The following is a 144179-nucleotide window of genomic DNA, read 5'->3' as shown; positions in this document are numbered from 1 at the left end:
CAAAAGCGCGCCAAATACAAACTTAAACCCTTGGTACAAACGTATCCCGCCTCCCTCGTAACAGCCCCGCCCGGCACAGGTGCAAGCAATCGTCAGAGTTGCTAGCCTGGGAAAGTAACCTTGAGCGCAGTAGATAATGCAAATACATTCCAGAGCAAAGCCAAAACATAAGTATTCCCATCCTCCCGAAAAAGATGAAACACGCATCCTGCTAATGACATGCCAAACGTTACGATGTATCAAAGACATTGAAACGGCGAACATGACAGGAAGTTCTGCTTGGAACAAAACCACAGGTAAGTAAAATTGACAGCTGGATGTTTATACCACCTCTCCCCCATGAAGCTTGTCAATGAGGATAATTCGATCAGTGAGAAGTTTATAAAAAATCTTCAGCACTAAATAACAGAAATGCATGTTTCTTATTTAACATTTGTTTTATGTCTTCAGGATTTATCTACTGAAAAACACAAGAATATAGAACTTCAGATTTGCTTCATCTCCATATTCTCCCTACTGTATTTATTTTCCTAAGAATTTGTTTTGTTCATGGGATGATGGGACAGTGCAGACAACTATCTATCATACCAAAGGGCTGCAGAACCATGCTGTTTGAGTAACTATGCAACCCATGATCTCACACCCTACAAATGCACAAAAGTATTTTTGGAGAAGCCATAGATTTAATTCTGTTTTCTTTACAGTAGCTGTGGATTTCTGAAGTTCTCTCACTATGCTCAGCATTGCAGTATTAATATGTGTGGCACTTGTGGAAAGCTGCCAGCAAATGTAATTACTGAACATGGGGTGGGAGAACAGCTGTCTCCAGGATTCCAGGTTTTGCATTCTGTGTGACCACAGCTTCTAGTCATTTATTATGTTGGAAGGAAGCCCTTTTTGGTCCTTCCAATAGCTCAGCTTGGTTTGGTCAACATCTTTAAATGGATGAAAACCTGAAGTGTTTTTCAGATTGCACATCTTCTTGCTCTGTTTCCAACTTTACAGCAGTCCATGTGGCAACATAACTTTTGAAGAGAGTGGTTCTAATAAAAGTCTGTGCGCTTAGCTAACTAAGCCAATAACAGCTAAGCCAATCTTCTAGATAATGTCTTGAAATTAGTTTCTCATACTTAATGGATTTTATATACATCCTAGTCTAAGAACACATAATGGCGTGGAGGGTGAAGTTTAGATCCAAAGGAAGAGCACCAGAATTAATACTAATAGAGTCTGGTCATGGGAGGACCTTCCATTTGGTCAGCTGAAATATTGCAATGGCTTAGAGTATAGGCTGCTGTGAGAGCTGGTGAAGGAAATCTCAAGATTACTGTATTTTACTAGAATTGGGTTGACCAGCAAAATGTAGGATTCCAACTGAATATCCCTTCTTCTGTAACCTGTATTTTCCATTCAAATTACAAGGAAATCCAAAGGCATTTTGAATAAATCACAGTTTAAAATGACATACACACACACAATAACTTTTAATAAGAAAAAAAACCAAGCACAACACAATGGGACTTTGCTTTGAGTAGAGGTGTATAAGATTGTGCTGCAAATTCTCCCTAGTTTACCTGTAGCTCAGATTTTGAATCCATCCATCTATTCTAATTAATTAATCAATCAATCAATCAATCAATTATTAAATTTCTCTGCTGCCCTTCTCGTATACAACAACTCTATCCACACTCTGTATGGAAGGAGCCTGGAACTCGGACTCTATTAGCCTTTCCCACCCTGGTACCTTCCGCATGGGTTGGGTCTACAACTTCAAGAATAATTGGCCATGCTGGCTGTGAATTTGGGGCATTGAGACCCTGGCACATGTGGGGAACATGACGCTGGGAAAGGCTGGAGAATATCATCAAATGCCAGAAAAGAAGAGTCTGCAGATCAGTTTGGAGTTCTGACGTGAGCCAGCCACTGAGTCAATCTCAAGTGCTTTCTGCCACTTCCAATTGGTGGAAAAGACCTGAAGTATCAACTGTTACAGATCTGATAGCTGAAGAGTTTTAAAAAAAGTTTGTCTAACCTACCTTCCACATACCTCTTTCATCACTATATTTTCTGTGAAATTGAAAACCTGCTTTGGGAACCCATTAAGTTGAAAAGTAGGCTATACTTAATGTTAAATAAAATACCAAGGGATAAGTCTCTTTCAGAGACCCAGTTTGGAGTAGTGGTTAAGGCACTAGGCTAGAAACCAGGAGACTGTGAGTTCTAGTCCCACCTTAGGCACAAAGCCAGCTGGGTGACCTTGGGCCAGTCACTCTCAGCCCTAGGAAGAAGGCAATGGCAAACTGCTTGTGAAAAACCTTGTCAAGAAAACTGCAGGGACTTGTCCAGGCAGTCAGTTGCCAGGAGTCAAAACTGACTCAAAGGCATTCACACACACACACGAGTCTCTTTTGAAAATGATGGTGACCACTAATCCAACAGCAGCTTAGCAGCATTCTCTAGTAAGATCCAAACTGCAAGCTGAACAGAGGAAAACAATATTGAAATATGGCATAGCCAATGGAATGACATTGGTTGAATCCTGAGTAGACTATGTAGATTTACCTACTCTGTCCTCCAAGAAGGAAAGATGCCATTCTTGAATGGCCTAGCCATTTTTACAGTTTCAGTTAAGAGAAACAGTCAGTTCTACTTATCAGTTCCTCCTGTTTTACAACATACTGTAGAACAGGCCTAAAAATGAAAGCAAACATTATGACTGTTGTTGTTTGCTTCTTACAGTGGTGAGTTCTCTCCCTGTGGTAATTTTACCCCTTCATTATATTTGATGCTTGGCCCAGGTGATGCACCATTTTTATCTTGATTTCCAGCTCAATCTCATTAGCTGCCAAAAGTAGAAAAACTTACAATGTTCTGTTATGTGGTGCTTGCTCCAGAAAAAAGATACCATATGAGCAAAGTACTTTGCCTTCTAGGATTCTTTTAGAGCCAAAACACAATTCAACATACCTGATATGTCGGAGTCAACAGGTTTGGAGCATTTCAGGAAGAAAAAAAAAGCTGAAAAATGGTCAAAACCAAATGTGCATATAGCATTTCTGTTTTTTGACAGTATTACTGTTATTTCAACATTTATACCATTGTGAAACAAGATGGTAGATGTCAGCTGTGTTGAAGAGAGGATAAAAATGCTATTAAATGCAATTGTTGGCTTTCCCAGGATTTCAGAGATCATCTAGATGCAGTTGAATAATGTATTTGCTACCAAGAAAGTAAAACCAAATTATTGGGAGTGAGTATGTGGTGTGTAAGAAGCTGGATGAAATTATATCAGATGTTTTTCTTTCCTGTTTTCTTTGTTTCTTCAAAAGGTAATAACTGGGGGCCTTTGGACCAGAACTGTGAAGGGCAGAGAATTGACAGCTATTACTGAATGTTGAAATGCCATTACATTCATTCAAAATAGGAGGATGGGCAAAGTCTTTGAAGGGGTGCTTCACAAAACTTGTTGGTGCAAATGAAGCACCTCTCAAAGGGCTGAGGCAGCTGTGTCTTCTGGAAGGCTCAGCAGGACTACTTCAAAGGCCTTTCCAGATCATCCAGGGTTCCAGGGTGTGGAGGCATTGCTGCTGCTTTGGGAGTCCCAGAATCGGGAGAACTTTTGAAACCATTGGGTCAGGCCCTCTGAAGGACATGCTACCTCCTTGCTTCAAGTAGAAGAGCTTTGTTTGCACCAATGAACTTTGGACCTCTTTTGAATGCTTTGTACAGCTGGGTTTCTTTGTTTTAAAGCTGCTTAATTCCATAATGACTCTGGGCAGCTTACACTTAGAGTATTTTTTTAAAAATAAGGAGGGCCTTCTAGACAGACTGTCCAGCAAACAAATGCCAGGAGCTCCACAAACACCCTCCCCCAAGCCCTGGGACAACAGCCATCTTTTTATAGACTTCCAAAACATCATCAGGGTAGATGCTAAATGATCTCTGGGAGAATACTAAAATTAAAAGGCTTGGCATTGATTAAAGCTGATATCACATAAATAAGATTTAACATAAATCTTCCAATAACAATTGATGTAATATAAAGACATTATCTTGACTTCTTATAATTTTGGTGATATTTCTATCTTATCCTTTTTACGACTGCATTCATGTTAGCTCAAGAAGTATTATGAACTTTAAATCTAGAGCAACTTGTGATTACATTTGTTTTAAGTTTTCAATTAATGGGGCTAAAACTGCATTGCATTTGTATATAAAAAATATCATAAGGGATACCCCATCATATTAATTAGGCTGTGTGAAGCAGCAAAAGTCCCTCCCCCCACCCCGTGAAGCAGTTTGGCCCATGGAGGCAAGCGGTTAGCTTCAGTGAAATAAAGAGGTCCCCCACTTGGTCTCAATGAAGCAATTCTGATGGCCTCAACACCCCTTCAGGCCAGTGAGGGGGAAAGACTGGCCAAGGTGTTTCCAGGCTTCAGGACTGCCTGCAGCCTTGGCGCAGGATAGGCAATTCTGCAGCACCTACTTCTCAGCCTGGAAACACTTTGGCCAACGCGCTGGGAGAAACCTCCTATGCTATCTTCTCCCCCAGTACGCCCCGAGCAAGGTCTTTTTGCTCTTTTGTGCTACTCTTTCCTCCCTTTTGACTGGTCATCAAGGGGTGGGAGAATGTAAACAGTGTGAAAAGACCAACAGTTGAGAGTTTAGCAGTCTGGAACAGCTTCTGTTGGTGCCACCTTTCTCAGAACAAAGTAAACATTAGAGAAGATGCTAGTGTGGTGCAAATACAAAGTCAAGACTGGTTCTAGGTATTCAAAGGCATTGTGTTTTTTCAGTAAGAATTCACATAGAAAAGGATGAAGGAGATGCTGCTCACACACTGGCCGCGTTGCCCAGCAGCACACTCAGTTTTGTTTCCTAAACAAGAGTTGCATGTTGGCCACCAGTGGTTAACAAATTAGAACCAACCAAGAATATTATTGTGCGACATGCTACTGTCACCCTTGCCCAGAGGTGTAGTTTGCTGGGAAATGTTTGCATGCCAGACAGCATGAAGTTTTGAAATCAGTTGCAAACCCTACTGATTTAATTACACCTGTGTACCTATTATTTTAAACATGGCTAAAGCCTAAGTGACAGTTACCAGCTGGAAATTTGCTATGTATGTTCTGGCTGTGTCCTAAAGTAATGGAAAAGAAAAGCATAACTGGAAAGGATTAGACGCCTATGGTTACACATTGCCCTGTAGCCCAAACATTACTTTTTATGATTTTGTGTTAGTGTATACAATTTGAAACTCCACCTCTTTCGTCTTCAATGTGCTCTGAACATTGTAAATACATACAGCACCATTTGCCAGCACTGTGCCTGTGGCAGGGCGGGAAGGTAACGGCGTTCCGAGTCGTCATGCTGGCCACATGACCCAGAAGTGTCTATGACAACACCGGCTCCAAGGCTTAGAAACGGAGATGAGCACCGCCCCCTAGAGTCGGATTTGACTGGACTTTACGTCAAGGGAAACCTTTACCTTTACCTAGTTTAGGGTCTGGTGGATTGTGCTTTCGCTCAGCCATGAGGAAGAACCCTCTGTCCGGACATATCCCTTCCCAGGTCAGTGTTAATAATAACATGGTCTGTGGGTGAAGGGAGCATCCATTCTAAATCCATAATCGTTATACAAGGCACAGCAAAATCTCTACAACTTATGTCATGTTGGTTCTTAAGTGTTTAATTCCAAGTTACTTGGTTTTTGAAGCAGAAGTGACATTTTTAACTAGATTGATACTAACATCGTAAACCAAAGGGTTTTTTTTTCAGAATTTGCCTGCTTTTTATAACAGCATTATTTTATAAAGACAAATATAGAAGAACTCTTTAAGTTATTGTAGGTTGACATTATGAGGGATTTCCCAACGGATGGAGGAAGTGCTGTTACATAAGCAGGGGTCATAATTCTGGATAGATTTTGTTTTAATAGGAATTATGTAACTGACCCAAATTTGATTAAAACTATTAAAATTAGATTCACTCTTGTGCTACAAATCTATTGGAGAATTCAGAGTTCAGTTAGGGTAAGATAAAATGAAAATGAAAATGGCCTGCTCTGTAGAACTCCAATGTTGCAGCTTCCAAAACGGAAATTGTGCGATGTTATATCTTAAGTGCACGGGCATTAAGAATCAGAAAATCTTCAAAATATAGCAGAATTGCACAGCGGCTGTGGAATGGTGGTGGTAGGGGTTGCCAGATCAACAGTAAATGAACAAATAAATCTGAAAATGATCAAATTCTGATTAAGAATGACACCTGGCTGGAAACTGCATCAAATTCTTTATAGAAGTTTGAATAGCCTAAAGTGTAAGTAAATGTTGGTTTCCCTTTCCCAGATGAAGTTGCCAGCTGGAACAATTCTTGGCTGTTCTCTCCCAGGATCTATCATTGCTAAGCTACCTTATTTAACAAATCTCATTCAAATTTCACCAAACTTGGGGTGATCCTAAAAGTAATCCAGGGTTTCATGTGTACCATATTCATGTTGTAGAAGTGTCTTCCTTTTATAAGAACTATAAAATGCAGTAAAATATTTAGAGAGAGAGAAAAATGAATAAAACTATATGTTTCACTCATAATGTAGGAGGGTACATTTTCCACCTCCCAAGACATAGGCATGTTAAGGCTGCAATTCTATATGTGCTGACCGTGAACTCAGGATGTCTCACTTTTGGATAGGGTGCACTGACAGCCCATGTTAATCCCAATTCCATCTGTGCTTTTAATAGATATTTGCTGGTGATCAATAAGAATGTCTGAATCTATCCTTCCTTACTCATCAGATTAGATTTAGATAGTCACACTTGGTTTCCACTCAATATTAAGAAAAGGTAAACTTGACTCTTTGCTTTCATCCCCAAATGAAGCCATTGCAATAGCTTCATTTGGGGATGAAAGCGAAGTGTCAAGTTTACCTTTTCTTAATATTGAGTTGCAGATCAGAGAGCGAAGACTGAAATGACCTTTCCAAAAGACTGGCAATTTGCCCTTCATCGGACGAGAGAAGAGTAGAAATCTGTGCTCCAGATGGAAGAGTTTGTTCTGCCTTCTTGGGTTACTGGGTGATATCACATCATGCTTTCTGGATAGCCTGTAGATTTAGATAATAAGAAGTTGTACTTTTCTCCACCCATCCAAATTATGAGAGTCCAAACTGCTATATTGCAAGAAAGAAAGGAAGAGGCCGAAAAGCAAGTAGAGCAAGGTTGAATCTTGGGTTGGGATGTGCAAGGTCCATGTTTAAAATTCCTGCTCAACCTTCAAATCTTACCAATGAGGAAGGCAGATTCCAGCTGAAGGTCAGAGAAAATTGAAAAGCACCTTCACACTGGGCAGTGTTGAAGGTAGCATGGCAGACAGATGGATTCTAAAACCAGGCATTTGACATTGTGGGGGAGCTCTAACTGCTTTTTACGTCCGTTGATGTTATCAATTATCCTTACTGAGAATCAGTGATAAAGGATCCCCTCCCACCCACTGCCTCCTGCATTGTTATGTGGCTTGTAGTACAGAGAAAATCTGTAGCCTTTAAAGCCCAAGCAGTTTACCTATGAGCAGCATTTTATGAACAGTCTTCTCCATCTTACTGTTGAGATAGGCTGTGTCTGAATTAGGAGATTTCTGCAGTTAAAATCATAGAATCAGAAAGGGTCATCTCAGCCACCAAGTCCTCCTCCTTGCTCACTGCAGGAAACCAAGTTAAAACATCCCCAGTAGTTTGTTGTCCAGCCTCTACTTGATGGTATCCAGCTAAGAGGAATGTATTGCCACTTTGCTAATAGGGGTAATACCTAGTATTATCCACTGTTGATCTGCTCTTATGTTAGGCAATTTTCTCTGACATTCAACTGGAATCTGATTTCCTGTAATGACTATTATAAAAACATAAGAGTCTGGCTAGGTCAGACCAGCATTCTGAATCACACAGTCCCAACTGGATGTACTTGGGAAGTTTACAAGCTTGTACTGGAGAGTGATAGCCCGTCTTCTTCTGCTTTCTAGCAACCAGTATTTAAAACATGTTGCCTTTGATTAAGGAGGTCATAAATAAAACATGAACTACTGTTCATAGCCTGATGCTCCATAAATCTGTCCCCTCATCTTAAAAAAAATATTTAAATTTGGCTGCTTTACCACAACTACTGGCAATGAATTCTGCAGTTCAACTATATGGTATATAGAAATTGCTTCCTCCTGCTGGTTCTGAATCTCTAATCAGTTAGTTCCAATGTGTGACCTTGAATCACTGTGAGAAAGGGAGGAAAACTTTATCTATGTCCTGAAAAATATTATACATCTCTATTGTGCCTCTTCTTATCCTCCATTATAAGCTAAAGAGCCTCAGTAGCTATAGCCTTTCTTCATAGGGGAGCTAGTCCAGTCCCCTAATCATTTTAGTTGCCTTTTTGGTACCTTTTCCAGACCTATAATATCCTTCTTAAGGTACAGTGACCAGAATTGTACCCAAGTGTGGTCTCTCTCATCTATATTGGTAGAAAGGCATTGTTATATTAATTCTGTTTCCAATGCCCTTCCTGATCATTCCAAGCATGGAATTTATATATTTTTAAAATCAAAGCTGCATAATGGGTTGACATTCTCATCAAGTTCTTCACTGTGTCTCTAAGATCCCTTTCCTGATCAGCCTTTGTCAGTTTATATCCCATTGTTAAAGGTGAAGTTTGGACTACTTGGGTCAACATGTATCATTTTACACTTGCTACACTCAGCTGCATTTAACATTTTGAAACCCATTTATCCAGTTTGGAGAGATCCTTTTGGAGTACATCACAAATGCCTTTTGATTTTAACATCCTGAACAGTTGGGTATCGTCAGTAAACAGCCATCTCACTGGTCAGCCCTAATTTCAGATAATTTATATACAGATTAAGAATGGTTTTACACTGTTCCCTAGGGGGTGCCATTTTGCACAAGTTGCTGATATGAGAATTGCCCATTTATTCCTATTCTCTATTTTCTTGGTTTTAGTCAGTTGCCAATCTACCAGAACACTTGTCCTTTCGTCCAATGGCAGTTGGGTTTGCTCAGGAGTTTTTGATGATGAAGTTTCTCAAAGTTTTTTGAAAGTCCAAGTATACAAGGGTGATCCAATATATATATGTATATGTATATGTATATGTATATGTATATGTATATGTATATGTATATGTATGTCTGTATGTATATAATGAATGAAAGTATATTACAGTTAAAGGACCCAAGAACAAATATAATAGTAAAGTAAGAAAACAGCATACATTTTGATATTTCATAGGAAACCAATCATTCAGCAAATAGTTTCATCCTACGTCTAATCACAGCAGCCAAAATTTGGGCTACTACCAGGGTCACATGGGGCCTAGAATTAGATATATACAGTACATATATTTACATATATGTGGTTTAAACTGTCTGGTTGAATAATCAATAAAGGGGAAATAAAGTTTCTCTCTGATCAGTATACAATCCATAAACCAAAAATATGTGCTCCACCAACTCTACTTATTACAAGGGCAGATTCTTTGTACCAGGGATATTGTATAACCTGGAATCTTCCTAACAGGACCTGTGATGGAAAGGTACTTAATCCCACCTCTGCAAAAGCCATCTGATAAATACTGTGAGTTTGATTGGCTGAAGATGAGGCCATATACCAATTATTTTGATAATAGATGCCTAAATGAACTGGAGAACAGGGTGAGTTAGCTTTACTAATCAAGTCCTCTGAGCTTATAGCCCAGATTCTGCCTCATTACCAAAAAAGCTGACATATGCCCCATTAAAAATAGGTGACCTGGAGAGAGGCCAATTTGACTAATTTTCTGAGATGTAATTTTAAACCAGGAAATAATAAATGGGTTGTCAACACAGTAAGAAATAATCCCAAAATGGAATGGAACAAAGTAATGTTAAACCAGAGTTTAGTCGCAGCTACCTGTGTCCTGGCTTCCACTGGGCATTGTCCTGTCTTCAGAAGGATTATGACATTTGGTACACAGCTGGGTAGCGTGAAGAGGGCTCCCCAAAAGTGGGCCTGGATATATAGAGCCCTTTAGATATTACATTTATCCACACAGAAGCCCCATTTGGACCTGTGAGAGCAGCGTAGTATTGGAAGTTCCAATTGTAACTGGAATTCAGTGCCCACCCTTTGAAGAGCAAAAAATGCAGAAGCACAAATAAGGCGGCTTCTGACTTCAGAAGAGTGGAATGATGTGGGGGTTGACCAGGAGAGAGAATGGTGAAACGTCAAGCCAATATAACTAAAGCATCTGACCTGCTTGATCGAAGGGTCCAAAACCAGCCATTTATGGCACTTAAATTTCATCTCAAAGATCAGGATCTTAGATTTATCCCAATTTGTTTCAAGGGAAATAAATTATCTCTATCTCTATCTCTATCTCTATCTCTATCTCTATCTCTATCATCTCTATCATTTGTGTGTGTGTGTCTGTGTGTATGTATGTATGTGTGTGTGTGTGTATGTGTGTATGTATGTATATACAGTATATGTATATGTATATATAAAATCATCCTTGTCTGGAAGTTTAGTGAGACAAGATTTACCTTTGTGAAAGCCATATGGTTCTTTTTCATTAAGGTTAATTCTTTTATATGCCTGCTTATTTTCTGTTTAATAATACTTTCAACCATCTCCTCCGAAACAGATGTTAAGGTAACTGGTATGTAATTTCCTTTATCACCCCTTGATTGATTTTTTAAAAAAAGTTTTCTAGTCTTTGGGAATACATGCCACTATTAAATAGAATGTACGTCTTTTTGTGAAAAGATCAGCAGTTTTGTACTTAAGTTCTTTAAAAACTCTTGGAGGGAATACTATCTGGTCCCAGGGATTTGTCCCTTTTTAGCTTGTCAGTTTGTCTTAAAACCTCATCTCACATTACCTTTATCTCAGTGACACACCGGATGGAGGGCAGTCTACTCTGGGTGCAGGGAATAAGGGGGGTGCTGCCAAAGATGAGGAGCAGGCTAGTGGCTGGTGTGGAGTCAAGTCGCTGCTACCAGCATGCCAATCAGCTGTTTGGTGGTTGGCAGAGGCTTAGAAGTGACGGAAGAAAAAATCTGTATCTTCAAGTCAATGTTGACAGCCCTCTACAGTTTTCCTGGCAGCCTTTTCAGAAGTTTTCCCCTGCCTGCTTCCCAGGGCTGAGAGAGAGGGACTGGCCCAAGGTCACCCAGCTGGCTTTGTGGCTAAGGGGGGACTGGAACTCACGGTCTCCTGGTTTCTAGCCTGATGCCTTAACCACAACACCAAACATGCTCTCAGCAGTAAAGGAGGGGTGTGTGAAAAAATGATCCATTCTGGGTGTCAGATATGCCACAACTGCTCTGCCTAGCTCAGTTCATCTCATCTTCCTTCCAAAAAAGGACAGCTCAGGCATAGACATCAGTTTCACATCCTCAGTAGTGAAGCCAGAAGCCAAGATATCAATTTCTCTGTTATTTTCCTTTCTTCCTTCAGTGCATGTTTAATACCTCCATCCTGCAATGGCCCAAGAGCCTCCCTAGTTGGTTTCCTATTCCAATGTAATTTAATATTTTTGTTGCTGTTGTTTATCTTAATGTGTTTGTCATATGCTTGTCTTATGTTCTTTGTTGCTGTTATTTCTTTTATTGATTGCTTACAGATCTTTTGCCATATTTTCTTTTTAATTTTCTGTGTACGTATATATAATCACTATTCCCATTCAGTGTTTTTAGTGTTGTGCCTCTCCTTCTTGCGTCTATCATTAGTTGTTGTAGGGCACAGTCACCCGGGAGATCCAAAAATTAGTCTCTTTGATATGTCCGTAGTGTTGATTGTTCCATTCTAGGTGAGAGTGATGGAAGTCACTGATTACTATTCTTGTTTCTTTTTCCAATGCCTCCATAATCTCATTTTCCATCTGAAGGTCAGCTTTGGCTCCTTAGGGGACAGGGGAGGGGGCACCATAGAATATTTCCAGTACTAATTTGCTTCTGTGGATTGATATGGATGATTCAGAGGAAGAGGTTACTGTTTTAGGGGATTCTATGTACTTTTTAACAGACAGGGCAACTCTGCTCCTATTATGCCCTTTGCTATCTTTTCTGAAGAGTTTATATATCCAAATATATCCCACTGGTTATTTCCATGCTAGTAAGTTTCTGTAATACTTGTTATATCTATGTTTTCTTCTAACGTCAAGCATTCTCCCCCATTTTAGTTTCAGTATTCCCAGCATTTGGATATAAGCGCCTATCTCCCCTTTGATTTTCTATGACATGTGTTTTATGACCTTGTGGCTTTCTTGAATGAGGATATTTATCTCCTAGATCAACTCTGTCTCCTTTTGAACAATTACAAAAATGTTCATTCTATGTCCTGCATTTTGGGATGATAAAGACCAAGTCTTGACCTTCTTCTGTGTGAAGACCTTTCATATATTTGAAAAATCCTATCATATTCCCAGTCACTTTTTCTCAAGCCTAGACATTTATTTATTTATTTATTCAAATTTAATTACATGCGTAGTTCCTTAGTCTATCCTCTAAAGACTTTGCTTCCTATCATTTAATCACAGTTTTGCCCTTCTCTAACCTCTTCCAGATTTAATAATTTAATCCTTCTTAAAATATGACACCTAGAACTGGAGGAGGTACCTGTCCAATACAAAATAAAGTAGAACTATTAATTACTATAATTACTACACTTTAGGATGATGCAACCTAAAAATGCATTCAGTTTCTTTGCAGCCATTTTTCAACAATGCTCCACTATTCCCTATGTTGCTTCCCCAACTTTCTATCCTGTTCATTATGAGGACTAGAAACACTTTGAGATCCTTTAGAATATGCTCTTCCATGTATTTGGAAACTATCTATATTGGTGTTTCTCAGGCTTCGCAACTTTAAGAAACATGGACTTCAACCCTCCTCAAGAAACTATTGCTGGACCTCACTGCTCTGGACAATTTTCGTCCAGTTTCCCACCTCCCCTTTTTAGGGAAGGGGGTTGAGAAAGTGGTGGTGTTGCAGCTCCAGAGGACCTTGGATGAAACGGATTATCTGGGCCCTTTTCAGCCAGGTTTCAGACCCGGATATGGGATGGAAATGGCATTGGTCGCACTTATGGATGGTCTCTGGTGGGAGCAGGATGGTGGCAGTGCATCCATCCTTGCTCTTCTTGACCTCTTGGCAGCTTTCAATACCATCAACCATGGTATCCTTTTGGGGTGGCTCAGGGAGTTGGGGGTGGGCAGTGTAGTTCTGCGCTGGTTCACCTCCTTCCTCCAGGGCCACTCCCAATCGGTGGTGATAGGGAGTGAGAGATCTGATCCTCGACCCCTCCATTGTCAGGTGCCACAGGGTTTGGTTCTCTCTCCTCTCCTATTCAACATCTATATGAAACCACTGGGTGAGATCATCTGTCACCATGGGATGAAGTATCATCGATATGCTGATGATACCCAATTATACATCTCCATCCTGAGTGAGATAAGTGATGCAGTGACTGCCCTCTCTTGGTGCCTGGGGGCTGTTGGGGTCTGGATGGGGAACAGCAGGCTTCAGCTGAACCCTGGTAAGATGGAGTGGCTGTGGGTTAATGGCTCCTCTGTATCCAGGAAATTGTCATCTTTAGTTCTGGATGGAATTGCACTGCCCCAGACAGACCCGGTGTGGAATCTGGGGGTTCTTCTGGACTCACGACTCCTGATCGAAGAGCAGGTGGCAGCAGTGGCCAGGTGGGCCTTTGCACAACTCCATGTTGTGTGCCAGTTACACCCTTTCCTGGATCGGGAATCCCTCCGAACAGTCACTCGTGCCCTGGTCATCTCCCATATAGTCTATTTCAATGCACTCTACATGGGGCTACCCTTGAAGAGTATCTGGAAGCTTCAGCTGCTCCAGAATGTGGCTGCGTGGGCAATTTTTGGTGCCCCTAGGTCGGCACATGTGACACCATTGCTATGCGAGCTGCATTGGGTACCAGTTTGCTTCCGGGTCCAATTCAAGGTGTTGGTTATCACCTTTAAAGCCCTACAAGGCATGGGGCCAGGTTACCCGAGGGACCATCTCATCCCCATCACATCGACCTGTCCCACCCAGGCATATAGTGAGGGCATGCTACGGACCCCTTCTGTTTAAGAGTTCCATCTGTTGGGGTCATGGAAGTGTGCCTTCTCTGCAGTAGCTCCTGCCCTTTGGAACATTCTACCCCCAGAGGTGAGACAGGCTCCCTCTCTCCTGGCCTTCCGGAAGAATCTGAAGACTTGGCTCTGCTGCCTCACTTGGGGCAGGAAGGGGAGTAATTATTCCTGGGGGTGGCTGGCACTTTAGAGCTCTCCTCACTGAATTAGATTGCTTATGGCTACTTGGATTTTATTTTTATTTTTATAATTATATCTGGGAATTGTATTTATATTTTAGATGTTATTTATGGTTATTGTTTTACTGTGCTAGTTTTAGTGTAAACCGCCCAGAGTCCCTCTCTTTGAGGGAGATGGAAGGTGGCAAAATTTGAAAAATAAACAAACTCCCAGAATTCCATGGCCAGTGTTGGTTGGGGAATTCTGGGAGTTGAAGTCCATGTGTCTTAAAGTTGCCAAGTTTGAGAAACACTGATCTATATCATGCTCCCTGCACTCTTTGGTCTATCTATCTTGCCCAACTCACAGCATTCCTTGATTTTCCCAGGTTCCTTGAAATCCAATAGAGCAAGAGAGAACTACTCCCCAAGGTCTATCTTATGTGAATTCTCCATTACTACCTGTCATTTTTAATCAGACTATGACCAAAGAAAATCTTTTCTGAAGAAGTCGTTTGGATCCCTCACAAACTTGTAGTGAAGCTCACAAAAGCCCACTTTACCAATAAAGCAATTAAGTTAACATCCCATGTTTACTTGTCTGTGCTTTTCAATGACCACATTTACAAGTGATGCTTAATCTGGAGTGCCAACTCTTTATTGCAGATATTAGACAAATATAGGTAGTCCTTGTTTAGTGACCACAATAGGGACTGGCAACTTGGTTGTTAAGTGAAGCGGTCACTAAGTGAAACTGCTTGATCTTACTTCAGCTTTCCTTTGCTTTATAGACCTGTGAAGGTCGTAAATGCGAGGATTGGTTGTAAAGTTACTTTTCATCACTGTCATAACTGCAAACAGTTGCTAAATGAGGCAGTCACTAAATGAGAATTACCTCTACATCTAGTTTGCTGTTTTCAAGTACAAATCTTCTTACCACCAGCAGAGTAAGGTACTATTTGGCTACCAGTTTGGGTACTGTCTCATTTTACATGTTTCACTGTATAATAACTGTGTCTTTTCATGGAAATTATTAGGACAGCACTTTAAGCTTTCCTTAAAACGCTTAAAGACTTTTTTCTTGCTTTAGCAGCTCTCTCTAATCTGGCAGGACTACATAAAGCTGACCTAGAAACAGTGGAAAGAACATGCTGAACTATTCAAAAAAGAAGTGCTGAATGTGAGCTATTTAGGAGCTTGGAGTGAGCCTGGCTCCATGCTATACCTTTCCTTGCTGACCTCTCTTGCATCATCCACAAACAAATCATTAAGATACTTTTGAGCATAATGTTTCATACAACTAAGAACTATTGAGTTTGTCCATTGCTATGGAACTTGGAAAATCTGAATGAAGGTGAAAACACACATCTAGTTTACACTGAGATCTTCAGACGATAGAGTGGGATGATAGAAATAGGCATTCCATTTTGCCAGCTGTGAACTTGAACAGAGCATACAATCACTACTGTAGAATGCAACTGTGTTTTCATTTTCCCTTCCCACTTCAAAGAGCAGATGTGGTTTTTAACAGCCTGGTTCAGCATTAGTTAAGCTGAAACTGATGGCCAATATTCAGAATTTAATTTGAATACTCTGGACCTTGCTGGCATGCATCCTATCCTATTTGAGAGGAAATAGGGAGGATTTAGATGAAAATCATGAAGGAAATATTATATCAAATATTACAGACTGTATATCAAGAGAGTGAAATAATACCTTTCACATACTCAGTACATCAGATCATTTTGTCCTCTTGCTGTATTTTATTTTTATTTATGCAATTTATGCAATCCATCTACCATGGACTCTAGGTGGTTCAACTGGGCCTACTTCCTTCCCTAAAATCATGTGTGGTGTCTTCCGGTACCTTCTGGAGGTGTTGGTCTCCAACTCCCCAAATTCTGAGCAAGTGTGCCCAGTGATCATGTTGGCTGGGAACCCTGGGAGCTGTAGTCCCACAGTGCCAAACGGTATCCGCATGAAAATAGCTCTTACGCTGCTGAAACAAATCCAGAGGATGGGTGACACAGAATGTTATTAGAAGAGTGAGGAATCTATTATACATTAATAAGTATAATACTGGGAATAAGTACATTGATTACATGAGCAAAGCTGAACATAGTTGTTGTGGCAAGAAGTAAAGGCATATCTACAGCTTTCTAGTGATCTAAAAACTATTCTAGACTAGTATTTGCACTGGGACTAACCCTAATCCTAATCCTGCCCAGGAGAGAAATAAAGGATTGGCCTGGCAACCGATGGCTGGCTTGGTTCTAATACTCCCTTGGTTGCACAGACTTCTACTGCTTTTCTCAGCTAGAAGTGTGAGCAAAAGTTGAATGCCCTTTGAAATAATTAATTCATAGGGTATTATACCTGTGTTATGTGATATATCGTTGTCAGGTTAAGGGAGAAATGAAAAAAGGCATGAGCAATGGGGAGGGGCACCCTCCATTTCTTATTACCTCTTGGAGTCTACCTTGTGCTGGAGTGACATGGAGGCTGGGCCTCACTATTTGATTCTTACCCCAATATAATTGAAGGATGGAAAACATCCTATCTTAGAGTGAAGAACCATGCTGAGATGGTATCTTGGTCTCTAGTGTTTATTGAACTACTCTAGTAGACAGAAAATCCTGCCAAACTGAAAGACTGTAGGAAACCCACACAGATAAACCCCAAAATCAAGGTGGGTCTGCTCTGAGTTTCTTTGAAGTAAGGTTCAAAGCCTCTAAACTATGCATGCGTTTTTCCCCCTGGATAAGGCCCCCTCCTGCTTACCATCAGTACTCATGACAGAACATATCTGAAAAAGTGGGGGTGGGGAAAGGATCCAGGAAACTAAACATTGGTTTTTCTGAGAATGATACTTGGAGCAGATCATTAAGTGACATAGCTGCACGCATCTTCGGAACCGTGCAGCAATTACCAGAAATCAACAGAAGTTACCCCAGAACAAATCTGGCCAGGTGGACCTCGGGAAAGTGATAGACATGATTCTATGGGAGATTTTAATCTGCAGAAAGCTCGTTCTCTATACTTAGCCATCCTCAGTGGAAAGATCCATTTATTTGACTCAATAGCCTAAATGGCCACTTCTAACTCTATAATTTTATGATTTTAAATATGCCACTGGATAGCACATTCATCCTGATTTTCAGGGAATGTCAATCTGTTTACTTTTATCTAGTGTAGTCCCAAATGAAGTTTGTCTATATCTCTGTCATGCAGTTACTTTCATCTTGTTTCCACTCTTTTGCACATCAGGTATGACAATATCCTATGACTGGAAACCCAGTGTCTGAATTACATGAATAGCAAATATATTTTCTATTTCTTCTTTCTCTGTCTTTTCTTACAATTCAACTGTGACCGGGCAATCTAGCAAGAGTTTAAGCAGTGTTATACAGTATATCACTGTGCCCCAAATTTAGCCAGGTTAAATTTGTGGTAATGGCTGTAGTCTTAGACACCCACAAAAGCACATTTCACTGAAAGTAATACTTGTTCCTATATATGGGTATCCAACAACACTATAATTACATTTCTTTCTAAATGTCCATTTAGGGTTTGGGCTTCAAGACAGGATGGAACACTGTGGCTTTCCAAATGACGTTTAGCCATAACATCCACTTGGCCCAAACAACATGAGCAATGGTGAAGGATGTTAGGATGCATTCTTCCACAACATCTGGAGGGGCACGCGTTCTCCAACCATGCTTTATGCCTGTATTTAAGTCTGCACTGAAACTATGAGATTTCAAAGTGATGAAGATGCTTTGTTCTTTTATTGCTATTGCATCTATGGTCACTAGCTCACCCAAATCCTCTTACATGCCTTTTTCTCATTTTGTGCTTCCCCCTCTCATGTTTCCCACACACTGAATATTTTGATAGAAACTTGACTTAACCAAAAAAAAGTGCGCCTTGTCAAGTTAGCTATATTGAAGGCTTGGCAGGTCTTATGGAAGCTAGAGCTAAGCAGTGGTCCCTTGGGCAGACTTGATCTCTCCCTGTGTTCACACACTTTTTTTAAAACTTAGATGATGTGACTTAACATATGGCAAGAATGTTTTTTTATAATCCAAGCAGCTCTTAAAGAGACTTTGGGGAGGATCAACTTACAACTCAGGGCACAGGAGAAATCTTGCCTCAGCACTAATCAGGTTCTCAAAATGTAATGGCTTGAATTGGTCTTTTTAATCGTTATCACCCCTGCCCCAACTGTTTGTTTGTTTATTTATTTATTTATCGAATTTTATTATGGCCCATCTCCCCCCCAAATTTGATATGACAAGGCATTTTAGAGATACTATCGCTGGTATGTATGTATGTATGCATGTATGCATATATATATAAAGGATGCCAGGAAAAATGCAAACATTTTCTGTTTGTGTCAAGAATGTACAGATAGGAAGTTCTGTCCATTGTAACATAGGATTTCCAAAAGATGGGAAATTAGGGCATCTCCATTTACCAAAGTCATATTTATTGCTTAAAGACCCATCTCTGGTTTGCGAGAGCCACTCAATTGGTTCTATATATAGATTAATAGCTATCCATAAATGGGAGGGAAGGGGCAGCAGCCTTCCTTTAGACATTATTTTTGTTTTCCCCTGCCCAGAGCTGGGTAAGTGTGCCTTCTGCTCAGCTCTGCAATCTTGCATCTAATTAAGTAAGTAAGCCTTTTCTAATATATATATATATATATATAACATTATTCCTATGAGAAGGCAATGGATGTTGTTTAAAGTGCATTTTATTTCTCTTTATTGAGTGACTTTTCTATTTAAGTGCAAAGAGAGAGAAAACAAGAAACCTGGAATAACAGAATAGGTTTGTATTTATTCATGCAACGGTTCTGCCTGTGGGTGGCTTAACTCCAATTGAAGCCAATGGGATGTGAGGAGCTTTAGAATTGCTACCCAACAGTCCATCAGGAGTTTAACAGGCAGATCTGTGAGGGGAGTATTGAACTCTTGGTCTATTATTGGGGAAAGCCAGGAGAAACTGTTTTCCTTATCATAGAAATGCACTGTATTTATTAATTGGTTCAATGCTGATTTATTAACTATTCCTTCATTTACTCTATAGACCTGTTAGGGCTAAGCAGAGAAAAAACTTATAAACTGGGTGAAGCCAATAAGAAGTTATTATTTGAATTTATCAAGGAAACCTTTTCAAGTAGCAAGCAAAACTTATCAAAACACATGATTGTTTTCCATGGAAACATCCAGATTCTTCCTATCTAGCATTTGAAGTCTTCTGTTTGAAAAGACTGATTTCTGATTGTTGATATTGCTAGTGTTCATTGCATGATACAGTTTTATATCTTCTGAAGAAAAATCCCCTTTATCTCTTGGTGTGTGGGAGAATTTGGAAATACTGTTGATTTGCATGCCTTAAACAATGCCTGCTGGAGAATAGAATTACATGAAGAAAGGCAGAGGAGCCAGTGAAAATGCCCGCATCATGAAGAATAATATAAATTGGGAATGCGTGGCGTTGACTTCCTTTGGTTAGCACATCCTTTACTGTTTAGTGAAAAGGATGCAGAATATTCAAAGTGAATTTGGGATCGACATCTTAAACTGCTGTGTGCTTTAAGCCCATTTTTATGCATGGGATTTGATGGATAGTGTTTTCAGCTGAATCTAAATTATGCTGCCCTGTATCCTAGCTCCAGGCCTAATTAAAACACATGAGTTTGAGAGAATAATATTGTCTTTTGTCAGCACATTTGATTTTAGTGGAAGTGTTCTGAAGGTGTCTATCCATCCAGCATAATTTTTAAATGAAATTCCCATGCTATGATGAAAGGGCAGGTCCATAGCTTTTCTCCTGTTGATGTGATTTAAATCAAGTGTCTTTATCCACAAGTTGGATGCCATGATATGTGTACCAGTGGTAACCTGACTTGCATGATTATTGTGTAGCAGTGATAACATCACTCCCCAATATTTTGTTACATGAAACACTAACATTTCAATTATTATTCAGCAAAATGTATCTAATTACAAATTATTTTGTATTTGCCAGTGTGTTGGATCAAGTAGGTGATCATTTTTAAAAACAAGAACAGCTAAAATTCCATACCCTATGACCACTGAAATGGGGTAAGGAAACTTCCTCCCCCTTTCTATGTAGCATATGGAGTAAGTGGGAGGATTTGATTTGGCCCCTACCAATGAACAGTGGGGTTGTGACCCACACTATGTTCGCAGTGTTCCAGTCATTCCTCCTAGCTGCCTTGGACTCTGTTTACTGAGTCAAAAATTTTGTGGCAAGGCGATTGGGTTCTACTTTGGTTCAGTTTTATCTACTGAAAAATAGCATGCCTGTCTCTCTCCTTGCGTATGTGTGAACACATAAAATTAATGGACATTCTATCTCATCTCTTTTACCAGAAACCATGCTGTATGTATGGTGCATTTTCCTGTGCATTTATATGCTATCTGACTGTGTAGTTGAGGTTGTCTTCACACGTCCATCTGAGTGGAAAAAAGCAAAAGGATAATTTCCATTTCTTTGTTCCATATTTTTGTATGTGTGCAGTTCATGGTATGTAGATACCTATGCATGGATGTTTGTTTCTGCAGTCTGTATGGAACAGCAAATGTGTGGTTTTGCATGTATATATGTCGGCATGTACAGATTCTCAGTGAATGGAATAGACAAGTGCAGGTTCATTTCTCTGTCTACACTCTACAATTGCATTTTTTTACTGTCTAGTTTACATACTATCTTAAAATAAATACTCATTGCATTTTGCTTGGAGAAGGGGAAATGGCTTCCTGTTTGTTGCTTCAGACTGGAATTGGTAAAATATTCCTAGCAGAAGCAAAAGTGTCAAGCCATAAATCTATCTCAACATTTGGTGAAGATAGTCCACTGATTTTGAAAAACTATCATGGTAACAGCAACCACAATTTATAATCCAACAAATAACCAATGATTTTTGAGGAGATTACAACGTTAATTTAAATGTTTTAAAATACTAAAAAGAACAGATTAAAGAAAAACAACACACTGTCACTAAACAGTTGCACAGGAATTAATTAATACTTTTTGGTAGGATTCCAAGGTTTGGCATCTGTTCAAGAGAAGTTGTTCTTTTATAAAATGATCCCATGGGATTCTTGTACCATGTTCTTCTTTTGAAAGGAGTTTTTGTTCCCAACAATTTTCACCACTTGAAAGTTTAATTACTTTTCTTTCAGTTTTAACTTATTCAAATATGGACTTCTAGATGTTACAGGATCTCTGCCTCAATGGCCTCTACTGGTAAAGACCTGGATTTGATCTATTACAGTTTCATAAGTTTCACAAATCATTACCATGGGAAGCCTCTCACTATATCAGAAACAAACTTCTCCTTCTCCTCCTCCTCTTCTTCTTCCTCTTCCTCTTCTTCCTGTTCCTCCTCTTAAAAAGCTAGGACTATATTTTCCTCCCAATTTTTTAGCTTCTGTGAACCAAGTGGTAGTAATGCATGATGGGGCTGCGTTCTAAAAATCCCATTTGTTTTATCAAGATTGGGCCAAGTTAAGGTGAAAAATTGGTGTGTTTAAACTGCCACTGAAAATGGGTAGTTTTGCCCATGCATTTTAGCGACATGATCTGAGAGTGCAAATTGGCTATAAACTGTCCACATTTCCCCTGCATATTTCTTATCTTCCAGCAGGAGTAGTGCCAATATAAAGAGCCAGCAGGAAGAGTAACTTGCACATGACAATGTTAGGTCATGGCTTGTGGGATTCATTGCTTGAACACAGGAGGTCTAGCATTACAGCAGACTTCATTTGGCTATAGTGCAGAAAAGGGATTCCCCTGGGGAATACCAAACATTGGTCCTTGGCTTGTATCTACATTTGCAGAAACTTTCCCTCCCTTGCTAATGTCAACATAAATTGTCGCAAAGGGAAATGCCTGCAAGTAACTTGTTGATGAACATTGTAGCATGCAGCACTCTGCATTTTAATGCAACGGTCATTTCTGGATCGCCGTATGGCAATTAGAGTGTTCCATGCAATTGATGCAGCTGGATTTAAAGACTTACACAATATTGGAAATATTCCTAGCTATATTTCACAGAATAATATTGATTGCACAACACAGGCATTTGTCTGCATGAAGTTTTCTCTAAGACTATGTTTTTAGATACGAATATTGACATTAATACGCCAGGCCCATCTTTCTTCTAGAATGAAAAGCTTCATTGTTTGAGTGGTAATTCATTACCTTTGACCAAGCTAGGTAGGAAACGGATAAATATATAATGTCACAGAGGTTTACCTAGAGTTTATTTGTCTCTCAGTGTTTAGAGTGAGTTAGGGGTATGGACATTTTATTACTTTGTCTCCTTTAGTTGGTGGTTTGCAGAAGACTCAGAAAAACATCTGGCCTTCTCCTTTCCCCAGGGGAACAAACAAGAATTGCAGGATCTTCTGTTGCTGTGAAATAAAATTGGCTCCTTGTCTCCTATAAAGAGAAGATAAAATTATTATATTTTATCAAAGTGACTCAATCTTAATTTTTAGTGGGAACAAGATCCAGCTCCAAGAAGCTGACCTATGAAAAGCTTTGGCAGCCGCTGAAACCTGGTCTCCTCTAAGTGCAGAATGTGTTGTATGCCATGCTGCTTGTGGCAGTACGATCTAGCCATTTAGGACAGGAAGTGAAGCAGTTCTTCATTCAATTAAATCTACGGGTTGAATCTGGACAGTGCAGTGGCATCTGCAGGTTCTTGCTGCTTTTGTCAGCATAATGAAAGCAGAGTTGTATCCAGATTCTACCTGTTTGGGGCATGTGTGCAATGGTGAAAAGTGAAAGGTCCCCCGTGCAAGCATTGAGTCATTTCTGACCCTTGGGGGAGGATGCCGCTTTTGTGACATTTTCTTGGCAGATTATAGCGGGGTGGTTTGCCATTGCCTTCCCCAGTCGTCACCTTCCCCAGCAAGCTGGGCACTCATTTTACCAACCTTAGAAGGTTGGGAGGCTGAGTTGACCTGAGCCGGCTACCCGAGAGAGAATCCAGCTTCCGCTGGGATCGAACTCGGGTCGTGGGGAGAGTTTCGGTTGCAATACTGCCACCTACCACTCTGCAACCAGAAAGGGGTGTGGCTTACATTTTGATATGCAATGCTGCTTATGTCACCCTCCTTGCCCCCACCTGCAAACAAAGCTGGAATAGCAGATGCGATTATACAGGTGTCAGCTCCCGAGATAGTCTAGACAAGAAGCTCCAACTGTGAGTGCTAACACTACCTTTATTGTAAGGTTACAGTGACAGAATCTTGCAAGTCTGAAAGTACCTTCTCCCTCCCTTACTTTTACTCTCCAGAAAACTAGGGAGGGTCCCTTCTGAGACACTTCTTCCACCCCCACCCCTCCTTTGGACTCAGATTTCATGTATCAGACCATTGTCTAGGCTGTGGCTCTTCCTCCTGTCTCCCAAGGTCATTTCCACATAGCATTACAACAGGCCAGATCCAAGTTGTTCCCTGCTTGAGATAACGGTAACTGGCACCCCTTGTTCTAATTCAAGGTGGCCAGTACTCAAAGCTGGTCAATGAAGCAGAATAATCCTCAGGTGTCCAATCACTCCCTCATTCTGCCTAATGGTAGAGCTGGTCCTGTCTGGGATTTAGCCATAATACCACATCCTTAATCTTCCCATAGTACGTATATACATGCATACAGTAAGAAAGTAAGTATGCAACATTAGATTTGACCCTACAGAAATAGCGCCTGTGCTAGCAAAGTGGATTCTTCTAATGCTCGGGAATTAGCTTAAGTCTAATTCAGTGAATGTCTGTCATCAACATAAAACAGTAATGTTCCTTGCACTAGTTTTCCCTTCTTAGTCATGATCACATCCAGCCATGCTTGATGCTAATGATGACAGTGATGGTGATGATTTATATAATACTTAAAATAAGCCAAGAAAATATTTTACAAGAATTTCAGAAGACAAGGCTCTTCCAAAAGGTTCATAATCTTAATCTAGATTAGATATATGTAGGAAGAGTTGGCAAAAAGATGAGAAGAATATGTGGAATATTTTATTTTTTTATAGTGCAGTTTAGAAGACTTATCTTTGTCTATGAGTCAAAAGATTTTGCTTTTTAAAATATTTAATCTGCCTGTGAAACAAATGATTAATTGCAGGGAGGTGTTGGAGGAGAAATCTTTCAAATGATATGCAATGTTTTCTGGCCATTGGTTGCGGATCCCATCTAGCCTATGTCCCTGATTCATTCTTCCATCAGGAGAAACAGTTGTGGGTAGATGCACGTTATGTTTAGGATTTCTTGATGGAATAAAGCAGAGCAGTATTTATTTGAGGAGTGTGTACTGGCACAGTTGAAAAACCCTTTGAAGGATTTGAAGCTTGTGGGTATAAGGATAAGGGATAGAAGGAATTTTAGTTATCCCATCAAATCCATCTTTTAAAAATTAAGACAGAAATATAAAAATGATGAAACAGTGATGATGATACATATTTTCATTTCTACAATTAACACATTCCCTAGAAATACATGACTGTTATTGTGTGGTGACTGAAACTAAATACAGTAGACTCTCAGTTAACCAGCACCCATGCAGATTGGTAGTTGCCAGATAAATGTAGTTTCTGATTGCTTGAGAGTTACTATTGAACCCGAATACCCACTGGATGGCAGCAGAAAGATACAGATTTTTTTGCTGGTTGCTTGAGAGCGCTGGTTTTTTTCTTCGTGGTTGCTTGAGAGTGCCGGTTTCTTGATTTCCGGTTAGCTGAGAGTCTACTGTAAGACAGTGATGCGTTCTTTAAGTGGATGATAAGAGGTAGAGAATATGTTTTTGCCTGAAAGGTAATTGAGTGGCATCTGGTACTGTTTACATAATTAGAATATCAAGATAAAAATAAAAAGGTATATTGCACCACATTGCTACAAAAATTGGGAGGAATAAATCTTATAAAACAGTGCATATGTTTTCTGTGTCTTCAGTTCTATAATCTTAGAAAAATTATATAGTTCCTACATGAAAATTAACTGTGGGCAAAAGCATGAAACTTGTAAAGAGTGAATGAGTGGCTATCAATTCATGGGCCAAATTTTGGGGATGGTAAATATTATGTAATTAAATGATGAGATGAGGTGCATTGGGCCTAAGACATCAGTATTATGCTATATAGCCTGACTGATTGATTTGTAAGCATTCTTAGGATTGAAATGCACATCTCCTAACAAATAAACATTTAATCCATTATGATTTGATGGTGTATTTTGTGATTTTAACTGCTGCAGCCACTGGCATCCAATGAAGAATGGTTGTTTTGGTCACACAGTCCATTTCAGCCTCAAGGATATAATGAAGTGGCCAGAAAGCCCTGATTAAATTGAAATGTAATCGTTTAATTTACAGGAATAGTGAACAGTAGCAGATTCCAACATGTCATCCAAGAGACTACCATTCTACCAAAAAAGACACAAGCATTTTGACCAGTCTTATCGCAACCGTCAGACAAGATACTTGCTCCAGGAATATGCGGCAAGGAGGTAAGGAGCATAACTGCTGTTCCCATATAAAAACAATTAATATCTGCATACCTTTTGACTGATAAAATTAATCAAAGTGAATGACACCAGCTTTGGTGTCATTAGATAGGGATCTGCAATCAGTTTCTTGTTTGGAATGCTTTCTTTGGAGTACTGAAATTGACCTCCCAAAGGTGTAGCAGGGAGCAACTGAAAACTGTGGGCTAACTTGTCTTGGAAGTTTCCAAGTTTCCAATTGATTTATTTATCACATTTGTAAGGGTTAACCCTAACCCTCACCCTGTTTCCATTGTGACTCTGAGCAGCAAGCTATCTTGAAAGCAAATTAACAAGATCAGTAAAAAGAAAATGGTGACACATTCAGAAACAGTAAAACCAACACTGTCTCAACATTCCCACCAAAGACCCACCACCCAATCTAACCCAAGGCCTGGGGGAATAGCCAGGTTTTAAGGGTTCATTTGAATGAGGGTCCAGGGTAGGGTCCATACATGCTACACAACAATTCATAGAATTAATTTTCAGGATTACAATACACGTGTGCCGAAAGACTAATAGAATCATAGAGCCAGAAGGGCATGGTCCACTACAGCATCTCTGAGGGATGACCATCCAATCTTTAGTTGAAGATCTCTAGAGAGGAGAATGCACTATTTCATGTAGCAACTTTGCCCCTTTGTATGGGCAGGATGATGTTAAGAAATGTATGTGCTGCTTTTATACCCTAAAAATTTCAGGCTGCTGAAGAGCTGTCATAAGAACAATGCTACAATTTTTTAAAAAAAATGTTTCCACATGCTTCTGCAGACACATGTTGAAAAGGATCAGCTCCTGTTACAATCTGACCATCATTTTGCAAGGCATTATTTGCTTCTTTCTTCTTCTGTAACAAGAAAATCTTTTAGCAAATAGAACAGAGTTGGCAATTGTGCCCAAAGACAGGATATTGTTCAAACTATCATAGATTGAATATGTTGTTGTTGTTAGTTGCCATCAAGTCATTTACGACTCATGGCTACCCTACTGTATGTATAACAGAATGAAATGTTTTTCGGTCTTGCGCCATATGCTTGACTGTTCCAATGTTTGCATCCATTGGTGTGGTAATTGTATCACTCTATCGCACTAAAGGTCTTCCTCTTTTCTGCTGGCCCTCGACTTTACCAAACATGATGTCCTTTTCAAGCGATCGGTCTTTCCTGACAATGTGCCCAAAGTATGAGAGTCTAAGCCTAGTTATCTTCGCCTCTAGGGAACATTCTGGTTGTATTTCTTCTAAACTGATTTGTTTGTTCTTCTGGCAGTCCATGGCATTTTCAATAATCTTCGCCGACACCACAATTTGAATGCATCAATTCTTCTTCTATCTTCCTTTTATAATGTCCAACTTTCACAGGCATATGTGGCAATTGAGAAGACCATGGCAAGAGACAGATGCACCTTTGTTTTTAAACTGACATCTTTACTACTGAAAACTTTAGATAGGTCTTTGATGGCAGATTTACCAGCACGATACATCATTTGATTTCTTGATTACTACTTCTCTTGGCATTGATTGTTGATCTGAGTAGACTGAAATTGTTGACAACTTCAATTTCTTCTCCATTTATTGTGACATTGTTTATTGGTCCATTTGTGAGAACCTTCATCTTCTTCACATTCAGGTGTAGTCTGTATTGCTGACTACAATCTTTGATCTTCATCAGCAAGCACTTCAAGTCTTCTTCACTTGCAGCAAGCAAAGTTGTATCATCTGCGTATCGCAGGTTGTTAATGAGTCTTCCACCAATTCTGATACCCTGTTCTTCTTTGTACATTCCTGATTCTCGAACTATTTGTTCAGCATACACATTGAATAAGTAGATGAAAGTACAACCTTGCCGCACACCTTTTCCAATTTTGAACCACTCGGTATCACCGTTTTCTGTTCTAATGACTGCCTCTTGATCCGTGTATAGGTTCTGTATGAGTACAGTTAAGTGCTCTGGAATTCCCATTCTTCATAATATTAGCCAAAACTTGTTATGGTCCACACAGTCAAATGCCTTTGTGTAATCAATGAAACAGAGGTAAACATCTTTCTGGTATTCTTTACATTCAGCCAAGATCCATCTGACATCAGCAATGATATCTCTCACACCGTGTCCTCTTCTAAATCCAGCTTGGACTTCTGGTAGTTCTCTGTCAATGTAAGGCTGCAAACATTGTTGAATTATTTTCAGCAAAATTTTGCTAGCATGTGAAATTAATGAAATTGTTCGATAATTTCCACATTCTGCTTGATCTCCTTTCTTTGGAATGGGTATGAATACGGATCTCCTCCAGTCAGTTGGCCAGGTCGTTGTCTTCCAAACTTCTTGACATAGAAGAGTAAGTGCTTCCACGGCTGCATCTGATTGTTGAAATATCTCAATTGGTAATCCATCAATTCCTGCAGCCTTGTTTTTTGCCAATGCCTTCAGTGCAGTTTGAACTTCTTCCTTCAGTACCAATGGTTCTTGATCATATTCTACTTCCTTAAATAGCTGAACATGGACTAACTGTTTTTTATACAATGATTCTGTATATTCCTTCCATCTTCTCTTAATACTACCCGCGTCATTTAATGTATTGCCCATAGAATCTTTAAGGACAGCAACTCGGGGCTTGAATTTTCTCTTCAGCTCTTTCAGCTTGAGAAATGCTGATCGTGTTCTTCCTCTTTGATTTTCTAGCTCTAGGTCTTTGCATATTTCATCATAATATTTTTCCTTATCTTTTTGAGCTGCCCTTTGAAATTTTCTATTTAACTCTCTTATTTCATTCTTTCTTCCATAAGCTTTAGCTACTTGGCGTTTAAGAGCAAGTTCCAGACTCTCATCTGACATCCATTTGGATCTTTTCCTTCTTTCCTGCCTTTTTAATGAACTTTCACTTTCTTCGCATATTATGTTCTTAATGTCTTCCCACAACTCTTCTGGTCTTCGGTCATCAGTGTTTAGCGCATTGAATCTATTTTTGAGGTGATCTCTAAATTCAGGTGGGATGTTTTCTAAATCATACTTTGGCACTCTTGGACGTGCTTTAATTTTCTTCAGCTTCAGCTTGAACTTGCACATGAGCAATTGATGATCTGTCCCGTAGTCAGCTCTTGACTTTGTCACAGCTGATAGTATTGAGCTTCTCCATTGTCTCCTTCCACAAACGTAATGTATTTGATTTCTGTGTAATCCATCTGGCAAGGTCCATGTACATAGTCATCGACTGTGTTGTTGGAAAAAAGTGTTGCAAATAAACAAATCATTGGTCTTACAGGATTTTATCATGAGATCTTCAGCGTTGTTTCTGTCACCAAGGCCATATTTTCCAACTCCTGATCCTCCTTCTTTATTTCCAACTTTTGCATTCCAGTTGCCAATAATTAACAGAGCATCCTGATTGCATGTTTGATCAATTTCAGATTGCAGCATTTCATAAAAGTTTTCAATTTCTTCGTCTTCAGCATTCATGGTTGGTGCAAAAACTTGAATAATAGTAGGCCTTCCTTGTAGGCGTATAGATATTAGTCTATCACTGGCAGTCGTTTTTTGTTGTACTTTAGAATTGATCTTGAGATATTCTTCCCAATGATGAATGCCATGCCGTTCCTCTTCGATTTTTCATTCCCAGCATAGTGTACCATATGACTGTCAGAGTCAAAGCGACCAGTGCCAGTCCACATCAGCTCACTAATGCCTAAGATGTCGATCTTTAGATGTTCCATTCCATTCTTGACAACTTCCAATTTTCCTTGATTATTGCTTTGTACATTCCATGTCCCAGTTATTAATGGATGTTCGTAGCTGTTCTCATTTTGAGTCGTGCCACATCAGCAAATGAAGGTCCCGGAGGGCTTACTCCATCCATGTCATTAAGGTCGGCTCTGCTTTGAGAAGGCAGCTCTTCCCCAGTAGCATACGGAGAGCCTTCCGACCTGAGGGGCTCATCTTCCAGCACCATGTCGCAAAACGTTCTGCTGTAACCCACAGGGTTTTCATTGGCACGTGTTCGGGAGTAGATTGCCAGGCCTTGCCCCCTAGTCTGTTCTTTGTCTGGAAGCTCTGCTGAAACCTGTCCACCATGGGTGACCCTTTGGGTAGTAGAACTACCGGTGGCAGAGCTTCCAGCATCGTAGCAACACACAAGCCACCACAGTACGACAAACTGACAGACGGGTGGTGGAGATTGAATATAGCAGAGTTTAATTCCAACAAGCAAGGAGGGTAGAACTGTGCTTCTAGAATACTTGGCCATGAGAACTGGGAATGTTGGGATCTATAAAACCAACGTTTCTGAAGGCACCAAATGGGAAGGCTGCTGTTCTCTTTCATAATTTTCCTTTCTCAGAAATGTACATTTCTTCATGCAGAACTGGATTCTCATCTAACCATATCAGAGATGCAACTGTTATATCTTCTATGAATCTTAAAACTTTCTTCATAAATTTGCCAGTGCTTCTGTTCCTAGTGAAGGAAAAGCATACCTGTTCTACAAACATGATTTTACTGAATAATTTTAAGAAATCTAAATTTCCCCAATGGCCTTCTCATATCTTTATGGAGATTTAGCAAAATTTTTGAATTTGAACAAGGAAGGATAGCTTTTTCTGAAACATGAAAATTGTGTTTTCTTTGGTAGAACATAAACCTTGGCATTTTCAATATATCAGAGATATTTAAATTAATTGTTTTTTACAACAGTGAATTTACTGATAAATTATTCTGAATGTTCATGAATTTTCCCATCACTCTGTTCCCATATGAATCTGTGATGGAAGCCTAGTTCTTCTCAGTGGGGAAGTAGAAGTTATCTTCACTATATTCGCTGACTGCATGAGGGAAGTACTGAGACTGAAAGATTTGCTGCATTCAGAAAATCTGAGACATCTGAGATAAGTCTTCTGGGAGCTACAAGCTCTGGAAAAAAAAGAAAGAAAGACACCTTTCAAAGGTTGCCAATTTCATCCCCCACAAGTTACTTCTGCTTTGGATGGTGGTTCTAGAGACCACAGGGTTTAAGGGGCATTGTCCCTCATGGCCCTGAATCCATGCAAGCCACACTTGGGCTGTTGCGAATTCCGGGATGGAGAGTTATACAGTATGTAAGGGTACAGAACTGTGCCTGGAGCAAGCAGGATGACAGCCTCACGGGAAATAACTGTATTATTCTACTGGGAATGTTTCATTTGGAAGGAGGAACATTCCCTCATTTGTTGTTTGAAGTTGGTTTATCATTTCAATCAGAACAAGGGCCAAAGTGTGTGTGGGGTGGGTGGGGGGCAGGTGTTGTTTCAGATTTCTACAACTTGATTATGGACTTTGAATTTTAGTGTTTCTGACCTCCTTCCTCTTCCACCTCAAAGCTCAAATTTATGATTTGCAATAATTTTGGGATCAACCTGGCTTCTGTGTGGTATGCCAGGGATTGCAGTCCCAAAAGTAGTGGCTGGTATTAGGGCCAAACTAAAATTTAATTTACTTTTAAGTTTATTTAAAACTAAATACAATTAATATGATTGAAGTCATGCATTTAGTATCCTCCTTTTATCCGAGTAAACTTGGCAAGACATTTTGGGGGGGTGTAGCAGTCATATCTAAGGATTTTGAGGGACACAAGACTTCAGGTTGTATACCTCTGCTCTAAACGATCTAGAACCTTTCTATCTAGACTGAAACAGCAATGGTCTAGACTGAGATCCCTATTCAGAGTAAAACAGCCACTTAGATACTCCCCCTACTTGAAAGGTAGGCAAAGGCAGATGTGAAATTTAAGAATAGGTCATGCATGCAAATTTGTCAGTGGCCAGTTTTCTCTTTACCCCACAAGTTATAGAAATCTCAAACTTCTTAAATGTGTTGCTGTTACTGTTGTTATTATTACTACCACTATTATTATTTTGCATTTGAAGGGCTGCTTCTAGACAGGCCTACCAAACATCATGCAGCCTAGGCAGAACCACATGCACACTTTGTGCCCGAAAGCTCCGTACCACGTCTGAAGAGACATCACAGGAATCCCAGGCAAGGTAAAACTTTCTTCAGCTATAATGATAAAAGTATTCAGTGTGAAATCCTTGTCTGGTGATTGGCTACGCAGCTTTAGGAAACTGGTATGTGGAGAAAAGTATATGTGCCCTTGATTGAGGTGCTTATATCTGGCAATCGTGGGTGAAAGAACAGAGGAGTAGCAGTTGGTCCATATAAAAGAGAAAGCCAGAAGGGGGGAACTGGGGAGGACTGTTGGCAGAATGCTGGGAAAGCCTTTAGCCCAGGAGAGATCAGAAAAGTCACACACACCAGGCATATCTATAAAAATAATTTATTTATAGAAAGTAAAACAAAATTTAAAGGACTTAGCTCTCCTGGCTTGCTACATATCGGCAGAGAGAAAAAGAGAGGAAGTAAGAAACAAGTCTGGGCAGGTTCCTCCCCCCAGGCGATTTGCATGAAGCACGTGAAAGGAGACAATCAAATACAACCTCTTCACCCGGCCAAAATGATTAGGTACAATAGCAGTCTTAATCATTAGTAGGAAAACCTCAACACTCCTCTTTTTACACTATAGATTAAGATGCAAAACAATCTTCTCTGACAACTTTATATGTCTTTCCATTCACATTACTTTACCATTATCTCCCTTTTGGTTTAACCGAAAGCTACCATTCTTCTTCCTGTGTTTTTCCAAACCTAGGTTGTTATAATTCCAAGGCTTTTTAATGTGAAATGGCTTTTCATGCAGGCTTCAAAATCAAGCCTTTGTTTTTCTGTTGATGTGAACAGTAGCAAATCATCAACATAAATGCACAGATACATACAGCCTTGTTTGTCCTTCATATATACACAGGGATCTGCTTTTCCTTTTTCAAAACCAAAATTCTGCAGTTTTTCATCTACTTTTTGGTTCCAGGGTCTAGCAGCTTGTTTTAACCCATCGATTGACTTCTGCAGTTCACAGACTAGATTCTCCCCTTTTTCATAGCCAGGGGGTTGCTGCATGTATAATCTGTGGTCTAAATCACCATAGAGAAATGCAGTTTGAATGTCATAGTGGTTAACTGACATTCCCTTGAGTGCAGCAACTTTTAACAGTAATCTAATTGATTCACCTTTAGTAACTGGTGCAAAAGTCTTGTCAAAGTCTAAATCTTTCCTTTGAGTGAACCCTTTTGCAACCAACCTTGCTTTATATTTTTGGATTTTGCCATCAGCATCCCTTTTCAGTTTGAAAACCCACCTACAACCCAGACAGCGTTCATTGGGAGGTAGATTTACCAGTTTCCATGTTTTATTTTCTTTCAAGGATGCTAATTCCTGTTGCATGGCAGAATGCCAATTTTGTGCAATCTCAGGTGGTAAAGCATTCACTTGTTCTAAAGACTCAGGTTCTGTGAATATGTGAAAAGCCTTTACTGTTTCAGCCTGAAAACGTGATGGAGGAACGCCTTTATTACTCCTCTGAGATCTGCGAGGTAATACAGGGCTTAAATTTTGACTCCTATCACTTTCCTGAGAAGCATCTGTCTCATCAGACAGATCTTCAGTTTGCTTTTCTGGTTTAATGTCCTCATCAGGCAAAAGATCACCATTAGCAAGTCCTTGCTGTTCTCTTGTGGTGGTCAGATCAACTGGAGAGCTAGAATTTAATCTCCCCCAGTTTTGTTCAGCAAAAGAAGCGCTTTTGCTAATTATTAATTTCTCTCCCATTATGAACCTGTAGCTCCTCTGGCTTTGTTCATAGCCAACAAAGATGGCTTTCTTTGTTGTGGGGCCTCCTTTCCTTCTCTGTTGTTTTGGAATATGAACCCATGCAGTGCTACCAAACACTCTAAGATGGCTTACCTTTGGTTTCACACCATAAAACAAATGGAACGGAGTGTCCTGAATCACAGAGTTATACAACCTGTTCTGTACATAAGTGGCAGTAGATATGGCCTCTCCCCAGTACTTAAAACATAATTGGGAATCTTTAATCATGCATTCCATTGCATTTTGCAAGGTTCTGCCCTTTCTTTCAGCAACACCATTTTGCTGAGGGGTGTAAGGGTTAGAAAGAATTTGTTCTATCCCCTTTTCCACTAGGAACCTTCTGAATTTGTGAGAAAGGTATTCTCCTCCTCTATCACATTGGAGTGCAGATACAGGCCTAGGGAATTTTCCATTTGCCCATGTCACAAAACTTTTAAATTTCTCAAATGCTTCATATTTATGTTTTAAGATGTAGATAAATGTGTATCTTGAGAAATCATCAATGATGGTCATTGCATACCTTGCTTGTCCAAGACTTGGAGCAAAATGACCAATAATGTCAGAGTGTACAATTTCCAAAGGTCTAGTTGTAACTCTGTCACTGTGCTTACTCACAGGAGCTTTTAGTGTTTTGCATTCTTTGCAAACTACACAGTCTAAGTATTTATCACAGGGTTTTATCTTTAGGTCAGCACACAGCTGTGGCATTTGTGCTATATACTTGAAATTAGCATGACCAAATCTCCTGTGCATCAGGTGTACACATTGGCCATGATATGGAGTGTTGCCAACTGCAGCCTTGCAGCTTGGCTTCCTTGCATTTTGCACAATGTACAAGGAGTCTTTTAACATACCAGTAGCACACACTTTCCCATTTTTTCGTATCTCACAACCATTTTTCTTAAATGTTATGATATACCCTGTTGCAGCCAATTGTGCCACAGATAAAAGGTTTGATTGTAAATTTGGCACATACAACACACCTTTTACAGTTTCTCCTAAGCAGGATAAATACAAGTCACCTTGTCCCATAATTTTGGTCACAGACCCATCAGCCTTTGGCTGATACACTTTGTCTTTCAGTTTTAGACAGTGACACAAAAGAGCTTTTACAATTACATAAATGACAACTGGCCCCAGAATCTAACACCCATACATCAGAATTACCCTTCTCAGCAACCTGTGCAATCTGGGTTGTCTGAAGAGCCTTTTTCTGTGTTGCCCTTGTGTTCTTCTGCTCTGTCTTTCTACTCTTGGGTCTCATGGCACAGTCTCTTTGCAAATGTCCAGCTGAACCACAAGTGAAGCATCGCTGGCTGGCTAGCGCTGTGGTCTCAGGTTCCTTTCCCTTCTTTTCCCTTGTTTTCTGGTCTTGCAGCTTTCCAGAAGAGATGGGGGGGATCTTTCCTCTCTCTTCTCCCATTCAGTGAGTAAGCGCTGTGTAACATACGATGGGGTGAGGTCTGCTTCAGGCATAGCCTCCAGGGTACAAATCAGTGTGTCCCACGTTGCATTCAGTGAGGACAAGAGGATATATGATTTTGTGAGAGGTGTAAATTCCATTCCTCTCTCCTGCAACTCAACAAACAGCTGCTGAATATAATGCAGGTGCTCAGGAAGGCTATCTCCTTCTGCAAGGTAGGCTCTGTACAGCTTTTTCATCAGGGTAACTTTACTCCCTGCTGTTGCCTTTACATATAAGTCTCTCAAAGCGTCCCAAAGTTGCTTTGCAGACTGCATGCCTCGCACGTGGACTAGCTGATTGTCCTCAACTCCCAGGATAATGGTGGCTCTAGCCCGCTCATCCTGTCTCAGCCATTCAGCACTGGGATTTTGGGGGCTTTGCTCACCAATTTGCAGCCAAAGATTCTCTCTGCGAAGATACATCTCCATCTTCAGGGCCCAATTCAAATAGTTGGTCTCTGATAGGCGCTCCAGAGGCATCGCTGAGGGCTGGGAGGTAGCCATGGCTTCTTCCTTCTTTTGCAAGTCACCTCAGCTAGCTTCCTTTGTCCTGTAGACCAGCAGTTGCTGGAAAATCTCCAGGTAGCTCCAAAGAAAATCTTCACAGGTCTTTGCTACCTGCCTTTAAATTGTGCATGAGGTGTGGAGCTGATCTCTCTTGGTTTTACTGGGTTGCTCACTGGGCCCATAACCTGTTGGCAGAATGCTGGGAAAGCCTTTAGCCCAGGAGAGATCAGAAAAGTCACACACACCAGGCATATCTATAAAAAATAATTTATTTATAGAAAGTAAAACAAAATTTAAAGGACTTAGCTCTCCTGGCTTGCTACATATCGGCAGAGAGAAAAAGAGAGGAAGTAAGAAACAAGTCTGGGCAGGATCCTCCCCCCAGGTGATTTGCATGAAGCACGTGAAAGGAGACAATCAAATACAACCTCTTCACCTGGCCAAAATGATTAGGTACAATAGCAGTCTTAATCGTTAGTAGGAAAACCTCAACAAGGACATTGGGAGAAAGAATGGACAGAGAGGCTTTTATTGTCAAGAGTTGCTGAAAAAGGAAGGGTGAAGTTGACATCCTGAGTTGGAATACTCAGCAAATCTTTGACAACAAACGTTTCATTTCCTTCTAATGTCCATGCGGAGTGATGCTTATTTCCATAGCTTCACAGATGTGTAGTCTCAGGTGCATCACTGAATGTGCCTTGGAACTTTGTTATAAAAGCTGCTTATGGCACTCTTGCTATTGCTCCCAAAAGCCTTCAGAGGAGAGAAAAAATAGCTTCTATCTTGACAATTTTCAAATCCTCCTCAAAGCTCAGGAGAAGTGGATTTACTGGCAGGGCTGTCAACATGATAACACTTGCAGCATAGCAGGTTTGTCATTAATTTATTAAGTCTAGAATACCAAAGCTCTGGATGTCTTCTAAATCTCATACTTGACATGTCCCAGTGCTGGAAATAAACATAAAAATTGGGTTAAACACAAGTCTCTCTATTTTTCGGTTTGAAGCAAAAGGACAAGGTATCTAGTTAAATGCTGAAACATTGAACAACTTACCTTGAATATAGTTACCTCTTAATAATTGGGTGGGTTTGAGGTGATCTCTCAGTTGAAGCCAAGAGATGTACTCCTCCAGTTTGTATGCTGGCAACTCTATTCCAGTTTTTGTGAACAGCTGTATGCCCACTGACGTACTGTACAACAGATATACCAGTGACCTGGTCCCAGTATGTTATGAAAGGCAAAGTTATGGGGATATCTTCATCCCTTCCCTCTGCAGATCAGTTGAGCATCCTCATGTTTCCTCTGTGTGTTTCCTTCTGCTTTGGATGGTGGTTCTAGAGACCACAGGGTTTAAGGGGCATTGTCCCTCATGGCCCTGAATCCATGCAAGCCACACTTGGGCTGTTGCGAATTCCGGGATGGAGAGTTATACAGTATGTAAGGGTACAGAATTGTGCCTGGAGCAAGCAGGATGACAGCCTCACAGGAAATAACTGTATTATTCTACTGGGAATGTTTCATTTGGAAGGAGGAACATTCCCTCATTTGTTGTTTGAAGTTGGTTTATCATTTCAATCAGAACAAGGGCCAAAGTGTGTGTGGGGTGGGTGGGGGGCAGGTGTTGTTTCAGATTTCTACAACTTGATTATGGACTTTGAATTTTAGTGTTTCTGACCTCCTTCCTCTTCCACCTCAAAGCTCAAATTTATGATTTGCAATAATTTTGGGATCAACCTGGCTTCTGTGTGGTATGCCAGGGATTGCAGTCCCAAAAGTAGTGGCTGGTATTAGGGCCAAACTAAAATTTAATTTACTTTTAAGTTTATTTAAAACTAAATACAATTAATATGATTGAAGTCATGCATTTAGTATCCTCCTTTTATCCGAGTAAACTTGGCAAGACATTTTGGGGGGGTGTAGCAGTCATATCTAAGGATTTTGAGGGACACAAGACTTCAGGTTGTATACCTCTGCTCTAAACGATCTAGAACCTTTCTATCTAGACTGAAACAGCAATGGTCTAGACTGAGATCCCTATTCAGAGTAAAACAGCCACTTAGATACTCCCCCTACTTGAAAGGTAGGCAAAGGCAGATGTGAAATTTAAGAATAGGTCATGCATGCAAATTTGTCAGTGGCCAGTTTTCTCTTTACCCCACAAGTTATAGAAATCTCAAACTTCTTAAATGTGTTGCTGTTACTGTTATTATTACTACCACTATTATTATTTTGCATTTGAAGGGCTGCTTCTAGACAGGCCTACCAAACATCATGCAGCCTAGGCAGAACCACATGCACACTTTGTGCCCGAAAGCTCCGTACCACGTCTGAAGAGACATCACAGGAATCCCAGGCAAGGTAAAACTTTCTTCAGCTATAATGATAAAAGTATTCAGTGTGAAATCCTTGTCTGGTGATTGGCTACGCAGCTTTAGGAAACTGGTATGTGGAGAAAAGTATATGTGCCCTTGATTGAGGTGCTTAGATCTAGCAAGCGTGGGTGAAAGAACAGAGGAGTAGCAGTTGGTCCATATAAAAGAGAAAGCCAGAAGGGGGGAACTGGGGAGGACTGTTGGCAGAATGCTGGGAAAGCCTTTAGCCCAGGAGAGATCAGAAAAGTCACACACACCAGGCATATCTATAAAAATAATTTATTTATAGAAAGTAAAACAAAATTTAAAGGACTTAGCTCTCCTGGCTTGCTACATATCGGCAGAGAGAAAAAGAGAGGAAGTAAGAAACAAGTCTGGGCAGGTTCCTCCCCCCAGGCGATTTGCATGAAGCACGTGAAAGGAGACAATCAAATACAACCTCTTCACCCGGCCAAAATGATTACGTGCAATAGCAGTCTTAATCATTAGTAGGAAAACCTCAACAAGGACATTGGGATAAAGAATGGACAGAGAGGCTTTTATTGTCAAGAGTTGCTGAAAAAGGAAGGGTGAAGTTGACATCCTGAGTTGGAATACTCAGCAAATCTTTGACAACAAACGTTTCATTTCCTTCTAATGTCCATGCGGAGTGATGCTTATTTCCATAGCTTCACAGATGTGTAGTCTCAGGCGCATCACTGAATGTGCCTTGGAACTTTGTTATAAAAGCTGCTTATGGCACTCTTGCTATTGCTCCCAAAAGTCTTCAGAGGAGAGAAAAAATAGCTTCTATCTTGACAATTTTCAAATCCTCCTCAAAGCTCAGGAGAAGTGGATTTACTGGCAGGGCTGTCAACATGATAACACTTGCAGCATAGCAGGTTTGTCATTAATTTATTAAGTCTAGAATACCAAAGCTCTGGATGTCTTCTAAATCTCATACTTGACATGTCCCAGTGCTGGAAATAAACATAAAAATTGGGTTAAACACAAGTCTCTCTATTTTTCAGTTTGAAGCAAAAGGACAAGGTATCTAGCTAAATGCTGAAACATTGAACAACTTACCTTGAATATAGTTACCTCTTAATCACTGGGTGGGTTTGAGGTGATCTCTCAGTTGAAGCCAAGAGATGTACTCCTCCAGTTTGTACGCTGGCAACTCTATTCCAGTTTTTGTGAACAGCTGTATGCCCACTGACGTACTGTACAACAAATATACCAGTGACCTGGTCCCAGTATGTTATGAAAGGCAAAGTTATGGGGATATCTTCATCCCTTCCCTCTGCAGATCAGTTGAGCATCCTCATGTTTCCTCTTGGCAGTATGACCACTGTAATGAAGATGAATGCTGTGGTTCAAATAACCAATCTATAGTTAGTGATTTTGTCTACTGTGAGGAAATGTATCCAAAATGGACCGTGATTCCACATGAGGCAAACTGGCTACCATTACAGACAAGACTTCCCTGCTTAGTCTCCTGCTGCTTCAGGTCCATTAGTATGGTTGTATTTTGAGAAAAAGGAAGCTGATATTCACATCAGTGATCCCCCAGAGCAGAAATGGGGGGAGGTGAGTGTCACTTCTCTGACTACCTCATCTCACCTTACAAAAGCATATTAGCATGTCAGTCATCTATCTTTTATAGCAACTCTGCCATGGCAGTATGATAGCATCAGCTCTTCAAACATGTGGCATAACTAACTATGCAATAGAAAAGGTGACAGTATTGAAAAGATTTTCCTTCACATCAGCCTTTTGCTCGTTTAAATTCATATTTATTTTAGAGATGGCTAGACACACACATGCACACATGGTATGACTTAGAAACAGGTTGGATATTCTGGGCTATTTACTCAGATACCTGAATGATGTCTTGGTATTTGAGAAATCTGAAATGTTATTTTTAGTACTTGAAATATCCTGCTAATGCTTGAAGAAGTTCCAAGTTATTTATGTAGGTGTCCTTCTTATTGGCTTCACTTCTTTGGAGATGGACCAAGACTTCTTTCTTTCTTCCTTTATTTTGACTGTGAGGGTAGCCAGTGACTTCATGATGCAGCAAGTGACATCATGACATTAATGGGGTAATTGGCTTTGGGTGGATGTTGGAAGGCTTCAGGGGTAAAATAGATGTACTCCTTTTGCCCCTTAAATATATTTGACCCCCATCCCAAACAGGCTCAAAGAGTCACAAAAGAGGTACTGGAGGAGTTATGCTTTAGAAATTGATAGTTTATTCCATTGGGAATAAGCATATTGTACAGACACTGATGGGCTTCCTAGTCTGTTTAGTCTTACCTATATTTGCCCAAGGCTATTGCATGGTAATACTAATACACAGACATTCTCATATCTTTGATCTACATTTGTTCTTATGTAGAGCAAAGGAGTGATAGCTAATTTAGGTGTTAGATTTGGGTGTCAAGAAGGGTAGCAGAGTGGGAGACAGAACTGTTGCCTGGAAAGTTGCTTTTTGTAAGCCCCTCTGTGAAGGCAATGAAAAGCATCTTTGTTCAAGCTTGGGACTCTCCTGCTTTTTAATGAATTCCTTCCTTGCGATAGGGGACTCTCCACCAAAGAATGTGAAGATAGTTTGATGCTGTGGTTAGCACATCATGTAAAGTGTGGAGAATACCATATCCTTATCATTGTTTCATTGTTTATTGTGTGATCCTGATTGCAGTTTTACCAATCACAAGGAATTTTTGTGAGGATAAAATGGGATGTACATGGATGCATCTTTGAGGAAAGGTACAACCTACCTGTAATTAGAGAGAGCTTGCAAAGTTCTCAGTCACTTGTACAGAGCTGCTACAGAATGCAGATTTTCCAACTTAATACTGCCAATGAGATAACTTTCATAACTTTCCTTGGCCTGCTGCAGCATTTCAGTAACAGTACGATCACTTTGATGCTGGGTGAAATCTAACTAGTTTTCCCTCTGATCTTGCAGGAGTCAGGAGCAAAAGTCTCAGCACTGGAGTGAACAGAGGAGGATCCGGTTTGTCAAGAGTTTGGCTGCTTTGGAGGAAGAACTTCATATAGCCAGACACCTTGCTAGAGAACAATTGGATAAAGTTGCCATACAGAGGATGGTACTGTATTGTCATCATTCCCTTCCTATATCTCCATCAGTTACTTGTTTTCCTATCAGAACAGCCGAATGCCAGGGTTCATAACTCACATTAAGCCATCATTTATTTGAACCATGATTTGTTGAATAAGTCACGGGGCTAGATCACCATGTTATATTGTATTCCATGATTTACAGACCATTGTTGATAGCATAATGTAAAGGCAAAATGAAACAAGCCAACCACATTATCACAGCCGTTAAGGTTGGCCCGAAGTCATACCTGTCATTCAGGACTTTGGTTAACTGATGCCATTGCCTGCTTCTTTCTAGAGAGTATTCTTATCCACTCTCTATTGAGTTTGAGGGTTTTAAACATGTTTTTTAAAGTTCTAATTATTTATTTAGTGATAACTTGGATTACATTAACCAATTTCAGTTAATAAAAAAAAATCTTAGTTGAGTTATGTCCTCAGGGATTATTTAAAAAACATGAACACATGAGCTACAGATTTTATAAATGTTATAAAATGGAATAAAATTATAGCTTAGCATAATATATGAATAATGTGGCTCTTTTCCACTTTGGGTTATTGAATTATTTTCCCACAATTACTTTGCAGGTAGAGGAAAAGATGGCTTTGGAAAAGTATGTGGTTGAAGAAAGCATTAGCCGAGCCCCAGAATTTTTAGTGCTGCTCAGGTCTCATACTGTATGGGAAAGGATGCCCGTTAGGCTTTATTGTACAGTCCAAGGATTTCCCACCCCTGTTGTACGATGGTAAGCCTTTGACTCTTTCTAGGAATCTCAAGATAGTGCTAAGTGTTATTCATGTAATAATCCAGTTATTAAATGTCACTTTTATAATGGCTGTGTTTAAGAACCCTTTATAATCCTCAAAGACATTCTGGATGGATGCCATTGCCTAGACAGGAATGACACAGAAGTTTCTGACTTTGTACCGAAGACATAGATTGGAGACTTCAGAGCTCGAAACTAGTTGCATGCTGAAATATTTATTTAGAAAAGATCATGGGGGAAAGTGCTGTTTGTACTTCTGAACAGAGTTTAATAACTCTTCAATCAGTTATTAAGTTCCAATTGACTTTAATAGTGCTTCTTTATTAGTAGATGAAAATATAAAAGCTAGAAACTCAACAGAGAAAATGACATTCAGCTGAAACTACTGGGTGTATACTGCAAGAATATATTCTAGATCTAACCTCAAGGTACCTCTGTGCACGGCCTTTGCACTACTCCCAATGAAATCCCACAATGTCACCCATGTTTGGCAGCTGATCTAATTTACTTCTGGCTCAGCTGAAACTACTGCAAAGCTAGTTTGGGTTTTGAGACGCTGTGGCTCTGGGAAGTTATGGGTGGGCTATTTCCCAGTTTATGGAAATGTTAGCTTCATCCCACCTCTGGTCCCTCGGCTACAGCTACTAGCAGGTCTTTCAAGAGAGGAGTCAACTTAATGGCTTTTCAACCTTCCACCTTCTCTTGTGGAGATGCCAAAGTATTTTTTTCTTTTTTAATTATGGATCAGATCCCAAGACATTGCCAAATCTTGCAGTCTCACCCAAAATCTCATGGAGATTTTGATATTCTTGCTCTAACACTTCAAAATTTCCTGTAAGAACTCCAAATCTCACAGGATTTGGTAATTTGGGGTATTAACCAATTTATTTATGTTTTTTTAAAGATACTTTATATTTAATATGGGATTTCTACAAACCCTATTTGTGCCCTGGTGCCTGTGGATCCCACATTGTTGACCCCTGACTTATGTGGTAATCTTTGAGATGACATATTGCATGATGGGGAATGTGAGGTTTATTGCTCATACAGTGGGTGATGGACATGGATGCCAAGAATGATAATAAACCTTGAAAAGCAGTAGAATTTTACATCATTTTAGATACTGGAATGTCAGCTCATTCATGAAACAGAAGAGAAAGTGATCAAAAGCTCATGTTTCCTAGGACTGTTAACATGACTAATTGGGTGATCTTATCTAGTAATACCTTTAAAAACTGGACAGAAGAAGAAGGGCTTCCAGGTCATTTGATCACTCAAAATCGCCCCTCCTGTCTCAATATTAACGTTACCTGGATCTTGTTCTACTGCGTGTCTAACTCAGTCTTTTCCAACCTGGTACGTTTCAGAAGTTTAATGAACACCACTCCTGGAATGTATGGAGCGTTGCCTGCACTGCCTGAAAGGCATCAGGTTGGGAATGGCTGAGCTGATGATTCTGGATAGGCTGAACTGGGAGAACCCAACAAAATGAAAAGACAGAAACTGACATTCAAGGCTATCTCTTCACATTTTAACAATATTAACCACGGGGAATATTAAGAATTTGGACTGGGACCCTGATTATAGGGAAAGAGGGCCAACATTCTTCTTTGGTGCTGCTATTGCTTGGATTAAAGGGGTATACATGTACAGCCTTAAACAGTTCTGAGCAAAACAAAATGTATAGAAATATACACTGTTTCTGCAATAGCTTTCTAATATCACTTATATTTATGGTGATGGTCATTAAAAATGAAGGCAACAGCTGGCGTCCTTACTATGTTCTGACTGCCATCAATTTTGCTTTTTTATGTTGTACTTTGCTTTCCAGTGCAAGCTGTGGGTTTTTGTTTTTGCTTCTCAGGTACAAAAATGAAGAACTGATTACTCCTGCAAGTGAGCCTGGAAAGTACACAGTCGGAAGCAAATATGGAGTGCATATGTTGGAAATAAACAGGTACATGTCTCTGTTGGAGCCATTATTAAGGCAATTTGATACCTGTATACAGTATTCAAAAAATCAATCCCGTGAATATCCACAGGACTTATTGCCAGTTAAGTGGTATGGGAGTTCAGCCTACAGTTGATCACAACCTGAATGTATATTGTGGTTTTGGGTTCTTTTGTGGAATCAGAACATATACAGGAGCTGTGTTAGTTAACTTTCTGGCCACTGGACATGGCAGTTACCCAACTCTAGCATCCAGATGTTTGTCACCCATGAAAAAGGCGTATTAAGCAAGGGGGATCCTGGCTTGGCCAGATCTACCCACTCCTCTCTGCAAGAGAATTCTTTACAGCAATGTTTCTCAAACTTGGCAACTTTAAGATGTGTGGACTTCAACTCCCAGAATTCCCCAGCCAGCCATGTATTGAAGTCCATGCATCTTAAAGTTGCCAAATTTGAGAAACACTGCTCTACAGTATATGCTTCTCCAGGTAAGCTCTGGAAAAAGAAAAAGGCCTTTGTTTGGCTGACTGGAGGAGGGATATGAAGGAATGTCTTTTGGGATGAGAAGGATTGCTGCTGGGAGGCAAAATATGCCTATCAATTCACAGTGCAGACTGCACCGACACACAATCACACAGTGTACTCCATGTCACAAGCCATTAAGTGAAATATTTATATTCACTTTTGTGAGCCTTTGTTTCTTTTAAAGAATCCTTGGTGAGTGCAGCAAACCTAGTTGATGAGGAAACCCTGCTGTGGTCCTCAGTCTGTTAAAAGACCAGCTGCTTTTTGCATTAGAGTAGTTACACATCTTTGCTTCCCCGCCCCCCGCCCCTGCCCAGGTATGTGCATGTATTTGTGCATATAGCATGTGTGTGTGCTAGTTAATAGCATTCATTTTTGCCTTGGATTTTCATCAGGAATTGCCATGATTTCTCTTGCACTTTCTATTCTTCTTTTTTTTCCTTTCTGAGTTTATTTTGTATTGTCTTTTATTGCTGTTTTTTAAAAATTTTCAATTAAAAATACTTTAAAAAAGGATTTTTTTTGCCACGCCCAGAGAAGGGAAATTTAATTGTTCCTGTTCCAGTGCAAATCCCATGAAAATCCCCCCATCTTTCCCATAGCAGAAGCCCCAAGGAGAGAAGAATGTGCTCCCCGAGAACCCAAGGAAGCTTTTTTCCCAGAGGGACAATTGACAGTCTGGGAGGGCAGTATTTGGGGGGACTGAGGTTGGAAGAGTTCAACCCGCTCTCCCTTGCTGTGTATTATGGTCCTGATGAAAATTGCCTTCCTTTTGGCCCATTATTATATCCAAATCCAGTTGCTGCAGCATTCATCCCTGAATTATTGCCACAAGCAAGCTGGAGGGTGCAATTTGGATTCAGACTGGTTGCTTCACAGAAGAGAAATCAGATCATGGATGTGACATTTCATCTACTTTGGCCATTGTTTATTAACTATTATAAATCAAGATCACTGATATTATCTGGCATCCAAATTAGAGGGATATGATTTAGTTGAATGCTAATATCCAAATGAATTGTCCTTCATATGGCTCTTTCCTTTTTTATGCAAAGTTGTTTTGTAGGCTGTACCAAATGTCCCTGTCCCTGCCCCCCCACTACCCATCTATATAATAAATAGTTACTAAATGTCTAAATAACTTAGATAATTTCAGGATATCTAACAGTTAGGATTCTCCACTTATTTCAGTATTCTTCTCAGCTGTTCATGCCACTGAGCTGAGTTTCAAGTCATCTGATATGTAGCTACTTAAAGCCGCTGAGGAGTTTCTTGGCTCTCATCTTCAGTTCTCTGAAGCTGATGCTGAGAAAACCTTTCCTTCTGATGTGTGACATTCATTCCTAAGAACGTATGAGTGCTCCTTGGCTCCAGTGGAAAGATTCTTTAGGAGCCAAAGTGATGGCATCGTCTCCTCATTTTAAAGTTGCAACTGGGTACCTTTTTATCGGCCCATTTGGCTGTCTCAGGAGACTTTTACATCTGCTCAGAAATCTAAAGGTTTTAAATTTTTGATTGGTCAATCTGATTTTCTCCAAATATTGCATCTTATTTTATTCCCCACAGATTTTTGTGTACTTCTTTCTTGAATATAAGCAAGAAGACAGAATGGCTTTTACCTGTCATTCACAACTCTTAATTCTTCCTTGTTTCTACACAATGCACACTATGTGTATATGTTCCAGTACAGTTTCTTATGCTCTGGTTTATAAACCTCTGATATCCATTGATTTCATCCTGCATCTCATTATATGGTTGCTCTTGAGAATGGACATGCCAAAGGTGACATGCTTGCCAAAGGTGACATGCACCAATAAGTGCATTTGTTTATGTGTAGCTGGGAGAGTTGCCTGATTATAACTGGATAGCTGCCATAAAAAGGAAAAGGCAAAACCATTTTCCAACCAACTCTGTGTCTGTGTCTGTGTAATAAAATGAGTGGGCATGAAGTCTAACAGTCACCAAGGAGGATGTCTATAGGCACATTGTTGTTGAACCACCAAGTCAGATCCTTGTACTAACTGTATTTATTGAATGACAGAAGGGCATATTTAAAGTTTTCACTAGTTAGATTCTGTTCAGTCATGAAATTCAACTATTCTCTCACATGGATAATCTGATTTAATGTCTCCCTGTCTCCCTCCCTCTGAAATCTATCATGTTCTCTCTCAGTGTACAGTTAAACAAAATCAAGTATTTTTTCATTAGCCAGATTTCTAATTTGCTTTTATGGATGTAAACATTGTGGCTTCTCTATGGGCCAAACTCCACAAGATGCAGATCTGTGATTCCGCAATACCGTTAAGCAGCCAGAGTGAAAGGATGACCCTACTGATGAGTTAGAGAATGCTGGAAAACCCCTGTGCTGTTTTTCCCAAAATAAATGCACCCCCCCCATTCTATTAATTCCACTTGGAAGCAGGAAAAGACAGAAGGCCACTCTAGGAACAAGAGTATCCAAGGAATGGAGATCTGAAAATAGGAACTCTCCCTGGTCCAGTGATCTTTCTCATACTCTTCCTTTTATGATACCCATTCTTTGCCATGCTACTCCTTTTGTTATTTTGTCACAGGGAAATTGGAAATTTAACACGTCTAGGCTGGTGAGCTAAAAGTAAACAGCAATCTAGAAGTGCTGATGCTGTAGCAACACGAGGGTTTCTGTTATCCTATTAGTAAACCAAAGAATCTCTTCTACCTTCTAACCTTATAACATTTGAGTCAAAGTTGAAGTTGAAAAATTCACTGCAAATGGAATAGCTATAATACAAGGGAGCCCCAGGTTGATTTAGATTAATTACTAGCTATGTTGAGGCTCCTTGACAAGAAAAGCAAGATTTTTTAATTCAAACTTTATCCCTCCCTGCTTTTTTAATAGTGATATCAAGTACGTTTGTAACCTAACACAATTTTCTGGTGTTCTGACTACTAATAGTGCCGACTGCAGTGCACAAGTGGTGATTTGCCTCTAGGAGGAGCTATAATCCTTAGATATACCTAAAGTGAGTAATAAATGAGTTATCAAAATGAAATGAATATGGCACATCTGAGTGGTGTCACAGTGTCTAAATCCTCTGGCTATAGGTCTTTCCTCATGTTCTTTTTTTGTCTTCTTACTTCTCTCTTAGTCCATTCTTCTCATGTAAAATAGAGCTATGATAGGCCTGTTTCTTTTGCAGAAAATAACCTTGCCTGCACCATAAAATCTCCAGCTCTGTTGCAGTTGTTGTCCAGGCTTTCTGTGTCAGCATTTTGTGTAACGTCACACTCAAGTGTGAAAGCAGCTTCGCGGCTTCCGAGCCTCCTCCGCCCTCTCAGAGGCCGGTCTAGCGGCAACCTCTTCCCGACGCTTTGGAAGGCGCTTCGCAGGCCTTGCGCGAGAACGCGGGGTGGCGCGCGCCGGGAGGAGGTCGCGAGAAGGGACCGGAAGCCGATCTGGCGGGAAGAGTCGCCCACGGCAGGGAATGAAGCCGATGAGGCGGCTCGCGGCGGAGGCGGTTGGAATCAACCAATGAGCGGCACAACTTAGCCGCGAGGGAGGCCGCCTCCAGGGCTTGGGAGAGGATAATTGAGCCTCGATGCAGCCAAGCAGGAGACGCAAAATAGAGTGGGACAGCTTCGCTGTAAGCTCGCCTGCGAAATTCTGCAGGCTCGCCGAAGCGCCGTCCCAGCCTTCTCCTGGTGGCGGCGAGGTGGTTGCGTTCGGGAAGACTCAAGCCTTTTTCTCCCTGGCATCTTCGTGCAGGGAGTTCTTCCGAACTTCATTCGCAGCAGGAGATTCTTCCTCTGAGGAATTTGAAGTAGATGATGGCATCAGCAGTGGGGCTAAGGAAGGCCAAGACCATTCTGTCCTCAGTAAAAGCTTTCTTGTAAAGCCCACTGCTTCTGATATGTCTATGAAAAATGTGGCATCTTCCTGTCAGGAATCTGTGAAACAGAAGATGAAGCAAGAAGATTTCAAGGATACAGGAACAAACATTGCACCAGTTCCTGAAAGAAAAAGTGCTTTAAAAGAAAGGTGGGCTGAATGTGGCCAGAAGAGAATAAAAGACCAAGGTCGGGACCAGGGACCTCGAATAATATTTCTCAAAGCTATGCGGAGTATATTTGGGGAACAATTGCTAGCTCGAAGAAAAACTGCATCTATAAATGGAATTAATAAAGAAAACCCTTATAGAAAAGAGGAAATTGGATCAGTTAACAACCTGAGACAACTTTCAGTAGTATCAAAAATTAGAAAACAACAAACTGGAAGCAACTCACGTTGCTTGAAAATTACACCAAAGGAACATACTAATATTTCTGTCAAGCAAGACAATAAAGAGTCATGTTGGTCAGATGGCAGTTCAAGACATGTATCTGTAATCTCAAGTTCAGGAGAAAAAGAGCAAGAGTCCCACATTCAGAAGGTTTCTTTGAAATCAGAAAATAACAGATGTAAGCACAGTGTACAGGGGCACTTTCACCTTTCACCTTTCAAGCACAGTGTGAAAGCAATTTCTCTGCCTCTGCCTAATTTAAGACATAGGTCTGCAATATTGGGATTTGAACAAAAATCAGAATTTCAACAGATTACTGACTTTGAAAAAGCTACTACAAAAAAGGAAAAAAAATCTTTGAAACACAGTATAAAAGAGTTTTCCAAACCAGGAGATGGTTTAAGACAAACCCCTAAAGTATCAAGACTTGAGGATGAAACTGATCTTCAGCAGGAGTCCAACTTTCAGAAACTTTCCTCAAAATCAGAAATTAATAGCTGTGCACTATCAAATGTTGAAAAGGAATTAGTTCAACAGGATTCTGACTTTCAAAAAGCCATTCTAAAAACAGCAAATAAAAGGCATAGCATAAGAGAAGCTTCCAAATTGATGAGTAATTCACAACATATCCATACGGTATCAAAAACTGAAGATGAATTAGATCTTGAACAGGACCCCAGCATTGAGAAAGCTGTTATGAAAACAGAAAATAAAGCTTCTGGGTCTAGTATAAAAGATGTTTCCAAACCAAGAGTTAGTTCAAAACATAAACTATCAAGATCTGAACATGAATTAGAACTTCAACGGGTTTCCAACTTTAAGAAAGCTGTTACAGAAACAAAAAACAAAACTAAATATAACATAAGAGAAGCTTCCAAATCAGTGGGTAATTCAAAATATGTTCATACAGTATCAAGATGCGAAGATGAAGTAGAACTTCATCAGGATCCCAGCTTTGAGAAAACCAATATGGAAAAAGAAAATAAAACTTCTAGGCATTGCATAAGAGAAGTTTCTAAGCCAGTGGTTAGTTCAAAGCATAGTCATAGACTGTCAAGATTTGAGAATGAATTTAAAGTGCAAGAAGATTCCAGTTTTGAGAAATCTGCTACAAAAACAGAAAATAAAACTTCTAGGCATAATATAAGAGAAACTTCCAAACCAGTGGTTGGTTCCAAATATATCCATACGGTATCAAGATTTGAAGATGATCTAGAACGTTATCAGGGTTCAGAGGGCTCAGGGGTATCAGTAAAAGAGAAAACTGATGCCTCTGTTGGACAAAATAAACAGTTTTGGAAAGAGAATTGCCAATCACAGCACAAATTTAAAAGCAAGTCTAACTTTTCACAGATTGGAGAGCAAAAAGATAGGCAAGTCTCTCCTAAACAGCTAAGTAAAACCTCTGATGAGAATATTTTTGCTAGCCAAAGTAAAAAAGAATATTGGAAATCAGAAACCCACCTGAGATGCATATCTGACGATTCAAAATATGAAGGTGAACAGACCAAGCAGAATAGCAACAATCAGAAAACTCTTGTAAAAGGCATTAGTACTTTTGCAAAACAAAAAAACATAGCAAAGGACAAATGCATTTCCTCCACTTCATCTAATGCACAAAGTGATGCCATAGAGAAGTTTGTGAATTTCCAGAGGTCAGTTATTGTTGAATCCTTTCCAGAAGTAGTGTTTATGGATGATTCAGAAACAGATCAAAAGTGTATCGAGCTCAAGAAAGAGCTTTCAGCTGAAAATGATTGGTCTGACATGGAGCATGGAGAACCACTGGTTACTTTTTCACAAGAAGATTCCATCTCTAATCACCATCTTTCAGAAAGGATGGAAACATCAGTGCCAACAACTAAATTTGTGATGTATCCTCATTTATACAGTCAGAAAATGAGTGATTATGAAAAATACTGTACAAGCAGTCCAAAGTCAACACGTTCTTTTTCAAGCCCCACTGAAAACACTTCATATTCTAATAATTTCTGTGATATTTCTTTAGATACCCCAATAAATACATCAAAGGATAAAAAATGTTTGATGGAAAGTATGCAAGATCGAGTGGGGTCATATAGTTCTCTGTTGGACTATAAAGAGAAAAACAGACATTGGAAGAAGGAAATAGGAACCTATTTTCCTATCTTCTCTTCATCATGCAAGTCAGATTCTTTTACCTATAATTGTGTAAACCAGGATTTGCCTAGGAGCTTGCCCAAATATTTAAAAGAAGGATTTATTGATACATACTGCCATCTGGACATGTTATATTCAAACACAGCTTTCAGAAGCACTTCAGAAAAATTTGGGAGTATATATAGTAGCACCTTTTCTGAACAATTTCAAGGCTGTATAGCTAACTTTTGTAACCCTCATCCTTTGCACAACAACTTATGGGGATATTTAGTAAAGGAAGACATGGTTTGGGGGGCATTTGGCTGCCATCCCCACTTTGCTCATTATTACACAGACCTTCATGAAAGAAATCTCTTGCAGGCACTGAGACACCCCAAAGCTATTGCCTTTGGCGTTTTTGAGAGGCAACTGAATCTAGCTGTTTCCTTAAGGAAGCCATTGGTTATTCACTGCAGAGATGCTGATGGTGATCTGTTAGAAATCATGAAAAAATGTGTACCAAAAAACTACAAAATACAGAGGCATTGTTTCACAGGCAGGTACAGTGTCATCAAAACACTTTTTAAGACTACTTTCCAAATCTAACTGTTGGATTCAGTGTTGCTGACTTACCCATCTACCCATACTATCTTACCCATCTACCCATATCATCTTACTCATACTATCAATGAGGCTAGAGAGTCTGTTTGAAAAATCCTATTAAGTAGAATAGTGGTAGAAATAGATGCACCTTATTTCCTTCCTTAGCAAGTGCCAAAAAGTGTAAGCTGGTTTTCTCATCCTGGAGTAGCTCTGCACACAGTGAAAGAGATTGTCTGTCTCAAAGAGGTGTCATTACCTGTAATGTTAGCTGCTCTAAGGTGAAACACCACCAAAATGTATGACTTGTAAAAAGGTGCAAAAGAGAAGGGGGGGGGGGAGATCTGAAGAGGAAATGCTTCTGTTAAGTGATTTTATTTTTAAAATTTAAAATTTATTTTGTAAAGTAAATATAGATTCCGACTTCTACACTAATACTGAATACCCCTTTAATAGCTTTTTTTAATTCCTCCAATTCCATTCTTTGTTCCTGCTGTTTAAGGGGCCTCAGTGTCAATTTTAATTCTTTTTTAATTTTTTTAATAAGAGTTTTATTAAGTTTAAAACAAAGATAAAAGCTACAGAAAACCAAAAAAACTACAAAAAGAAAAAGAAACTAAAAAAGTGTGAAACAAAGAAATAGAATTTTAAAGATTACATACAAAGATGACTTCCAACTTTCAACAGCAAGAATATACAGCAATTTCCATAGTCAAACCCTTACTCTTTATCAAACCAAGATCACATTATTTCTATAAATCCTTCCATTGACACATGCAAATCACTAATACAATTGCTCCTTCCCCTTATATAAAAAAAGAATATATATATATATATATATATATATATATATATATATTTCTAAATCAACTCCCCTCCCCACAAAACAACATTTATTTAATTATTTCCTTCTTACACTATTCTATATATTTCTGTCCACTATAATAAAAATCAAATTATACAAACATATAAGTTATTTGCTTTTATAATTAATAATGCTACAACAGTCTTAACCCTATTAAGTTTAAAAGCCAAAATAGAATATTATTATATCTTATCAATACTTCTTAAATCATACAAATTTGGACTAAATCTTAGTCCAAATCTTCAAAAAAATGAAATCATAATAACTTCATTATCAATCCAGTTACACATTCTTAATTTTTTAACCCTCCTCAAAATATATCAGGGCATTTACATATCTCCCTATTACACATAAGGCATTTTTTTATGGAAATCAAGCAACCCCACTGCCACCCTCAAGAACTCAGACTTCTCAGCAAGGAAAAAATTCCCACAAAACATTTTCTCTTCTTTCCCATAACACTGATTCAGATAGTCATAATATCTCCCCAACTCCCTGTACAAACTTAAGCAACTCCCTGTACAAACTTAAACTCAGACTATTGCTTTAACCCCTTCAGCACCAAACTATAATCTTCACCTGGCATTGCTTTAATCTCACTAACAGAAAATTCCCCATCTTTTCCAAAATCTTCATCATCCATCGTAACATTTTCAGCCAGATGACACACTTTAGCAACAATCTCTTCTCCAATGTTCCGAACACTCTGCAGAATGGCTTGACAGCACTCTGAAAGAAGTTCTTTAAAAGTCTGCTTAAAGTCACAACATAACTCTGTGAAGTCTTTGAAATCTTCCATGCTTCAGACAGTAGATTATGGTGCTCCCTAGTTACTTGACTTGCACAGAAAGGAGTTAATGAGTTAATAAAAATCTTCTGTCTAAAATTGGCAAGAGAAAGTATACTAGCAAACAAATCCCCCCCCAAATGAACAGAAAACTGAAGATTTAAAACAGCAAATCCAACATGTAGGAAAATATTCCACCCTTCAAATTCAGTACCAAAAATAGTAACAGGAAGGCAATTATGTATTCTCAATCCTTGTTACGCTTTAAATGGGAAAACAAGCCAAAGCTTTACAAAAAATTAAAATATAATACAGAAATAATGATAGGCAATTTTTTTAAAGTTATGTACCTTAAAAGGATGGGACGCGGTGGCGCTGCGGGTTAAACCGCTGAGCTGTCGATCGGAAGGTCGGCGGTTCGAAACCGCGCGGCGGGGTGAGCTCCCGTTGTTAATCCCAGCTCCTGCTCACCTAGCAGTTCGAAAACATGCAAATGTGAGTAGATCAATAGGTACCGCTTCGGCGGGAAGGTAACGGCGTTCCGAGTCGTCATGCTGGCCACATGACCCGGAAGTGTCTATGACAACGCCGGCTCCAAGGCTTAGAAACGGAGATGAGCACCGCCCCCTAGAGTCGGATTCGACTGGACTTTACGTCAAGGGAAACCTTTACCTTTACCTACCTTAAAAGGAGCTTTCTACAGTAAGAAGAAGTGGAATCACCAAGAGATTCCACTTCTTCTTACTGTAGAAAGCTCCTTTTAAGGTACATAACTTTAAAAAAAATAAATTGGGTGTTTTAGAAATGGGAAGGCAGGACTTACTGTCCCTTTAAGGGTTGCAGTGCGGCTTGGAAAAGATGAAATCCCAGTATCATGGTGAAGTCTTGCTGGTCGATCGTGCATGCTGTCCACGATCTGGCTGCAACTCGCCATCCACTGGACAAATGGGTCAATTCCCAGCATTTTCTTTGCCTGGAAAAACGCTCTGGGCTACAGGAGAAACCAGCCTGTGCCCCCCAAAAAACTGCCACGATGCCAGCTCTGCCCACCGAGCTCGCAGGCACAGCTGCTCAGTCCGCCATATCCCACCGGAAGTCTCGCTGTCAATTTTAATTCTGATAGTGTTGTTTTTTAGTTGTTAATCCTTGGGGGCAAGAGGACAAACTGTCAGTATTTTAATTTTTTAAAAAAGAAAATAGAGACAAACCTAAAGTGCTCTTAAAACTATCAAGCTAAATCTAAGTATTTCTTCTGAGCAGCAAACCACCTAAATGCTGCAATATTTTCTTCATTGTATGATGCTGTTAAAACATTTCCCACTTATGTAACATGTATGTAGAAATAGCCTCTACGAAGTAGTGAAGTGTATTCCCTGTTTCTGATTGGGTTTTTTCAACATATTAACACACTAGTTCTTTTCACAGGATGGAAGTAGATGATGAATCATTTCTTAAAGAGAAATTAATGATGTACAATACACAAATATTGTTTACAGCACTGTTCATGAAAGTCACAGATATTCTATAGATGTACTGTGTTGTAGTGAAAAAACCCCACACACATGCAGGATAGTGAAGGGAGTAAAATAGGATGTCAAGATTATTCATGGAAAACCGGTTGACTTTTAATTTCCATTTGAAATTGATCATTTTTAATCTCTTGAGAGGGTTCTTAATTAGGGAAGTGATTATATGCTTCTAAAAAAAAATAAAAAATAGTCAAGTGTGAAAGCAATATTATATTCTTTTTACTGGACATTCTTAAGAGTTTTCTCCCCCTTCCAGTTGATCTTTGGAGAGGAAATCTGATGCTTAAACTTTCAATCAAAGGTGTGGAAACTTTAAAGAGATACCCACAAGAAGATTGCTATTACCCAGCAAACTGTTTAGTAAAATTACCAGATTTTATATAAAAGCATGCAGCTACATCTTCTCATTTATATCACTAGAAGAGTCAGAGATTTTAAAAATTTTCTTTGCAGGAGATTAGGTGCTTGGAGGTTCAGTGAAAATAGAATTCTAATATGAGTCCCTAATAGTTTTTGATACTGCTTGGACCCATATTTTATATTATCCTTGTGAAAGGTGAAAGTTAAAAGGTCCTCTGTGCAAGCACCGAGTCATGTCTGACCCTTGGGGGAGGATGCCGCTTTTGCGACGTTTTCTTGGCAGATTATAGCGGGGTGGTTTGCCATTGCCTTCCCCAGTCATTGCCTTCCCCAGCAAGCTGGGTACTCATTTTACCGACCTTGGAAGGATGGAAGGCTGAGTTGTCCTGAGCCGGCTACCTGAGAGAGAATCCAGCTTCTGCTGGGATCAAACTCAGGTCGTGGGGAGAGTTTTGGTTGCAGCACTGCTGCCTACCAGTCATTTGTTGCAGTGGAAAATCTTGATTCTGTTACCAGACTTTAGGGCATTGGCTGAAAAACGCTTGCCTTAGATAGAATTCTAGGGTGTCTACATAGGATTCCTAGTGAAACTTCATGCCTGGGAAGTCAAAGACAGTAGCAAAGAACACTTCATGTTCTTGCCAAGACACTTAACTATTAACTGTCCTATGATACTAATTTAACAAAGACCAGATCTGCACTTGTTCTTTCTGTGCTGATATTTCTGGAGGCTGTCTTGTATTCTTATCAAAATGTTTTTTATCTGTACTTACAAAGTTATTTTAAGTTGCTGGGTTGGTGCACAAGCTGCAGTAACTTGCTATCAGAGAAGTAATAGCTTGACCTCCAGCTGATCCAGTCCTGATCAGAGGTGGCTTGAACCCATGGCCTCACATCTTTGGAGAGAGAGACTAACACAGGAAGGAGAGGGAGAGTGATGGAAACGATTGCATTGCTCATTTGTAACTTTTATTTAGCAGAAAGAGCAAGGGGAAATGAGGGAGGAAAGTTCTAAATTACTCTTACAAAGGAAAAAAATAATACAAAAGAAAACGTAACTCACTGTACTGCAAGTGATGTGTAGCATTTTCCATTCCCTTGGTTTGATGAAAGCCTGTTCTAGCAGTAAATTGAATCTCAGTTATGGAAGTATCTTAATAAAATATAGAGGAAAGAGACCACCTCTTGGAAACTAGCACAGCTGGAGCCACTAAGCACTCAATTGTCTCTCCAGGGGCTTGACAATTGTCCCTCCCTCACACAGGCAACAGAAAGAGTCTGTTGAGTCCATAGTGGGATTGAATGGTACTCAAATCGTGTTGGCCTCTTAGATTAACCTCCATGCACATGTACCAGCATTTGAAGCGAAGTATCAATCATTTTCTTTTATATGACATATCTTTTGTTCTGTTTGCTATTTAGGGCTCACTATGATGACACTGCTACCTATACTGCAGTGGCAACAAATGTACATGGACAAGTCTCAACCAATGCTGCTGTGATTGTGAGAAGTGAGTAAAGCCATGTGACCACTTGAAACAGATACACATGTGGGGATACGTAGAAGGCTTGGATCACAATGTTGTTGCTTTCTTCTAGGATACAGAGGGGATGAAGAACCGTATCCTGCTGGAATATTTCCCTATCGCTGTAAGTTCTTGTGGTTTGAAGCAACTCTAGACCTGTGATAAGCCTCAATAATGTTTCTCCCCCTAGAATCCTAACAATGGGCTACTACAGTAGTTTGCTATTAGGCTCAGTTTAAGGTGTTAGTTTTGACCTAGAAACTCAGGCCAGTGGATCAGGAGCATGTGACTTGTTATTAACTTGCACTCCCCTTTCAGTTTAAGGCGGGCCTCTCTCCTTCTAAATAATGTCTGTAAGGATTAAGAGCAGGAACTTCTTATCATCTTGACTTAATTTTTTACACAAAACTTGTTCCCAATTCTGAAAGAGGGTCTTGTGAAATTCCATCCCTAGAGCAGCTTACCTTTTAAGCTCCTAAGAGCAAGTCTTGCACTTAATTAAATAGCGAACTTACTGTCTTTAGAATCTCTATCTGTCATCCAACCATCCATCCATCTACACAGAGAAAGAGAGAGAGTCTAGAGTTTCTAATATTTATAGCTATTGTGATATTACTTCAAAATCAAAACAAAACTACTGAATGTTGGAAAAGCTGAGGATGATAATACTCAACATGATTTTAATCTCTGGCTTAAAACTTGGAAAAGAGGGATGGCATTTTGATACACCAATATTTTAGAAATGACTAAGTCATAGTAGGCACATGTAAAACTTTTAGTTTTCTGAGTTCATTGCTCTAAGCCAGGCTTTGTGCATTTCCCTTTGAAACTGCAAACATATCTGACATAGTCTTCAGAGGAACACAGAAAGCTGCTCTTCTTTTGGCTAGACATGTAAAGATGTTTTCCTCCTTCTCAGGAGCCTATAGGAGAGCTTGGCTCCTGATGCTAACCTAACTAGCCTATTGAACCCAAAAGCTGGAAATAGGAAACAAGTAATAAGGAAAAAAAAATGACTGCTTATTGCTCCAGCTCAGGCACAGAATAAAAATGTCCTTTCAAAATCTTGAAAGAGGATTAAAAAAAATGGGGCTGCTTTTTAGTGTTCACTTAATCCCATATTTGCTACAATGTAGCAGAATTTGGCCAGGTGTATAGTATGGAAGGCTGGAAGTATCAAATTCCCTGTTACATCAGCAATCTAGGTATCCATAAGCCCTATTCTTTGTTTGTGGCTTGGTAATTCCTGCTGCCATCACTGCTTTTCCAGGGTGTGCCTGGTCTGCTGTCTTCCCCCTAACCCTGGAATTAAGGCTCTCACCCCTAGTGCTGCCTTTCTGACAATAAAAAGGTGAATGAATGAATGAATGAAAATAACTTCTATAATGCAACCTCCTGGCTATGTAACTTAGAGGTTTATGACTAGAGAATTCAACCCTTCCTTGGGAGATAAATCAATCTCACAAGAGATAAAGTAAATCAAATGTTATTGGTTAAAAAAGAAGAGATGTATCAAAATGCATTTAACATTAACTGTCCAAAATACACAATTCTAGCAGTGAAGAAAATTAATTACAGAGCTATTCAGATTATAGAAAAACAGCAAGTTAATTAAAATACAGTTTGCAAAAGGAAATGAAATGCTTCTGGCAGACCACAAGTCTAATACACTGGTCTAATACAAATAACTTGTTACTGCTACAAAGCACCATTAAAAAATGAAAAAGATTGGGCAGAGAATGCCATGTCAATATTATAGATCACAAGAGATTTAAAGGAAAGAGAAAGTCCTCATGCATATCCTGCTTATGCTGAAAGGCTGACATAAAACTCAAGTTCTTAATTTGTGCAGAGAAATGGAAACAATTTATACCACTCAGAAAAAAGAAATTCCTACTAGATTTTAAACCTATTTTTTTCCAGAAATAATACTACCTGAAGCATCTATTCCTCTGTTTTAATTTTTCTGCACATCCAGCTTCCTGTTTGTTTGTTTTTAATCATATGGCATAGCAGTTTGGTGTTCATGCTGCTTTTCTTGCTGGGAAATCCTTGTGAGGTCCAGCAGCCAGATGTGTAGACTATTTAGCCCTGACAAGTCACGTTGCCCGGGGTGTACCATGAGGAGGCTAGTCTACATTGCGCCGAGTTGGGCTAAGAGAAAGTGACTGGCCCAAGGTCACCCAGCCGGCTTTCACGCCTAAGGCGGGACTAGAACTCACCATCTCCTGGTTTCTAGCCGAGCACCTTCACCACTAGACCAGACTGGCTCTCAGCTTACTGATGATTCCAATAAGTTAATTCTGAACTTTTTGTATCTCTTTGATGCCATCTAATGGTCATCTAGCTTTTGCAGCCCAGATCTGGTGTTTCTATCTTCCTCTTTTCATACTTTTATAAAAAGGGGAAGACAATGGTCAGAGCAATTCCCAGAGAAACCGCTAAGCCCTCTGAGGGCTCCCCTTCCAGGGCATATCCCTGTGGCAGTGAAGTGTCAGTGGCATATCAGTGGAGGAGGAAGTCCTAGCAGCAGCAGCTGCTCTCTCACGTGATCCTTTTTCTGCGCCACATTTCTGCTACAGGTCCTTTTGGGACCCTCAGTTTGGGCAACCATAGGAGGCTGCAAAAATCCAGATGACCAATAAACACGGCAGCAAAACCATTTAAACAGTCCAACTCCTTGCTGCCCTCTAGTGTCATCTGGATATTTGCAGTCCAGCTACAATAGTGCCAAGCCCATGCAATCTGATTGTTGAAGGCTTGAAATAATGAGCAGTCTGCTAGGGGGAATCTGGCAAGCCCCATATGTTTGTGGACCACAAAGCAATTGCCTTTGCTGCCTTCACTAAACTTATGCCACTGGCTTTGTTGTCCCATCTGGAGGAGGAGGAGGAGGAGGAATAGTAGTCTGATTTCAGCTTTATAGCCAGTGCATTAATCTCTACTCCCATTGTTTCACTAAAGGCACCTAAACATATCAAGGAATCTAAATAACTTCTAAGGTTTATCCCAACAATTGTCTTTTTAACTAAACTCATTCTTGCTTTGCTTCCAGTGCCACTGCCAGTAGACATCTGTTTCACCCATTTTGATGTTCAATTTTTGGAGAGGTTTGGAGTCACCTTTGGTATGGAGGGGGAAACACTTACCTTGAGATGTAACCTCTTGGTTACACCAGAACTGAAGCGTCTCCAGCCTCGGGTTGAGTGGTACAGAGATGGTAAGATCTTTTTTTATTAATGTGCTTTGCATTTATTTCCTTTCCTTGTAAATTTCCTTTACATTCATTCTGAATTTTCTAAGAGGTACAAATGACTGCTGAAATTCATACCAACCTTTCATGAGCTCTGCATCCCAATATTGATAGTTCTAGACCAGAAGGCCAATAGAGAAAACCTTATTAATAAGAATTCATTGTGTATTTTTGTTTTTCTTTGAAACCCCCCTCCCCCCCACAGTTTAAATAAATTGACATCTTAACTTCATTTTTAGCAGGAGTAGACAAACTTTAAGGAAGTGGGAACATTTCAAAGTAGTTAAACTGTTGGACATATCATGAAATTCTATCTTAAGTCATAGAAACTCATAGGACTTTGGGCAAATCACTACCTCACAGCCCAACCCACCTAACTGGATTATGATGATGAAAAATTGTACTTCACTTTGAGCTCTTTAAGGAAAGTTCAATATCAATCTAATTAAATCCATCAGTCACTTGTCAGTAAAGGGCAAAATCTACAAAAAGCAGCCACAGGTAAGAGACTTGCTAGTATGGTGAGCATGACCAGTCACAAAATATTTATTTATCAGAAGACAGACTAATGAGGTTACTCCCACTTTTCCCTCTAGCTCAGTGTTTCTCAACCTTGGCAACTTTAAGATGTCTGGATTTCAACTCCCAGAATTCCCCATCCAGCACAGCTGGCTGGGGAGTTCTGGGAGTTGAAGTCCAGACATCTTAAAGTTGCCAAGGTTGAGAAACACTCCTCTAGCTTGACAGGATACTCTTCACCATCCCATCTTACTCTTGTCTTCTTTTTTGAGCAGGTGGGGACACTTCCCCACAAAGCTTTGGGTTGCAACCACCCATCCATTTTATTTTCTAGAAATACCTGTGGCATCGATGTTATGTTATCTATTCTGGAGTTATTCCTGGAAATAACAATGATGCTGGAAGCTAGCATGCCAACTTCTCATTTAATTTTTGTTTTAATTTAAAAAAACAATCTAAAAGAAAGACAGAGAGCAGAGATCTTGGCAGGGACCAAAGGAGGTATTCTCCAGACTGACTGTTATCCTGGTGCCAACTCTGACTGGTAGAAAACCAAATGAATGACCTGATTCCCTAGTAATGTAAATATCTCCCTTTGTATAGAACGTGTACTAAGCAATATTGCACCTTGTAAATATTCATACTTTGTTAACCTTTGTTAGAATAAATGCACTGAATCAGACAACATTGTTAATGTACAAGAAACAGAAAAATCTTGGGAAGTGACCAATGCTAGGTCCAATTATTTCAGATGGTCTCCTGTGATTCATTGCATAGATGCTTCTCATCCTTTACTAATTTTAATGAGGGAAATCCTGAGCCTTAACCTGGGAGATTTTTTTAATGTAAAATGTGGTATTTCAGTGAGGTGGGCTAAATGAAGCTCAAAACCTTCGCAAAGTGAAGTGGTTTCATAAAAAATAATATAAAATGTATGAATGGCAATAACTGGTTTTTTTTTCACAGATCATACAGGCAGGTAGCTTTCCTTTATTATCTAGCATTCTAATTTGGACAGTGGTACATCTGTGAGTTACAAGCACTTGATGGCCAAGTTGAAGCCACTTATCTAAACGGCCTATTTATTTATCTTGAACAGTTCTGTATATTTCTTTCAGTATGACTGGAATATTTCTACAGAGCTTGGAACCTGACTTTTAAGCCTGGTTGATTAATGGGTATCTATGCAAAACAGCTGTTGAGGATCAAAACCCCACATCCACCAAAGTCCAAACACAATTACTTGATCAATTAGTAAGGTAATAGGTCAAAACTAAATAGGCAGGGATTTCTTTAGCTGAAATACAGCATTCTATATGTTTCATTGCCCCACTGCACTTGTCAATTAGATTACCTTACGTTAACGTTGAGTTGCAACCTCTTACCTGTGAGAAACACAAACTATTTGTCAGGAATGCCCCAAAGATTTCAAATTAACTATGTATTTATAAGAAGCCTCAGATTTAACCTAACTCTGGTTTTAAGTCATTTTTCTTTCCTCTTTCCAGGTTTAATTTGACACATACCTCAGTTAGCAAAGTTTATTAAAAAGGATCAGAAGTGTGTAAAGAAATGATTCCTGATTCCAGCTTTAGTCTAACCCAAACTAAACATATTTAAATCCTGTTGACTTTCGTGGAAGAAAAAGTGTGTGATTTATCCCATGTCTGTTAGTCAATAGAATTTTGAAGAATTTAATGTTGGCTGAAACATGTGCTTGATGAGGTTTTCATGACATAGCTTCAATAGAGTTTTTTCCTCCCAGAATTTGAGAGTTTCAGATTAGTTAACATTCAAACAGAATGACAGCTTCTTCAAGATATATTTACTTTAAAATGGCTGATTTGGAGATTGCAGTGTAGAATATGTCTTTATCACTGTTATCTTATTAACATGTGTTGAATTGCAAACTGTCTTCCAGATGAGCTAATAAAAGAATCCAAGTGGACAAAACCATACTTTGGTGAAGGTCAAGCAGCACTGTCTTTCCCTCATTTGCACAAGGATGATGAAGGCTTATATACCCTGCGCATAATTTCCAGAGGAGGAGTGAATGAATATAGTGCATTTCTGTTTGTCAGAGGTATGGCAGCCTTGCTGCTCAGGAACTGTTCCAGCTTGATTCTTTTTGAGTGATGATCAGAAGGGGTAGGGAGTGGGGAATTATTGGCCTTCCCAAATGCTGGCCCCTTGTTGAATCTGTTCCTCTGAAATGCTTGATTATGTCACTTGCAATTGTTCTGGTGGTTGTAAAACAGACAGGCAAAACTTGGTGTGGTCACATTTCAGAGAGTGTTCATGCTTAGCAGAGCATTTCACCATATTTGTATAATGAGAAAGTGAAGGAGAATGGTTGCCTTTCTGGTTTGACAAAAAGAAAGAGATTATTTAAGATGAAATGAGGGTCGCAGTTTGATCTCATGCTGACATGGGCAAGTCCCTTGCAAGTCTGGATGGGATAACACAAATCCTTAAGGGCAGAAATGCAGCTGGAACAACTTCTTTATATACAGCCTTTTAGATTCAGTTAAATACCTCAGCCAGCATCCTCAGCAAACTTTGCTGAAAGCTATGGAGGTGGGCTGATTTATACTCAGTGACATTTTGGCCCTGGTAACAAGCTCACTATCTTGTAAACAAGTCTAGTTGATTTCAGTAGAATTTACCCAAGCTCACAGACTGACAAATAGTGGCTTGTACTTGCAAGCTTTCAGCGCTGTTCCATTTGTTTTTGTGTGGGTGAATGGTAGGACTTTGTTTCTTCATTTCATTTCATTACTCTGCCAGAGGCACCAGTGTAAAACCTTAGCAGTTCTTGTTCTTGCCTTCCCTGGAGCTATGTTGTGTTTCTCTGCAATACTGCTCCATGCTCTTCAACAATAGGGAGAAATTAACCTCAGGAGAATAAAGATGGCGGAAGGAGAATTTAGTCAGGGAAGGCAGAAAATGCTAAAGTTGCACACTGATTCCAGTCAAATGTTTGGTATTACAGCTCCTAAAATATCTTGCTATTGGGCCTGTGGCCTGGGTTGATGGGAGTTGAAATCCAAAATATCTGAGAAGGATTAGTTTGCTAACTTCATATATCCATCAATTAATCTGTAGACTATTGGCATGTGGGGCCAATATGAGTTGTGAAAATGCTTTCATGTTATAAACATGTAATATGGTAAGTGTATGACTTGGATATGAAAGCCCATCTCCTGGTGTATTTAGGATCCTTTTTATGAGATTACAACTGGATCAGTGTTCTGGATCAGCAGCCTTTTGATTCTGCTGAATAATTCAGGCTAAATTTTCAGCAAATTCTGTTGAAAGCAACTTGATTTACATAAAAAAAATATAGTAAAGTCCAAGTTAGGATATAACATCTTTTAAAATGTCCCTCTGTTTACTTCCATAAAGGGAATCCTCATCCTTTGTAATAACTGTAGTACGAAGATGCCTCACTAAACATTTTTAAAGGACATACCCTTATATGGTTACTTGTCTCATCCCCAGCCCACCATGGAGACAGTCATATTTAGCTACTAAAGTAACGTTTCCCCTCTTTTCCCAACACAATTCCTGTCCTACAAACGATTGATAATGATGTTTCCTTATAATGCTTGTGATAAAGTGCTCAGGAGCTGGGATCTGCTCAATTCTTATTGGTCGCTTTGGACTGCTCCCTCCCCCTCCTCTTTGATCCTTGGGCTCTGTTTTCCAGGGTCATTCTGCTTTTGTCGGCTGGAGAGTCTGGTTCTTTCAAACTGAGCTCTCCCCTTGTATTTGCCACATCTACAATAACAAGGAGCCTTTAGCATCACATCCTACCCTGTTTAGAACATCTCAGCTTCAGTCAAGTTTGCCTATCATCTGCAGTGCCCCCATTGTTTGAGCAGGCTGGACAGGAGAGTGAATCATCTCTCTATTTGAAAATTCCCAAGGTGTGGTTAGCTTATCCTACATTTTCTAGCTGATAGGAAGTCAAGGAATTTAGGTTAGGGTTAGGTGGGCATGTGAGTCCTCCTCCCTTGATCCATAAATTATAGTCTCTTGCATACAATTTCTCAGCAGCAATTACTGCTTTTTAAAACTTCACATGCTCCCTGTTCCTGTTCTCACCCTATACCTCAAGAGGAGCAAATTGGTCAAGAAAGATACCCAAGAAATTACTGTCAACTGAAGGGGACAGGGATAATTTAAGATGGAGTTTTTCCACTACACCGTGCAACCATCCTTTCAGCTGTCTTCTATTTTGGGTCTCTTTTTTGACATGGATATGGAGTTGTTCCAGAATACCACTACTTTGGAATAGAATTGTTCCAGAATTCTATTCCAGAATAGCATTATTCCATGTACAAAACCAGAGCAAGATTTAATGGATGGCTAAACCCACTGGTGTAGCCATCTGTTAAAACTCACATAATCTCCACCCACCAGCCCCAGCCTCACACTATTAAAGAAAGCCATTGTGATAGATTTCGAGGTTGCTGCTGGTTCTCAGGAAGGAGAGAGCGCGTTCCAGGGAGATAAGAGGACTCGCAGTTTGGAAGGCCTTGGCAGAGAGACAAAGAAAGTTAGAGTAGCCCCGCCCTAGAGTCTCTTTGGTTATTTCCCCTTAGGTTAGTGAGGATAGCTTTAGTCTGGCAAGATTCTGTCTATTCCGTGAGAACAATAAAGAACTAGAGTTGGAATACACTGATTCAGCGTCGTTTCTTGGTCTGGTCTTGACAGTCACTGAATGTTTTTCCTGTGAGCTGCTGAAGTTTGGTGGAAGGGGAAATTCAGTCTGGGAAATCTACCAATTACTTTCCCTAACATGACCCATATTACAACATTAAGGAAAGCACCACTCTGTGACTTTGTTATTAAAATAGAATAGGGATCAGCAATGAGTATAATATAATTAATGCTGTTGTACTTTTCTCCTAACTCAAGGATGGGAGAAATGTGAATTAACTCGTCTGTGAGGAAGACCCCACTGTCACCCATAACGAGGTGTCATATTTATAATTCCTGAATTATACAAGGGTGATTTAATCTGGGCTTTTCTTGGGGTTTTAGATGCTGATGCCCTAGTAATGGGGGCCCCTGGAGCACCAATGGACGTGAAATGCTTTGATGCCAACAGAGATTATGTTATTGTTACTTGGAAACCACCAAATACAACCCATGAAGCTCCAGTTATTGGATATTTTGTGGACAGGTATATGTGGAAGGAATAGTATTTGATTCTTCCATATTTCAAATAAATTACCAGTGCTCAAGAGATACAGTTTTTGAACTTTATATAGGTTTTCCTTTCTGTGATAAATTAGTATAATATTGTTCAAATCTTATTTCAATCAAATATGTTGCCTTTTGTGGTTTTTCTGCAAGTTACAGATCTCCAGCTCAGTCCAGGGCTCTTTGAATTGGTTCACGCACACATGAAGATCTTTTAATTACTCAATATGTGATAAATTAGCACTGAAAAAATGATCATTCCATTGAAGAATCTTTTGGCAGAGATGGCCTGAAGTGTCTGTTATGACCACAGTGACCATGCATCCTTTATGATCAAGGACAGGCCTTTATTTCAGAAAGCTGTCCTTTAGATTTATTTATTTTTCAAAAACTCACTTTTGTCTTTTATTTTGGTCATTTAGCTTTTACCATACAAATGGTACCACTTAATGCACAGTCCTATACATTCATGGGAAAAAAATGGAAATTGAATTGTCTTTTTAAAATAAATCTACATATACTGTTTGATTTTATATATTTTTATTAGAATATGCAAATTTGCAAAGTTTTTCTTGGTTTTGCTCTTGAATTTTTGCTTTGTAAAGCAAAATTATAAACATAATAACATTTTTTTATCCTTATGAACCTCTTTCATATTAGCCCCTTTTTCAGGTTTGTCATTTATTTTTTCCAAGAAAATATGGTCACTGTGGTTATGGCACATGCATGATCTGCAGTACACATTCCTACAAGCAAGTTGCTACCTGGTTATCACAATTACCGAGTGATCAACGTACACATGTGAATCGTTTGGTTCTTCATTTCTTGGTTCCCTACTCGTTAGGTTAATGTGTTAATTTCCCTTTTAGCAGGTGATAGTGGGATACTATTTGCCACCCAATGTTTGATGTTCCAGCCCTCATTAACTTCACTTCATGAATGTGTATTCAGTGAGCCTGCTAAAGATATGTGTGAGGAGATTTTCAATGATTTGTCCATTCCACATAATCCTATAAGTCAAATTGTGAAATATTCTTGAGGCACATTCACTCCCTGGGAAATATCCCATGTTCAACTTATAGTGGCCCTGCTGGCCCAGGTGAAGGTCCATCTTAGTCTAGTGTTTTGCTTTTCACAGTGGCCAGCCAAATGCCTGAAAGGGTACTTGCAAGTGGGAAGTGGAAATATAGCTCTCTGTTGCTATTACTTCCCTGCCACTAATATTTCAAGGTACACAATCCTCCACCTTGATTTTCAAGACTGACAGCCCTTGACAGACCTGTCATCCATTAAGTTATCCAATTCCCCTTTAAAGCTATCTATGATAGTGCCCTGAGCCAGTTTGGGGTAGTGGTTAAGGCACCAGGCTAGAAACAGGGAGACTACGAATTCTAGTCCCACCTTAGGGACAAAGCCAGCTGTGTGACCTTGGGCCAGTCACTATCCCTCACCCCTAGGAAGGAGGCAGTGGCAAACCACTTCCAAAATCTTGCTAAGAAAACTGTAGGAGCTTGTCCAGGCAGTCACCAGGAGGCAACACTGACTCAAAGGCATGTGTGTGTGTTTGTGTGTGTGTGTGTACACACACAAACACACACCCATCCATCCATCCCATCACATCTTATGGAAATCGTTTCAGAAGTTAGTCATGTGCTATTTGAGGAAGTGTTCATGAGATATCCACTATGACTTCGACCTTTTTCCTAGTTAGTTACAGATAGCTTACACCTCATCAGTGTATACATATAAAGTTACAGTATTTTGTCCTAATGCCCATTACTTTATACTTGCTTAATTTTAACTACAATTGGCATCTGGTTCACCAGTCACCCAGTTTAAAGAAATCTTTCTCACGGTTTAAGTGGCTTGTTAGGAAATCTTGGAAATAAAGTTTCCTCTCCATCTTTCTGTCATTTTTAAAACCAGATGTGAAGTGGGTACTGAAAAATGGGTGCAATGCAATGATGCTCCTGTAAAAATCTGCAAATATCCAGTGACTGGCTTGTTGGAAGGGCATTCCTACATTTTCCGAGTGAAGGCTGTCAATCAGGCAGGGATCAGTCGGCCCTCAAGAATCTCTGAAGTGGTGGCAGCTCTTGACCCTGTGGACTTGGAGAGACTACAGAGTAAGAAAAAACTTTGCCATATTTCTTCAGTGGAAATTACAAGCACACTTATGAAGGAAGAATCTTGGTGCTAAATGAGAGGGGCAGTGGGGCAGGATAAATTTCATTTTAAAGCTGGCCATAAATCAGGCTTGCAAGCTTACTTATCACTACTTGAAGTGAGAGTTATGATTTCAGCCAATACATATATTCCCTCAGACATGGAGATCCCATTGTGAACTATTGTGGCTAATAACTTTCATCAGGTATTCCACTCTCTGTATAGTGGTTCTGCTGTTTGATATGTAAATAAGCATGGAAAAAATTCCACTGGTAAATTATCTAATACCTAAAATGTTCTTCATTTTTGTCCTGAGTGACAGTGATTTCTGATCAGCCCATTAATTTGTTCAATTTAAAAGTGTGATCTTTTACGTGTTTGTTAACTATTGGCACAGATACAGCACTGATCTGAGTTAATAACATCAGATGGCTAGAGCTACCAACATGTAACTTTGCATAATGGTGCTGATATAAAAATTCATAATAGTGAGTAGCAATCAAATATTATAAAGACGATTTCATATACTTTTTGGAAGGCATTCTATTAGCACAGAAACTTAAATATAAACAGTATTTTCTTTCATCTTCAGCTATTCACATGGAGGGAGGCAGGGACATTGCACTCCATCATGATGACTTGGAAGGTATGTAACTTGTACAGAGGCAAGATTATGGACATCTCCAACAGTGTATCTCTGTTGCAGTTACTTATGCTTCGTTTGTCTTCTGGCTGATATTCAATTTTCCTTTGCTCTTCTTTTTCTGGCTATACTCTCTTTTCTTTAGTCATTTAATATAGAGCTAAACATGTTCATGTCTCTTATTGCACACACGTAGAATCTAGTAGTAAGGGAACTTGAGAACTAAGATTCTTGAGTGATTACAGTTTTGAGTACTAGAAAAGTATTGCATTTTCATTTTGTGTATGTAAGCGTTGTGCGTGTTTTCATTATCAGGGTACACCCATATTGCTACTTTAATTTTTCTGGTTTTCCACCAGAATCTTGGAAACTGTAATTTGTTGAAGTGCTTTAGAGTTTAAAGCAGAATAATTCAAGGCTGCTGATGCAGTTTAAGACTACAGTGTAAGTATATTTTAGCATCTGCCTTCCCAGAGCAGAAACACCTTTTTGCTCCTTTGTAGCTGGAATCGAAACAGCTAGAAAAGGCTAGTTTCATCAACACAGTGCGTACTATTTTTTTCCAAATCTAGATTGCAGTGCAAAATGTATATGTACAATGTGCAAATCGCAGATATGCTTCACTCATGTCTAGAGAATGATGGTCCATGACAACTTTCAGTTCAGGCAGATCAAGTCAAAAATAGTTTTTTTTCCTTTCTTTTATGGTGAACTATTTTTCCTACCAAATATCTTGGGGCTCAGGTTTTGAAAGAAAACAGGAGTTAGGTGTGGATATATCTTCAAGAGCAACCCCAGTGGTTGCAGCATTAAAAAAATGCTGAGGATTTTCTCTGACTGGGACTAATATAAACCAACTCAGGCAAAGCTGAGCCATTACACATGGATACTAAAATTCCCATCCTCTCTTTGAACTGCTGTTTGATGAGAAACTGAGAGCAGCCACAGTTGTTACATGAAAATAATGATTCATTCCTGTGCCATATATTACACTGATTCTCATTGTTATTCCTAAGCTAGGAGGGGTTTCTTCCATGATGCTTTCCCCTTCCGTTTTTTGCTGGTATTATTTTATATTTAATTGCTATGATCCTTCATGCAAATTTTTCTCCTTGCTCATTTTTGAGAGGCAGAAGCTCTTGGGCTCCTCACTTTGATCAACCTGTTTCCTATTTGCATAAAGCATGAAGGCTTTATCACGGCATTTAGTACTGCAGTTTAAAGTGATTCAAATATGATCAAAGTAAAACAAAAATCTTAGGAGATGAATACATGTGCAATCTTTTCTCCTTCTCCCTTCAATGTTTTTTTTAAGTCAGCAGTGAAAAATCACTGCTACCCTTCTAAGTGGCTTGCTTGGTTTTCACAAACTAGAAACAAATTAGTTTTGATAAATCACAAAGCTGATGCTATAGCCCTTAGTAGCTGAGCATAATATCTCACTCTAATGAGATATTTGGAAAGACAACTTTTTGCATCAATGCTAGCTTGGGAGGTTAATCTGGGGCTGATCAGTTACTGAGTTTATTACTCTTCTAGGTGATGTTAAAATCCCCGGACCTCCCACCAATGTGCAAGCTTCAGAAACCAGCAGAACGTATGTTGTTCTCAGTTGGGATCCACCTGTTCCTCGTGGCAAAGAGCCATTATCATATTTCATTGAGAAGGTACCATGCCTTATAGTTGCATTCGGCTATAAGGCATTTCATGACCACATACCTCTTCATTTCAGATAATGTGCACAGTAGCAGAAAGAGAAAATATGAGCATTAGCAAATCCAGGGAAGGTAATAGGGATGGTTGAAGAAATCCCAGAAAAAAAAAAAACACTTTAGTTACATTTATTTAAATTGAAGATCAGGGGAAAAAACCAACTTTTTTCACTAGTGGGGAACTTTAGGTAGTCTTGGCTAGACCTGGAAGAAGACAAGCCCAGATACTGAAGTAGTTTAGCCTTTGTTCTGCAAAACAACTGGCATGAGTGGAGCCACCTAAGTAGCAGATAGTACAGATTGGTACTTGATCTGATCTTACCATCCCTGAAGGTAGATAAATTAGTAAAATCTCCCTCAAGGCAAACTGAAGTCCTGGTGGCTAGAACACATCCATGTTGTTTTCTAGGTAACATTATGAGAAAGTAATGCCCTTGATACCTTCTTTTTTTTTTGTAATAAATTTTATTAAATTTCAGACAAAGAATAAAAGCTACAGAAAAGCAAAAAAAAAAACTATAAAGAAAGAAAAAAAACTAAAAAAGTGCAGAAACACAAAAGAAAAAAAAAAAAATTTACAGAAAGATGTGGCTTTCGACTTTTAACAGCAAGGATATACAACATTTTCATAATCAATCTCTTATTCTATATTAAACCAAAACACCACATTATTTCTATAAGTCATTCCACATTAGCAATTAAAAATTACTAAGTACAGTTACTCCTCCCCCTTATATTAAAATGAAAAAAAAATAATATAAACCTCCTAAACATCTATCTCCCCTCCAAAAGATAAAACATATTTAATTATTTATTCCCTTCCTACCACTATTCTATACATTTCTGACTACTATAATAAAAATCAAGTTAAAAGGCGTATAAGTTGTCTGCTATTATTCTTAATAAACTCAAAAACCAAAGCCAATTCAAAACAATAAATCTAAATCTTTAAAGGCAAATAACATCAGTCAGATCCTTAAAGCAAACCAGATAAACATTCTTTAACCCTTATCCCACTTCAAAGTAAAGCAGAGCAGTTGCATATCCTGAAAATATACTCAGCTTTCCTCTTAAAGAAATCAGACTGTCAGAACCAAGCCTGCCTCTGACTTGGAAAGTGAAACTCTTTCTGAGTCAGAGGAGGAATTGGAAACTTACCAGGCTGAAACCGGGAAAACGAAACTCCAGGATGAGTCAGCAGCGCGGGAAGAACCCAGGGTGCTGATTGGCCAGGATACAGAGGAGGATTTGAATCCTCCAATCAGCACGTGCCAACAACGAGCTGCAAAGCACGCCATGGGGAAAGCAGCCCAATTGGCTACAGACAGGTCCAAGCGCAACAAAGATCGGAATAAAAGGCAGCCACGCGAAGAGCGAGCTGCCGGAGACAACCGATCCTCCAAGCCTGCAGCTTCAGAAGACAAGTCCTTACCTGTGTCAGAGACAGCATCTGTTGCCAAAGAGGAATCAGCCCCCGCACACCACTCTGAAGAGGAATTGAAATCTGCTTCTGCTGCTACTGAGGAGTCAGGGTTAGCCATGCCCTGAAGTTTCTGCCTTGCATCCAACCTTGAAACTCCGCAATCTTCCCAGCAGCTTAGTTGCACCTTGAAGCTCCCACGCTGCTGTTTATCCTTGGTCCTGTGCAATTGTGCTTCATATGCTCAGCTGTGTTTGAGAATTTCACACCTATCTTGTTCAGGATCTGTGTTCCAGTCCAGTCCGAGGCTTCCAGCCAAGTCCAGCCTTGTTCTAAGTTCCCAGCCTTGCTCTCAGTTTCCAGCCCAGAGAATCCAGCTGAGTCTGGGGCTTCCAGCCAAGTCCACTCTTGCTCCGTGTTCCAGCCTTGTTCCAAGTTCCAGTTCTGCCTCGAGCCTTACTCCAGTCCAGAGCTCCTAGCCAAGTCCAGTCTCGTACCCAGTTTGTAGTCCTGCTTCGAGAGTCCAGTGTGTTCCAATTGGAGAACTGTTGTTCCAGTTTCATAGTACCTTGTGTTCCAGTGGCTTTCAGCCTTCTGTACCATCCAGTAGCCCTGTTCCACTGTCTGCAGCGATCCACTCAGCTCAGTGGAATCAGAGTTCCTTGTACCTCAGGGACTTAATTGTTGTAAATAGTTATTAATAAAGAGTATTTTTGATATTATTCTGCCTGGTTGCATAGTCTGAACAGGACACAGACAACGCAACTGCCCCCCTCAAAAACTCCAGGCTTTTCATGACATTCCACCAGGAGATTGATTCTATTTATGCCTTGCAGGTAGTCTTTCCTTTAGCTTTCTCCAATTCCATTATCCAGTCGTCATCCAGCATCTCGATAGAAATCTCAATCTCAGTCTTAAAAGAAATCTTTCTATTGGTCTTAGGTTCCTCAATTTCATCCACCACATCCCCAACCTGATGGCACATTTTAGCTCTCATATTTTCCACAGTGTCCTGGATATCTTGCATAGAAGTTTGATAAAGGTCAAAAGAAATCTTTTTGAAGTCATAGTGAAGGTCAGAAAGAATCTGCTTGAATTCCTCCATGTCTCACACAGTAAATTATGGTGCCCCCTAGGAGTTAATCAACAAAGGTCAAAGATATGGGAGGGAAAGTTGTTTGCACAAAGTGATAGTAATTAGCAGGCTGCTCTCAAGGGAAAGTGAATAGAAAGCTGAAAGTTCAAATCAGCCGATTCAACATGTAGGAAAATGCTAATATCTTCAAGTTTAATACAAAAAAATAACAGGAAGACAATTATTTATTCTCAATCTTAAATTTTCCTTTGGAAGGAAAACAAAATCCAAAACTTAAAAAGATTTTTTTTTTTTAAAGTAGTCCCAAAAATAACGTTAAGCACCAAGAGAGCCAGCTTCTCCTCACTGTAGAAAGCCTCTCTTGGGATATATATACTTAAAAAAAATATAAATTGGTGATTTAGAAATGGGGTGGCCAGTCTTAGTTTCCCTTTAAGGCTATAGCACAGCTTGGAAATGGTGACGCCCCAGCCTCCTAGTTGTTCACGATCCTCTGGCTGCAAGCAGGCGTTCGGAGTTCAGATGGGATGATTCCAGGTATTCTCCTTAATCCAGAGAATGTTCCTGGGCTTCAGGAAAAACCTGCCTAAGCCCAAAAAAAGCCACCGCGCTGTCTGCTCTGCCAGCCAGTCCAGCGGCACAGCTGTTCAGTCCGCCATTCCCACTGGAAGCGCCCTTGATACCTTCTGGGATGTTTTTCTGACTTTCCATTCTAGTTTACAGCCACAAGATTTTCTGATTATCTCCAACTGAAATACTAACCAGGTTTGATCTTGCTTAGCTTTTGGGGGTTTAGCCAAGGACAGCTAGGTGTTATCGTCTAGCATGCTGGGTGGTATTTGGGGAGTTGCTGTCTCAATATATCTGAAGATCTGAAGGTTCTTGGAGGCTGACATAGGTTATCTTAGGACACCATCAGTTAATAGGCCAGAGTTGGTACTCACTAGTCTAATGTGCCAGTATGCAAAGGAGAATAAGGTCCCCTTAATTCCATAACATTAGATTTGATAAGAAAAAGCAGTTCAGTGACTAAAGTTGCAACAGCTTTTCCTACATGGAGTCTGCTAGATATGTTGGTCTTCAATTCTTAGCAGCATGGCCAGCAGCATGTTATTTGGGGAATCATGGAAGCTGAAACCCCACATTTAGAGGAGGCCAGATTTGGTAAAGCTCCTTTGATGTACCTGTCTGAAAGTGGTGTGCCCTCAAAGGGTCAGACATGACTCAGTGCTTGAACCTTTCACTTTTCATCTGAGAGAGAATCTCCATGCATCTTCTATTTCTGAATAGAGTGCTTGGGATTGGCCTTGAAGGAAGCAATTACTTTCACTAGAATAGCCAGAAGTATAAAATCATACCATTACCAGGATCAAGCAAGACTCACAATATGTTTATTTTTCAGATTTCTCTAAATGGTTTCAAAACCTTCAGAAATCACAATGCTTTCTTGAATAAGATCTATTTCAAGAGTTGTATAAAGTAGAGGAATTTATTTTTTAAATTGATTATTCATGTCAAACACAGTCACTATCTATAACAAGGTGAAAAAAAACTATATTATCATGTTGGATTTGGAAGGGCAAATCCATGCCCTGCCATATCATGCCTGGCAGATTACCTAGGAAATAGAAGATTGTTTAGCTATAGTTCATTAATGCAAGTACTTTGAGGACATGTGCAACTCTCTACATGTAGTAATGATCTCTTTCTTTTCTTTACAGTCTGTTGTTGGCAGTGGAACGTGGCAGAGGGTCAATGCTCAAGTGCCAGTCCGATCCCCTCGCTATGCAGTGTTTGATCTTGCGGAAGGGAAATCCTATGTTTTCCGAGTTTTGTCAGCCAACAAGCATGGGATTAGTGATCCTTCTGAAATAACACCACCTATTCAAGCACAAGAGGCCATTGGTGAGGAACCTTTGGTGATGGACTAGGGCTAGGGAGGCCCAGGAGTAAATCCATCTTCAGCCATGGAACTCTGGCTGACTTTGGGCCAGTCGCCCACCTTCAGCTTAGCCTAATTTACAGCCTAACTCACTATTATGGGGAAATTAGAGGAGGGTGTTATTTGCAGGGCCGGCTCTAGACATTTTGGTGCCCTAGACAAAGTCATATTTTGGCACCCCCTGTGGTTTGGGTCACCTTTGGATTTTGGTAAGAATTTCAAAACATCACCTTTTTGTTTTGTTTTTTCGAGTTTTTGAGCTTTACACTTATGATTTTCAGCCCCCCAATTTTTTTTTCTTTTCTCAGACATTTTCAACCTATTTACACAGCAAATAATTTTAATTATATCATCACCCATTGTTGTCAGTTGGCAACAATTCTGTGAAATTGTATTTAGCCCTTGAGCAGGCACGCTGGCTCATGGAGTGTGCTGTTACTGCTTTTTGCTTTTTTATTGCATTTTTTGGAAGTCGTTTCAATTTTGGTGCCCCCTAAAGTTTGGCACTCCCAGGCTGGTGCCTACTCAGCCCTAGCCTAGAGCCAGCCCTGGTTATTTGTATACTGCCTTGACATCTTGGAAGGAAGGCAGCATATAAATCTGTCAAATAAATAAAAATAAACTTAAAATAAGGCATAGATGGGAAATGTGTTGATGGCCAAGGCCAGGCAGCTTGATTGCTTTTGAAGGGATAAAGAACCCAGCTGGTCAAGACAGTGGTGTAAAGTGGGTGGGACATAGTTTTCTAGCTTCTGCTCGGGATGAAGAATTTGGGGTTTTTTCCTTATTTCTTTAAACTCTTCTAAACTTATCTTTGCTTATAATGCAGTTTTATGTGTTTCCCACCAAAACAGCCATAAATTATGTCTGGTTTTTAGCAATAGCTATCGAAGGGGGTTCCAGAAACCATGACTGTTATTATTATTATTAATTCAAATTTTTGCCACTGCCCATCTCCCCCCACAAGAGGGACTCTGGGCGGTTTATGATCAGTTAAAACAGCAATCATAAAATATAAATACAAATGTATAAAATATAAATATGATCATCACATATAAATATAAAATAAAAATAAAATCCAAGTGGTAGACGATCTAGCACAGTCCATGTGTATGAGGAGCACTCTAAGGTGCCAGCTATCCCCAGGAGTAACTAGGGGTGCATTTCACCCTGAGCCCTCAGGATGCCTAGCCCTGGTATAGAACAACATACTACAGTGCTAAAAAAAGGCTCAGTGAGAATTAATGTAGTAATGTATAACGTTGTGTTTGGCAACAGAAAAATGATTGTGATACTTTGAGGTAACTTGTCAAAGTTCAGAGAAAGAACCATAGCCCTAGTATTTCCTAGGAACTATTACTTTTCAAAACACACCTATCTGACTTGCTTTAACTTGTGCTATATAATGGCATTTTTCAGGGATTTTGATTAGCATTTCTACAAGTTTGTTTTAATAGAGCTGCCATACAGTACTGTCCAGAGCAGCATGTTGTGTGTGTCAAAACTGGCAAGATGGCGGATGGAGTGTTGTGATGTAAGCCCTGCCCCTTTTATATGACCCAAGCACCTCTGCAGGCACCACTACAACTCGTTTGCTGTATCTCTTTGTTGCCACCTCTTGGCCACCTGTATTTTTGCAGCACATGCACAGTAGTCCTAGTGCTACTGCTGCAGTCTGCAGAGTCTGTGCAATATGACTTTACCATCAATTGGACTCTGCCAAGGCTCATTGTGAATGTGGCTTTAATGACCCTATTTTCAACGGAGAATATAGAGAAGACCTCCTCTTGTATAAATGTTTAGAATCAAGACATTAGTCATTAGTATATTTGAAGAAAGCTCGAAAACGTCCAATTCTGATAATTCACAAATGGCTCCTAATTTGTGTGAGCACGCACTTTCTCTGTGGGAGGCATGGCCATTACCACAGTGGGGTTGAGGACTGTGGAGAAGGAGACATTAGCTCCAGAAGTTTCTCGGGCATCAGCACTTTGGAAACCCACAGGATGGGCCCCAGCTGCTACTGAAACAAGTATTAGTTGTCATGGAGAGGCTCCTTCTTCTCCCTGATCTTTCTTGTGTGCAAACAGAGGCAGATTCCAGTGAATGAGGGGGGAAAGTTTTAATGAGGTTTTTCTCCCCAAGGTCAGCCTTGTGAATTTCTCAAAAGGTCACATTTACATGCTGTATATCCTAGAGTGATACCTTACTTATTTCCAGCTTGGAAATTCCTGGACCAATTGATAGTTTAGGAACCAAGATCTTTTTCTGAAAATTACACCCCATTTTTAGAAATGTTTAGACCAATACAGCAATTAAAGAGAGTTCCTTTTTGTTTAGGGAATTAAGCTAATCAACATATGAACATTTGCCAAGAGACTTTTTATCATCTACTGATGAGTAAAGACTACACACAGACACAAAATGGAGAACAGACAAAACATCTTCTGTGATCACAATATACTGTAGATTTTAGGGCAAGAACATTCTCTGTGGAATTATATCTGGGCTTTATAAATGGAGGGAATCATGACTACATTATTTCCAACTTTCAACACATTCCTACTTTCCATTCAACTTAATAGGACTAAAAATGCTTTGCTTTGGCTATATTGCATTGCATGAGAGGCAATTTGGTGTAGTGGTGAAGTTGCTGGCCTAGAAAGGAGACGGTGAGTTCTAGGCATCCCTTAGGCATGACAGCTGGTTGGGTGACTTTGGGCCAGTCACTCTCTCTCAGCCCAACCAACCTCACAGGGTTGTTGTGGAGACAATAGGAGGCAGGCGTATTAGGTACGTTCACTGCCTTGAGATAGATAGATAGATAGATAAGGTGGTAATAATAATAATATTGTTCTGAACTTGCAGCCACAATATCCTCTTTTAATATTTGCCAGTAAAAGCACATTTAGACTTGAGAAAAGGTGGTCATATACTGATGTGTCAATTGTTATGGAGAGAGTAAGTGCTTTTCTTTGTGCTACAGTGGTGCCATCAGCCCCTGGACGTATTGTGGCAACAAGAAACACAAAAACCTCTGTTATTGTGAATTGGGACAGGCCAAAACATGAAGAAGATCTGATTGGCTATTACATTGATTATTCTGTGGCAGGATCAAATCACTGGGAACCCTGTAACCATAAGCCAATCAAGTATAACAGGTAAAAGAAATATTACATTTTTAAAGAAATGCCTGCTCTTCTTCATATGCATGTGTGGATTTTGGTTTGTCATTTCTACAAGCATGTGCTTCTGTATATTTGCAGCTGAGCTCAAAAAGTTCTCCCAAACATTTACCTTGTCAGCAATTTTTATATGCATTGCATTGAAATAAGCTTTCACAAATGATAAAAAGGAAATCTTTACTTTTTTCCTTTGCTTTTCTGGGGTGTTAGGCTTGACTTTATGCTGAAAAATGCCCACTGTTTTGCCCTTGTAGTGTGGCAAAACTTTGCTACTACTGTTGTGGAATGTCCAGAGACTTTCCTTGGAAGGATTTCCTCACTGCTGCATTTGGTGATACGCTAGGCTGGGCAAACCATATTGGCAAAGGTTGGTCTCTTCTGGATATGATTGTGAATGGGTCAGGGTTGTGACTTGTTGGCTAGTTAGCAAAGGCAGCAGAAGGCTGGCACAAAGAAAATGCTATTCGTACCTTTGCTACCTTCCCATTCTTAAAATCAGTAAATGTTTACTCATTGTAGAGGGAGTAATCCTGCTGAACTTAAAAGTCAGTTTTGATCCATGAGTGAGGACCAGACTATCAGCTGTGAGGTCATCTTCAGAGTGCTGAGGACTGAGCAGTACTTCCAGTTGTGCTGGCAAGACCAGCATCGATGTAATCAGCACAAGAGAGAGCAAAGTTTAGTCTTATGGCTGGCCCCTTCAGGAAGCTGACTGCTGAGAAAGGGAACGAAAGCCCAAATAATGTAAGCCTTGCTCCTCAGAAGAGCTATGATAGACAGAGGTTTCATGAGGTATCCAATTAATTGGCTTATTACTCATGTTGATGTTGGAGAGCCCAAGACACCATTCAGTCCCCCTCTCAGTGTTTTTCATACATGGAAGGGAAGTTGTGATGTTACATATTGTCTGTAACAATCTCAGCAGAAAAATCCACAAAATACTTCAGGACTGTGAACCACTTCGCAAGCATCTGAATTAATTTCCTGCATCAAAGTGGGTCTGTTTTGATTTGTGAACCTGCTTCAAAGCTTTGCACAGCTATACAGATACAACAGTTTTGGCTGAGCAATAAGGCCAGGCAAATCTGTTGAAGCTTGCAGGGATAAAAAGGGTTTATATTTGACAAGAACATTGCTGTATTTGTCAGAAATCTTGATGGAAAAAATAATGAAAGGCTGACCTCAAATACCTAATTCATTGAACATTCTTTGTCCAAGAGTTATCATATGGAGAATTTTGGCCAGTTTTGTACCAGTGTAAGTTTTGCCACTGAATTTATTTTGATACGAGGGGGAAAAAGCACACCCAACTTTGTGTGCCAGAAAGCAGAAGTATCTGTTGATTGTGGAAATTGCTGCCCATTACGAGACCTTTGCTGCCTCTTATAACTTCCTGAAGCCTCTGACTGGAATAAAAGGGGTTATCTGGCCCCTGAGATGCTCACTTTTGTTCTGCTGCTTTCTCTGATGAGAGCAGGGCAAGGAGCTATATCTCCTTCTTGGCTTTCCCATTCTGTCTGTCAAACATAATCTGGCCAGCTTGCTTAGCTTTGTAGAACTGTTTTAACTACTCCCAAGGCATGTGGGTCTTCTGGATAGAAAGATGTGGCTATGTTGCTGAGAACAGTCAATTGCACTATGGCTGAGTTGGTATATCAGTGGGGCTGAATCAATCCTAAAAGGGTCTCCCGTTCATCATCCTGTGGAGCAATATAGCCTTAGTTCAGGTGACCTAGAGGACATGTCTCACTCATTCCAGCCTGGCTTCCCAGTTTTGCAGCTGCATGCTTGGTCTCCAGACTAGATCACCAATATTTTGCTGTAAGTTATAAAATGCACTGCAGCAAGCCATTGCATATCATTAGGGTAGTATTAGGACACCAGCATAAACTTATGGCACGAGAATGGATCAGTCCTTAGGTTTTGGTATTTTCCCATGTTCTTCTGATTCGCTGGACGAAACCTTAGTTGCTTATCTCCTGTCTGTCTGTCTGTCTGTTTCATCAGTCAACTTGTATACTGCCTCTGTCGCAGCTTGCGGCTGTTTCTTAAGCCAACTTCAGAAATTACGGTGCAGATTTCAGTGGGTTGGCAACAGGGCTGGTTGCACATTCCCCTGATTCTTGCTTTTCCCATCCATGCAGGGAAGGCAAGCCTCACTGGCTAGCTTGTGTGGATCAGTCTGCCTTTTCTTTGTAGGGATTGTTTGCTCCTCGCTACTCCCTGTGCCTTTCTCAGATGTTTGCACATGTAGATGCCTTAACATCCCCTTCTCACTTTGACACTAATGCCAGCCCCTTTCTTTTTCTCTTTTTTTTCTCCTTATGGTACCATCATTGCTCTGATGTCACAATGATTAAAGCAATAAGGAACAGGTTGTTCTTTCATTCCTATGTAGGTCCATGGAAACTTTGGGAAGGAAGGAAGAACTGATAGTTCAGCTTCCCAGAAGCAAAGAAGCAATGTTTCTCCACATTGCCATTTTAAAATGTTTTTTAAAAAAGGAAAGAGAAGAAAAGCTTTGCAGTCCTGGGTGGGGAAGTAAGGGGCGCATGCTTCAACCAGCCTGGGCAGAAACCAAAGGTTTCCCACTGAGAGATGTAAGAGTTGAATAAAGCAAGAGTTTCTAGGTTGAGGATAATCCATTGATTTAATGGGCGTTGGATCAACCACAAGAAAACAAACAAACAAACAAACACATACATAGAGCAGAGAACACAGCAGCCTGGCAACCCAGGAGGGCTGCACAGGACAGTGACTGGCTGCTGGGGTGGGGAGAGAGTTGCCAGCATTGCAGCCAGTCAGAGCTGGGGCTGTTACTGGAATGAAATGAAGTGCTGGGGACCATCCTCACTAAAGGGCTTAAGGCAGCTCAGGTCAGAAAACAGTAGTTTAGAATTAAAGCTGGAAAACAAGGCATCTGCAATGGGCTGGGAGTGGCAGGAGAAGTATGTCATTCAATCCTGCATTCAGGAAGCAGGGAATGAGTGGCCTATAACTACAATGGGCCAAGCAGAAAGTGTGGATCTGTATTCTGTCTCAAAGACAGAAATGAAACAGTCTTCTCTGAAACAGTAAGTACAATTTCTCTGAGCCATTTTCTGTGTAAGTGGGAAGCTGGCTGAACATTCTGCAGAAATCCCATTGGGTATATCTGGACTGACAACACGTTTAGGCCTCCTACCCTAAAAGCAGTGTGGGCGTGTTTGTAGATTCATAGTTTTCCATCTCATGCCCATTTTGCTCACATAAAATGTTGGTTGCATGGATAAGGGAGGCATTTTCAGTTTGTAACAGTCTAAGCATATGCCTTTAAAGTTAAACAGCAATAGCAGCTTGCATTCCTATTTCTCAGGTTCACCGTGCACGGCCTGACAACGGGAGAGAAATACATCTTCCGTGTGAAAGCAGCAAATTCAGTGGGGATGAGTGAAAATTCTCAGGAGTCTGATCCTATCACAGTACAGGTGGCCCTCAGTAAGTGAGATTTTGTCAGGCTCATGCTTTTAAAGAGGCAACCATGCACCTTAAGGTCTGCTCCATGTAGCAAGCTGTTTCCCCATAGTAATGCCATAGTAACTAGCCAATAGCACCAGCCCTTATTCTCAATAATGTAAACTTTCCCCATCCTTTCTTGAAGAATCTTGATGCCTCCATGCACTACTAGCATGGGGACTTTTCACATTATTGTAAGCTTCTACATGATAAATAATTGTTACATCAAAGTGTGGTTACCTGCTATGGGGAAAGGGCTTGGATTATGAAAGGAAACTAATGTTAAAGAAGAATATGTAAATTGAAGTTGGAGAGAACAACTTTATTTTGGAGTGTCTAAGATTCTAGGGTGAATTATTTTGGCAAACAAAGTCATAGACACAGAGTGAAGAAAACGTTTAGAGATAGCAGAAAATAACATTTTGGTTAAGTTACTTAACTTCTAACATATTTAGATTTAAAGTGCACTCCTGTATATTTATTATGGATAATCCTCATTGACTATAAAGGGTCTTACCTCTTAGAAAACAGCTAAGACTGCATTGTAAATGCATCATTTTCTTAGACAAGTCAATCCATAAATTCATAATATAATCAAAATATAAAATAAAATAATTGGATGTTATTGTTTTTATGTGAACTATTCAGACATTTGCTTGACTTTTATAGCTTGCCCATCCTATCCTTATGGCATCACACTTCTCAACTGTGATGGCCACTCCATGACCATTGGCTGGAAACTTCCAAGATATAGTGGTGGATCAAATGTTTTGGGTTATTACATAGACAAGCAGGAGGCAGAGCACCAAAACTGGCATGAAGTCAACTCTTCCCTTGTTAAAGAGAGGATTTATATGGTCTGTATTGTTGCATATTCTAAGTATTTGCGTCTAATATTGCTTGATTTTGCCAATTTCGTATCAGCTGTGATGAACCTATCCAGACCAGATTCCAAAATAGTAACTGAGCAGTATCTTATTTTTGTGTATCTTTCACACTATACTTTTTAAAAAAAAAACATTTAACAATACTTACTTTCCCTTATCTAAGGACAAATCCAATATTAACTATATTGATGAGCATATCATACACATACAAATAATATTACTACAAATAATGCCTGTTCATGTGCATATGCACACAAATACACAGTACAAAAATTAAATGTTTAATACTTATTTCTTTTTTTAATGATCTGTCTGAAGCATACATATACATATTCATTCATTCAGTGGTATATAAAAAGTTAACATAATGCAACTTAATTCCTACCTGATTGAAACTCATAATAAACCTATATGGATTGAATATAACTAAAGGTCCATTGATGACCCAGATTATCAAACCTGCCTCTCTTGCATCCACCTTCAGAATTAGCAACCTCACATTGAAAGCTTGGGCCATCTCAGTGAAACAAAAAGCTATTTGTTGATCCTGTGGAAGCGGTTTGGAGTTGAGAATCTAGGAAAGGACAAGGATATACTAGGGAAGCTAGATGCCAGGCAGAAGAGAGAGCTGTGATTGGGGAAGCTTTTTTTCAGTCCAGCAGAATAGAATATTTCTCAGTGTCCTCTCCACTCAAAGAGCAGTTGAATATCTCTTTTGCATTGTTGCTGAGGATGCATGATGTGCTTGCTTAGGTCAAATGTTACAGTAAGATCAGTTGTTCCTCTTTCTCTCCCATTGGAACAATTCTCCTTCAGAATGTATTCATTTGATCAAGAAAAGTTGTGCCCCAGTTTCCTGATCCAATGCGGGGGTGGAGCTCTGTATGAGATTGCAGCAAAGCCTGTACAGAGAGACAGAGGTGTAGGCTGCTCAAGATTATTGTACACCACCCAGAGTCATGTTTCTGTGAGATGGGTGGCATATCAATATGATAAATAAATAAATAAAATTAATTAATTACCCAATATATTAGAAGATGAACAATTCTGAATAAGGGCTGACCTGACTGTAGACTCATGACACCAAAAGGTCTTGGCATCAAATGCTCATGACACCAAAAGCTATCTCATCCATTAAGGAATCATCGGTCACTTTTCCATTATTACTTTTGAATTGTAACCAACAGCCCAAGCTTCTCTTCTAGAATATGACCATATTTGTATAGCCAATCATTTAGACCAGGATCATTTTTATTTTCTTTTTCTTTAAAAAAAATCTTGCTTTTTCAGTTTTAAACCCTGCAGGAGTTAACTCTGAACAAAATAAATAGTTCTTAATTGGTTTGCTCCTATTATGAGGTCATATGGTTATTATCTACATTAATTTTGGACTTTTTTTTTGTAATGCTAACTCTTCTGTAAAGGTAGAGGATTTGCAAGAAAATGCATACTATGAATTCAAAATTGCTGCTGTGAATATTACTGGCATAGGGAAGTCATCTGAACCCAGCGAGCTTTTCAAATGTGAGGCTTGGAACATGCCAGAACCAGGTAAGTAATTTGGTTATGAAAAGAATATATTTAAAATCAATTATTGTTCAAAATCTATCATTTCTGAATGTCAGTAATAATCTAACATGTTTGCTTTTTAACCACACTTCCTAAGCCATAGGAAGATACATCTGGTTTAGCTTCTATACAACAAAGGAAGTTGTTTCTGAGGAACAGCCTTTATGTTCCAAGCAGGGGTGTCTGTGGGGTGGAGGTAGGGAATTAAAAAGTTAAGATGGCAGCTGTGACTGCATAATTGAAACCCTGCCTCTTTTTTACATCCATCACACACATTAAAGAGGGGTGTCACCTTGACATTTTTAACCTTTCCCCCACATATGCTCCTGGTTCCAAGTTTGCTTTGGATTGATTCAGAACCTTCCTTCCATCATTTCTCTCAAAAGCCATGATCTATCCTCACTCTGTCTTTACCTTCCCCAAACCCAGTGAGCCATTCCTAGAAACCCCAAAGCATGCACTTGGCTTTCAAGCTGAGAAATAGGAGCAGGGACAGTAGAATTTTTTGTATCAAGATTCAAAACACCAAGGGATCATGGAACCTGTAGTTTTTGAAGAGAAAAAATATCCCCAGTTTCTGCTTTTTTTAAAAGGCTGGAGGTAACATTTAGATAATTTCCAAGTTTAACTCAAGTTAGCTTTTGATTGATTGCTTGTCTCTATAATTAAGCAAAGCAAACATCAGTTTATGCTTAATGCTTGCTTGTTCTGTTTTGGGGGAATATGCCTTCAGGCACAAGTTTTTGATCCAAAATGAATGAAGCTATCAAGAAAACAGCAATTCTCATGCTGATAGGGAAGGAATTATTGTTTCTTTCTCAGAGTCCTTTCTCTCACCTTCTCCTATAGATTATTGACTTTGTACATGTTTGCAAGGTGTCTGTTGAATTTCAAACAGTCCCTTAGTCTTTAATGGATGCATCTGGAACAGACAAAATGTTTGGTTTATATACAGCCTGCTTTGTCCTACGTTATTTGAATAAAAGAGATTGAATAATTAAGTAGGGAGATTGACACAAATCTGTTCTTGTTCTTTTAATAGGATGTGATTTTAATACTCAGATATAAATATTAATGTGGAGAGCTGGCTGCACTGGAATTATTAGGTTTGCAACCAGAAAGACTCAAAAGATGGTGCTGGTTTCTTCCTTTTCAAGGCTCTTCCACCAATGGCATTTGTGCCAATCCAATATCAGCCTTGTATGGTGGTGTTCCAACAACATTGTTCTTCCAGCTTGGCAGTGACACAGCTCACATTGCAGAACTTCCATGTAGCAGGTTGTGAAGCTGGAGCTCCAAGGCCCTGGCAACAGGAATGTCCCCATTTGCTGGGACTGTTGTCTTAGCTTGTCTCCTGCCATGTGAACTGGAGCTCTCAGTTGAATTGCACAGGCAACCCTATCAGTGTCTTCATAGTCATTCAGCTTCTCTGTTATACCAACAGCTCATACATTTTCCAAAATGGTCAATACGTATTCTGAGAACTAGTCAGCAGCCAAGGGATTTTGGTTCCTCCAGCGGTTGTCATAGCTCAACTGGTAGGGCACTAAGTGAATTATGGTTTTTGCCTTCTACTATTGGTTGGCTGGAGGGAGAGCTAATTAGCACAGGTGTTCCCTGCTGCCTCTCAGTCTTTCAAGGCCAGTAGGAGAGTAGATGGAGAGTAGAAATGTGGAAGTGCCTCTGTTTTCTGTTTTAACAGAACAAAAGCAGACTGGTACCAGGTGTTCTGACATACAAATTGAATGTTACTTCTTTTGCAGAATGTAAATGGAGAATCCTGGTTTCTGTGGTATTCTGATGGAAACATTAACATCCATATAACTATTAATATGTTTGCATGTATTCAGTGGCAAAGAGAAGTCTGAACTCAGTGAAATAGTTTGACAGATTGAAATAACCGTCCGCTTAAATGGTATTACAAGGAGGTTTTTGTGCCCAAACGTATGCTTGTAAGGTAGTTTGAACTCACAGATTTTCCCTGGAAATGCCTCTCACCTCAGATTGAAATGACTAGATTCACTGAGCAACCTTTGCTTTTACATACTGTTAAATTATGGAAGGAACAGAGGATGAAAATATTTGAGTTTTTGCCACGTGGTAAGAGAAGATACATCCCACTTGATAAACTGAACTGTATTGTCAAATAAGAAGGGGGAAAAAAAACCTCAGTATGTCTGTTTGAGTGCTAGCATGTAGTGAAACTCTTTGCTGCTTTGCTGAAAACTAGGGCTTGCTCAGTGGTTACATGAAGGTTATAAGATCTTTTAATTTAGGAAGCTTTTTATTCTGCAATCGCTCAGCCTCATTTCTAGAATATGGCAGGGTGCTTGGGGAGTAAAGAGTTTCCAGATAGTAATATTTTCTGCATATAACGCTGCTTTTTCCAACATTTTGCATTTATTACCACACCCACAAAAGTAATTGCCAGCATAACCTAGCCTCTTGCCCTCCAGATGTGTTAGGATTATAATTTTCACAATTCTGAGCTAGTAGCTCTGCTGGCTAGTAGTTCTTGAGCAGTGATCCCAACATCTCTAGATGGAACTGATTTGAGAAATGCTGATACAGCCATACTATGCCTTTTGCAGCTAGCAACAGGACCACCTTTAGTTGTCTGCACTATTAACCCAGGATGGAATCAAACTATGACCCAAAGCAAACATGGTTATGTGGTCAGGGAAATAATGATGGGGTGAAAGACCATTTCTGCAGAATTTATATATACAGTATAAAATCACACAGTGCTCCATAAAATTCGTGTCTTCCTTTTGGAGAAAAGAGGCCTTGTTAAAATGTGCCCTGTGACAAATTTGAAGGGGGAAATGGGTAAGTTTGTGGTTTGAAAAGAATCCTTTACCTGCTTTAGGTCCTCCGTATGATCTTACATTTTGTGAGATTAGAGATACCTCCCTTGTAATACTCTGGAAAGCTCCTATTTATATTGGGAAAAGCCCTGTTACTGGATATTTTGTCGACTACAAAGAGGAAGAAGCGGAAAAATGGACCACATTCAATGAGAAACCAACACCACACCATTACTTAAAGGTACAAAAGTGATCTGCTGGCAGTGTTTTTGGTTTAATTCTGAAATTTTGCCAGTCTTAACAAATATGCTTATTATATTTTAAAATAATTACGTTGTTAATAATTTACGTTTTTGTTGGGCAATGCTGAGCTCCAGGGTTTAGTGACTGTGGTCTAGACAGCAGATTTCCTGACATTTCCCCCAACAACTCTGACTGGCATCTTCAGAGGCAAGGTGGTCTGGTGTAGATATAGACCACAGATAACTGAGGAGGGACTGACTGGGCTCCTGTCTATATAACCAGGTGACCTAACATTTGATTGGCCTTTAACCAAGCTGGTTTCCAATTGGTGCAGGTAGGTGAGGGCTCACCTCTGATTGGTTCTTGGTTTTTTGCCTGATCCTTATTGGTCATTTTGATGGTATTGGTTCGTGACTGGTCCTTTGCTCGTGTTGACTTCTGATTGGTCATTTTTGGATTTGGTACAGATTCCTGATTGATTCTTTGTTTGTGCTGGGTTCTGGTTGGTTAATCTGAGCAGCTATGTCTTGATGGGGTCCTTGTCCAGGCAAGTTTCTGATTTGTGTAGCAGATCACCTTGCCTCTGAAGATGCCAGATGCCGTTCCCAGTGAAATCTGCTGTCTAGACCACAGTCACTAAATCTTCGAAGCTCAACACTGGCCAACAAATACAGTGAAAGCCTACACCAATTGACTTTTTATTTGTTATTTTTTAAAACAATAAACTTAACTACTAGTTATCCATTCTTTGTCACTCATTGCTATAGCATTTTCTTGTTATAGTTTTTTATGCATAAGAAAAGAACCACTAGGAAAGATCTGGGATTTCCAAGTTTGCAAAAGTGACAGAGAGTATCAAAGCAAACTCTTCCACAATCTCTTAAGTTCCAGTAATTGTGTATATGACCTATTAAGTCTTCTTCATATATCTTCTTTCAGGTCACAGAACTACATGCAGGCAAATGTTATGTGTTTCGAGTTCACCCAGTGAATGATGCTGGTATAGGCAAGCCATCCGATGTTTCTGAAGCTGTCCTGATACAGGCTAAGCCTGGTAAGAAATAGGATTTTGATCTTGAAATGTAGATTCACTTTCTCCTGAAGCTGAGTTTTTAAAATCTTTTATGCTTTTCCAGCCATTTAAAGTTTGCAAAAGTTGGTAGGTTCATAATCAAAATTGATTTGAACCACATTCTGACCCAGATGTTCCCACAGCCAAATTCAATAGAACCACCTGTTCCCAACGTGGAAAAGGCCACCTTCCATGTACTGCCTAAAGCTGAGGAGTCTGTCAGAAAACAAAGAGCTGGCAACTATAATTTATTGCCTAAAACGTGGCTGAATATGCAAGGAATAAGAAATCCCAAAGCACAGTATTCAAAACCCTCCCCCTCCCCTTCAGATTTTCTTTTAACCTCAAATTCCTTCTGTCCAGTTTATGAAGAGATTTGTGGATTCTTTTCAAACCACAAAATTACCCATTTCCCCCTTCAAATTTGTCACGGGGCACATTAGGACAGGGAACTGGATGGGGATGATACCTTCCGAAGGATGAGGAGCCATAGCAAAGCGCAGAAAGCAGTACTGTGTAGCAACAATAATCTCTTCAACCAATGCAGATGATGAGATAACGGGTCACTCTGTAGGGCACTAGGTTAAGCGTGCTGGTAGTTATGGCAGGCACCGAGGCTGTTATGAGGATAACAAGTCTAGAAATACTACATGTACACAGAATCAAGCAACGTCACGATTCTTTGCATCCTGCCTGCCCTTGGCATTTGATTCTGTGAGTATGCTGGATGAAATATTACCAGCTTCAACAGTTCTATTTTTAATTTTTCTGTAAGAGTTCTGAAACTAAGCTGCCTTTCTTCTTGATTTGTAATCTCTGTGAATTCCTTCAGGTTATAGCAGGAATGTGAAACAATTAAAAGAAAGTTTGGAATTTAAGCCGATACTTAAAAGGCCTTAGTGGACTCAAATTTGGGGAGAACAAACACTTCGCCCAATGCTTATATTTCGAACCACAATCCTATCTTATAGGTGCAAAGGAGATCACTGCAGGTGTGGATGAGGAAGGCAATATTTATCTTGACTTTGAGTGCAAAGAAACTTCAGATGTTTCTCATTTTACCTGGAGTAAATTCTATGAAGAGATAGATGATCTTGATAAGTTTAAAATCGAAACCATTGGAGATCAGTAAGTTCTTCAGGTCCTTTATGGAAGTTTTTAAAAATATGGTTCCTTTTAGCAAAATACTAATGTTACTTTTTTTAAAAATATATATTTTAGCTCTAAACTCTATTTTAAAAAACCTGACAAAGATGACTTGGGAACTTACTCTGTTGCTGTTAGTGATACTGATGGTGTCTCGTCCAGTTTCGTTATGGATGAAGAAGGTAAGAACAAAACCTATATTTTCTTCTAAAACTGCACATTTAAGTAAAGCTGTTATCCAAATTTTCCTGTTTCTATACCTAAAAGGGTTTTTAGAAGAAAAAACTATTTACAAAGTAAATATTTGGAATTTTCAGCTTGCAGAATTAGCATTTTTGCTTTATAAATATTCATATTTTACAATCAGACGTGTTCCACAGAGCTTCCCTGTTAAAACCACAAAGTTATAGTCCACTAGGATTATTCCTGCAAGATATTATTGTATTCAAAGCCAACTGTCATGTTCGCCGTTGCGATGTTTGATTTACATTGGAACATTTCGCATGCCATGGTGCTGACGCGCGTTCCGGTTGGGAGGGAGCTGCTGGGAGACCTTGTACCAGGCTGTCTGTCTGTTTTCTTGGGGATGGAACGTGTTTGGGTTATCGTTGGTATTCAAGGTCTTTTTCACCTGTTGATTAGCAGAACTCGTTAGGAGCACCTGGGATGGGGAACTTGAAATGGTTGTAAGGGGGGAGGGCTTACATTCTCACCGAGGGTTTTTAGGTTGTATTTGGCGTGCTTCTGCTCATTCTCAGCTTTCTTTGTACTTGCACTCTATTCCTAAATATACCAGATTTGTTTCAAGCCATTGCTTGTGAGCCTGAGTGTGTTTAGGATAGGCAAACATTACACCAACTTTACCAACTTTATTACCTCATGGAGTACAATATCTCCCTGTTTCTACAGATGAGCAAAACTTTTAAATGAGTAGGGCTTGCTTGCTTCTAATATAGTTAGAAATGAGACCAAAATGTTTGTTCACTTCTTCAGTGTTTTACTAGTTAATTTTGTCATTTCTTTGTTACTTGAAAACTGGCAGACCTTGCAATTACTTCCATTGCCTGAGACTGTATTAGCAATTCTAATACGTTAAGTCGGGCTAATCCTGGTCTCCAGTGCTTTGCACAATTTCTGTGAGAGCTTACTGACAGTTACTATATACATTTAAAAACATTTTCTCTCCACCAGATTTCATGCTTTTGCTGAAATGAGACCCCTTTTAAAATGATACACTGTGGAATTACGTTGGCAGATAAAACAAGATATAGATAAGATTATTGAACCTATGGATATTTTACCTCACATTTACATTTTAGTGCATTTTTTATAATTAGATTTGTGGGTCTTTGTTTTAAAACATTTCTTGCTGCATTTGACTATTATGATAAACTATGATTTAGCATGATGAGAATGAGTCTAGCATTTCCTGGTCTATTGTACTTCCCTCATTTTTTAGTGGAGCTGTGAGAAGTTCAAAAATTCTTGCTTCATTTTTTAAGCTATAACCAGCATCAACTATAGTTGCTTTAAATAATCTGGTTTTAAAAGCAATAGTTAAATGTTAGCTTGTTACCATTAGACCACAGTTAAAATTAAGCATTTGGTGGTTGGATGACACAACAAATTGAAATTAATCTGTAAAGATAGTGGGAGCTTCCTTCAAGTTTTATCCAAGGAGAAGGTATGGGAAGTGCACAAACTGGGGATGCAGCTAGGCTTGATCCCATCACAGATGGTTTATCATGATACCAGAATCCAAACTTTGTCTCTTCTTATTTCCTGTTTTTCAAGACTTGAATTTTCAAACTTTTGTTCCTTTATTGAACTGAAGTTTATTGGTATTTCATGGACTCATACACTCTTATTAATGTTTATTTTGACGATCAACATAGATTAAAACAATAGGTTAAAACTTACTCTTCATTTCAGAGCTTGAACATTTGATGACACGAAGCCGTGAAATCAAGAATCCAAGTAAGTAGGATGTCTGAATCGAATATCCAGTCCCAGAAGGAATGCATTTGTACACGGTCATTCGAGTAAAGCAATGAAAACCTTTTTTAGTAGAATGGCTTGCTTATCCTTCTATTAATTAAATGCAAATATTTAATTTCTGTTTAAGAGAGAGATCTTCCTCACCATTGCAAATGTATTTGGAGGAATGGATTCAGCTTGAATATGTCTAATATTTGCTGGATTATGTATTTAAGAGCTGTAAGTAGTGCAATAAATGCACCTGAAGTTTGTGTCCTTATTCAGAACCTTCTTTAATACATACCTGTGAAAATATATTGGAAAAGTTTTAAAGCTTTCATTACATTTCTGTTGTGTGTTGGTTAAGATTTTCAGAAGCGCCAAGCTATTGGCACTTATCTTTTGGAAAGATCTTCATGGGGTTGGTTTATACATGCTATTTTCTTCCAGCAATCCCTTTGAAGTCTGAATTAGCCTATGAGATTTTGGACAAAGGAGCAGTCCGTTTCTGGCTTCAGGTTGAGAGCATTTCACCTGAGGCCAGCTATAGATTTGTAATCAATGATAGTGAAGTTGTCAACAGTGATGTAAGTATATAAATTGGATGATGTAAAGCAAATTTTGCAGAAGTATTCCAATTTAGTTATGAAAGAATGCAATCTTTTATTGTACATATGTGAAATGCAGACAGTAGGCATGGTTTTACAGAACTGTTTACAATTTAATTAATTTCCCACCTATCTGGCAAATATCCTTAGAGCAGGTGACAACTATATAACCAAAGAAAATACTTTTTAAAAAGACAATCACAGATTAAGACATTTTAAATGGTAGCATAGAAAAACCTTAGTAAACTTATTAATGATTAAATGCCTTTTGGAAAAGGAAGGGATTTGCCTGGCATCTGATCAGTTGGACATTGAAGGGTGGTGGATTGCCCCAGGGATGGCTTTCACATGTCAAGTACAAACTGTTAATAAGAGAAATACCTTACAATAGTGTCAGGAAGAGGGCCAGTTTGGTGTAGTTTTGAAGGCATCAGGCTAGCAACTGGGAGACTGAGTTCTAGTCCTGCTTAGTCACAAAGCCAGCTGGGTGACCTTGGGCCAGTCACTCACTCTCAGCCCTAGGAAGAAGGCAATGGCAAATCACTTCTGAAAACCCTTGCCAAGAAGACTGCAGGGACTTGTCCAGGTGGTCTCTGAGAATCAGACACGATTGAACAGATTAAAAAAAAAGTCAGGATAGAGGAAGTAGTACTATAAACATAAAGTTGATGGTTAATTAGGAGTGGGAAGTAGCAAAATCTTATCAAAGAACCTCTGTAGAAAGGCCTGATGGGCCTTTTCTTCATTTTGGTGAATGTACAGCAGAGGCAGACAGCAAGAGTATTCTTGACATAACCTTTCCCATAATGCCCCAGAGCAATGTGCCTTGGGAACATGTGGGAAACTAATCATTTCTTGTTGGAGGACTGGGAGGATGTGCTTTAAATAAGGACACTAGGTAGGATGCTAGGAATCTGGATCATGCCTGAAAATATCAGGTGCTGATGCTGAACCTTCCTGGTGGGAATTGGCTAATAGAGAGGTTGAACATTTGCATCCAGCTTCATTTTTCTATCCTTCGTGTCATCTAGTAACTTTTCTTTATTGATAGTCTATGACATACCTTCTGCAGTGGGCAGCCTGAAGTGTTGAAGATGGAGGGCAATCGCATTAGTCCATAATGGACCCATTCCTATATTGTATAGGTTTCCTTTATTGCCTTCCAAGGGTCGCCTCTATGGATAACTTTGTGCAAAGCAGTATTGTTAAAGCGTGAATCACTGTTTTAATAAAGAGGGGACAGTCTTGCTTTTGGTATCCTCATTTGCTGTCTCCAGTTCTTAAATACATTGTAGAAGAAGTCACTCTTGCTTCTACTACAAGTGGCAAGTTATTCTGCTTCCCTCTGTGTTTCACAGGACAACCTCCTGGGCCATTTCCCTTTCATTCATCCTCTTCCCATTTTGTAGAGTATAACACAGATTGCAAGTTTTTGAAACTGAACCCTCCTCTCAACCCAAATAAAGTCTCCTTTCCTGATGACTTCAGAGACATAGTCATGTAGTTTTCTTGCCCACAATATGGACATGGATTGCCGTGTTTTGAGGCATTTTCCCCTAAATTCTCAGTTTAGCTTATAGCTGTCTCCATCTGACCTTGCTTAGCTTCTTCAGCTTAGTGCTGCTTCCTAGATCCCAGTGCATGCCTGGGATTAAATATTCATATAGTAGTAGTCATAGTAGCACCAGTATATTTAAAAGGCACACACATTTCCTCCTTTTTCTGTACAGAAGAGGTTTTATAATGCTAGTTACATGAAAAGCTTTCCAGGCCTTATGAAATATCCGTTCATTTCATTTCACTGTTCTGTTATATAGAGACAGGTCTAAACAGGAAACATTCTCCATTAGAAACTTGATTACTTTTCATATCCTTAGTGGAGTCCTAATCCTGACTGACAGTAGTGGTTTGCATTTCCAACGTGAATAATCTCTCAATCTGTCTTCCTTTTCTGATTTCTGTATTTTTAGTAATGCTATAAAAGCTTTGGCATCAGAGCCATTGTTTTTTTTACAGTACCATATATTATTTTACCTCTTTAATTAGCAAACCATAGGAGACATTTGCATTTGGAGATTGATTATATTTTTCGTAGAAATTCACATAAAAGCTTGTATTTTTGGCTGCCATAAAACCAGTGAACTTCATCTCATTGCATAATGGCAATGGCCAGAAACTTAATTATACAATAAAGCCTGCCTACAGACAGCTGCTGATCATTGAAAGAATATGGTTTTCTTCTTGGCATTGGACAAAAATAGATAATTTCCAACAAGACTCTAACTGGAACATGTTTCTTTTGCTTTTCTTTGGAAATATATACATATATTTTAAAATAATTATTGTAACATTAAAAGAGATTAATTTTATTAATTTCTCTAGTTGACAGTTTTCATCTCATGCCCTGTGGCTAAAAATAGAGGAGAAAATATATATGCTAAGACTGCATGAACAACAGATTGCTTCTTTTTGGCTAAGATGGAGAACCTATGGCTCTCCATAGCTTGTTGAATTACACCTCGCAACATTCGATTTCATTGGCTGTTCCAGCAAGGTCTACTGGGCATTGTAACTCAGCCATACCTAGTGGTCCAGACTTTCCCCATCCCTGCGTTGAAAGGGTACAGTTAAGGTTAGAGGCTCCCACAGAGGGTGGTCAGTGACGTCAAAATGGTGGGTGTGAGCGAGCAATGCTAGACCTATGTGAAGTTTGCAGTGTGTGTTAAAAAGGGGTGGAACCTTGATTACCTGGTTGTATCCACCATTTTGCCTTGGTTACCCCACCCCATGAACACTCCTGGTTAAGATTTCTGTTTTCTGTATCAATTTAGGGACAGAATAGCTTTTAAAATCTAGGAGTTGGTAGGATTCCCAGCTTTTTCTCTGTATTAGCAGCAGATTTCATCCAAGCCCCGAGTGTAATATGTTCTACAGCCTCATCTGAATACTCACTTTTGGTTTTGGTAGCATTTGTCCTATCACAGATTCACTAGAAATCCACATTTGTTCCCAGCAGGATTCCTGACAGATTTCCTTTATATCCTACCTGGGAACAATTATATGTGGCCTTCATCTAGTTGTGGATTTCTTCCCCCATGGACCAGCATAGCTATGATTGTTTTACACATACCTAAGATTAAACAAAGGATGTAGAGCATATGTACGAATCAGTTTCCTGCTGTGCAAGTGTCTAAATGGAGTCTGGGGCATTTTGATAGTCATTTGAAGCAAGCCTTGATTTTCGTACCTTCTGTCTAAACAAGAAATGTGCAGAGATAGTGATTGGGAAAACCTGTTTTTTTTTTTGGAGAGGCCCTGCTATTACAGAACTGGCAGATAATGTGGACAGACCCATAGATACAAACCATAAGATGCAACAATTTTTAAGAACAGTTTCTTAAACTCTGTCTACTCCTTAACACAGATTATGGTAGTTGTAATTCCCACTGATTTAATTTTGGATCCAAAATTTCAGTCACTCTGCCGGCTTCTTTCATTCTGTGACAATTCTCAGCTGTAGCCCTCCTATACTCGAGATCACATTTGACCTATCTAATTTCCAGACACATAGGATTAAGTGTGACCATGCAACTGGCATTATTGAGATGGTTATGGACCACTTTACTATTGAAAATGAAGGCACCTATACTGTTCAGCTTCAAGATGGGAAAGCCAAGAGTCAATCTTCTTTAGTTCTCATTGGTGATGGTAAGATGCCTGAACTTTTTGGCTTGGACTGTATATGATAACAAGTTTTATATCTTTCTGAATATCTGATTGATCAATTTATTCCTCCTTTTGTGTTCTTTATAGCTTTTAAGGCTATTTTGGCTGAAGCCGAGTTGCAGAGAAAGGAGTTCCTCAGAAAACAAGGTAAAATGGGAACAACTGAAGGAGGGTTTTTCTTTTTCTTTTCTTTGAGGGCAAGAACATTTTGTAAAAATAATACATATCCTTAATTCACACTGGCATTAGTGAAGTTTACACAAAACTTTATAATAATAAATGCTTTACACAATTGGGTCCACAAAAGAAAACAATAATGGCCCATATGCTGTATTTAACTTGGTTGGATTATATTCTTTTGTCAATTTTATATTCCTTATGATTAATTTCTGACATACGTCCATGCTATAGTAAATACATTCAGTGTCCCTCCGCCTCCACACAAGCATTTCCCATTGTTATCTTAAGGCAAGCAGTTTAGTGACAATAATATTGGATTACGATTTGCTGTGAAACTTTTTTTGGGGAAGACAAAACCTAAAAACACAGGAGCTTCATGCAGAATATGGAAAATGTGGTCCCAAATCAGCATTTTTTCAGTGCAGCAAAAAATAATACTAGGCACTCTCTCTGTTTCTCTCTTTGTTCACTTGTCTCACATGCATTTAGTTTTCCCTATATTTTGGAGGTCTGTCTGTCTGTCTGTCTGTCTATCTATCTAAATGTATTTATATTTATGCCTACTTACATTTTGCTTAGAGTTTTGTACTTTAAAAAAGCCAATATTCTATTTGTGGATATTTTTGTAAAGATAAATGATAAATTATCATAATTTAATCCAGGATTATGCATTTTTTCCCAGAATGAGGATTGTCTTTGGCCTTTGAGTAATATGTAGAAACTGTTGGATGGGACCAAAATATAACTTTTTCTGGTTTCATTAAGCTTTATAATTAATATGATTACTCTCTAGTCCTGTGTTCATTAATTGTCCTGGTCTTTCACACAAAAAATTACAAGCTATTGACAATCCAATGTTTTGGGGTATTTGAAGGCTTCTGGGGTTCTTTGTGATCCTGGGACCTCAGAGTTTGTTCATCTGCTTTATTTTATTCCCATTCCAAAACTTACCATGAACATCTACCATACATTTGTTTCAGTTCTTGTATGTCAATAACTGGGAGCCTCTTTTATTTCCCCCATGACCTGTGGTTTATCTCCTGTGCCGTCCTAAACATCAGGAGCTCTCAGAAATGTTGGACCAGTAGTTCTGATTCTGCTCTAACAGAACTTCTAGAAACTACCCAGGGTTTCTGACATTCAGCATACTGATACACACCCCTGCAATAATGTAGGCATCCCAAATCCAGGGGAAAATAACGCAATGAATTCAGGTTCATGATTCTTGGGATCCTGCCAGAGGGACTTTCTGGGATACAAAGGAGACCCAGCATTGCCTCAGCTCATAGTTCAGGGCTAACTTGAGTGAGTTTAGAATGTGTTTAGTAAGGAAGGAGAGAAGACCAACATTCATATGCTGAGCTGTCTTCTTTTTCATGCTGAACCATGGTGCCTTCATCACTGTAGGAGCTTCTAAAAGTTGATAAATGAGTATTCAGCATATGATGACATCCTGCTCAATGTACCCAGAAAGGCACCTTGGTTGTGAGATTACCATTTTAACTTCTTTTTGATATTGGAATAATGAATCTGGGTACACTCTTACAGAAAGCTAACATTTCTCAAACACATATTTATCTTTGCTGAAGAATTGAACCAATCCTACATACTTTCTCTGCCCATAAATCCAAGGATTCCTTTCATTTAATATGTAGGTTTCCTTACATGACCATTCATTCACTGGCTGGAAGGACAAACTAGGTGTGATCACTTAACGAACAATCTCTTTCCAGTTTTATTTTTCCTGTCATATTTATTAATTCTCTGAAATGATGGAAGATTTAAATATGGCATGCCTATCATATTTTCTCCTAGGTCCTCATTTTCAGGAGCATTTGCACTGGAAAGTTTCTGATGAATGTGAAGTCCTGCTGCTGTGTAAGGTGAACAATTATTTTTGGATGCATTAATAAAATTACTTTCCAAAGGGGCACAAATGTCATCTCTTGCAATGAGAGTGTGAATTTAAAACAAAGGTATGCTCTCTATTTATGAAACATTTTGTATTTTGGACCTGCTTGCAGAAACAACAAAGCAAACTAACAGTCAAATGAACTCAAATCCAATGTGAGCTTGTGCCAATCAAGCTTAAATAGATTGCAGTACAATCATGTGCATATTATCTCAGAACCAAGTCCCATTAAATACAGTGGAACAATGGAAAAAAATTATACCAGATTGCAGCTCCAAAGTGTTAATTCTGTCTGTATTTAATGCTGAATGTCTCTTGAAAGTATGCAATATTATATATACTACACACACACACACAATAATACTTTATACTGTATACTGTATAAAATATACTGTAATACTTTTGAAAGGAACCTTATTTGAATTAACCAAGATACTTACTTCAGTCCTACATTTATTTTAAAGTTTAGAAGGCACAGGTTTTCCTCGGTCCTTTAATTATCAGAATTGGGGGAGTTTCACTTTCTGTCTGTTTCCCACCTTCTGTTTGGCAGTGGTTAGTCTCAGACCCATGGTCATATCTATATTCTGAACAAAACTGCTGCTGGCAGAGCTGTGTTAATGAATAAAGAACAATATCCATTGCCTTTATAACACGATCAAGTGCACATATTAATGGATTGAACTGTATTTGTAGGACAAGCAGGTGATCCTTGAAAGACCATGTGTACCTTACTATTTGTGTTACTAACAGCCACAAAACAGTACTGTAGTTGGGGGGCAGTAGGAACTCACCTGCTGATTCAAGCATCATTTTTTTTTAAATCTGGTAACTGCAGATACATCTATGCAGAGATGCAGGAATATTGATTTTTAAAATAAAGATTGCACAGAACATACCTCACAAGCCATGCTGCAATACTCTAGTTCCAGAAGTTTGTTGTTGTTTTTTGAGAGAAGCAGTCCCGTGCACATCTACACAGCTGTGCAGGAATGCAGTTTTTAAAATAAGAATGGTGTCTTTATTCACTGCTACACAGATATTCCTTCCCTTCCACCTGAAGTCAAAATGGGAAAAAAAATGTAGGCTTTCTTTTGACTGACTGGCTCTTGGAATGGATTTTTTCATTATTTTTATTGTTGTCATTGTTCAGGTGGCAAATACAAAGAAGGAGACTGTTTTTAAGTGGTGCAGAGATGATGCTGGGGTGGATGTTAAAGAGCCACCTGACCTGCAGAAAGGCATTTGCTGCCTGACTATTAGAAAGGTAAGGTACAATGGAGGGCTAAAGGACAAGACCTAATTGTGGCTCTGGGTAGCTCAGAATCATAGAGTTGTACTTCCTGGATAGTTTGGATCTATAGAAGTTCCATCCTTGCTGATACTCAGTATTTCCTATTCCCATTGAAATGCATGCTCAGATTATGTTTTTAAACAAATGCCAGCCATCTGTATAAAACACTTTTTTAAGTTATTTATTAACAAAAGATATTTTCTGGAACTTAAAAAAACTTTGTAGTGAAGACTGATATGTAAACGCATGGATGGCCTTCCCCTCCTACCTGTGGATAAAGCTGTTGCCCTCAGTGCAGGTAGAAAATGGAAGAATTTACCAAAGTTGACTTTTAATAACAATGATGCACTTGCCTATTAAAGCCAACCAGACTGGGAGAACCATGTTTTAATTGTGTCAAAATGTTTGCCTGCCTTTTTGAAACAACAAACATTCTAAAGCCTATTTAAAAGAGGCAAAAGAGTAGTGTGACACCTCTTTCAACTCTCTGAAAATCTGTCTCAGGCTTAGTTGTTGTTTACCTTTATTTTGTGATACTCTTTCTTCAGTGGTACAGAAACATTTTTATTTGCTTTATGATTTCCTTTTACCTTTAACTAATTTTTACAACTTTCCTTTACTGACTTTTAGCTTCCTCTTTATCAAAAAGGTGTAGCTAACAGAACTAAATAAGATCTTTACCCTATTTAGCAAATCTCTAGATATTCCCAACGTTTTAGAATTCTGGTTTTGTTCAATATGTGCAGTTTCTTTTGATTACTATATGTTGTAACTCCTACATAACACTGCTTTGTTTTAATGACTTCATTTGAAACATTTGACATTTGGATAAGGAAGGAAGGAAGGAAGGAAGGAAGGAAGGAAGGAAGGAAGGAAGGAAGGAAGGAAGTCACTGTTCATGTCTTCTCAGATCAGTCCTAATTACAGATATGATCTAATCAAAGTGACATACAGTATGTTATCAATTGATTTCACTGGGAAAATAAAGTTTATACTCAAGTCTGGAACTGAAATCAGTGGGACCAAAAGTATTTACTGGATTTTGCCCTAAATTTATTGAGAAAAAACCTTGTTGATTTCAAGGCCTCCAAGTAACTATGCTTAAGCTTTTGTGGATGCATTATCTACTTTATTTAAAAGGTGGCAATTGCTAGATAATTTCTTCATTTTAGATGAAAATGGATAATAATGGATGTAAACAGAAACTGAGAAGACATGTTCAGAAATGCTTCTGTTTAAGCATTTAATACCCTGATTGCCTTTTTGTCAAAATGAGTTGTTCTCTGAGCTTTATCAAGCTATTTGAGATTTATATAGATTATGCTCATTTAGGATGTCTTCTGAGTTAAAAAGTATGATAGACAGCTTAGTTCATTTTAACCTGAAAGTGTCAAAATATGAATACAATAATTGCCTCAACTTGCTATGCCCACACTGGGGATCCACTCATGTCGTTTCTGCTCAGGCAAAATTCAAATAGATTTGCTTTCTGATAGAGGAAATTTAGCTTGTCTGTAAATGGATTTCGTTAATTTTTATGTCATAATAATGTTACCATATTTTACTTCTAGCTGTCCAAAAAGGACCAGGGTGAATATAAAGCAACACTGTCAGATGACAGAGGCCAGGATATTTCTGACCTTGATATATCAGGGAAAGGTAATACTACATTTTGACCAAGTGAATGGTTAATAATTATACCAAATCATGGGAAAGTGTTTCCTTTAGCTATCGTTGACTAGAAGTGGTCATCCAGTTGCCCTCCAGATATTCTGAATGCCATCGCCACAAATCTCTTTCCACTGGCCATGCTGGTTGGGCTGGAGAACTCTAGCTGTCTACTTCTGCAGCAGGAAGCGTCAGAAGTTTTCTGAAACTGAAGCCACAGGAATGAAGAAGTATTTTCCCTTCTTTAAAAGTAAAGATGGCAGCCTTTGGATTTTTGACTTTTGATGGAGAAAGGAGATTTACCAAGCACAGCAAGAAGGGCACAACCTTTTGGTGGCTAGGGCAATGCTTACCATTTTGGGGAGTTCTAGAAACTTCAGAGAGCAAAAGGGCTGTGAGGTCAGCATTTCTCTTTTTTTTCTCTCTCTCTCCGTCTCTCTCCCCACCCCCATTTTGAGGGACTTTGTGAATGGGAACATTCTTTGTGTTGCCTATCTGGTTCTCTCTCTCTTTCAAAACATATTGAAGCCAGTTTTAGGGATTATAATGCAGTTGTTCACAAAATTCACAACATTGTGAAAAACTATGCTGTTCAGCAGCTGTTGTCATAAGATACTTTGTGTGAATGTGTCTGTGTGTATGTGAGAGAGAGAGATGGAGAGAGAGAAACAACTGCAGGCTCTGAGGTAGAATTTGGTGCCAGAGAAAAACACTTCCATTTTTTAAAATGATGTGTCTAGAATTCTGCTCTTTCAGTGCCATATTTGAACAGAGTTCACAATCTCTTCTAATAAAAATCAATTCCTAGGAACCATTAAGCATTTTTCATTTTAGCACTGTAATTTAGGACAGGAGGGGTGTCAATCATTGTTAAACAGAGTCAGAAACAGAGTGGCATCCCTGGGGGGATAAAAAAAAAGTCAAGCTGACAGTTGCAGCAGTATGATAGAAGCCCCACCTTTTTAGCACAAGTGTTGACATTGCAGGTATATAAAAGGGGTGGGGCTTTGATCATGCTCCTATGACCATTAGCTTGACCTTTTTGACCCCCCCCCCTCCTACAGGGACCACTGGCCAGAAATCCAGTAGAATCTGGTTGAGCATTGCCCTGACCTTGGTTTGCATTTTTTAAAGATTTTTTATCCTGCCTTTATTATTTTTATAAATAACTCAAGGCAGGGAACATACCAAATACTCCTTCCTCCTCCTATTTTCCCCACAACAACAACCCTGTGAGGTGAGTTGGGCTGAGAGAGAGGGACTGGCCCAAGGTCACCCAGCCGGCTTTCATGCCTAAGGTGGGACTAGAACGCACAGACTCCTGGTTTCTAGCCCGTTCCCTTAACCACTAGACCAAACTGGGTCTCTTTTGTCTCCTACATCTTGGAACCACATAGAACTGCTGACACTCATGCATCCACATGCATAATACTGCAATCACACAAACCCCTTAGCAATCCTTCCACAATTCAGGAGGGAAGAAAAATAGCAACATATTTGCTGATCCCTCATTCTTCATAATGGTCCCCTAACTTGCTATCAGAGCTCTCCATCTATTCTGGTTGCACCTCACAAGATGAGCCTGTTTTCCAATGCCTCTAAATCCCATGAAGAATATACAAAAATACAAGCTTTAGAAAAGCTGGGCACCTTTCAGCTATGTTGGGGCCTCTAACTCCCTGAATTCATAGCTAATAGGGTCTTAGGGCTGCATTTATTCCCAACACATCCATAGGGCAACAAGCTGATAAAGGCTAGAGGTGGGCAGCACGGCCACTTGTGGCAACCTCATTAAAATACTTTACAGTATTTCAGAGTGGCATTTGTGTGGTACGTATAGACTAAACTATCAACGTTTGTCTGTTGATATATATAGACTAAGCTAGGCTAGGCTAAAATGGAGAGAGTTATTTGTAATTCATGCATTGAGGAGACTCAGCCATTGTGTCACATTATTGTGTGAACCAGGCTATCCATGAAACTATAGAATGGTTTACTGGACAGAGCATGGTATGGAACACAGGAACTGGATTGGTTAATCCAGGTTCAGAGTTTAGTATGTGACATGAAGTAACAGTCCATGCAAGAAGGGAGTACCATGCAAAAATACTTTTCACAGGTTTCCACTTGACAGCAATTTTCTATGAAAGACCTTATCAGCAGCATCAGTTTGTTCTACAGGACAATTACAGCTCAACACCCACCATAGCCACCTTTCCTGGAAGGAGGAGTGTCTATGGAGGGATAAGTCATTTGACATTTGTCATCCTAGAGTGCTTTACTCTGGCTCCTGATAGGTTCACAACCACAAAGAAGCTTACTCATCAATGAGTTGGCTGGAAGGTCAATTACAACGCCAATCTCTCCCTTCTGCTGCTGACATCTAAACTCTCCTGAGGGTATGGTGACATCTGCCACCTAATGAGCTTCCAGCCCTGTGATTCTTTGCATAGTGACAAACTTTGGAGAAAACAGGATGGGGGAAGTTTGTTAATCTTTAAAAGAAAATAAAGGTAATTGGAGAAAATTACCAAATTGGAGAAAATACCAAGTGTTCTCAGGATGTATCCCAGAAAATGAGCAGGTGTGTGAGCACACCTTTACAGTCATGAACCTATATACTTTTGAGATTATATACTGATTTCAAACAGTAGAAAAATGTCCATCAGAAAGTTTCACTTATTTCCAACAGTTCCATGTTTCAGAATGACAGCTCTATTCTTTTTGAGACAAATTGTCCTGCCGTTATTTGGGCTAGTACTTCCTACTTAATGAAACTATCAGCAGCAGCAGTATTAGCAGTAGCAATTAAAACTCACAGCTGTTGTCCAGGTTGCACTGCCTACTTTATAAATGTAGAGTTAAAAAAAAAAGATACTCCCCCAAATCCTTTACTTTTTGAGGGGGCTGTACTCATGAGCAAAAGTCAGTTTAGACCTCTGTTCTTTGAGGCAGCAGTTGCCTTGTGGGTATTGTTCTCTGATAATGTCCAGTTACTGCTCCTGCTAAGATGGTTTTACTTTTGTCCTTGCTGGTTGGCTTTCAAATGTTGTGTTCCTTCTACAGTTCATCTGACTGCTGCTGTCTTCCACTCTTAGCACCCCCTGTAAGTAAAATAGCAGCACTGTTGGTTGGCAAGGCAGCAAATGATGAATGAGATTTATCAAAATCATCAATGAGACATAACTGCTCATAGTCCCTCTTTTGGGGGAGATGGGCAGTACTACAAATTTGAGACATAAATAATTTATCAGAGGCAAAGCCAGAACTGGTCTCATTAGGCTTATCTATGTTCTTTACCTCTATGAAGACCGCAATAGGTAGATACAAAAGGGAGAGATACAAACTGTAAGGCTTTCTAAAATAACTATTATGGGATTTTTGATGATCAACTTAAAGTTTTCTCATATGAATACCACATAGCAGTATGTTCTACACTGATTGGATATTGTTCCTCCTCCTCTCCTCAGTATATGATGATGTAATCCAGGGATTGAGTAGAGTCAGTGGTGAGTAAATGTTACATTTATTTGTTTGTTTATTTAAAAGATTTGTATGGCCACCCATTGTAAACACAACTCTGGGCAGCTCACAAAAATAAAACCAATAACTATAAAATCATAAACCATAAAATCAAAAAACAAAAACAAAACCCGGCACCTCAATCTTTTTCTTGGGATGTCCCAGAGTCAGCTCCAGATGTCCTCATTCTATCCCAGTGCCTGGGTAAAAAGTCAGGTCTTGATGGCTTTCCAAAAGGCGAAACGGTGATCTTTGAAGATCAATCCATATATCCTTCCACGGGTGTTGTTCACATTCTGAAAAAGTTAATGACTTTAATAATTGACATTCATACAGTAAAGTCTTCCTTGAGTCAAGCTTAACTGCTGGTGACTTCATGCCACTGCCGCCTTCTGGAATTTTTTTCAGTGCCTGAATCTGTAAGGTTTTTGGAAATACCTATTACAGCATCTTTGAGTATTCACTTACATAGAGAATACTGCATAGCAACATTAGTATCACCTGAGGAGTTAGCATTTGAGTAGAATCCAAATACTAAAAAGGTCCAATTCTGCTTAGCTTGAGGCAAACCAGAGTCAGCAAGGTGTTGCCATCTGGCAGGAATAAAATATTTTTCCATCTGTTAGATTTTGTTTCATTTATTGAAATAGGCTTAGGACAATTCAGTTTGTTATATTTGTAAATAAGAAGCCACCAGCCAATACCATGTTCTTAGTCAATGATTCAACTCAATACTAAATCATTTAAAATTTAGTACAGCACGTTATATAGAAATGCATATCTTAAACTAAAGATCAGAAACATGATGAATGTTGGCATTTACCAGCATATTATAAGACTAAACAAGGCCTAGCAGAAAATGATAGCAATGTTTGTTATTTTTGACATTTATCATCATTATACAGTAAATGTTCTTAACCAATACATTTTAGTCATGAAGATAGTATTTTGTAATTTGGGAGTAGACATTTCCCTGTGAGATTTCTGATGGCAGAATTTTTTTAAATTGATCAGCGAGTATCAATAACAACTTTTGAAATAAATGTAATTTACATTTATATATGACAATAGGAAAAAAGACTCTTTTACAGATTTATTGTGATGTGCATTTTATGGAAAACTTTCAGCAGAAGTGTTTGGGGGTTCAAAATATGAATTTTGAACATAAAATCCACGGTATTAAGAAACTGCTGTTATTATTTAAGAGGTTAGAGCTTAAAATCTAAAAAACTGGTTATAAACAACATTTTTCTGACTGCAGGTAAGTCAGCTTCTGCTCTGAAGATCCACTGCACTCCAGAAGGAATAAGACTGCAGTGTTCCTTGAAATATTACATGGAGGAAATGAAATCAAGTTGGTATCAAAAGTAAGAGAGAACCAGGTTCTGAATCCTGCATGAATTTTACCTGGTATTCAGTAACTAGTGAAAACACATTTTGGGAATGATGCTGATATTGTAGGCAGGAGAATTACAGCTCAGATGGTCCTTTCTAACTTTTTTTTTTTAAGGAATAAATTAAATTCCCCAGTGATAGGTTTTGCATGAGAAATGAGCCAATATATGTTTTCATACTGTCATCAGCACAGCTGGCAGCTTTGCCTGCAAATCCCCAGTCACCCCTGAATCATCCCAGGACCTTGTAAAGCAGGGAGCATGAAACAAATCTTCAAGCCAGCAGGCAATCGTCCATTCACTGAAAAGTGGAGAATCTAATGGTGCTTCTATCTATAGGTCTGTTTGGCTGAGGAAGCTGGTGCTTATGTAGCAAAGCAACAGCTCAGTGACACTATTCCATTCTTTCCGTCTTAACTCCTTGTCATTGTTAGGTCAAATCCCATCAATTGGATTGCTCTTTTTAGCTGATCAAAGAGAATCTCATCTATATGATGAAGCTAATAGAGAATATAGAAGATAAATTGAGGTTATTAATCTTCTAACCTCTCAGAATTTAGTTATTGTTAGATGAAAATGCTTAGCAAACAACTTTTTTTTGACACTGCTGGGTATTTCCACATGATTTAATATATGTATGACAATACCTCACCAACTGGCTAATTTTAAAAAGCTAAGCAGGGCAAACCTGATTGGAACTTGGATAGGAGGCCACCAAAAATGCAAGTACTGTATTTCCTGGCTAAACCAGGAAGTCAAGAAAACTTTCTGGAAGAAGGCAAACCACTTCTGTAATGTTGCCAGTACCCCCACCCCCTACATGTATACCATGAAGTCATCAGGCGACAAGTGTGACTCAAAGGACACTTTATATTTTGATATACTTCCTCATCAAACTTTTTTGAGGTAGCTACAAAAATATGCTAAGATGGAAGCTATCAATTGTCCTCAAATGCAGTATACAGGGAATTAATTTGTTACCAGGCCCTGGTGTCTGCATAATGGGGCATCTGCCTGCCCATTGGATTTAGGAAATTAATAACAGGACAAGGTGACTGCCATATTCTGTGTGTAAAGTGTGGCTGCCATGTTTTTGTATGCACAAATGCAGATGGACATATACAGGACATAGTGGCCACAATTCTGCACCTGAAAATAATGTTCTGGACACCTATGCTACCATGGCTCTTCAGCGGGAATGCAAACTAGTTCTTTTCCCCCTTCAGTTGCACACACTGCTGGGGAACTATTTAGTCCTAAACATGAAGTATGCAAAGCAATGCGAAGGTCATCATACCTAACGTTATTGGTTAAAAAAAAAGCAATAAGTTAAGTAAAATGTCTTATGATTCCTAGAGTGTTTTTTTTTCTTTAATCTTGAGAACTTCAGATGAAACATAAGGTTTTCTTTGAGTTATGTCTGCCCCATATGCTCAAAGAAATGCCTCTGGTTCTTCAGATAAGTACTTTATAGCGAGCACCTTGTTTCTGAATGTGGCTGCAGTTCTGTATAGTTCAGAATTATCTGCTACAGTTGTCAGCAGTTCTACAGAGCTTCACACAAGGGTTTTCCCAGCCCTATCTGCAGATATTGTGGACTGTTCTTGGGATATGCTTCAACCCAGAGCTGAAAGTCTCTCTTTTCTTTGCCTCTATTTCCTTCCTGCTTCTGATTCACAAAACTTTGATTAACCAATCATACAGCTACATGCTTTTGCTTGCTCTCCTTTTGAGTACCTCTTTCATCTCCCTTATTTCCCCTCAGAATATTCAGATATTCTTCCTTGTCTTCTCTCTCTCTCTCTCTGAAAATGCAATACACATCTTGAAACCACTATAAATGATAAACAGCAGAAGTAATAGAAATCTCCCTAGGAGATAGAAGCTTTTCCTTAAAAAGCAAAAGAAAAATAAAGTGAAATTCTTTTAAGCTTCATGTAGATTATTACATTGAAATATGAATAGAACAAAAATAAGTATAAAAGAAATTTGAAATGAAAGAGAACAGAATCACAGAATTTAAAGGAAAGACCAAGTGGGGATATCATCCTCTGAAAAAGAATCTTGCTGAAGTTTTGAAACTATCTCAGAATTTCCTTCCCTCTGTAGGTACAGAGGATAATGTTTCAAATATTTTTGGTCAAAGATGGTGCTTCCAATCAAAGTCTGTAAATCCCCAACATTTTGCAAGATTGTATTGAAACTGCAATGTGGAAGAGAATTCAGCTCTTTTATTATTCGGTGTCTTGATATTCAAATAGATCACAAACTCCCAGTAATGAAAGTGTAGAAAATTCTTCTTGGAATGCAACTTCAGTACAATCTTGCAAATAATTTACATTTACAACTTTAACTATAATTTCTGTCTGCTTGCTTAAGATATATCTAAGGATTTGGGCATATCTGGTAGAATTTATTGATTTTTCCCTTTTGAACAACAGCGCCCCCCCCTGCACCCCCACCCCCCACAACATTTTTCAAAATGTGCACTTTTAGAAGTCATATGGCATCAAAACTTTTGCTTAAGACTTTCTGGCTGCTTGAAACTAGTTGCAAGACACTCAGGAACATCCCTCTCCTGTTATTTATTATTAAATTTATGCACCGCCCATCTCACTATAAAAGTGACTCTGGGCAGCTTACAAATAAAAATTATAAAACCATTATTAAAATAGAAAAAGTACAAAAATATAAGAAGATAAAAGAGGGAAACTAAAAGGCGGAGAGAGCATCTTTAAGCCACCAACCACCCCCAGGGCTGCCTCTCACTCTTGGATCCCCAAGCTAGTTGGCAGAGACAGGTCTCAATGCTCTTCTTGAAGGCCAGAAGAGGAGGGGCCAACCTCACCAAGTGATGTGGGTCTGTTTGAACGTGGTCTCTTTGTTTACCTAGGGAAGTGAAGGTTTCTTCAAGTGAAAAGATGAGAATTGGTGGTAGTGATGAAGCTGCCTGGATACAGTTATGTGAGCCCACAGAAAAAGATAAAGGGAAATATACCTTTGAACTGTTTGATGGCAAAGAAGCCCATAGGCGGACAATTGATCTATCTGGACAAGGTAGGAACTTTTACCACTGATTCAACATTTTATCCCTGTCGAATATATTTTGGAAACTGCCCTAGTTCTCTTTTGTTTATTCATAAGCACTAATTTTGTGCTGGGAATGTTCAAGGAACATGCATCATCTTTATTCATTCCACGTCTCTTCTCACCAAGACAGACTTTGATCCCTGTTTTTAGATTGTGTTTGATATTTCTATACCACGCTGTAGGTTGTGGGGGAAAAAAGAAAAGCAAAGGAACTATGTATGATAGTACTGTATTTGTACCAACTCAAAAAGTCAACTCCCTAATATGCTGAAATGTTTCACTGCAGCTTTCGATGATGCCTATGCAGAGTTCCAACAGCTCAAGTAAGATTTTAAGTGTTTGCTTTACACATAAATTTTGCAATTAGTTTATTTTGGCCATCAGTGTCATTTTACTCGGATATTAATTTTTTTTAATTTTTTTTATTTCCCACTGTAGGGCAGCTGCTTTTGCTGAGAAGAGTAAGTATTTAACAATAAACAAATAAACAAAGGAATGTTCAGTATGAATATGTAAGAACAGGAGATAGCATTCTAGTAAAAACGAATACAGTATTTTTGATTGTGTTCCAAAAAAGATGAAGTGTTACACAAAAAATGCTTCTCATCAAACCTTTTTGAATGACTGTGGTTGAAATAGGAGGTGTGTGTGTATGTATGTATGTATGTGTGTATGTGTGTGTATGTATGTATATATATATATATATAACCAGAGTTGCTTATTTGGTTCAGTGAGTTGGCAAACAATTTGACCTGACCAGGAATACCTCCTTCCCCATTCAGCTAAGGAACATGGATACAAATCTTGATTCAGAAATCTGTTTTTCCCCCCTTTCATATAGTTAATAATTGGATATTATTGAACGGATGAATGAATTCTTTATTATTGCCAAAGGCCATCAAATAGTCTAGAACTAGAACATCCAAATAATAACACATATATAATAAAACAGACAAGGACATAGAAGCAATAGACTATATCCTGCAGCTGGGGAGAGTGATGGATTATCAGTTTTGCTGGTGTCCTGTCAGCAGAAGATAATGAGGGGACACCAGTAAAACTGATAGGCAATCTCTCTCTCTATAGTTCCAGTTGTCATATATAATCTCCTGTTGCTTTTATGTTACTGTCTCTCTTATTATTGTATTATGGTTTGGATGTTTATTCCAGTAGGCTATTTTAACTGCTAGCCATTGGCTATACTAAAGAATTCATTCATTCAATAATTGGACATCAACAAATAACTAGAACTTTTTTTTCACGTTGACAGAACAGAATGAAAACTTTGAGAAAAGAAATTGCTTATGAAACATAAGAAATGTCAGATAAGTGCAGAAGTTGTTTTGTGTTAGCTACCTTTTTGTTAAAAAAATGAAATTTCTGAGGACATTTTTGTTTCTTAGTCAACTGGAAATTTGTAGACAAAGTTGACCCTCCTGTGGGGATCAGGCCTGACAAGTTTCATATGATTAGGTTATGTTGCATGGATTTGTATGCAACAGCACTCTTTCCCATAGGGGATCCCCTCCTTTGAAATAAAAATTACCACTGTAAGGATTTGTGTGTGGGAAAATGTTTAGAAATGGCATACAGCATCAAGGTTGCCCTTGCTAAGAAACTTGTAACATTTTAGAAGGATAGATTCAGTTCTGTGGATGGCAGCCTTCACATTGGTCTGGATATTTTTATTGATTGATTGATTGATTTATATTTCAAATTTCGTCACTGCCCATCTCCTTCAAAAGATATGCTGTATGTGTGGGAAGAAACATTTTTCACTTCCCTCTCTGCCTTTCCATAGGTATGTTATTCATTTGGCAATTTGTTTGAAAAATGTCCCAAAGGAAAGAGGTGCCCTAAGGCAATAAATCTGGAAAACTGGTAATTTTCAAAAAGATAGGTGCAGGGGGTATAACCTGGGTGATATTAAGGCTTTTTTGTATTCTTTTCAATTGTCATCAAAGTAATAGAAAATTATATGGGATAATTTTCCAAATGGATAACTAAAGATGCACTCTTGCAGGCCCCACATTCTGCACCAAAAGCAGAGTGCACTGAGATAAAAGCAAAGAGCACTGAGAAGTAGAATATTGCTATGATATTTCACTATGATATTTCACTTCAATACCTCCTCCCCTAAAGCACTGTAGGTAGCCACTCCTGAAAAACAATTCACCCATAATTTGAAGCTAGAGCTGTCAGCTGCACACTGTAACTGTTCCTTTCTCCAGTTGCCATCCTGGCATTATTCTTAAGTGGGATAAATATATCTGTTTCTTCCCTGAAAAAGTGTCACTTGTGACACTTCAGTGGTTTCTGTCAAGTTTATCCACACAAGCTAGGTATGTTTTGGGAACTGAATGAATACACTTGGTTGAGATCAAATTCACTTCAACTTGAAAGGAAATATGTCTTAGGGAAGACCTACATACCTCATTTTAATGAATATATGATGGCTTCCAAGGAACAATAAACATCTTGCTTTTGCTATCTGCCTGGAAGTACAAAAATGCTGGGGGATGGTTATTAAACTGGCAGATGGAAATCTAAATGTTTGGATAATTTTGGGGAGTGAGTTAGTAAGTGAGAATAGTATTTAACCTTAACCTTTGAACTCGGTAATTATCTTAAGTTGTGTTTAAGAACTGACAGTGGTACAGGTAAATATCTATAATGCTTGTTAGAGACACAAGATGGCATGTGAGATATTGATGTGGCAAGAAGTCTAGGCGATGCAGAAACGTTAAGATTATTGTCTTCATAAGTTGTGTAATGGACTTGGCTTCTCAGCCCTAAGCATAATTAAGAATTTAAGATCTCACTGCATCAGATCTACTTCAGCATTCTGCTTCTACAACGGGGGATCAGTTATGGGCATCAGTGGTGGGGAGGAGGCAAAATGTGTGCTGAAATATCATGATGCAAATTCCATCCCTTTTGTACTTTTGTCCTGATGTTGTACATTTTGTTGTTTTGATGAAACGTCCATCTGCAGACATCCATGTGACTGGTTGACTGGTTCTTTGGGAAGCTCCCAAGGAGGAGACAGGGCTGCTGAGGTTTCCTAGCAGTTGATACTGAGAGGCATAGTGCCTCTGATACTGGAGATAATAAAGAACCACAATAATCAGTACCCAGTGTCAGTCCTATCTTCTGAGAATCAGAAAGCCATCCAAATTAGTAGCCATCACTGCATCTTGTGTTATCAAATTCTCTTGTTTAATTGTGATGGAGAACTTCATCTCTCCTGAATCTTTCCTCATGGAGCTCCATCAAATGTGTAATTCTATATGGCTATATCAGGTTCTACTTATTCATCCTTTTTTCTAAAAGTTGAAACTTGCCTCATGAGCAGTTGCCTCAGCCCCTTGAATCTAGATAATTTCTGTTTCCCTCTTTGTGCATTTTCTAGCTATACAGGCTCAGAATTGTGTTCAGTATTCCAAATTTGGTTGCAAGGCCTTCCCTAGATCTGCTTGCCACTCTGTATCCTTTATCCTTTGCTGTTACAGACTTCTATAAAGGCTTGATTGCAATTCTATTTTAGAATTTGCCATTTCACAGCTGCCACATTTGGGGTTTATGTTTTCATCCAGCTATATACCATACCTCTTCAGGAAGCCTTTGCTTCCTTTTTTATTTTAATCACCCTAAATAATTCCAGATTGCCAGCGAACGTGGCCATCTCACTGCTCATGTCTAAGTCCAGATCTCTTTCTGCTACTATAATGTGTTTAGTATTGTCATCTAACATCACAGCCTCCAGGAGTATGTCTTATTTCATCATTGGTTTCTGGGCATTTTCTAATGCAGTCTGTTGCCATTCTGATGAACCATCATGATGACCTTATGGTCATTTCATTTCTAGTCATGACTATAGCCAGTCATTTCAGATTTCCTGTGGCAACCATTTCACCTGAAAGAATCAACTAAAGAATTGTGCTGTTATCTGTACAGAAAGCCTGCCAAACAGATAGATGTAAACTAGGCAACCTGCTATGGTAAAAATGTCAGGAATGCCTGCTTCGTTCTTGCACTGAGATTCTGCTTTTGAAGATGGGTGGCAAAGAGAACCACAGCCAACTCTCTCTCGGGCTGCTTGGAGTTTAAAGTACTGCTAGAGTAGGACCTGATTTGGAATGAGGTTTGGAGGGTAGCGAAGGCTGCTGGTGTTCTTCTGGATGCTGCAGTCATAGGCAATTCTATTTTAGTGGCTGCCATAGGTCACACAAAGCATGGAGTAAGAGTACCTGGGCTCCTGCTTGAGGAGGACTGGGTGCTATTTAATCTCGGTTTGCTATTGTTGCTTCTTTTCTCTGTAGTAGCCAGAGCATTTGGGCACATTATTGCATAGTAACTTTATTTTTGTGGAGTTCAGTTCAGCCCTGAGCTACAGACAGTCTCTTCAATTGTTAACTTTATTTTTGTATATTCACAGATCGTGGTAAAGTGATTGGTGGTTTGCCAGATGTTGTGACCATAATGGAAGACAAGGTATGGATAAAACACCTTGGTTGACTTAGTTATTTTTGAATAGGGGTTTTTGTGTATGGAGAAAAAAGGGCCTTCTAAGAAAACATTTTATTAGTATGAACCTATTGGACTTCGAAGAAGCAGGATAGAAAGAGTGTAGACCAGCCTTTCTCAACTTTTTGACCCTGGAGGAACCCTTGAAATATTTTTGAGGCCTTGGGGAATCCCTGCATACTCAGGCTCAAATATAGGCCAGAAGTTACAAAATTATTGTATTCATTTCATTTGTAGGCCTGTATATATGCATTAACAGTGTTCTTAAACTGAAAATAAAGAATGAAACTTACTTCCTTAAAGTGAAGTTCCCTGTATTTGAAATAATTTTTAAATAAATCATGATCTCCCAGGGAACCCCTAGTGACCTCTCGTGGAATGCTAGGGTTCCATGGAACCCTGGTTGAGAAACCCTGGTGTAGATGGTTTTAAATTTGGCATTGGAGAGGATTCCTGAGAATACCATGGATAGCCCAGAAAACAAACAGATGAATCACCAAACGAATCAACCCAGAGTTCTCTCTCTTAAAGCACAAATGACCAGGCTCAAGTCATCAGTCTTCAGACAAATTATGTGAAGACCCAGCTCTCTGAAGAAGTCTGTAATGCTGAGAAAGGTAGAAGGAGAGAGAAGAAGATGACAACCAATAGCAAGGTGGATGAACTCAGTTACAGGAGCAAGGAGACCCAACTGGAAGACCCAAAGAACCAGGCTGGGTAGAGACTGTCTTGGAGAAGATCCATCTATGTGGTCACTGAGAATTGACATCAACTCAATGATGGCACATAATCAATCAATCGATCAGTCAATCAGACAAATAAAACAGATCCCATACACGTCTATTCATTTAGTAAGATTTCACATGGAACAAATGTGCATAGGATTGCAGTTTTAGGAAACGCTTTGTTTTTGTCATACATCTCTAAAATGCAAAATCTCTGTCCTGACTATGTACAACGTTCTGTTGTCAAAAAGGTTCACATATAGCAGCCTAGGTCTAGATAAATTCCTGTATTACACTTTTGTGGCACTTCAGCGGCACCGGTGCTAACACTGCTATGCTGCCACTTTCCTAGCATTTACGTCTTCTTATTAGAGCAGATCTAAATTGGTCTTTGATTTTTAGGATTAAGATGTAGTGTCTAGTTTTTTTCAATTTCAGTTTTATTTATTATGGTCGTAGACCAGTACAAGCAGAGTGCTTAATGAATACTGTGTATATAAATCTATCTTAATAGATAATAAATGAAAGAAAATTTAAGACAAAGTTAAAATACATTTATAAAACAACATCTGTGAGTGAGGTCCATATATATTTAAATTGTAAAATAGACACTAAAATGATATAAATATAATATCTAAAATTACAAAGAAGTGATAATATCTAAAATTTGAATGACTTATAGTTACATAAATGTGTTTGGCTAGTGGAAAATTGGCCCGTCAGTGTCTGACGAAGCTTCTGTGCTGCTGCATAAAACCTTGCCACATGCGCTGTAACAGAAGGCTGTTTGTCCATGAGCAGCATCTGGGCATAGGCTGAGTCTCAGTGACCAGGGTGTCTACTGATCAGAGGTAGGATGAATCTGTTTCGAATGTCTCCATAAAAGGGGCAGTGAAGAAGAACATGTTCTGTAGTTTCCACTGCTCCGGAATCACGGAGGCAAAGCCTGTCAGCCGATGGTACTTTGTTATATTCACCATCCAATACTGCAGAGGGGGGTACATGACACTGGGCAAGAGAGAAAGCTCTCCAGTGGCTGGGTGTTTCTAGCTGTGTAAGGTAGCTGGCAGCAATGACAATGTATCTGTTGTGTACTGGTGACAGGAAGGCCGAGGCCTTCCCTAGATCTGCTTGCCGCTCTGTATCCTTCATCCTTTGCTTCAGGGTTTGTTTTGCCTGATCATAGTTCATCTTAAGAACCAAGGAGGGAGAGTAGCCTAAATTTGAAAGTTTAGATTCTGCAGCCTTGAACGTCTAGTTTTGAATGTGATATGTACCTGGAACACATTGGTGATAATCAGAAAGCATCCCCCCTCACTTGATTTCTAAGGAGGATCTTGAAGGTCATCAAAATATTCTGGAGGAAAAGGAAGAATTTCTGGATATTTTTTTAAATCAAGGGTTTTATGAATATCAGTAGACAACATGCTTTTAAAAATACTTTAATTCATGTTAGCATGTAACTACACACTTAAAAGAAAGACTTTAAGAACTGTAGTTTTTAAAGTCAAGGATGATGATGACGATATTTCTTTTAATGTGACTAGCAGACAGAATAGCTCACATTAACAGATCTAGAAAAAGAGTACAGGCAATGCCTTTTCAGGTAATGAACAAGATGATAGAACAAGGGGGGATAGGTGGGACAAGGCACTGCTACAGTTGAATTTACCTGTGGGAACCATGCAACCAGAATTAATTCGGCTCCCCCAAGGTTTCATTTTCTGAACTGGCTTATTCAGAAATCCTAAGTGTCCTGCAAGGAAGAAACTTCAGAAATGATGTTTAAGCCAGCTAATGGTTCAGTGGAGGCTTACTTCAGGCAGGTCTACAGTGACCTTCCATCTGACTCTTTTCATACAATGTACCCTTGAGGTATTATTATTTCATAATAGCTGCTAACTTGGAGGTATATTTGATGCAAATTTACCTCTGAGGAATATGCTTGATGCTTTTGGTATTGCAGCTAAGATAGGAAGAAATTGTGAAGAAGGGTACAAGCGATTTAATGAACTGCAACATGGTAACTAAAAGTGCAAAAAACACATGTCTTCACCCAGCGGCAGGCCTGAGAGTAACTATTTTATTTATTTATTAAATTTATACCCTGCCCATCTCACTATAAAAGTGAATCATAGAAACCATTATAATTTTTTTAAAAAAAAATACAAGAAAGTAAAGGAGAAAAACAAAAAGGCAGAGAGAGTGTCTTCAAACCACCAACTACCCCCAGGGCTGCCTACCACTCTTGGATCTCCGATTTACAATGGTTTGGGTCTGAAGTTAAATGGATGGAAGAAATTTTTCCCATCCTCTCTTGGATTCTCTTACATACCTTCTGAAAAGCTGCTCTAGACTGCTGGGAGATTCCCCAATCTTCCCCCTTCCTAACTCCCCCAGTAACATCTCCTGTTGTCTGGGAGAGTTCACCAATCCTCCAGAGAGTTTTTTTTTTCTTTTTCATCCAATTAGTTTTCTTCCCTTCAACATTCTTAGAATCAATGTCACTGTTTTTCGAAGAACTCTTAGGGCATGAAAGATTTCAGATTTTAAACATGATCAAGGCCAATCCCAAGACGTTTTGTAGCCTGGAGCCAAGGATAAAATGGTGCCCTTCTCCATTCTCCATACAGCATTCCACATGAACGTACCAGAGTGAAACATGAGTCATAGCTTGGGACCAGTTGTGAGTCAACAAGCTAGTTTAGGAGATGCAAGGAAGGCTGCAAAGCTCTTAGAGCTCTGTTCTTGTGCCACCTTACTGTTATCCCTTGGCATCGGTCACCTGAGATGATTGCCTAGCCTTGTTTGATGGTAAGAGCAGCCTTGCATGTTAGGCCAATAACTAAAACCACTGCATAATATTTTTTTCTTCTTTTTCTTTTAGACCCTGAATCTGACCTGCACTGTGTTTGGTAATCCTGACCCTGAAGTGGTCTGGTTTAAGAATGACAGGGAACTTGAAGTGAACGATCATTATGTAGTTAAACTGGAGCAAGGGAAGCACGCCAGTTTGGTAATTAAGGGGGTGTCATCAGAAGACTCTGGAAAATACAGCATCAGTGTCAAGAACAAATACGGGGGTGAGATAGTAGATGTCACCATCAGCGTGTACAAGCATGGAGAAGAGATACCTGATGTTAAACCTCTCTCAGGGGATAGAGTAAGGTCAATACCTGCCAAGCCATCTGAATAATCTACTAACCATAAATGACAAGAAACAAGTTGGGAAAGGGGTGTGTTTCTAGGCTAGAGAGCTGTAGTTTGTTTCTATAGTAGTTCTGCAATAGAAAATGGGCAGTATCTAGGGGACAGTTACATTTTTTTGGAGCCTGCATCTTAGTATCAGTTCCTTGTAATGCCATCGCGATCGGCAGTGACATCACTCTGAATAGGGGCGCTCTATGGCTTGCCAGTAGTAAAAGACCATAACAATGGCAGCTGTCATGAGCTTCAATTTCAATCATTATTCTATCCATGGAATGCAATTCTCTGCATTGCAACCAGAAATAGTGAACTGTTTAGCTATATATCAGGAAGGCTGCTTCTTAATCTGAGCTGTGACTCTCGTTGCTTTTGTAAAACCCCACTGAACTCAAAATGCTGCAGAGATGTAAACAAATTCAAGACTGCAGCTGCAAATAAATCACATGAGCTGAAAACGTGACCTTCTAAGTTATCCTTTGTGGCATTGCTATTTTGTAGCGCAAGCAAATCTTTAGTGATACTTTACGATCACCATGGACTCATTTAAACTATAAGTTTCACAGTTGTTTGTTTTTTTTCCCCTGCTTTGTGCTAATAAAAATCTCAAAAAGTCACCTTGTGCTTTTCTCTGTACCAAATTACTCTTAACTATTTGTTTTACTCCCTTTTGCTGTTTAATTATGGCTTGTTACAGTTTCACAGCTGGCAGCATGCAGACAATGGACTCACAATAAAACAAGTAAATTATGGATACTCGCCGTCACTCCATTTTACTTAGCCACATTATTTTCCCTTTCTGTACTGTGGCCAGTAAGTCTTTAGAAACTAGGAACTGGTAACACCTATGCTATTTGATTCCAGTCTGGGATGCTGGCAGTTTATCTTTAATTCGTCAGCTTATCCCTCCCCTCCCTGCTTGTGCCAAAACAACGGCAGGGAGATAAGGTTTTCCATCACTTCAGTGAGGGCTGGGTAAAGCTATGAAGATGCTAAAAGTCACTGGTGGGAAAAAAAGCCTCAATATTCCCATTCTAAAGCCACTTCCAGGAGTGAATTTCTTATCTAATCAACCTTTCTATTTCTATAATAAAATTTATTACAAATTTATAAATTTATCAACTTATCTACTTGCAACCATAGGCATCTTTGGGTGAGGTAGGCAGAAACTAATGAAATGTGTGTTGTGATGCAAACTCTGTCCTTTATGTACTTGCATGTGATGCAAATGCCAAAGGACTGAACTTATGTCATGACATCACAACCCACACTTCACGTTTTTGGCATTATCATGGTTAGGAATGGACACCTTTGTTTTCCACTTGGGTCTTCTTCAGAAAGTCTACTCCCTGTCTATGCGTTTGTAGCCCAAACCAGGCATTTCACGTTTTATGGGTATTCATGGGTTTTGCACCAGAGAGTTAGACGGGGGCCTAGTCTCTGAATAGATACTTCCATATGTTCGTATATGGCCACAGCTGGCCCAATGCATTTTATTGCCTAGAGGAAAAAATAAGATGGGGCCCCTAACATTCCACCTACATGAAGTGACTAAACTTGCAGTTTATTCCTGTTTCAATATTGGTGATGGTACAGTCTCTATCTTATTTGGGGGAAGGAGACAAATTTAGCGGAGGCCACCTGCCTAGAACATACAGCTTTGTCCTCTAATAGAGGGAATAGAGGTGGTTGTCGCTGTCTCCTCCAAACCACTTAACATTTGCACTGCTTTCCAACTCCAACTTTCCTGTATTTTCTCATGGATCCTTCCATTTACTTTCTTTCACCAAAAATGGCAAAGTTTGAATCATAATGTTGCAGCTGCCATCTTGACTTTTTAAAATCATTCCCTGGAGACACCCTTGTGCACACTGCTGTTTGTTAGTGCTGGGAGCCCAACACCCGGGGGGTGGGGGGAATCAGACTTTATCTTTTTTCCTCAGATCTGGGTTACTGTTTAGGGCTGCAATAGCAACTAGGGTATCTCAGAAGTTCAGTGTGGATAAAGTTAACCTTTTACCTTTATTCACAATAGTTTTTAAATTGAAATAAACAGAACCTCAAGGAAAAAAGGACATAATCATAAAAAGAATAGACCAAGAATAAAAGCAACAAAAATGGTGGAACTATATTTTTTTGTTTTAAACAAAATGTGTATTTTGTTTAAAACAATGTTTTTATGCATCCATATTCTGTGTTTCTACACCAGAAGTAGTTTTTTTAATAATTAATTAAGTTTTTAATGTAGTTTTTAATGTAACTAAGAAATGGTGATCAGATTTAAATAAAATGCTTCCTAATCTTACAGTTCTTCAAAGCTAACTCAAGCCTTGTTGCTTTTCATATTAATTTTTCAATTAATTACTTTTAAACACTACTGAGCCCTAAAAATGTATTTTAATTTCCATGGTTTTGTCATAATAAATCTGGCTGCTTTATATGTTTTAAGAAAAATGATTAATAACCAATAACAGGATTAATTGCCAAATATTGTTGACTAATTTTCCCAATTTTTTCAGAACCTTTGCCAAAAGGAGTAAGTAAATAGGCCTTGTCACCAAGGATGGTAATATGTATCAATGATCATATAATCTCCCCACTGCAATCTAGAACATTTTTATTTGATGCAATTCTAGAGTGCCAACTATGCATTTCCTATATGGTCAATTCTTGAGGATTTGTTGCAATAGATTTAAAAGGCACATGTGAATTGGCACACTGCACATCCCTCCTAGTTAATAAGATATGGGTCACAGTCTTGGATGCACTGCAAGGTAATCTCTAGATTAGAGATCCTAGTTTGCATTGAGTTTGCTTTAAGAAATTGCAGATACAGGTAGTCCTCATTTAGCAACCACAATTGGGACCAGCAACTTGGTCATTAAGTGAAGCAGTCACTAAGTGAAACTGTGACTGTGCATATGGTCTTACTTCAGCTTGCCTTTGTTTTACAGACCTGTGAAGGTTGTAGATGCAAGGATTGGTCACAAAGTTACTTTTTCATCACCACTGTAACTGTGAATGGTCACTAAATGAGGCAGTTGCTAAACAAGGATTACCTGTAGCACTATGGCTGCTCAATGCCCCTTTTCGCTGCACAGCCTCAGTGGAAAAGATTTTAGAACCTAGAACAATACTGCAGCAATATGCTGGATGTCAGAACTGAAGAAGCATAGTTTTGTGGAAGTCCTCAGTGTAGAATGGATTCAGGCATCTTGGAAGTGTATTGGTCCCACAGCTCACTGCACCAGTGTGGTGCTGGGATAGAGTTATAGACATTAGAGCTGGAGATTAGACACTATGGACCTCCAGAGATGGGTCTGTCACTGCCTTGGTTTGCAAGAAGGAATGGGAAAAGAGTAGCAGAGTGGCCCTGTAGAGATTCACAAAATATATATGGGGGGTGGGGGGTGGGGGGTGGGAGGAAAGGGCTGCTGTTAAGAGTGGAGAAACTGGTTTGTTGAACTCAGTTTCAAAATGCCCAGAGTCCCTCCTCTGGCGGGAGATGGATGGTGGCAAAATTTGATGAACAAACAAACAAATAAATATTTGTACATGACTTAGAAAACATTACTGGATCCAGTGAATAAACTGTAAGACTGGATCAATCTATCATCTAGCGTTTCTCAGCAACTTTAAGATGTGTGGACTTCAACTGGCTGGGGAATCCTCGGAGCTGAAGTCCACACGTCTTAAAGTTTCTGAGGCTGGGAGACATTGATCTAAGTAATCCAGATTCACCAATGATTTCCTTTTAGCAGACACAGACACAGAACATACACAGACACGGAGACTCGCACATATATATGGAGAGGGGTGGGGAAGAAAAATAGAGACTCAGATTGTTATGGTGCATTCCAGCAGACTTTGAGAAGTATCCTTGGGCATTGAAGACAAGGTTAAACTCATCTTGGCTGTGCTGTTAGCTAGCCCATTTTAACTAACTAAGCTTCAGCCATTACCTTTCAGGTACAAGGGAAAGAATTTATGATGACATTTAATCTTTTGCTGAAGTAAAGAAATTAGCACTTGCTGGAATGCTATTTTCAAAAGGTTGAAGATTTTTATAATAACCACTTAGATTTTTTCCTCTTAGAATGCAGGGCAGCTACTTTATTTGGATTTTTAAAAAATGGTTTGTGCAGAGAGAAGGCATACTGTAATAGTCTGACTAGTCTATAGTTGTATATTAAATAATTTTCTTTTCCGGCTGGAGATCTGCCTGGCTAGATTATAGCACCTAACCAGTCATGGCTGATTTCAAAATGTTAAGAGGGGCTGCATCTGTTTATTACTTAGATTGGAGACCACCAGGAAATCATGGAGCTGTACACTAGAGTGAGAAGTCAAATCCCAGAAATGGACAATGGCAAACTACAGTAATGTTGCCAAGAAAGCAGAACAAAAGTCTCTATGAAGTAATCCAAAATTGAGCTTTACAGGAGTGGGGCTTTGTCTTTACCTACCTTTGGAGATCATCAAGGGTTGCACCAGAGCTTTCTGATGCCAGCAGGCAGCACTGGTGTCTCCAGCTGTGCACTCTGTTCTGGGACAAACAGGCATCAACATTAGTAGTAAACCTCATTCTGTCACCTTGCTTGCTTGAGAGAGCAAAGAACCGTCAGCTCTTCAGGCATGCCAGCAGATGGGGGCACCACGCCATGTGCTTTCACTGGCTCAACGTTCCATGGAACCAGAAAAGCCAGATCTTAAGGCCTGAGTGTTTCTGCTGGCTTGACTCAGCACCTCTAACTTGACCAGCCCATTGTACTGGTTTAAGTAGCTGGAACAATGCAGGACCTTGTATTCCATGCAGTTGTTATTCTCTGCAAGTGCTCCTGTACTGAAACCATTGTCCCTTTCATTGGCTTGGATGAAAAGCATCTAACCAGGATGCTCAAATTCCCAGGTCTGTGTGGTTATCTCTCTGCTGGGTTTGACAAAGGTGCATGTAGAGTTGGAAGATCCTTTCTAATCGTATGGTCTGTTGAGGCTGCCAGAGGGAAGTCAGCCAGAAAGGAACCAGCTGTAGGACATGTCATTGGGGGTGATTTTCAGGTTACCAAACTCCAATAGGATGCAGCCAAGCTGAGCAATGAGCTGGACCTGCAAAACAGCTCAAAAGCCAAACCTCTGATAGCACTATTTCCATATTTAATTTAATTTAATTTAATTCAACTGCATGCCCAGAGGGTGAGTGGGAGGGTGAACTGTCCTTTCAGGCTCCAAATAGTGTTCTTCAGTCTCATCTTATCAAAGGCAATGAGGCCTGTTAGATGCTTCATTTTCTGTCTTGCCAGAAAGTGATGTGTTGGACAACTTTATTGTTGCGCTTTTCTAGGCAAGCACAGCATGAAATGGCAGAGTTGGCTTGTCGTAAGAGAGGTTGCCTGCCAGTTCTGCTGATGGGTACTGGGGGTTGCTTCCTGAAGGCAATGATGCTTCCTTGCCTCTAAGCACCTGCTTCTTTTATCTTGCATCAAATATCGATATTCTACAATAGTGTATCGTAGAACCAAAGTAAGGATCGGTAAGGAAAGGGAGACTGGAGATCATCCTCCTGCCCAGTGCAAGAATCTACTACAACTGCACCCTGACAGAGGGCCACCCAGACTCTGTTTAAACACCTCCAGTGGAGAAGATTCGATTGCTGAACCAGTTTTGGGGGGCACCTTTGAGCACCACATTTCTCTTAAGACAGATTGACTTTGGCTTCCTTGCAAGCTGGAGGAAAAAGGGACTGCTCCTTTAAGAGTTATATTAACTTTTTACAAAGGGATACCTTAAATCAAAAGCAATCCCTCCTCCCACCCACCCCCACTTGCCAGGAAGCCTGGCAGAGGTCAGGCTCCTTTGGAGGCCAGCAAAGAGGTGCTGCACTCTCACAAGAGCATAAACACTTCTGGACCTTTCTTGGAAGCAGCTGTAGGTAGCACATGTTCACAATAAGTCCTGGGCCATGGACCTCTCAAAGGCAGTTTGCAGCCCTGATTTTTACTTCATTCTATTTTTTAAGGCATGGATTTTCCTATGGCATGATTGACATTCAGTGCAAATGGTTCCTTTCAGCCCAAAGGATGTGGAATCTTAATAAAAGCTGTCTCTGTACAAGGCCAAGAAGGGGGAAGGTACTGCTAAGATAATTGGTCCTTGTAGGGAGAGTAGTGGGAGAGCCAGTTTGGTGTAGTGGTGAAGGCACCAGGCTAGACTCTGCTGTTTTTCTGCAGTTGGCAGGGTTTTAGAATTATTAGAATACTCCAAAATTAGAACACTTCTAATTTGTTGGCTAGAGAGCCATGTTGGTGTAGTGGTTCAGGCACCAGGCTGGAAACCAGGAGACTGTGAGTTCTAGTCCTGCCTTGGGCACAAAGCCAGCTGGGTGACCTTGGGCCAGTCATCTCTCTCAGCCCTAGGAAGGAGGCAAGGGCAAACCATTTCTGAAAAACCTGGCCAAGAAAACTGCAGGGACTTGTTCAGGCAGTTGCCAAGAGTCAAAAACTGACTCAAAGGCACCAAAAAGGGGTGGGGGAGGGGGAGAGAGAGAGTAGTAAGCCCCATTTCTTAAAGGAGGCTTTGTGGGAGAAAATAAAGTGGGATATTTCCAAAACTTGTATGATGATGAGACCTCTAGGTGGCACCAAAAGAACAAAATTACAGAAGAAGGCTTAAAAGAAAACATTCCAATTCTTTTCATATCAACTGTTTTGATGCAAAAGCGTCATTTGGAGAATGGGACATTATTAAAAGCATTATAGTTCTGACAGAAAATTATAGCTTCCAGGAGATGAGTCGTTTTTTGTTTTTGTTTTTCTGCAATGCAACCTGTTCATCTCTGGATGATGACCTCACCCTTGCGAAATCAAAATGCTGTCTGTGAGGCATTACCCAGATGCTTGTGATGCTGTACTTTTTAGTGAGGATGACCACAAAGCAGCTCATGATGCAGCCGTTGCAGCTGGTCATAGCAAACAGAAATATAAATGACTGCTTTACATATCATACTTTTAGACTTCGTTGAATCAGACTTGCAAGTATGCAGTTTACAAATTTCAGAGGGGAGGGGGTGTTAAGAAACTTAGGTGAAACTTAAGGTTTTTCAGACTGGGGAGAATGTATGTACTTGTGTATTTATTATTCAAACTTATATAGCCATCTCATATATATGACTCTGGGCAGCTTACAACAATTAAAACAAACATAAGAACAACAAAAAAGAACAACAAAACAAGTTCAAAACAATAAAAAAAACATATAAAAAGCGATCATAAAATACATAAAACTCACAGCTGAGGTAATCCCATGCATCAGAACAATCAGTACAGCCACTGCGCTGGCTACACCACACTCCTGGGTCCCTATGCCCCTTGGCAAAGCCATGCCTTCAGGGTCTTGTAAAAAGGCAGCAGGGTTGGGGGCAATCTGATCTCCAGGGGGTTGGCATTCCAGAGGGTGGGTCCTCTGAAAAAGATTTACTGTAGTTGCATATGGTTTTGCCAAGTCAATGAATATAACGCTTTAGTCTCAAGGATACTTCCTTTTTGTGCACTGGGAAATACTATTCTTGTGGACTAATTTTCTCCAGAGATAAAATGAATATTATTACTGCATTTCTGTGATCATCGGCCAACATGTGATTCCCATGTTGGAAATGTTCTAAGAAGCCTTTCCAATTGAACTGTAATTGGTTAGCTCATTTTACATTCTTTGGAATTAGGAGGCAAAATCTTCATAGTGTAGAGTATTTACTGAGTATTTTTTCCTTTAGCAGGAAACTTTAAGAACAGTTGTTTTTTTTTTAATCCATTTACCATTTTAGTAACTGGAACATGTGATTGCTATCTTGCCCGACCACTCACTGTGGATGGTAAATTGATCTCTTCCAGTGTCGGAAGATAGGAAGAAAAGGAGGGGGAGGGAAATGATGGGAATGCAGCACTCTGTATACCTGAAAACTCTTCCTGGGGATTAGAAAGTGCTACTTAAACAGCAGGACTGTGCTACAGAAAACAGCAATAGGAACAAGGAATTGCCCAAAATCCAGCACAGGAATACTGCAAAGATGGGACTCCAATAGTGAAAAACTCCTCTGTTCAGTGTCAGATATTTCCCTGTTTTTCATTCTGTCTTCATATGTCATAGCCCTTTCCAGAGAGTACAGGTCAGAGGAAGAGATGCAACAAATTGCCTTCCATTATGTAATCACTAAGTCTAATCATTAGGGTTCTTTCTGACCTCGCTCATGTAAGGAGATGTTTAAAAGGCATTGCCATTAAAGACTTCACTGTGAATGCCACGGTATCCACAGAACATTTTAAAATGATGGACATTGGTATTCTCTCTTTCTGTAAACTTCAAACCTAGATGCAGTTATATCAGAATTCTGGAGGTTGGATAGCACCAGGTTGGAGAAGGCTGATCTATACCCAAGGAAGTATATAGGCCAATAATTCCTTTCCTTTCCTTTCCTTTCCTTTCCTTTCCTTTCCGCTAAATCCGAAAATAACACAATACGTCCAAATTATGAAATGGGCTGTAATTGAATTTGCCAACTCTTATCAAAGAAAATAAACTCTCATAATAACGCATTCACTTATACCCATATTTGTTTTCTGGTCACAGAAATATCTTATCTTTCCAAGGAACCCTCTTGATTATATGTGTCGGATCATTTTCTTGCTAAAATGCACCAGACAAAACAATGATATGATGTACAGCTTTAATGACATGCTTTTATCTTTAGGACACAAACTCATAAATAAACCCTCTTTATCTAGACAAATGTGCTGCCCTTTCTATTCTTCCAGCATTTGTTGGCATGACTACAGAACAAATTACTTTGCACTAATTAGCATAATTATCAATTTTGGTGTGTGTCAGACATCTTGAATTTGAAAACATCTGATTGAAGCTCCCTATTTTCATGTCAATACAAATGAAAAAGTTTCCCACCACAGAGACACAGGGGTAAGCATACAGTAGTTGAGGTTCAGTGTTGCTCAGGGAAGCCACCCACTCCATCTTTAGGGTATCTTCTTTAGAGTGGGATAGGCAACTTATGGTCAAGTACCCCTCTACTGCATTCTTCATGGAGTTCCCAAATATCACACTGCTGATCTTTAGCAACAAAGTGCTGCAAAACAGCAATGCAGTTTCCCACTGATTTTTGGCAGGAAACAAGCTTAATGCTCCAATTTCTGGAAAAAATCCGCCTCTAAATGAAAAGGAGGGTAACTGGACCCAAAATCAGTCCTGCTTTCCCCCATGCCATCATTTTACCACTAACTTGCCCACTGTGGCCATTGGATAAAAAAAAGAGAGAGAGAGAGAGAGCCAGCTTGGTACAGGGATAAAGGTACTGGGCCAGAAACAGAAGACCCAGATTCTTGTCTACTCTTAGTCACAGAAGCTCACTGATTGATGGGATAACTTGTTCTCTCAATTCAACTTACTTCTCTGGGCCATTGTTCTGGGGGAAAATAGATCTTCTATTGTGCTTAGATGTAAGTGCATACCCGCCCCCACCCCCCAAAAAAAACCTCTTCCTTCACAGGTATGGTATGTTTTGAAGATAGAATGGCTCCTAGCTGCAAAAGTATTGCCAGCTTAAATCTGGTCTGTGGATGGGCAGGCCAGTACTATGATGCAGTTATACCAGTGGCCACTTTGCACTGTATCAGCATAACCACTTTGTAGTTTCGATTTTATATGCTCCCAGGAGCAAAGTGTAAAGTAGAATAATACCTACGTATGCTGCAAGCAATAGCAGCAACTATTCTCCCTGGTTTCCTGGAAATTCTGTTTCTATTCATTAATCATAGCTTAAATCAAACTCCAGAATCACTATGCTGAGATGGGCAGCCAAATAAATAATTTAAATAAATAAACAGAAAGTATTAACAATGGAATGGCAATAGTTAACAGTTTATTATGTTAGGAATGTCACAGTGGTTTCACTCATCATACAACATACCAGCAGTGTCCATAGGAAGAAGACAGAAACATCAAGATGGTGGTCATGGCAGTGAGATCAAAGACCGATGTTGATGCATGTATAAGAAGGGTGGGACTTTGATCACACTGCTGCAAACACCATACTGAGTTTTTTGGCCCCCTCTGTGGACACCACTGCAACATATGCTTATAGGAAAACCCCATGGTTCATCCCATGGCCAGAAGTGGGGAAGTTCAAAACTAGTGCCTGAGTAAAAAACTTATGTGAAAAGAATATTTTGCATAAACAGCAAAACTCTGAGGCCAAAAGAGAAATTGTTATGGTATTTGTGTGTTCACATACAGTATATACATGCATCCAATAGAATATATTTCCAAAATATATTAGGGTCTTTTTGCAGAGACATGGGGCTCTCACCTAGTATATTAATGCATATATACATTTTTCACATCTAATAGCTCTGGGTAGTTCACACACACAAATGGAAATTTTGATGCCAGGATCATACCCAGTCACATTCATCCAGGACTCCTTCATGAAGAAGCATTCAAACATACTTCATAACCTTTACTGTTCTGGTGCTTAAACTAAGATTGCATATTGCAGTGTGGTCAACAAGTATAAAGAGAATAATGCACCATTTTCTCAGCAGCTACTTCAGTATCCATCATCACAAAGCAAACTTCGCTGAAGAAAAAGACACTGCTCCAAGGCAACAGTCAGGACTTCCACATTACTTATTCCATGTCTTCCGTGGCAGAATGTGCAGGGATGGGGCTGGGCTCTGACTCCAAGACAACTGTAGTGCTTTCAGTGATGATGGGAGAGCTGCTGAACTCAGGCAGAATCCTAATCATGGGGTGATGGAAAAATGCAGGCGTTGCTGTTTGTGAGTTGGAAGAGCTCTCCTCAAATGTGACCATTAGAGTAATGCAATCAATACCCCAATGCTTTGTCTCAACTAAGAGATGGAGCAACTTTTATTGTGCTCCAGGACAGGACAGGACAGGACAGGACATTAGCTCGTGAATAAAATAAATGAACCAGTTTTGACTGATGTTGCAAGCTGGGATGAAAATGTGAAAAACAAGCAGGGAAAATTCAATCAACCAATATTCTTTCATGGGTGGGTTCTGTAACATGCCTTCTCTGCCTGACTGGGTGGGATGGGTCAATGTAATGGGGGTGAGATGGTCCCTCAGGTAATCTGGCTCCATGCCATGTAGGGCTTTCAAAGTGATAATCAACACCTTGAATTGGACCTGGAAGCAAACTGGCACCCAATGCAGCTCCCGCAGCAACGGTGTTTCATGTGCCATCCTTGGGGCGTCCAAAATTGCTTGCATGGCTGCATTTTGAACCAGCTGTAGCTTCCGGACACTCTTCAAGGGTAGCCCCATATAAAGTGCATTGCAATAGTCTATTTGGGAGATGACTAGGGCATGAGTGACTGACTGGAGGGCCTCCCAATCCAGGAAGGGGTGTAACTGGCGCACAACACAAAGTTGAGCAAAGGCCCTCCTTGCCACGACTGGATAGATAGATAGATGCAGTTACAGTGAAGAGGGGTGCACCATTGATAGACCTGATAGATCAAACTGGGGACAGATCATCTTGGATAAAATCTTGTGTGATTTCAATCAACATTTATTAGATGGCACATAAGCAACCAATTACTGCTGCCACATTTCAATTAATACATTTTTATTTATTATTTTTAGTCCACCTTTATTATTTTTATAAATAACTCAAGAAGGTGAACATACCTAATACTCTTTCCTCCTCCTGTTTTCCCCACAACAACCATCCTGTGAGGTGAGTCTGGCTAAGAGAGAGTGACTGGCCCAAGGTCATCCAGCCAGCTTTCATGCCTAAGGCAGGACTAGAACTCACAGCCTCCTGGTTTCTAGCCCAGCACCTTAACCGCTAGACGAAACTGGCTATAAGGAACAGACTGATCATGGGTAGTGTTTGAATGATTAGGAATTCTTTCTCTAATATTCCTCTGCCTGGGTGTTTTATATATTCTTTTTTTTCTCCTCTCTTAGGACCATACAGGATTGTGTCCCTGTTGTATGTTTGTTTAAAGCATTTATAGCCCATTTCTTAGCTGGAAAGGCCCCCAAGCAACTTACATATCATTTTTTTTTAAAGAAAGACAATGTTCTATTCTTAAGATTGTAATATTAAAAAGACACATCCCAAAAGGAAAAGGGGATTGGAAAAGAAAGAAAGAACAAAAATACTCAATCACATCAAAGTTTCCACCTTTCTAGGACTGATCTCCCATCTTTCTACCAGTAGATGGCACTCAAGATTATAAGGTTCTTTTAAGGACCACTCTGATACATTTTTAATACTGTAATCTTATTTCCGCAGCTAGAATGGAAACAACTCAAAGGGAGAAGAGCCAGATACAGTCACTGGCCTTGATGGCTGGGGCTCTTGGTTGTTATAATCCAACACATCTGGAAGGCAGAAATTTGGTGCTGCTGCTCTGTTATTTTCTATTGCCAGTGGAAATGATAAAGCACATTTTTTCTCTGAGAGTTATCTGGTTCCATCAGTTCCTCTGAGACATCCTGCTTTTGGTACCATGTAATAACCCACCCATTATGGTAAATATATTGGCCAGCTCTGTTTCCATTTCTTTGAACTGTCATTCTGCTTTCAATTCTACTTTGCCTGATAAAGCACAAGAGCTAATTTTGTATTAATTGTGAAACCATGATCCAAGAAAGTCCCTTCAGGAGTATCAAAGTCTATTCATCTGCAAAGAATGTTTTATCAAAAAACCAATGTTATTACAGAAATTTTCCTTCAGCAAAAACAGCTTCCTCCCTTCAGTTGTTTCTGTCTGATCACATTATCACATGTAGAAGCTGGCTGGCTGTTTAGATGTCTGTGTTTTGATGATAAGTATTATTTATTGTATTGCAGTTTTCTGTCAGAGCAGAGTATGTTTTTTCAGCTTTCCAAATATATTTCAAGATCTTAACTTGTGCCTTTATCTTCTGAGTATAATTGCTACAACAGACTTGCTGAAATTAATCTAGTAAAAGAGAATTGGAAGCAATGTCTGCAGCTAGGAACATCAGCTTGGAGAAGGTCTGCATTGAACTGCAAGGTGGGGAGAAAGGGAAGGACAAACCTGCAGTAGGGGAAACATTTCCATCTTTAAAAAATCCATATTGTTTGCGGCGCAGGTATAAAGCCCCTTAGGATCTGGCACATCTACTATTTACTGGAATGATGTGGAGCTCCTGAAGGTTTATGCCAGCCTGCCTCTTATTTAGAACCTGATACACTGAACTGCAGGAGTCCTTTAAGTAGGCAATTTCTGAAGTTTCAGCTAGGAAAATATACCTCTTGGCCCACTCCAGTATGGAGGACTTCTGAAGGCACAAACCCCTTGGAGATATCATTATAGCAAAACGGAATCACTACTCCAAACACTGGCATAGTGTAGTGAGTAGAATTTGTCGGAGCCTTTTTAAGCAGGTAAGCAAAATGCTGCTGAAATTATTCTGGTGGGGAAGAAGAAATGGAAGTTGTCCTCCTCCTCCCCCCTCCTTCTCCTCCTTTTTGGTTTGAAAGCATAAAAGCTGCAGCAGTAATACCTTTTCTTCCTGTTTGTACTCTGCTGGTGAGAAGTAAGAAATGTCCCACATGGCTGGGCCTCCTTTGCAACCACTCAGAGGAATTACCAACTAACATGAGGTGGACAGCAGAGAAATGTATGGGACCCAAAGTGAATTAGTCTTTTGGGGGCTGAACTAAAGCAAAAGCCAGGGGGTCGAGTGGGATGGAGAGGCAAAAACAAAAGCCTGCAGGAATGGGAGTGGGTGAGTTTCATCCCTGTTCTTAGAAATGGGTTAGCTTTATTTACTGTGGAATAACAGACTGGCTGAACAGATTCTAAACCTGGGCTCCTTCCTTCCTCTCCCTTCTCAGCCTGCCCCCAGCATCAGGACAACCCAGCTGCCAATCAAATAGCAGCTGTCAATCAAATAGCCACATTGGCAGTGTTACAAGTTGTGCAGTTTTCATGCCCAATTGGGCTAGTTTTGGAGATCAGTTGTGGGAAATTTTTCACATTTGTGGGTTGAAATTTTTGGGGCTATTTTGGGCTACTTTTAAGGGTGTGTACACATAGTCAGGGGAAGCAGAGGGAGTCCCAGGTAAGGAGCATGTGGTGCTACAGGTGGTGTGGGAGGCCCTGGGAGGCCCAGCACAGGCCATGCGTGAGCTGGGGAAGGGGATGCTTTGTGTGGTGCGAGTTCAGAAAGGCCGGGGAATAAGGTGCGGGGTGCATGCGATTGCAGGGAGACTGGGGAAAGAGGGTGCGGGGTGTGTGCAAGCGAAGGGGGGAAAGAGGGTGCAGTCCATATGAGTGAAGAAAGGCGAGGGTGGGGGGCTTACAACCTTCCTTGCTGGCTTCCCTGTTGACTTCGTTTGTGGGAAGCCGACAGTTATTTATAACTTTAATAATTTAAATTTAATTAATAAAGTTAATACACACATCCGCAGAATCTCTTTGCATAACTACTTCTCAGATTCTGGACTATTTGGGGGCTAAATTTTGAGACTGGCTGGGCTATAGAAATTTTGGGCATCTGGCACCACTGCACAATGGGCTGGTGGGGAGGAGGGGGAAAGAGAAGATGGCTACCTGGAAGCTCTGCAGCCACAGGCCTCATGAAGAAGGGGCTGTATAGACAGAGCCAAAGCCCAGGAATCAAAGAAAAGAGTAAAGCTGAGAAACAGGTGACAGTTGGGAAAACTGGGGAGAGAGAGGGTTTTTTTCCCTCCCTCCAACCAAAAGCTCCTCTAGCCGTTTCCCTCAGCTGGAGCCCAGATTGGGAAGAGGAGAAGAGTCAAGAAGCCCAGCTAGGAACAAGCCAGCAGAAAAGGTGAAGAAAAAGTCAAGACTTTGACAGAACAGAAATTCGAAAAAGATGAAAGACATACTGAACTGTATAGCAGTGTTTAGCACTGAACTGTATAGCACTGTATAGCAGTGTTTCTCAACCTTGGCAACTTTAAGCTATGTGACTTCAACTCCCAGAATTCCCCAGCCAGGTTGAGAAACACTGCTCTATAGAGAGCGACCATAGGATATATAGGGTTTAAGACAAAGGACATATAGTGGACAGCCATAAACAAATGTATTAGAGATATAGGATAGAAAGATATGAAGATAAAGTGACACTGGACTTTAAAGAGTATAGTGTCGACAGAGGGCCTATAGAAAATAGTTAAAATAGAATGCTAGTAAAATATGAAAGAGTTGAAGGAATTTATAATTTACAATTCCCTTTTTTGTAAGCTCTCCTTGTATTGTAAAATAAGTCTCCTTCAGCCATTGAAGGGAGATACAAAAATGCAACCAACTCTACCACGTTGTCAGTGCTTTTGCTTTATTGAGTGTGGGTCGGTCTGGTTATCAAGAAGGAATGAAATCACAGAGGATATGTTAAGATGGGAGAAATTACAACTGTCATTGTTGGGGAAAATTTCTATGATAAAAATGACTGTTTTGCCAAGAATGATGTTTTTGTTTCAAACAATACCTATTGTGACAACTGATGTATCATTTAAGCAATGGAGGAAAGATATATCTAAGTTTGTGTGGGAAGAGAAAAAATCAAGAATTAAATATAAAAAACGGGTAGTCCTTGACTTACAACCATTCATTTAGTGGCCATTTGAAGTTATGACGGCACTGAAAAAAGTGACTTATAACCAGTCCTTGCACTTACAACTGTTGCAGCATCACCGGGTCACATAATCAAAATTCGGGTGTTGGCAACTTGCATGCATTTATGATGGTTGCAGTGTCTTGGGGTCACATGATCACCATTTGTGACCTTTCCAGCTGGCTTCCAAGAGGCAAAATCAATGGGGAATTGCATGATTCACTTAATGAACATGTGGTTTGTTTAACAACTGTATGATTCACTTAATGATGCAGCAAAAATGGTTGTAAAATCAGGTGCAGTCACGTGATGCCTCGCTTAATGACCATACTGCTTAACAATGAATTTTCCAGTCCATATTATGTTCATAAGTTGAGGACTACCTGCACTTCAAGATGCAAAGGAATGAGGGGGACTTCAGGTGGGGACATGGCAGACTGAACAGCTGGGTCTGCGGGCTCAGTGGATAGAACTGACAATGCGGCAGTTTTTTCAGGCTCAGGCAGGTTTTTTTCAGAAGCCCTGGAGTGTTTTTCTGGAAAAAGGAAAACACCTGGAATCACTCCATCTGTCCTCTGGACAGCAGCTTACAGCCAGAAGATTACAAACAGTGTCCGTGCTCAACTGGTAAGAGCTAGCTGGGAGGCTGGGACGTTGCCATTTCCAAGCTGTGCTGTAGCCTTAAATGGACACTAAGACCGGCCACCCCACTTTACGTCAAGGGAAACCTTTACCTTTACCTTAAGAGAGGCTTTCTACAGCAAGGAAAAACAATTCTCTTGGTGCTTATTGTTATTTTTGTGATTAATCTCTTTTTAAAAAAAATATTTTTAAGTTTTGGACTTTGTTTTCCCTCCAAATATTAAGGAGGATTGAGAGTAAATAATTATCTCCCTGTTATTATTTTCATACTAAATTTGAAGATATTAGCATTTTCCTACATGTTGAATCAACTGTTCTGAACCTTCAGTTTTCTGCTTCTACTTTACTGGGGGAACTGTCTGCATATCTCACTTTTGCTTGTGTAAACACATTTTGGAATTCTTTCATATCTTTGACTTTCACTGGTTAAGCTCCTAAGGTGTGCCATAATCTATTGCTTGAGATAGGATGGATTTAAAATAGACTTTCTCTGACTTCCATTTAGATTTTAAACAGATTCTTTCTGATTCCTACCAAGTTTTTATGCAAGGCATTCAGGACATTGTGGAAAATATGAGTCCTAAAATGTGTTATCTGGTTGGGGATGTCGTGGATGAAACTGAGGAATTTAAGAGCAACAGAAATGTCTCTTTGACTTCTGTTGAAATGCTGGATGAAGATTGGATAATCGAGTTGAAGAAATTAAAGGGAGAGATCGAGTTGCAAGCCATAAGTGAAATTGATCTTCTGATGGAACGCCATGGAAAAGAAGGATTTATTGTGTATGGGAGGTCTCCTGAGGAGAAGTTGGAGTTTTTGAGGGGGTTGGTTGGGCTGTTCGATGTCTTTAAGAAAAAAGCTCTATGTACATTGTGGGGATATGTAAATGCTCTGGTTTATTTTGAAGTGGGATAAGGGTTTAAGAAAATTTATCTGGATTGCTTTTAGTGTTTGGCTGATCTCATTTATCTTTAATGATTTGGATTAAGGTTATTAAGGTATAATAAAAATAATAAATGTCTGGTTTTAGGTTTAATATGTTCAATATTATTAAAATTGTTGTATTATCAAGTACAATGGCAGACAATTTATATGTTTTTTAATTTGATCTTTATTATAGTAGACAGGAATGTATAGAATAGTAGTAGAAGGAAATAATTAAATAAATGTTATCTTTGGGGGGAAGTTGATTAGGATACATACACACACACACACACACACACACACATACTAAATATATATTTTAATATAAGGGGAGGGAGCAACTGTATTTAGTGGTTTTTATAATGTGCCAATGGAATGATTTATAGAAATAATGTGATTTTGGTTTAATAAAGAGTATGGGATTGATTATGGAAAATTGTTGTATATTCTTGCTATTAAAAGTCAGAAGTCACCTCGATGTGTAATTTTGAAAAATTTTCTCTTGTGTTTCTACACTTTTTTAGTTTTTCTTTTTTTTCTTTGTACTTTTTTTTTCTATAGCTTTTATCTTTGCTTGAAACTTAATAAAATTCTTATAAAAAAAGATGCAAAGGAATGAGTAGGATTGGGACTGCCTGATATGAAATTATATTTTGCAGCCTGCTGCTTAGTCTGGATAAAAGAGTGGGTTCTGCTGATAAACAAGAGAATTTTAGATTTAGGAGGACATGATCTGAGGTTTGGATGGCATGGTTTTCTATGGTATGATAAGATTAATGTAGATTTTAAGAATCATTATATTAGAAGTGCCATATTGAGAATATGGAACAGATATAAACCCAGACTGTGCCTGAAAATGCTTTGTGGGTCTCAGCACAAGAATATTTTATAGGAAAGAAACAGTAGGTAAAGAAAAATTATTAAGAGTTGTTAGAACAGGAACATGGGGAATATAAGAAGAAATCAAGAGAGCAACTGACCGCAGAGGGATTTAGTTTTCAATGATTTTTGTATGCACAGTTAAGAGAAAGATTTAAGGTAGATAATAGGACATTTGGAATTGAGCAGCAGAAGACAGAATCTGAACTTGAACTATGTACAAATGATGAACATGTCAGTGCTAGAATGTATAAACTTTTATTGAAATTTGAAACAGAAGAACAAGTGAAAGACTGTATGATAAAATGGGCTAAGAACTTTGGACACAATATACTGATGGAACAGTGGAAGAATATGTGGTTAAAAGGACTGAAATTTACATTATGTTATTACTTAAAAGAGAACTTTATATTTTTTTATAAATTGATGTACAGTACCATTGGTATATGACTCCAGAAAAATTGTCTAGAATGTATAAAGGTACTTCGAATATATGTTGGAAATGTGGACAGAATAAATGGTCATTTTATCTTTCCTGGTGGACTTGTAAAAAAGCCAGAAATTTCATTTCAGCCCAGAAATTTCTGGCTTTTTTACAAGTCCACCAGGACTCTAAAGACTCTAAAATACCCACAATGGAGGAATGGTTGGTGAAGATGATAGAACTAGCAGAGATGGCAAAATTAACATGTTTGATTAGAGAAAGATCAATAGCTACATTTACTAGTGACTGGAAACCTGTTATGGACAACGTAACAGAATCTTACTTGCACTGTAGTAATACTCAGTTCCCAGGGAAAACAACTCTCAGACGCATCACTAATGCTCTAGAGTATTTCTGGAGATTACTACTCCTCTTTTATAGGCCTGCATGTGCACAGTCATGTGCACGCTTACAGACAGCTGCTGACCAGCAGCAATGATAAGCCACGGTCCAGTCATACAGACTCTGAAACCAAACCGTGAGGCAAACCAAGATGCCAACTGTGCTCTGGCAGCAGCATCACTGGAGCTAATGTCACCCACAATATCAAGAGGACACACCCATGCTCATCCTCCAACTTGATGGATGTCATTGTCTGTCAGTGATTCCCCACTAAACTTGACATTGGACAAACCAGCCAGTCCCTATGCAGAAAGAAAAAAAGAAAGGGACACAAATTTCATACAAAAAAGGCAACGCAATTAGTACAGAGGAAGCACTGCAGTTCCCAGACATACTTGTAATAACTGGTTTGGAATGAATATTTATTTGGAGAGGTTATTTTCTCTTGAATTAAAGGACTAGAGCTCTTTATCACATTAAAATGGTGAACCAGTGTAAAAATCCTAGCTTTTAGAGTCTTTCCTTCATCATCCCCTCACTTCCCAAAACAACTGATGGTGTAAGCATATGTCTCTCTCAAGACAGTAAAACCCATGATAATGGATTTACTGCCCTTTGAGGAAATGTAAGACTCTTGGTAGCTCTCACTGAAAAGGTCTGACAGAGACACTTCTCTGGAAAGAAGATTCTGTTATTCTCACTATTATTCATGATTAACATCCTAAGCACTTTAGTGTCTCTAGTTCCAGCCTTTTCAGAAATTCTGCCTCTTCCCCTCAATTCTACTCCTTGTCTCGCCTTTCTTTTTTCCAAGCCCAATATGAGCTGTGCATTTATAAAAGCCTTTTTCTCAGGACTTTACTCCATGTATCTGATAAAGTGGATGGAGAACCACAAAGTTTATATGAAAATAAAGTTCAAGTTGGAAGGAGTCTTTACCATTGTTTAAGTGGCAAAATGAAATGAAACAAAACCTCTGGGGTTTTTTTTTTGGGTGGTGGTGATTTAACATTTTGTTGTTTATTCATTCAGTTGCTTCCGACTCTTCGTGACTTCATGGACCAGCCCACGCCAGAGCTTCCTGTCGGTCGTCAACACCCCCAGCTCCCCCAGGGACGAGTCCGTCACCTCTAGAATATCATCCATCCACCTTGCCCTTGGTCAGCCCCTCTTCCTTTTGCCCTCCACTCTTCCTAGCATCAGCATCTTCTCCAGGGTGTCCTGTCTTCTCATTGTGTGGCCAAAGTATTTCAGTTTTGCCTTGAATATCATTCCCTCAAGTGAGCAGTCTGGCTTTATTTCCTGGAGGATGGACTGGTTTGATCTTCTGGCAGTCCAAGGCACTCTCAGAATTTTCCTCCAACACCACAGTTCAAAAGCATTGATCTTCCTTCTCTCAGCCTTCCTTATGGTCCAGCTCTCGCAGCCATATGTTACTACGGGGAACACCATTGCTTTAACAATACGGACCTTTGTTGTCAGTGTGATGTCTCTGCTCTTAACTATTTTATCGAGATTTGTCATTGCTCTTCTCCCAAGGATTAAGCGTCTTCTGATTTCCTGACTGCAGTCAGCATCTGCAGTAATCTTCGCACCTAGAAATACAAAGTCTTTCACTGCTTCTACATTTTCTCCCTCTATTTGCCAGTTATTGATCAAGCTGGTTGCCATAATCTTGGTTTTTTTGAGGTTTAGTTGCAAGCCAGCTTTTGCACTTTCTTCTTTCACCTTCATCATAAGGCTCCTCAGTTCCTCTTCGCTTTCAGCCATCAAAGTGGTATCATCTGCATATCTGAGATTGTTAATGTTTCTTCCAGCTATTTGAACTCCAGCCTTGGATTCCTCAAGCCCAGCATGTCGCATGATGTGTTCTGCGTACAAGTTGAATAGGTAGGGTGAGAGGATACAGCCCTGCTGTACTCCTTTCCCAATCTTAAACCAGTCCGTTGTTCCATGGTCTGTTCTTACTGTTGCTACTTGGTCGTTATACAGATTCTTCAGGAGGCATACAAAATGACTTGGTATCCCCATACCACTAAGAACTTGCCACAATTTGTTATGGTCCACACAGTCAAAGGCTTTAGAATAGTCAATAAAACAGAAATAGATGTTTTTCTGAAACTCCCTGGCTTTTTCCATTATCCAGAGGATATTGGCAATTTGGTCCCTAGTTCCTCTGCCTTTTCTAAACCCAGCTTGTACATCTGGCAATTCTCGCTCCATGAATTGCTGAAGTCTACCTTGCAGGATCTTGAGCATTACCTTACTGGCATGTGAGATGAGTGCCACTGTTCGATAGTTTGAACATTCTTTAGTGTTTCCCTTTTTTGGTATGGGGATGTAAGTTGATTTTTTCCAATCTGATGGCCATTCTTGTGTTTTCCAAATTTGCTGGCATATAGCATGCATTACCTTGACAGCATCATCTTGCAAGATTTTGAACAGTTCAGCTGGGATACCGTCGTCTCCTGCTGCCTTGTTGTTAGTAATGCTTCTTAAGGCCCATTCAATCTCACTCTTCAGGATGTCTGGCTCTAGCTCACTGACCACACCGTCAAAGCTATCCCCGATATTGTTATCCTTCCTATACAGATCTTTCGTATATTCTTGCCACCTTTTCTTGATCTCTTCTTCTTCTGTTAGGTCCTTGCCATCTTTGTTTTTGATTATACCCATTTTTTCCTGGAATTTACCTCCAATGTTTCTAATTTTCTGGAAGAGGTCTCTTGTCCTTCCTATTCTATTGTCTTCTTCCACTTCCGCGCATTGCTTGTTTAAAAATAATTCCTTATCTCTTCTGGCTAACCTCTGGAATTTTGCATTTAATTGGGCATATCTCCCCCTATCGCTGTTGCCTTTTGCTTTCCTTCTTTCTTGGGCTACTTCTAGTGTCTCAGCAGACAGCCACTTTGCCTTTTTGGTTTTCTCTTTCTTTGGGATGTAGTGATTTAACATAGTAGATATCCATTTAGGAGGTACCTGATGGAATGATGTTTTTGGGCTGCTGTTTCTTTGTTTTTGTATTTGGTCAGCCACAAGCAATTTGGACAATTATCACTGTTTCAAGGAGGAATAATATTAAATTTCTTATCAATGTCAGGGATATCAGTTTTTTGTTTGTTTGTCTTACGTTTTTCAGTAATGCCAAAAGATTTCTTAATGATGTAACATTCAAGTGCTCTGAAATGGGCAGGCCTTACGTTTGCTGACCTGATGTGATACCAGAGATACTTCCTTCTAGGCTGATTTCTGTTTCTAAAATCAGTACATTCAGATGTTTCCTTTCCTTGAAGCAAGAACTCTCCGTGTTCTCTTTGACAGGCTTAGCAAGGGTACATTGGAATGGTTTCCCATCTGTGTTTGAAGTCTCTATAGATATTGGAAAGAAATAAAAAGAAGAAGAAACACAAGAAAATTATATCTGTGGCAGAATCGGTGGATCTCATTTTGGGTCCAATCTTCTGAATCATACCATAGGAGACATAGTAAATTACTTCAGGTATTTTGTTTTGGGCTGGCTTTTCTTTTTTTAAGCTTGTTCTTATATGACATTTGTACTGAACATTTGTGTATGACATTTCATCCCTGAAACCATGTCCTGCCCTATGGTTTAAGGTTTAAGATTTAACGCATCTTAATGGAGCCTAGATCAAAAACTAAATACCAGCTTTGGAACCCTCTTTATTTATTGATCTAATAGATAGATGTGAGAATGAACATTTAATGGAGCAGAAACCTTCTGCACATTTCTCACCCCGTAAATGTTCTTACAAAATTGATGCAAAGTAAACAAAAACATTTTGAACAAAGCCCTATCTACAGGAACTCCAGAGCTCTTTCTCTGTATACCTCTCATCATTTTTGTGCATTTTTTTTTAATCAGTAGCTTAGGTATGGCAAGTCACAGAGCATCCTTGGTTCTTAATAAATATCCATGGATTTGAACAGGCAGCATTGAAATGCAGATTATTTTCCCCATCAAGCAAGGAAGATCTGCCTATGAGGTCAACTACCAAACTGGCCACAGCAAAAGATGCAGAATTATTTATTCATCTCATTACTGTAAATTTTCAGCCCTGCTTTTCTGTCATTTCCATTAACCTCACTGCACATATCCACATATCACTAACCATATCACAATATACATTGGGTCCTGACAGAATCAACTGAACACTATTTTGAGGTGGGCAACAACATATACCCCCATTTAGAAACTGCAGTTGCTATGCATGATCAGTTGCTTATGATATTGGGTAGCAGGCACTGTTTTCTTAGTTTTATTAATAAAGTATTTGTGAATGGCTTTTTGATGTTAAGACACTACTTGTCGCATTAGAAAACCCATTTCTTAAGGGTAGCAATTGTGTACTACTATTATTGATATTTTGATCCAGCAGTGGCACTCTAAATCAAAGACTTTGGTAAGCAACCTATATTCCCAGGGCTATATGTGGCCTCAAACCTCTTCTTTGTGACCCTGGATGCCTTTCTGACCACAGCTGTGGAAAATAGGTGATGTGGTTTTCTGCCATTTTGTTTTGAGGCAAAAAACACATACCATATTTGTCAGTTCTATCAGGTAGAGCAGACTAAGAAACAGACGCTGTGCAGACCTAAGCTACTTTTATTAGAACAGCTATTGTAACAGAATCTTGCAAGTTGGAGTGTGCTACCTTTCCTTCCTCTATTATTTCTGTGAGAATTGGAGGTGTTTTCACAAATTACTTTCTTGGTCTGTGTTCAGGTTTTGTTTATCTTATCATTGCCTTGGTAGCTGCTCTTCCTTCTGTCCTTCAAGGCCATCCTTTTTACCCATTACAATAACTGGGCAGCTCATAACTACAGCAATAAAAACAGAAAATTTAAAATTTAAAAGAGCATTCAAAAAACAACTCCAGGCATCCTAAAACAACATGTAAACTATCACAATCACTGGGCTCCAGGCTCATCCTATCCCAATGCCTGGGAAAAGCCAGCTTTTTAGGCCTTCTGGAAAACTTAAAAAGGCTAGAAGGGTGGAGACCTGTCAGATTCCAGGCTGGAGGGATTCCAGAAGACTGGGGAGACTATTGAGAAGGCATGCTTCCTAGGTCCGTCTAGATGACAACATTTAAGAGAAGGGATCCGGAGTGCACCCACTGTATCTGACTGGGTAGAGTGGGCAGATACCCTGAGGGACAGGCGGTCCTGCAAATAGCCTGACTCTGTGCCATGCAGGGCTTTAAAGTTGATAACCAGCAACTTGAATTGCAAGAAAGTGGAAGCCATTCTGGACCACTGTGTCTGGACAGGCCATTCTGGACTGTTCTGTGCCGAACTGCACAGGCACATTCTGGACCAGTTGTAATTTCCAGATGGTCTTCAAGGGCAGCCACATTTCAATAATCAATGGGGAAGAGACCAAGGCATGAGTGATGGTGAGCAAGGCCTTGAGGTCCAGGAATGGGTGCAATTGGCTCATAAGATGGATCTGTGCAAAGGCCCCCCTAGCCATGGCTGCTACCTGTTCCTCAAACAGGAGCTGTGAGTCCAGGATGTCCTCCAAATTACAGACCAGCTCTGTCCATGGAAGTGCTACCCCATCAAGAGTCAACTATGACACCTCTCTACATTTGGGAGGGAGAGGCAAAAACTCAAAGCCACTCCATCTTGCCAGGGTTGAGTCAGAATCAGTTCCACCCCATCCAGACTCTCACAGCAGCCAGGAACTGGGTCAGCACCTGAATGGCATCCCCTGGGGTGGAGAGGTACAGCTGATAATAACACGCCTCCTTGCTGCCAAATGACCTCCACATGATGGAAGAAGCCTCCCCCCCGTGCATGGCATGGATGCTGCTGTGAATGTGGAATTGGGACTTGCCTTCCCATTCACTACTCCCCTGAAGATCTAACACTCCTTCCCCAAACTCAGGAAAGCAAACTGACAAAAATCCCAGCCTCACTCATTTGTAGCCCGCCAAAATGGAAAAGTGGTATCAGCTGCCAAAGGGCTGTCCACCCCTGCATGAGCTGAGAAATTACAACGGCTAGTTGAGGTTCACTTGGCCTATTACAATGGAATCCGTGAAAGTATACAATGCTAAAAATTGTTCAGCCACTTAGGCACGATGCCCTATTGATGTTCACCAATCTATAGCTACAGAAGAACAAAAGAGTTGGGCTTTTAAAATCATGATTTGTTTGCAGTATTTCTGCTTTTGCTGAAGCAGCTATATACTAAATTAATACTTCACCTTTTCTTAAATGGAAATGTTTAAAATGTCATTAAAATTGAGCTGTACATTTTTCATTTTGAGGGAGACACAAAGAGCTTGTTTTATTTCACAGAAAAGACATGGAGACCAATTAGTCTAAATCCAATTAATACTGGAGTTGTACTCAGGATGATTTACTCAGTTTAGAACTTGCCTTTAAACATAGCGTAGAAGGGGTTTTTTTTAGACTGTTTGAACTGCCTGTATCATCCTCCCAAATTAATGTTAACATACTGTAGGGGTGTGGATAATATTATGCCCAAAGCTTCTTTATGGTGAGTCAAACTGCTGGTCCATAAGCAAAACGTATTATATTCTGGAAGCAGTTCTGCAGGTTCTTGTATAATCTTTTCAAGTCAAACTATTTCAGCTCCTTTAACCTACTGTCTATGGAAAAACTGATTCTAGTCATCTGATATTGGATTAGATAAACCCCTACTCCAAAGCCATATAAATATAAATACAAAATAGATATAAGGTATAAGATATAAGATGATGTAAGATGATGTAAATATATATATGTGAAAGTTCATGTAAATATAAAAATATCTGCATATAAATAATGTACTTAATATGTATTCATTGAACCAATAATAGTAAAATGTACCTGTGAAGCAGTAAAGCAATACCTAAGTCATTGGATCAATACAATTCAGCAATGTATAATGTATTCCTTCAGCAAAGGATCGTTACCTTGTCGTGGTGCTGGAGCTTGAGCACTTCAATGACACCATGAGCTAAACCGTGAAGGGCCACCCAAGATGGGAAGGCCATGACAGAGAGGTCAGACTAAATGCGATCCCTGGGGAAGGTAATTGCAACCCACACCAGTATTCTTGCCATGAAAACTAAATGGATCAGTACAACCAGAGATATGTCAATATACCATTGGAAGATGAGACTCCCAGGTCAGAAGATGGTCAAAATAAGAGGGGCTGACCAAGGGCGAGATGGATGGATGATATTCTAGAGGTGACAGACTCATCCCTGGGGGAGATGGGGGTGTTGATGACAGACAGGAAGCTCTGGCGTGGGCTGGTCCATGAAATCACAAAGAGTAGGAAGTGACTGAACGAATAAACAACAGCATAATGTATTCATTCCCAAACAATCTGATCTCTCTTTTTTTTTTGATAATCATAGGAATATGGTAAACATCTTGACTTCACCAAAATATTCAACAAAGTCTCCTATGAGATTCTTGTACTGGTAATGCTTGTTTAGCAACTGCCTTGTTTAACAATCATTCGCAGTTACGACAGTGATGAAAAAGTAACTTTACAACCTTTGCAGGTCTGTAAAGCAAAGGAAAACTGAAGTGAGATCATAAACACAGTCACAGTTTCACTTAGTGACCACTTTGCTTAACAACCAAGTTGCCAATGTGTCCCAAATGTGGTCTCTAAATGAGTTGGCAATCTGATGGTAAGATGGTTGAACAATCTTACCCAGGGAGTGTACATCAATAACTCCCTGTCAAGCTGAGTGTTGTATGGTTTGAGTGTTGAGTTGCATATTACTGGGCTCTTTTCCAGGCCTTGTGTTCAATATATTTATATATAACTTGGATGAGGGATTAGAAAATACAGATTTTGTCAGATATGCAGATGACAGAAAGAAAGGGGGAAAGCAATATATCTTAGAGGAGACTATCAAGATTCAGGAGTGTATTAACAAGCTGGAACAATGAGCAGAAACCAGTAAGATGCATTTCAACAGAGAGATATGCAAAGTCTTTTATTTGGGTAGGAAAATATCAAAGGTCTAAATATAGAATGGGAGGACCAATCTGGACAGCAGTACATACAAAAAGGATCTGTGTGTCTTGGTGGATAATGAGCTAAATTGGAGCCAATGGAGTGATAGAGCTGCAGATAAAAGCAAATGAAAATTGTGAGCTGCATCAAAAAAAGAATTGTGGCCATAGAAGATTGTTGGCCAGATTAACTGATTATTGTGAAAAGAAGAAACTGAGGATAACTTATGATAAAGCAAAGGTCTTTGGTAGATGCAGTACTAAACTTAGGCATTGTCTCTCCTAAATCCCTTACTGTCTATGGAAAACACATTTATCCATTTTAGCAACTACCCAACACACAGTGGGCACTACTCTGAAGTTTTTCTGTTCCAAAGGAAGGCAGCTGGTAGCTGCTGTACTTACAATATTCCAGGGCAAGGTGATAGCTGAAATGCTATATGGTGCTGAGATGTGGAGGTGGGATAAGAAGGTCATTACCCATTGGAAGTAGTCCAAAACAAGTTCATAAGGAAGATTTTGGGACTCTCCCAGGGCAGCCCTGTTGCTTATCTTAGGATGGAGGTAGGGTTACATTCTATCACAGAATACATCTTGCACTGTTGGGGCACTATAAGAAGCTAGAAAGCCTTCAAGAATCCCACTTTGCCACACTTTTTTTTTCATTGCATAGCTGGAATCAATGGACCAAACCTTTGTCATCTAT

General features: G+C 39.5%; 1 protein-coding gene across 1 annotated transcript; it reads left to right on the top strand.

The window, feature by feature from the left end:
- Nucleotides 1–25739: 25739 nt before the first annotated feature.
- On the top strand, nt 25740–116748 carry MYOM2 (myomesin 2). Its single transcript, XM_063313833.1, has 36 exons — nt 25740–25846; nt 31773–31889; nt 40907–41048; nt 41650–41807; nt 43693–43785; nt 56245–56333; nt 56422–56472; nt 59404–59568; nt 62042–62203; nt 65170–65311; nt 67258–67457; nt 68090–68143; nt 69680–69807; nt 74090–74273; nt 77297–77471; nt 80851–80972; nt 81660–81847; nt 83302–83428; nt 86316–86494; nt 87436–87550; nt 88540–88696; nt 88790–88896; nt 90647–90691; nt 91142–91278; nt 94863–95007; nt 95113–95172; nt 97021–97088; nt 98271–98384; nt 99983–100070; nt 103550–103588; nt 104863–104968; nt 107889–108052; nt 108372–108408; nt 108524–108546; nt 112524–112579; nt 116225–116748. Exons 1-36 carry the CDS (start codon nt 25740–25742, stop codon nt 116531–116533), a joined length of 4353 nt encoding a protein of 1450 aa, XP_063169903.1. The 3' UTR covers nt 116534–116748.
- The last annotated feature ends 27431 nt before the right edge of the window (nt 116749–144179 follow it).

The sequence above is a fragment of the Candoia aspera genome, chromosome 1, assembly GCF_035149785.1.
Source record: "Candoia aspera isolate rCanAsp1 chromosome 1, rCanAsp1.hap2, whole genome shotgun sequence".
Lineage (NCBI taxonomy): Eukaryota > Metazoa > Chordata > Lepidosauria > Squamata > Boidae > Candoia > Candoia aspera.
The sequence above is the reverse complement of the archived record's forward strand: the minus strand, read 5'-3'. Positions and strand labels throughout refer to the sequence as shown.

What these genes read in the sequence shown, in the direction of transcription:
- MYOM2 (XM_063313833.1), top strand. Translation starts at nt 25,740, where the DNA reads ATGTCATCCAAGAGACTACCATTCTACCAAAAAAGACACAAGCATTTT. An exon ending in TCACAGGAATCCCAGGCAAG is followed by an intron (nt 31,890 to 40,906) that starts GTAAAACTTTCT and finishes CTGATCTTGCAG; the next exon opens with GAGTCAGGAGCAAAAGTCTC. An exon ending in AATTGATCTATCTGGACAAG is followed by an intron (nt 108,053 to 108,371) that starts GTAGGAACTTTT and finishes GTTTCACTGCAG; the next exon opens with CTTTCGATGATGCCTATGCA.